Source organism: Leuciscus leuciscus, assembly GCF_965113295.1.
Source record: "Leuciscus leuciscus genome assembly, chromosome: 14".
In the NCBI taxonomy this organism is placed as follows: domain Eukaryota; kingdom Metazoa; phylum Chordata; class Actinopteri; order Cypriniformes; family Leuciscidae; genus Leuciscus; species Leuciscus leuciscus.
In genome coordinates, this window is record NC_138738.1 from 6,570,641 (window position 1) to 6,714,819 (window position 144,179).

At 36.6% G+C, this 144,179-nt stretch overlaps 8 protein-coding genes and 1 long non-coding RNA gene across 12 annotated transcripts; 4 read left to right on the forward strand and 5 right to left on the reverse strand.

Annotated features, from left to right (window-relative positions):
* The first annotated feature begins 1,872 nt into the window (after positions 1 to 1,872).
* On the forward strand, positions 1,873 to 22,519 carry ngfb (nerve growth factor b (beta polypeptide)). The gene is made up of 3 exons (XM_082189654.1): positions 1,873 to 2,071; positions 19,462 to 19,574; positions 21,489 to 22,519. The coding sequence occupies exons 2-3, from the start codon at positions 19,499 to 19,501 to the stop codon at positions 22,097 to 22,099; spliced, it is 687 nt and encodes a 228-aa protein (XP_082045780.1). The 5' UTR covers positions 1,873 to 2,071; positions 19,462 to 19,498; the 3' UTR covers positions 22,100 to 22,519.
* A 4,226-nt stretch (positions 22,520 to 26,745) lies between these two features.
* LOC309513703 lies at positions 26,746 to 28,497 on the reverse strand. The gene is made up of 2 exons (XR_014211520.1): positions 27,899 to 28,497; positions 26,746 to 27,130 (listed from the first exon to the last, which is right to left on the reverse strand). It is a non-coding gene; the product is annotated as an uncharacterized lncRNA (long non-coding RNA).
* Positions 28,498 to 29,397: 900 nt separating this feature from the next.
* On the forward strand, positions 29,398 to 48,664 carry tspan2a (tetraspanin 2a). The gene is made up of 8 exons (XM_082137097.1): positions 29,398 to 29,637; positions 37,120 to 37,222; positions 42,258 to 42,355; positions 43,952 to 44,026; positions 44,121 to 44,204; positions 44,284 to 44,349; positions 46,908 to 46,991; positions 47,211 to 48,664. Exons 1-8 carry the CDS (start codon positions 29,569 to 29,571, stop codon positions 47,274 to 47,276), a joined length of 645 nt encoding a protein of 214 aa, XP_081993223.1. The 5' UTR covers positions 29,398 to 29,568; the 3' UTR covers positions 47,277 to 48,664.
* Positions 48,665 to 48,666: 2 nt separating this feature from the next.
* slc25a55a (solute carrier family 25 member 55a) lies at positions 48,667 to 57,355 on the reverse strand. Of its 2 annotated transcripts, none has more exons than XM_082137095.1 (10): positions 57,230 to 57,355; positions 55,877 to 55,991; positions 55,353 to 55,478; positions 54,877 to 54,932; positions 52,649 to 52,739; positions 52,427 to 52,545; positions 50,373 to 50,565; positions 50,117 to 50,271; positions 49,948 to 50,023; positions 48,667 to 49,831 (listed from the first exon to the last, which is right to left on the reverse strand). In XM_082137095.1, the coding sequence occupies exons 2-10, from the start codon at positions 55,891 to 55,893 to the stop codon at positions 49,672 to 49,674; spliced, it is 993 nt and encodes a 330-aa protein (XP_081993221.1). In that variant the 5' UTR covers positions 55,894 to 55,991; positions 57,230 to 57,355; the 3' UTR covers positions 48,667 to 49,671. The 2 variants fall into 2 exon arrangements, with proteins under 2 accessions (XP_081993221.1, XP_081993222.1); XM_082137096.1 differs by lacking the exon at positions 57,230 to 57,355 and adding an exon at positions 56,086 to 57,202.
* A 2,298-nt stretch (positions 57,356 to 59,653) lies between these two features.
* On the reverse strand, positions 59,654 to 63,086 carry tshba (thyroid stimulating hormone subunit beta a). Its single transcript, XM_082136631.1, has 2 exons — positions 62,906 to 63,086; positions 59,654 to 60,667 (listed from the first exon to the last, which is right to left on the reverse strand). Exons 1-2 carry the CDS (start codon positions 63,062 to 63,064, stop codon positions 60,377 to 60,379), a joined length of 450 nt encoding a protein of 149 aa, XP_081992757.1. The 5' UTR covers positions 63,065 to 63,086; the 3' UTR covers positions 59,654 to 60,376.
* Positions 63,087 to 67,201: 4,115 nt separating this feature from the next.
* Positions 67,202 to 78,375, forward strand: slc5a8l (solute carrier family 5 member 8, like). Its single transcript, XM_082189621.1, has 15 exons — positions 67,202 to 67,924; positions 68,519 to 68,584; positions 68,797 to 68,848; positions 72,823 to 72,890; positions 73,275 to 73,429; positions 73,652 to 73,792; positions 73,898 to 74,027; positions 74,101 to 74,189; positions 75,196 to 75,308; positions 75,413 to 75,480; positions 75,613 to 75,699; positions 76,486 to 76,676; positions 77,289 to 77,398; positions 77,490 to 77,578; positions 78,005 to 78,375. Exons 1-15 carry the CDS (start codon positions 67,571 to 67,573, stop codon positions 78,122 to 78,124), a joined length of 1,833 nt encoding a protein of 610 aa, XP_082045747.1. The 5' UTR covers positions 67,202 to 67,570; the 3' UTR covers positions 78,125 to 78,375.
* Positions 78,376 to 78,642: 267 nt separating this feature from the next.
* On the forward strand, positions 78,643 to 81,202 carry LOC309513683 (uncharacterized protein). 2 transcript variants are annotated; one of them, XM_082189646.1, is made up of 4 exons: positions 78,643 to 78,780; positions 79,451 to 79,973; positions 80,064 to 80,228; positions 80,504 to 81,202. In XM_082189646.1, exons 2-4 carry the CDS (start codon positions 79,472 to 79,474, stop codon positions 80,743 to 80,745), a joined length of 909 nt encoding a protein of 302 aa, XP_082045772.1. In that variant the 5' UTR covers positions 78,643 to 78,780; positions 79,451 to 79,471; the 3' UTR covers positions 80,746 to 81,202. The 2 variants fall into 2 exon arrangements, with proteins under 2 accessions (XP_082045772.1, XP_082045773.1); XM_082189647.1 differs by having other exon boundaries at positions 80,067 to 80,228.
* Positions 80,810 to 89,448, reverse strand: sycp1 (synaptonemal complex protein 1). The gene is made up of 30 exons (XM_082189665.1): positions 89,322 to 89,448; positions 89,082 to 89,154; positions 88,900 to 88,943; positions 88,574 to 88,738; positions 88,413 to 88,480; positions 88,248 to 88,321; positions 88,080 to 88,138; positions 87,893 to 87,959; positions 87,693 to 87,766; positions 87,468 to 87,576; positions 87,294 to 87,388; positions 86,972 to 87,156; positions 86,286 to 86,353; positions 86,134 to 86,195; positions 85,933 to 86,049; positions 85,729 to 85,833; positions 85,481 to 85,584; positions 85,019 to 85,136; positions 84,866 to 84,936; positions 84,690 to 84,771; positions 84,535 to 84,597; positions 84,002 to 84,118; positions 83,772 to 83,882; positions 82,653 to 82,745; positions 82,291 to 82,416; positions 82,080 to 82,208; positions 81,926 to 81,997; positions 81,719 to 81,826; positions 81,477 to 81,560; positions 80,810 to 81,385 (listed from the first exon to the last, which is right to left on the reverse strand). Exons 1-30 carry the CDS (start codon positions 89,445 to 89,447, stop codon positions 81,245 to 81,247), a joined length of 2,910 nt encoding a protein of 969 aa, XP_082045791.1. The 5' UTR covers position 89,448; the 3' UTR covers positions 80,810 to 81,244.
* A 957-nt stretch (positions 89,449 to 90,405) lies between these two features.
* slc16a1a (solute carrier family 16 member 1a) lies at positions 90,406 to 103,393 on the reverse strand. 2 transcript variants are annotated; one of them, XM_082189634.1, is made up of 5 exons: positions 103,163 to 103,393; positions 98,199 to 98,447; positions 93,159 to 93,302; positions 91,915 to 92,709; positions 90,406 to 91,218 (listed from the first exon to the last, which is right to left on the reverse strand). In XM_082189634.1, the coding sequence occupies exons 2-5, from the start codon at positions 98,413 to 98,415 to the stop codon at positions 90,989 to 90,991; spliced, it is 1,386 nt and encodes a 461-aa protein (XP_082045760.1). In that variant the 5' UTR covers positions 98,416 to 98,447; positions 103,163 to 103,393; the 3' UTR covers positions 90,406 to 90,988. The 2 variants fall into 2 exon arrangements, with proteins under 2 accessions (XP_082045760.1, XP_082045759.1); XM_082189633.1 differs by lacking the exon at positions 103,163 to 103,393 and adding an exon at positions 100,546 to 100,621.
* Positions 103,394 to 144,179: the final 40,786 nt, after the last annotated feature.

Sequence of the window (144,179 nt, forward strand, 5' to 3'; positions counted from 1 at the left end):
TGTGCAAGTACCTCTCTGAATCTGTGAATCTGTGTGTCATGTCACGCAATATACGAGTTGCATTTATACAACAGTTCTGTTTCTCTTTGTTTTATACTGCTAATAGTGATGTTCAGGTGATGTCTGCCACGCGGTCTATCTACGGCAACGGCGCTAGATTTGTGACTGATGGTGTCACGTGTGAAATTCCAGTGATTGCTGTTGTCTCTTCGTGTTGTTTTAGTCTTCAGCTTGCTATTTTAAGAGGTTAGCATATGCGCTCTGTACAATTCTCCATAAACAAACACAAATCACAGGGTTTCAACTAGTTGAGTCACATTTAACTCAACCATATGCAGACTCAAAGGTCCAGCTGGGAAAAATTAAATTTCTACGCTTCAAACAGTGAGACGGATTAAGTATAGAAGTTTTAAACCTTAGTCACTAGCTATTAGCTAATTTGGCTGCGCTGTGTGCTATGAGATTCCAATGGGGTTTTATAATGGATTTTTTTAATTGATGAGTGAAATAAGGTCTGTGGTAAACATATGTTGACAATACTTGCCAATTGTTCTACAAAATAAATTACACACACCAATATCGAAAACATGAGGGGCTGTTATGTTTATTTTAAAAAATATGTTTCTAATAAGGAACTAGATAAGAACATTTGGGGTGTGAGCTTGTGTGTACTTTATGTTGTAGAACAAAACATCAAACTATTGCCAAGTTATGTTTATCACAGACCTTATTTTACTCATACATTTAAAAAAAACCATTATAAAAACTCATAGGAAAATCTCGAGGGAACCAGCAGCGAATTAGCCAAGTCAAGTCACCTTTATTTATATAGCGATTTATACAATATCAGTTGTTTCAAATCAGCTTTACAGTGATAATAGGAAAATGATGCATTTTGTCTGTTGTTCAGCTGAAGTCAGTTCAGTGTTGATTCAGTTCGGTTGTTATTAAATTAGTTTGTTTCATATATAAAACAGCTCTGCAAAAAAATTTCTCATACAACAGCGTTAGTACAGTCAGATCAATAATATTGTTGAATATTAAGTCTCTCCAACTAAGAAAACCAGAGGCCACAGTGGCAAGAAACCCAAACTCCATCAGGTGACAGAATGGACAAAAAAAACCTTGGGAGAAACCATGATCAATCTGGGGGCCAGTTCTCCTTTGGCCAACGAACAAACGAACGAACACGAGTATCGTCTGAGTATCATCAATATGTTTATTATTGATACTTGTTTGCACCACTCTATAATGATGCATTGCTTGTCCTCTGATAAAATATTCCTTTTTGGTTGACATCACCAAGACCTCGTAATTTTATTATTATTCAATTTCTAGGATCTAATGGACACTTTTCACAATCCAATCAAATGCACATGGATAAAACCCCTCTATTTTTTTCTCTTTGAATATTGTGTTGCACTCAACATTCATATTAGGCTACTCTAAAATTAGGATCATTGCACATTTAATGGCTTTTCAAGGGCTCATTCATTAAAAAAAATTGTTTCATAACATTCAGAATTTCAATCCTTTCCTCTACTGCATGGTATATCCCATTTAGAAGACTTGTAATAGAGTTGGTTTAACTACTTTTGTTGTTCTTTTTTGTGTTGCGGTGTAAATTACCATATTTCTTATATGGAAAAGAGCAGATTTGACTTTCCACAGAACATTTCATCAGAAGACAATCATGCAAGTTTTGACCAACCTGGGTGAGTAAATAATAAGAGAATCATTTTTTTTTTGGTGAACCGTCCCTTTAAGAATTGAAAATTACTTTCTTTCCATAGTAAACTAAAAGCTGAAACCTGTCAGGTTTTAGGACCTGTGGATTCCCCTTCCACAGAGGAGGCACTAAGACAGGGGACTTCTGGCTCTAACTACCACAGCAATCAATTTCTCAACAACAGGAGCTGCTTCGGACTGGATGACAAGAGCATTCTGTTTCCCCAATTCAGGATTAAGCATTGGAGCTTTAATATTGGAATATTTAAACATAAATATATAATCAAGGCATCAACTGATTAACTTTCTGAAGCGATAGAGAGTGAAGAAGAGGAGCAGAGAGGTAGGACAGTTTGACACATGCATGCATATAATACTTTAGAAGTGAAGTTGTGTCCATAAATTGTGAAGTCTTTGTGCCCATAAAAATATCAAAACAAATATTGATTTTTAGTTTAACATTAGTCCACTTTTAAGCTTTAGACTTTTTTTTAAAGCTTTAAGATTTAGACTAAACTCTGACCTGGACTGATTAATTTAACATTCTTGTGCATAATCTTATCTTGTTTTTATCTAAACTATTCTTTTCTGTACTTTATACAGAAAAAGTCACATTTTTAAAAGCCAAAGTGTATGCATGTAATTGTATGTAGAAGAGTTTATGACAATACCTATAGGATTAGCTTAGTTCACAGTCTTCAGGGGTAACCAACAATCCCATTTGTCCTTTCTTTGGGGGGCTTAACGGGTCTCCCTCCCTTTAAACTTCAGGATCATCAGGTTACCATTGCGATACGGGCCATAGCAGCGCTTTCAGCTGCAGAACACATGCACAAAACCTCTACTCACACATGACTCATATTACCTCAGTCATACACTGGTGAGGTTGTAGCATCAGGTCAGACATACCTTCCATATTTTACATATCATTGAAGTCTGCGCAAACTGTCAGCGCTTTTTTTTTTTTATAATGATTTTTTCCTCTCTGTTGTAAGGCAGCCATCTCAGTTACCTACATCACTCATTACTGATTCATGAGAACCAGTCATTACAAGACATAATATGTGCAGTACAGTATACACATGGAAGCCATGAAAGACAACCTTTGACATCAGCATTCTTGTGTAACTTTTTGTAAGGACAGTGCAACTTATAAATCATCAAGTGTTTAATATTTCTATTTTGAAGATGTTTTTAAAGGAATGGTGTACACTAAAAATAAAGTTGCTGCCTTAAATTTGTAAGTACATTCAACATGGATGTTTAAGTCAATTCAACTTAAATTACATTAAATTGACTTTAAAAATGAGTATAATGCCGTTCTCTTGCATTACTTCAGATAATGATGTGCTCAGAAATAATGACTGCCATTGGGACAAACGCTTTTTTATACGTATTTTGAGTCTGTGCCAAGATGGGAGTATTTCAAAAACAGAGTGAAGAGTGTGTATGATCTTTAAAAATCGCAATTGACGTTTTTTTCCCTCATAAAACAATCAAATAACCCTAGGATGTAAAAAACTATCAAACCAACAGATAAGACTATCGATAAACTCAAAGTATGAGGAGATGTTCATTTCCTTCTGATAGGATACCAATGAAATACTATCAGCAGGGAAAGATTATCATCATCACACTGTAATTCATTAATGAGAACATTGGAGACAGTACACGGTATTTAAAACCAAGCCGTCAGACATGATACTATTGATAAAGCTGAGGTCGATCTTTAAAAAAATCGTTAATCCATGAAATCATCCAGCTAATACCTAAATCATAAAGGTGCTTTAAAAGAAGATTAGTTTGGACATTATTAAAAGCAGATGAGAAATCCATGAAGAGAATTCAATTGTAAAAACTGAAAATCTGTCTTTATTTATTAACCCTCACATCATTCCAAACTCTTAATAACTTTTCTATCTTCTGTGGAATGCAAAAATAACTTTGTAATGTGTTTGAAATGAATGGGAACTGAAGTACGGTGGCCGAGAGAGCTCAAATTTCTTTAAAAAAAAAATTCTTCTGTTTGCATGTGTTTTGTACAGTTGCAGCGTGTTGAGCTCTCTCGGCCACCGTACTGGAGTTTTCTTGCTTAAAGAAGGAAAAGCACCATAAAAGAATCACAAAAATTTCAGCCATTATTGACTTGAAGGATTTGAATTTTTTTTCATTCTCACTGAAAGCTATCATATGACTATCATTGCGCACAAATCATGCAGTATGGACCACTTTATGCTTAACTTTACTTAATGTAGGCTACTTAATTTTTATTTTTGGTAATTTAGGAGCTTGACAGCCCCTGTCCTCACTTTCATTAAAAATAGACAATAGAAAATAGTGCCCTGCATGGTTAAATATTCACCTTTTGTGTTCTGCATAGTTTGTTCCACAAGGTTTGCAAATGGCATTAGAGTAATTATCATTTCTGTGAAAACTATCCCTCTCTAAACTAACTTGCATTTCATGCTGTTTAACCAGATGTTTATTCGGGTCAATTGCCACATAGCAAGCCAGGTTCATGGACTCTGATGTTCTCCAGACACCTGACATACTTTTAGCTTCATACTTTGAACACAACAGGTTGTCTTCTGCCCTTTAATGAAGATCCAATTTCTTGTGCCATTTCTCTTTTAGAAAGGACAGTGTTTGGGTAGGAGAAGCTGGTCCTCTCAAAGCCAAGTGATCTGTACTATTGGCTTATATTCAAGGATTTTTAAGGCTACTAGGCCACGTACACACAAGTTTTGGGAGTGAGAATAACTGAAAAGTAAATTGTTCTGTGTGTGTACAAAATACAGGTGTTACATCTTGCATTTGAGATGGCTGAAGTAGTGATAACCATAGAAAGAGTTTGGCATCTCAAAGTTGTAAACAAGAACATGGATGTCATCTAAAATGTTTAGTGTGAGCTATTTTGAAGCAACATTAGCTGAATAACAGATACTACCGTTAAAAGAAATGAATACTTTTATTTAACGAGAAAGCGTTAAATTGATCAAAAGTGACAGCAAAGTCTTTGTCAAATAGATGATGTTCTTCTGAACTTTCTATTCATCAAAGGCCCTGTTTACACTTGGTGTTAAGATGCGTTTTGGTCGATCGGATCTCCAGTAGACGAGGGAGACACATTTCCGTTCACACCTGGTGTTTTAATCCGTCTCTTTTGTCCACTTTCAACCACTTCTGTCCTGATTTATTTAAAGGGAGGGTCTGTATTTAGTCTTCAAACCAAACTTGGGTCTTCAGGCAGCAAAGTTTAAATCCTGTCTGGCTAGCGCTTCCCGTAATTTGTACGGATTAAGTCAGTAGGCGGAGAGAGTAGAGGGTCTTCGACACATTCGACCACTTGAGCGTTTACACTACGAACGCGATCCGGTCTAATGCGTTTTCGACTACCTCTAGAAGTGGTCGAAAGTGGACAAGCTGAAACGTTTTAGACCCCATTTGCACCTGTATTTAGCGTCGTCCACTTGTGATCCGATCGACCAAAACACATCTCAATACCAGGTGCAAACAGGGCCAAAGAATCCTGAAGAAATGTATCACAGTCTCCACAAAGAAATTAAGCTGCACAACTGTTTTCAACATTGATAAGAAATGTTTCTTAAGCACCAAATTAGCATATTAGAAGGATTTCTGAAGGAACATGTGACACTGAAGACATAAAAATTCAGCTTTGCCATCACAGTAAACAGTTATATTTTAAGTTGTAATAATAGTTCACAATATTACTGTTTTTACTGTAAATCCAACCTTGGTGAGCATAAGAGACTTCTTTTAAAAATACTAAAGCTTAACGATCACAAACTTTTGAATGGTATTCTTCAATTTTTATCAAACTGGTTTTTAACATAAATTTGAATAAGCCAAGATATACATGTGATTATTTTTTCATAGCATTGCACCACAGACAAGCTGTCACAAAGATGGTGGCGTTACTTTTCACTTTTCACGTAAAATGAGTTTTTCAGTTTTGTAAATGTCCGAACTCTGAGTAGTACAGAAAGAGATTGAACACTCACAGAGGAAGACAACCGTAATTAGCTGCAGTATCTATGTGGACATTGTAAAATCAAAAGCTGCTTCCCAACTTCTGTCCGTATGCTTTGAAATGTTTATCGGGAACCGTCAGGTACTTTAAAATTGGCTGTAACCTTCAGATTTCAACATCTGCCAACACGTTCTTGCAACAGGAAAAAATTTCCATTTGGCCTGAAATTCAAGAACTGAACAAAAAGGAAAAACTTGACTTGCTGTCTTGCCATAGACCCTCACAAGACACCATTCTCTTTGGGATTTAAGTCCACCTGCCCTCTTTCCCACAAGCGTCTGGGGCTTTTCAGACGGGTTTATGGTGTCAGCCTTGAGGGGGTTATTGGTGGTGACCCTGGGGCTTCCTCCTTTGAGCCAGGGATTACCTGAAGAATAACAAGAGAAATGGGTCGAAAAATTCTGCAGCACTGTGAAAGCAAATACCCCGAGATCGAGAGGTGAAGGGGAACTGAGAGGTGATAATCAGAGCTCAGACTAAATAGAAATTAACAGCTGGATTTGCAGTCAAAATGGTTTCAAGAGGTGTTTGAAACAAGGACTGAAGGGGCACAGAAAGGGAAAAAAAACGTTGTTTACCGTATAATAAATTTCAAGCATGTGCTAAATGGGATTCATGTGTGTTCTTATGAGTTATCAGCATGGTGGAGTGGAACAGGCAAGGGTAATTTCTGTCTTTCTTCCCTTTGAAGAACAGCGACTGAGCTTTAAAGTGTCTTAACACGTGGTTTCAATTCAAAGGCACTCCAATAAATATCACTCTAAATGTATGCCGTCAGTCCCCATACAGTTCTAAATCGGGCTTTTGATGTAAACTATCCAGCATATTTACCATTTCTCTTCCAAATAGTTTCCAGAGATACAGGTGTTCGCCCGTGAAATATTCTCTGACACATCCTTTTATGCCGTGCTCTGTAAACTATTGGAACATGTCGGAGGCCTTTTCCTCAGGCCTGGATCACCGCCAGCATCGTCCGCTCTTTTCAACCTGGCTTCAGGGAGCTGTGTGTTTAAGGACTTGAACTTCTAATTCCCCTGCAGTTTAGCTTTCAAACCTGACATAACAAGCTCTTATGCAGTTGCTACAATTGGGTTGTCATGTCTTGCTCTGTGTTAATGATGTCAGTGGAATGCACCTGCAGGGAAAGAATTATATCTGAAAAATTATATCTGGAGAAGACAAACAAGTCACTCCTAGTACTGGTGGACAAATTAGTACTGAAAAAAAAAAAAATATATTTATTTTTTAAATGTTTTTTTTATTTTTTTTATGAAATTAATTATTTTATTCAGCAAAATACATTAAATTGATCATAAGTGGCAGCAAAGACTAAAATATACAGTATATATATATATAGTGCTGTCATGTTGATTAATCTCGATTAATCACATCTAACAAAAGTTTGTGTGTATATACACACACACACACATGTGTATATATATATATATATATATATATATTCATGTTTGTATTTATGTACTATATATATATACACACACACATATATTATCTATTTACAAAATGTTATGTCAGAAGCGATTAATCGCGATTAATCGATTCAGAACGATTCAGAACTATCAAATAAATGCTGTTCTTTTATACTTTCTATTCATCAGAGAATCCTAAAAGTCTATCACAGTTTCCACAAAATCCCCTTTTTCAATGTTGATAATAAGCAGCAAATCATCATATTAGAATGATTTCTGAAGGATCATGTGACACTGAAGACTGGAGTAATGATACTGAAAATTCAGCTTTGCCTCACATGAATAAATTGTTTTTAAATATATATATATTTTAAAGTAGAAAACTGTTATTTTAAACAAAAATAATTCACAATAATAATATTGTTATAATATTTCACAATATTATTGTTTTTACTCTATTTTTAATCAGATAAATGCAGCCTTGGTGAGCAGAAGAGACTTCTTTCAAAAACATTAAAACATCTTCCCAACCCCAAATTTTTTTGTATAATCTAATTAATTAAATGCTTTACAGATAAAATCTAGTTTATTTTAAACTTGATAGACACAAACCAAAATATTAAGTATGAAGTCTCATACAAACACATTACATTTTACTCTTTTTCTTTTTCTTCTTCTTCTTCTCTTCTTTTTTGTTTGTTTGTGGCTTTCACCTGCAAACAATGTAAAGCTGTCCTGAACACTGATAGCTTCACAGTATAGGGGCCAATTTTGCTTTTTATTTACAATAATATAATACTGAAATAAACTTCAGACTGCATGCAGCTCGAGTGCGTGAAATAAAGATGTCACTCAAGTTGTTAGAAGTTTTTACACTTTTGAACCCTACTCTATTGGAGTATAAACATCTTTACAGTCACAACAAGTTTATACTGTCATGCTGCCCAGCCCTCATTTCTACTTTAAGGGTCAATTTTGTGGCGTATACAGTCATTTGATCAGACTCTTCTTCGCAAGTAGCTGTTTAATGGTTGTAAATCAGTATTTTTATGTGGTTTAACGATTATCCCAGCTCTTAACAAGATAAGTATGTTGTTTATTACAGGAAGACAGTGTTCACACTCTCTTGCACAATTCTATTATAAAGTGTTTCACGTGGGTTTTCTTTTCCGTTCATATGAACAGGTCTTTCATTTCCTGCTTCAAAGGTGCTGTAAGCCATTTTCTTGGAACGCTAAGAATAAAATGGCCCTATTATCTGAGAAATCACATTGGTCTTTGTAATGAAAAAGAGTCTGTGTGCATTCTTGTGGTGCCATCGACCAATCACTGTTGGCATGACATAATTTCCTGTGCCTCCAGAGTGATTAGCCACATGGCATTCAGCCCATAAGCAAAGATGGCAGATTTTCAATCACGTACTTCCAGGGGTGCATGCTGCAGCTGAGCCATTGAGATGAATGGGATTGCTAGCAAATAGCTAGCTTTCATCCAGTTTGCTGACATGTCTGTGGACAGAGGGAACGTGGTTCAAGCAAGATGACGGAAGTTAGCAAGACAGCTGAAATCGCTTACAGCACCTTTGAAGCCCTGTTTATTTTACTTGTGGAAGAATGATCTTTTCCACTGTGACAAGGATTTATTTTCGCCATCCTAACATTGGAACAAATTTCAATATTTAGAGCGGCTGAGGACAGTTGTATACATCCACCATGAAGCACAGTGTAAATCAGAACATCTGTGGGAAATGTGATGTGAAAAAAACAACAAGAGCAGGGATTCATTTGCCATAGGACCACTAACCACGCAGCCTCAGGCTCAGGGTTTGTGGACCGCAAAGCAAAGCCAGGCTGTTTGATTGTGACAGATTCTCAACATCCTTGCCCCTTCATTTTTTTCCAAATGAGTTTTTGCTTGTGACTTGTTGATAGATGATATAATTGACTCTTTTGTCTGCGGCATAGCAGCCATTAAAACCCTTATATAGAAATGTCTAAATTTGCTCCCCTCATTTTTTCAAAGATAATAATTATAATCATTCTTTTTTTTTCTTCCTGTCTGTCCAATGTGAAGAAACTATCCTGAGCTGTGATGTGGAAGTCATGAATCTATACAAACACATATATATATATATATATATGTAATTTTTATATATTATATATATATATATATATATATATATATATATATATATATAAAATATGTAAAATATATATATAAAATAAAAATTACACTATATACTAGTAGGGGTTGAACGACTTCAGATTTTTTTTTAAAGGCTCACTGAAGTGCCTTGAAACGTGCAGCGTTATTCAATGTGTTGATGTAATTTCCACTGAAACATGAAGACAGGACCTCCCCTTTTTTTAAATAGCCAATAGCATTTCGTTTATATCACAGCTCAGAGCCGTTGAGCTCGGTAAAGCCGCAGTTTCCAACTAATCTCTAACCGTTTCTCCTCCTAATCTCCTCCATATCACTTTAAAAATATAGCATTCTGTGCAGACTTCAAATGGGTCCGATAAGTTTTGTGGTCTGCGCCGACTCACACATATGATCCGCTCTGTGCTCGTGTCTCTGGACCGGAGCAGACTATGACGGGGGTTCGCTTGACACTAACGTGAAACCAGACTTCATTCGCTCTGATGGAAAGCATATTCACACTCTCTGAATCGTTCCCTATCCCCTATATAGTGCACTTTGTGCCATTCACCATGTAGAAAATAGTAAATGTGTGAACAAGTGACCGATTTCAGCCGCAGCTTCAGCGTCGGGTGCGGGACACTTTAGATTCCAGAGGGCATTTGATTGGACAGAAAATCTGATGAGAAGCTGAATTTGCAAAGTGATGTAATCAAAATCATTGATCCATATTTGCGGGTGAGAGTGAGAGACTGTAAGTTTTGAATGCTAATATCTTCTAAATGCGAATTTTGTCAGTGTTTTGGAGAAGACTTGCTTCTAGATGACAGTAAGGCTAACATAGTTATACTAAAAACCAAAAAACTTGCTTTGATTTCATGATGACGTCATCAATGAACAAATAAGCCTGAATCTCGAGCTGAGACTCGAACGCGGGTTGCCTTGAGCACAGATATGGCATCTGACACAGTGCTGCACACAAGGCTATTGCTCCTACAGAACAGCTTATTTTTATCAGTTCTTTGTCTATATTTCACACAAATTTCTGCTTGTTCTAAATGATATACAGATACAATAGCACAGTAAAGATTACATGTATGTGAATGCATAAGTGAGAGAGAGATTGTGTGTGAATTAATTCTACCTGGCAGGGTCTCTCTATTAATAGTAAAGCTGTGGGTTTTAGTTACTAAGAATTATATACTAGAACTTTTCAGTTTCAAAATCTACTTTATGATAAATCACAGAGCAGTGTTGACAATACATTTCAGCGCTACTGAATGTTTCTGTGTGCACGATCTGCACGTGATGTGCAAGCTACTTTCAGTCTGTGTGTGTGTGTTACAATGCAGCACGCATTAGTTTAGAGCGGCGATTAACTTACGTGTACAATAAACTGTTTAAAACGTGCATTCACCCAATTTTGAGCATCTGAATGGTATAATCAAACATATCTTGTGGAGTGCTCTCGGAGTATGCATTTATTTGTCATTTTAACTGTTGGAAACAGTACGAGTGGACTTAAAATATTTCTTATCCTGTTGCGCCCTCAACTCGCGAGAATCACGACTTGCTTTACGGCACGATGTCACATACATCAACAACATATGAAGCAGCCTCCATGGAAGACACTAGCACGCATTTCAGACGTGAATCATGGCAGAGTCGACGAAGAAAGCGCGGTCGGAAGAGTCAAGGAAAAGCAAATGACGGCTCTTGTGTGAGTGGTATTTACGACAGTTACGCCACAGCGACTCTAGGGGTCACTGTTTGAGAAAAAACGGAAACTGCATAGTGTGCCTTTAAGGGTCATGCTTGGTTGAAAAAGCTCTTTATAGATTTACAATTTTTTTAAATTTACTTTATTTACTGACCCTCATGTCATTCTGTGACATTTTGTTATATTTTTTATGAGAGAGCAGTTGCTAGCACGGCAAGTTCGAACTAGACATACATTTAAGGGATATGGTACACAGTCAAACTACTTATTACACAGCATTTCGCCACATAAATAATTATGGGGATAACCTGTACCTGTTTGTATCTCATAATCCAACAGTGTACAAAACAATAGTCACAAAATGGCAGCAGCTGCGTTTGTATGAAACAAGAGAGAGCGAGTCCATGATACTGGATGGCATAATTAAATAACTACACAAAATATTGATTCGACTGAGTTTTAATATTTTATTAGCTCACCAAACGCAAAACTTTCACGAAGAAAAACCGTTCCTAGTTAGCGTATAGCGCTGCTGACTTCAGTGACCCGGATGAGCCTGCGTTATCTGCTTTGAGCGGTAGTTATCTGGGAATAACTTACCGCTGGATGGCGCGATTGACCAATCAGAATCAAGTATTCCACAGAGCCATATAATAATTGTTGTTAACCATTTCCATAGTCCAAAATGATGTGGTCTTACACAGTTTGACAGCTAAGAGATAACGCAGAGATCTTGTGTAGTTCACATGCAGTGGCTGCCGAGTTCAGTAACTTTGTCTGTTTCTATGGTATATCACTAGTGTAGCCGTAAACAAGTCCGAGGCCAAATCTCACAAATCCCCAAGACCAAAGGTATCAAGTCTGCATGCCAAAAGAGTTGCTCTTACTCTAAAGAAACATCATGCACAAGTGCAGTCTGTACTCTGTCACGGTAGATACCAAACATGGTTTAAAGCGAGTGATGAGACTGTCCAGGTGAAACCCGTGAGCTGCGGCAGTTTCTTTAAATACCTTTCGTGTCTGTGTTCTCCAGCCATAGAGTGAGCTGTTTTCGTGACTGCAAGGGTTAGAATGTCCAAGTGTTTATTTCAGGACCATTAACAATTCATTCCTAACTATTTCTGATGTCATTTCGCTCTTTTACTGGCATCCAGAGCCTTATTCAGACTTGCTTGTGAAGTCGCTCCTCACCTGCCAAAATTTTTGAAACAATGTAAATACTGTATGTCTTTTGTACTGGCAAAGGTCTTCTGTGCTGTTTTCAAAGATGAGACACTGAACTATTTGTGCTAAAGCATTCAGATTCAGAAAATGCAATCATAATGTATTAGTGCATTCATTTGAAAGTTGCTTCAGATAAAAGAATAAATATTAATGTGGAGGAATTAATGTGGCTTTAACAGACGGAAAAGCCTGGAATTTGTAATGTGTATTATACCAACAGGAACATTGTTCCCTAATAGATTATAACTTAATTAGGTCCTGTATATGTCCACACAGGCCTTGAAATAGTTGTAAAATGCGCTACTCTAAGGGAAATATTTCAGCTTATTCCTAAACCTACCAAGACCTCCTGGTTCTGGTCAAAAGATCCAGCACATCTGTTTTAGATTGAAATAGCCTGACAGAAGCGGTCAGATTTAGGTATCTTTGACTTCATGCCTGCGATTTCCCCACAGTTACTCAATACCATAATTCAGTAATTGGCGAGCTTTCACCTCCACACAGAGAAACAGAAAGGGTGTCGAAAAAATAGGACAGCTGACAGTTGGTCTAAATTGCCTGCTATTATGCTTTTTAAGACAGCTTCCGCAAAATAACGTCCAGAGGGCAAACGAGACAAAATCTCGGCCTCTGGATTCCAAGCAAGCCAGAGCTAGCCGGCAGCACGCAATCCTACTCAAGCATTTGCTTGGCCGGGAGCATCAATTCACTGCAATTATTCTTTTGATCAGCTCTTGTTTGTTTTTTTCCCTTTTCTCAATTATAGTTGTTGGTTAAGTAGCTGACTGTCAGTTTGTGCAAGCAGATTAACTAAAACAACATGATTTATAAAACTTAAGACATTTGTGAAGTATTTGAATGGATTCCCAGACCAAAGCATTTCTTATGTTGTTAGTTGTTTTCTACATGATTCCTTTTGGGGTAAATTTGTTCTATTCCATATTCTTGGTGGCTCCCTACAAACCATTTGATTAAAATATATAGAAATATATATATATATATATATATATATATATAGGCTATATATATATATATATATATATATATATATATATCATATTATGTTTTATATATATATATATATATATATATATAATCATATTATGTTATATATATATATATATATATATATCACAAGATTTTTTTTTTCTAAAAACCTAGGTATATATTTACTTCAAAAAAATCTGTTTACAATTTTATTTTTATTTTTTATTAAAGTATGACCATCATGCATCAGAATTTGTCTAATGTTAAGTATCTGATGGAGACAGACGTTTGAATACTGTGGTAGGCGAAATCCAAAACACTAAAATAATTTTGCCTTTTTTTTTTTTTAATAGTCACATTGTTCTTTATCAAATGTGACCCTGGACCACAAAACCAGTCACATGGTTTACATTGAGATTTATACATAATATGAAAGCTGAATAAATAAGCTGTATGGTTTGTATAGGATAGGACAATATTTGGCTGAGATACAACTATTTAAAAAAATCTGGAATCTGAGGGCGCCAAAAAATCGAAACATTGAGAAAATCGCCTTTAAAGTTGTCAATTTGTGTTCGTGATTGTGCTGCATTGACTCACAAAAATAAATGTTTTATGGTAGATAGTTCACAAAATATCTTCATGGAACGTGATCTTTACTTAATATCCTAATGATTTTTGGCATAAAAGAAAAATCGATTATTTTGACCCATACTATGTATTGTTGGCTATTGCCACAAATATACCCGTGCGACTTGTGACTGGTTTTGTGATCCAGGGTCACAGATGTAATCATTACTCTTACAGTCAGTGATTCCAAACACAGTCAGTGATTTTATTTTTGGCAATTTAGCCCTTTTTTAAAATACCTTCTCATGATTTTATGTATAGTGAAACGATTTTGGATAATCTTTAACTCAGAAAGTGCAAATCATTCACAGTGTTCACAGTAAAAACGATTACTATAACGATAATGTTGTTCTGTTTATTCTGCTGCTTTAAAGCAGGATGGATTCTGATTGGCTGTCAATCTTTAAAAAATCGTTCTGAAAGTGATTCCAGCGATATTGTTCCTCTCCTATGTGCCGTTAACGTTATAGTTGTGATGTGGACTCTGCTGTTCTTTTATATTTACAATGATTTTTGGAACTATTTATCATTATAGTTATTGTCCTTGGTGTGAACGGGCCTTTATACTGGCAAACTTGGCACGAATGTCTTGTTGTCTGTCCTATGTGCATGTAATTCAACATTCGAGCATAGTTTGTGTAAATACATTTAGTCTGCCTCTCTGTACTGCATTAAAAAGTCACTCAGTATTTGTTGCTTATGTGGCTTCAATGCAGAGTAAAAATCAGCAATGCAGCCATAACTCATAACTCAGCGAGGGGCCCCAGCACGGGACTGTCCCAAACGCCTGTGCTTTTATTGTTGTCCAAGTAAATGATGTAACTTCTGTTTCTCATTGAGGGAATTTGTTGAGATTGTTAAATTACACAGCTGCTGGTTCAGAGAAGTGCAGAAGAGATCTGGCTTTATGCTTGGGAGATGTGAGGTATATTTTACATTGATGTCTTCACATTTCAACACGGCTATTTCTCCGGTGGGAAAAGTCAACCTGTTTTCTATAGTCTGAAAACAAAGTTGAGTCTCAGCAGTGTTTTTGTCAAGGAAACATCAAAAGATTCTCATTACGTGACCACTGATGTGTTTGAAATGTTTACTGTTCACCCACATGTTACTTTTATACACACTGAAAACATATCTGCTATAGTTTAAGAGCCATTAATGAGTGACCAGCATTTTTATAGATGTCATTTGCTACTGAATATCTGTTCTGTGTTGTATTGAAATTGTTTATACTTTTACTGTAGGCCTATAGACATTTAGCAATTTTCTGTGGAACTGCTCTTATCTTCATTTAACCTTAACTGGGTTAAAGGGTTAAGAGTAACTGGATTAAGATGAACTGGGGATGAACAGTATGATGGCATAACAGATGAGGGACTTCAGGCCAGTGCTGTGTTCACACTATATCTTCACTCTAAGAAAAGTCAGTAACAAAAATAGGGCACACATTTTCCATATTTCTTATTCACAGGGTTTTTTTTTACCCCTATTTTGAATTACGCATTACATTGTGTTGTGTTTTGGGGTTAAAGGAAATGTCTGTAAACTTAACTGATAATGTCATGGCAGAAAATGACCTGCACTTTTTCATTTTTTCTACATTTATTTTTCTTATAGTGCTGCATTTATTGTGTTTTATGCAAACATACACTTTTAGTGTATACTGTGGTGTATTAAATGGTGTTGTTGCAAATGAACATGTCACCACAGTAACGTTATCTGGTTGGCTGACATAGATTAGGTTCTGTCTAAATGATTTGTGATAGTCTTGGAAGCATCATAGCATTGGTAGAAAGTTATAAACAAATGAGTAATGTTTTGGAATGCATGTCCTCATTTTCCAGAAAAAATGCATTTATAAATTACAGCTGTAATGGAGTTACATTACAGCCAGTGTTGCAATTTAATTTTCATTATATAATTTAAATTCCAGTGTGTGATATAAACAGATTATACTATACATTTATTTAAATTTTTAAATAGTTTGTTGTAAATAGTTTGTTATTATTCAATGAGAAATGGACATTTATTGTTTAAACTATAATGTGTGTGTGTGTGTGTGTGTGTGTGTGTGTGTGTGTGTGTGTGTGTGTGTGTGTGTGTGTGTGTGTGTGTGTGTGTGTGTGTGTGTGTGTGTGTGTGTGTGTGTGTGTGTGTGTGTGTGTGTGTGTGTGTATATATATAGATATATATAAAAAAAAATTAATAATAATAATGAATTCATTAATGATTATGCTACTGTACTGTTTTTGGATCTGTAAGGCTCACCAAGGCTGTATTTATCTAATAAAATTGAATAACAATTTTAAAATGTAATTTATTCCTGTGATGCCAAGCATCATTACTCCAGTCTTCAGTGTCACATGATCCTTCAGAAATCATTCTAATATGCTGATTTTCTGCTCAAGAAACATTTCATCAGGAATGTTGATCTCTCTTTTGATTCGTCTCTCTCAATTTTATTCTCTGAAGCTTGTAGAAACTTGACTTTTGCCATTTCTGTTCATCACTGCAAAGAGACAAAATGTACGAGTTTTAAGCGGTCCTGGGTGAGGCTCGAGCAACTGTCTGATACAATAGCCTGAACCTTACACTGTGTGCCCCACACACACACACACACATACACCCTCTGGCCACTCGCTCGGATGAGCCTGTCCACAGAGGACGAGCAGGTGCTTCATCTTGATCATGTCGGTCTACTGGGTGGCTCTTTCCAGAACACTTCATGCATTAGTGTGTGTACTTCAGGACTGTTAAACTGAATGAAATCAATGACAGATTCTTTTTGCATATACTTATCCTAAAATATAATTAGGTGGTTAACAAATGTACTCCATCCAGGAATTTCCATCATGATAAGTGTATCTGTTTCAGTGATGTCACACTTCATCATCATGGGCCTCAATGGCCAACTGGTGTCCAAAATGAATACCGAAGTCATGGCTGGATTCATACAGTGATGACCTAAATATTACACCATCACTCTGAAAACAACTAGTTTTTTTTTTGCATCTTTTGGAAAGAGGGCTTTCCCAAGATCTTTATAAAAGCACACTTCTCGTCAATGAGCAGCATGATATCATTTATGTCTGTGGCATTATGTTACTCATCATAGTTTAATACGTACAGTAGGGTTAGGGGTTTGGTCGTGTTTTTCACTTGTAAATCATACATGTGTTTATGGTTTGTGAAATGATATCTTTGTATAATTGCTAACAGCGTGTGTATGTGAAGGTACAATAGTGTCCAGATCTATATCCAGAGCTGATTATCATTCCCTCATCTGGATTCATCATCGTCTGTTGTCAATAACTTCAGCAATAAGTCTTTTACACCCTTCTCATAACAGAGCTCATCCAGCCAGCCATCTGGATGTGTGTATGAGAGTGTGTTCGTGTTCATTATGTCCTTGGTTGGTTTTATTAACAACCATAAATTTGTCAGTGAAACATTGATAAATTATGCTGGCAATGAAATACTGTACTTAAATCATTATTTTTATTGTCTGACTTTTGTGCAAGCAATAACTGCCTTTAGATAAATGTTCTTTATATCCTAACATATTTCCCCCTGCAATTATACAACTCACTGTACTAATACTGCCATACTATTTATGATTTCCTTCTGGCAGGGGATAAAACAAGTGGAAAATCTTATGGAATTGCAAAGAAGCAAGCTATATATCTAGAAACCAAAAAATAATAGTGACTAGGGCTCGGTTTGAGGAACAACACACAAAAGCCTCGCATTCACTTCCTTTTTCTTTAGAATAATTATGTAAACAACATTTTACAATTTTCTTTGTAACAAAAGCTGTAATATAATAAAATATTAGCTATTTATTAGCTATATATATGTAATGGTATATATTAAAAATGTATATGTAATGTTATATATTATAAATAAAAAAAAATTGTGATAAAATTATAAAATGACAAATATATGAAATTAATTCTAAATTAATTCTACGTTTTTAAATTGTGATATATACAGTATGTATGTTATGTAATGTGATATATTTATTTATTAATTTGTAATAACAGTCAAATTATATAAAAAAATTGTAAAAAAAATATTTTTTTTAAAAGAAGCTAGACAAATGAATACATATATATTAAACATTCATATGTAATGTTATATATTATAAAAAAAGAATTTGTGATAAAATTATAAAATGACAAATAAGTAACAATATATGAAATTAATTCTACATTTTTAAATTGTGATTATATACAGTATGTATGTTATGTAATGTGATATATTTATTAATTAATTTGTAATAACAGTCAAATTATATAAAAAAAATATTTAAAATGTTATTGTAAAAAAGAAAAAGAAAGAAAAAAAGAAGCTAGTCAAATGAAACCATAGATTCAATAAAGTATGAAAAATACCCAGATGAAAATGTTTGTCATTTGAACCTATGTTTTTCATCTGGGTATTTTTCATACTTTATTGAATATAAGTTTAATCTGTCTAGCTTCTTTTTTTTGCAGGATGGTCCGACCATGCCCGCCGTTTCACCTCCTCCTAAACCATGATGATTCTCATTTTATGTAATGTTATGTGACAGCTTCTAGTGAACCTATCTAGCACAAGTCTTCAGTGTGCACTAAAGCGGATGCTGTCTATGCATGGACTACTAGTCCACACAGCACAAAGCCATGCTTCATCCTTGAGCTCTGCCACACATGAGTGCTTAGAGAAAGCTTGCCCTCCAGCCGCTGGAATCCATAGCCCTGTGGAGGCTGGAGATAAGGCCCGTGCGTATGTGCGCTTGGGAAGGGCTCACGTTACACGCTGAAACTCATGCCACCCAGGAACTGTTACCATATGAAAGCAGACTGTTTTGAAAGGAGAGTACCGCCTGGCTCGGCTCTTTGTGTCAGCGTGATAACACCGGCTATGCCAGACGGAACGTGTTAAATTGTCTCTATCACAGCTAATGAGTTTGAGGTCAGCGGCTGAGGATTTCTTAGACAAGCCACACAGAAAGGCTGTGCGATCCAAAGCAATTTACTGGAGGTTTGTGTATGTTGTGGCAAGCGGATGGTTTGGGTGTGGGGCGTTAGTTGATGTGTGTCACATTTGGGGTTTTGGTCTGTCTTGTTTGTCTGCGCGTGTCACGCTTGAGCAGTAATTTGACAGTGATTACTACATCACTCACAGAAGATGTTTCCATTGACTGAAGCTTGGCCTATGATGTCTGAAATGTGCCTTTTCTCCCAGCATTTCACCAGTGGAAGGAATGTATTTGGACAGATGAGGTGTTTCTCCCTGTAGGAAAGAAATAAGTCATTGGAGATATCTTTAATGTGAGAAATGTTTCTGCCTGACAGCAGTGAGACGTCGCTGAGAGCAAGTTTAGATTTTTGTCTTCAGAAAAAAGGCCAAATGCGTTAAACTGGTGAATCATTTTTGTAAATCTGCTCAAATAAACCGATTCACAAGAATGAATCGGGCTTTCCAATGCTGCATGAGCATTATGTATTCAGTAAATGGTAATTATATAAAATTATAGCTTGCTATAATTTTTTTCTACCTCATTGCAGAGGAGCTGGAAGCAGAAGATGCCACGCTGGTCGATACATGTACCATGAGGAGCACAGGAGATCTACGCTAAAGACAGACAGGAGGAAACAGTTCACCTGGATACATTTCACAGGTAAACATTCTTTTTTTCAAGTACAAGATTACTTGTATAAAAAACATATAAGTCTCATATTTTCAATAAATGTCCAGAAAGCAAAAGCAATGCCATGGTAGTTTACAGAGGTTCATTCAATGCCTCATACAAACACATGTATGAGGCATTGCTTGAATATAATGTCAATTATATCTCAGCTCCCAGATTCAATGAAAAAAAAAAGTCTTTTTGGAGTAGTTTGGACATGGTAACATGGTACCATGTTTTTTGGACATGTACCATGTTAATACTAAAGTATTCTTTGAAGTATCGTGAATATTCTTTGGTTTATGTAATATTACCAACATGATATCATCAGTTCTGTCACAATATCCAGTTTAGGAGACTATAAAATATTCTTAGTTATTAAAAGGTTTATTACATTGGATAATGGATTCTTAAAACTGATTAAACTAAACCTATTTTCAGCTGCAGATGGTCTTATATATGACACCATCTCCCAGCAAACACAGAACGTTGGCACAACGTACCCAACCTTCTAACAACGTTTTATCAACATGGCCAAAAGGTTGCTATAAATATGTTGTGTGGTGAAGGTTGTTACAGCGTTGTCAAAATGTTGACATTAAACCACCGTTCAGGGCCATATTGCTTAAGGTTGTTCCAACGGTGTCTTGACAACCACTGTACAACATATGTTCGTCACTGCCCTGAAGTTGAAAATAATCCTTTTAAATTTCAACCGCCCGTTGGGCTCATTGTGTTGTCTTGTCTCGTTCTTCATCGCGCAAGGATACGTGAGTATTGCGTTTTATTTACCTCAGCTAAATAAGATACGTAATTATTCAAACAAAAGCTACAACTTCATTTTCTAATGTGACTAATGTAATTAGCCTCGCTTGCACTGTTTAGTTTTTCATTTCATTTGTCTGCTATTTAGTCTCATTCGTTTCTTTGCTCCTCTGGATTTGTGGATGTTTCCTGGACTGATTCCGTTTAACGTTACCGAACTTTATCGCCCGGCTTTCGACTACTGTCTGCTATATACAGAACCGGTTTTGTTCATTAAATGTTCTGATCTTTGCTTTTTATGTTTTATTTATTATATTATAGCCTACTTAAAAGAAACTTGTATAATAATTTATTTAGTTTTTTTTTCTTTTTTCACAAATGTATGACTTTTGGAAGTGCAATTTGATTACCATATATGCAGTTAGTTTTAATAAGTTGAATTAACGTAACCTTCTGTAATTTTTACTCTTCAAAGTGTACACTTGCAGGTGCTGATTATAATTAGGCTAATTTACTGATAGCCCCATTAAATAATAATAAGGATAAACAATATATTTAAAAAGCGACGTTGCCATAGCAGAAATGCAACGTGCCACAGACGTTGCCATAACGTAAATGTGTTTGCTGGGCTGCAGCTAAAAATCTTTTTTGAATATTTCACTGTTATTTTATTATTTAAATATATGACCATTAGTTCAATAAATATGCATTATTTTCAATATATGAATTGGCCAGTATTAAAAGTAGATAATTTTTCAGATTTAGACAGTAGGCTACACTTTGGTCTATACAGTATAAAACAAAAACAATTCCATCAACTTGAACTTTTTCACTACTTGAAAATAAGAAGTGCCTGAAAAATATGAAAGAAACAAATATTTCAGTATGTAAAATACTAGATTGGAGCTTTATTGTGAAGCTGTTTGTGGAAAAATACGGTTTAGATCTACAGATATCAGCCATCATATAGTTTATCTACCATTCTTTAGCTGCCATAATATAATTACTGGATACCTATATCAGCCAAAGCATCTATGCATCTCAATGCAGAAGAAAATCTGAAGAAATTTGGCATTATTTGTATGTATGCTACTGGTATTCTGTGTGATCAAACCTAACATGAATCTGTGCTGTACTCAGGTCACGTTGAGCCCATGCGGTGGTCCATGCTTGCCCTGCTGCTCTTGTCCTGCAGCCAGATGTTTGCCCAGCGCCCAGGTGACATCTGCTTACAACACAACCACCACGGACAAGATGTCACAGCCATCCCTGTGCCAACCGTGGATCCCAAACTCTTCAACAAGAGACGGTACCGCTCGCCCCGCGTACTTTTCAGCGAACACCCCCCCGACTCGGAGCCCACTGGGCACCGGATGAGAAGCAGGACGAAGAGGAAAGCAGGACCGCCTCAACACCGCGGCGTTTACTCTGTCTGTGAGAGCGTCAGCACATGGGAGGGGAACAAAACCAAAGCTACAGACATGTCAGGCAACGAGGTCACCGTCTTGCCTGACGTCATCATCAACAACTCCAAGAAAAAGCAGTACTTTTTTGAGACGACCTGCAGCAGCGGGCGGACCGGAGGTTCTGGGTGTTTGGGAATCGATGCGCGCCATTGGAACTCATACTGTACCAATTCACACACATTTGTACGAGCGCTGACTTCATTCAAGAACCTGGTGGCGTGGAGACTCATAAGGATCAATGTAGCTTGTGTGTGTGTGCTGAGCCGAAAGTCTTGGAGACAGTGACACACTGGCTGCTTTTGAATACACCAGCAAAAGCCTTATGATATCAAACTTGATATTCCTAATTCCTCCATGGGATGGTGGACATTTTACTTGTGCAAACCGTTAATGATAACTTGTGACATAAAATATACCATCTAAGGAGGATATTGTCAATGGAATGAGTTGGACTTCAGAGTTTGTTTTTTCAGTTCTTTTTTTATGCATTTCTGTCTTTTTAAAATAATTGTTTTCTTTTGCAGCAGTAGGCCTACCTGAACATGTACATACATTGTTGTGTGTGGTAATTGTTATTTATTAAACTGCAGCATTATTGTCAAGTTTATTGTGGGTCCTTGTGCATATTAGGACGTGGATCATTTTTTAAAGCAACATTCTGGGTTAAATTCAACTTAACATTAAAATTGTCATGATTTACTCTTACTTGAAAACTTCAGTACATTCATTGTAATTGCATTGACATTTTGTTCTGTGGAAGAAAAAAGACATACAGGTTTGGAATGACATGAGAGTGAGTAAATGATGACAGAAGTTTCATTTTTGGATGAACTTCTTGTTAACAAAAGTGAACTTATGTTTTTCCTAATACATGTTCCTTTTATTATAGATTGGTGCACATTTTTCCAAAGCGAAAAAAAAAAAATGTACTGAGTGACTTTAATTTTTGGCCCCTCCAACCACTTGTCAACATATTTTCACAAACAACTTGCCAGTCTCCAATAGTTCAAAAAGTCATGGGCCCAGTTGCAAGAAGTGTATTGTCAAGGGTTTTCTTAATTTAAGGGATTTCTTGCCACCAACAGCTGGCCTGCATTTTGTTTTTGTTGAATATCTTGACTCTAAAATTAATCACCTTATCAAATTAAAATGGTTTGGAAATGGTAAAAAAAGAAAGAAATCTGTTTCATGTTGACTTAAGCTCTTTGGAGAGCATTTGTGCTGTTGGTTACCACAGAAAATTATTTCACGTTAACAAAATGTGTCTTCTATGATACACTTAGTGAAGCCTAGTAGATAAGCATGCTTAAAGGGTGGTTGATTATGATTGCACTTTTCTAACTTTAGTTAGTGTGTAATGTTGCTGTTTGAGCATAAACAACATCTGCAAAGTTACAACGCTCAAAGTTCAAAGCAAAGGGAGATATTTGCTTTTAAAGAAATTGCTTTTTAAGGACTACAACAAACGGCTGGTAGGAACTACACAACATTCCTCCTGGGTTAGTGACATCACCAACCCTAGAATTTACATAAACCCCGCCCCCGGAACACGATTTATAGATGAAAAAGACAGAATATGCTAATCAATGACTAGGAGATAACTACACATAAGCTACATAAATTCATCAACTAACCTTTCAGAAATGTCCTGTTGCATTCTACATGTTGTCACATCTTCTTGAGTCTCTCCATCATTGTCTGACTCCGGTTTGAACATAAAAGGCTAAAAGTTTTGAAATGTCAGTGCATGTCTGTGTGAAGTAAAATGACACAAGCTGTTGAAGCTCCGCCCCCTGTGTTGGGAGCAAAATGGTGTGTTTTTGCTCACCCTCAAAAATTAACAACTTTAACATGCTGTATAAAAATATCTGTGGGGTATTTTGAGCTAAAACTTCACATACACACTCTGGGGACATCCAAGACTTATTTTACATCTTGTAAAAAGGGCATTATGCCACCCCTTTAAAGGGACAGTTCACCCAAAAAAAGGGAATTCAGTCATTATTTATTCACCCTGTTGGTGTTATAATGCCATATGACTTTTATTTTTAAGACCCCATATGACTAATGTCATATTTCCAAGTGTTCCGAGGGCATACGATAGGGTTTGGTGAAAAACACACCAACATTTAATTTATTATTTAGCGAAAATCCTGCACAATTATTTTGGTTGTATAATCATATCACTCAAACATTACATGTTTGCATGACACTGGTTTGATAGATTTGCTTATCACCCAGCAAAAAAAAAAAAAAAAGTTGAGGTTACTCTTTATTTGCTAACACTTTTTTTTTTTTTTTTTTTTTTTATATACCATATTTTACCACTTTATTACCATATTAATAACAGTAAATTATGCATAATTACATGAAATTAACCCTCAACCAAACCCTAATCCAACCATAACCCTATAGTAAGTACATGTTGTTAATTATTATTACTCAGTGCTTAAATATATAATTACACTGTAACAATGACACCTTAAAATAAAGTGTAACCCTTTATTTTAAGGTAACGTAGTTACATCAAATAAGTACTGACTGAGTAATATTAATTAACCATGTACTTACCATAGAGTTATGGTTATGGTTAGGGTTTGGTTTAGGGTAGTTACTTGTAATTATGCATAATTTACTGTTACTATAGTAAGTACTTGTAGTAACGTGTTACTACGTCACCTTAAAATTAAGTGTTACCAAAGTTAAACCTGCCTTTGGTATTTGTGCAAGAATACCAGTAATGGACATGGAAGGAAACCAGTGATAATGTTGGTGGTAGTGTATAACCAGAACTTTATCTAACTAGAAAATTTGTTCCTTAACCTCCTTAATTTACTTCATGCAAGTTACTGTAACATAAATGACCTTCATCTTTTTGCTTTTGAATGTTGGCCCACTAGACTTCAATTGTAATTGCTTTACTATAAATATTTGATATTATTTTTTGAACATTAAGGAATGTCCAGATTATTTTCTGTGGTCATCGAGCGCATGCCAAGCTGTTGACAGAGCCTAAATTGCATTTAATCTAGCATATACCTTTAAACATTTTCCAGTGTGCTTGAAGCCCAAAAAAAGCCATTGAACTTTCCATAACGACCTCAGTTTAAGCTTTCAGGGGTTGAGTTATTTTTTTTTCTGGTTTTGGTGTAAAAAAAACCCTTGTGACTCAGACATGACCTTCAACCATGTGGCAGAAAAACTAAATGGTTTGGGCAAATTTTGTCAGAAGCTTTGAGTAAGCTGGAGAGTTTGTTGAATGTGTTGGTGGGGTCGACCTCACGTCTCAACAGATGTGCTTCTTACACATGGAAACGGACCTACGCTGGAATGCATTAGATGTTATCCTTCCAGGCTTCCACATGATGCAACTAGCCTTGAGAGTGAAAATCGTTAAAAAGCAATTCTAACAACCACAAACAGGTGTGTCACTCCAATCAGACTCTGAATACATTTGTTTAGGCAGCATGAGGAAGTCTATAAAACAGATGGGCCACGGCCTGCGATACCCACCTCAGGTTTGATTGCGTAAACAGGGGGAGACCACATGTCAAAGGTCAGGTGCATGGCCAAATGATGAGGTCATGTCTGGAAGCCTGAAAGCCACAGGCTTAAGTCTGCGAGGTCAGGCGTCAAAGTTCGGGTGGAATATTCAACAGGATTGTTAGGTTTATATATCACATCTCCCACAGGCGAGTCCTTCATCAGCACGTGTTTGTGTAGCGATATAGTGCGGGTCAAAAGGGGTCGTCATTTCAAACAAAATCACGTTCACACAGTCATTTGCTCTCGTTAGGTGATGTTTCGTGGTCATCGGCTATTTCAAACAGTTCTGTGTACTCGGATGAAGAATGAGAGAGAATTTTCCTCACGCTCATGTAAATGGAACAAACATGCCTGTCTCTGATTGTTTGTAGGACAGCTCCCTATGGAGAGTCTGCTGTGACAAATCCAAGAGAAGCCCTTTTGTTTAATTCACAAAGAATATTAATGAGATTAATGAAGTGTGGATGGTACTGACACACGTGGAGATTTCAAACAAGGCTACGGCCACCCCTCAGCATGCGTATTGTCTTTAGAAAGGTTAAAGATTCCCTAATTACATGAACATAAAAGTCTTAATCGAGATATGACTGTATTATGGTAGGCTATGTAAAGTGATGCAACAGCGCTGGATGGAGCGATTCAAAAACAAACAACTGTCGCCCCCTAGTGGTTCATTCGCTCATTTACGCTTTCCAGGATGATGACTGTTTGCATTTTCCTCTGTAATATATGAGTGAGAACGAAGTTTGGTAACACTTTGTTTTACAGTATCCTTGTTACATATGTTGCATGTACTTACCATAGAAATAACAATAAATTATGCATAATTACAAGCAACTAACCCTCAACCAAATCATAATCCTACCGTAACCCTATAGTAAGTATATGTAGTTGCTTAATATTACTCAGTAGGCTACTTAAATATATAATTACACTGTAACAATGACACCTTAAAATAAAGTGTAACCCGCAGTTTATGCAGAAATTCTATTCCAGATGTTATTTCACTCAATTTTACTTTCAGTTTCCTCAATTTTACTTTCTATTGTTGTACAATACTGAACATGTTTGAACTACAGCCTACATATTTTGTCACAAGAGGGAGCACTGCTCTTACAGAACAAATTGTATCTCTGTGAAATTAATGTTAAATTAATGTAACGTTATTAATTGCTCATATACCCCATGCCATGATTTTATTGCAGCTCTATAAAGTTGTGTTTGATTCATGGGAAACCATGTTCCTGAGATAATTGAATCTTTTAAATAGCAGCATTTCCACTTTGAAATACATTTTTTTTTATTACTTTTCATATAACTTTTGTTAGGGGTTAACAGTTTAGGACCCATGGACCAGATGTTTCAAAGAAGACCCGGAGTCAGAATTATAAAAAATTGAAGAAAAGTTTTACTGAAGATAGTTTGCAGTTTCATCAGCAGAAGTCAGCTTCAAGACTCACACAGGAGTTTGTAGGCCGCCCCGCTTACAGTTACAAAGATCACAGCAGTTATACCATTTCCAAGGTCTAAGCTACGTCATTGCTTACAGGTTGAATGATTCTGATTGGCTAAGAAATTGATAAACATAGTAATTTTCCACACATATACAGATAGACAGAAGCATATCTCCATAGATTATGCCGCTGACACTCGGACCCTGATGTTAGGCACGTCGTGACCTTCCAGGTCGCAGATTTGAGTTGTTGGGTGCCAGTAGGCCTATGTCTCGAACAACAATGCCAATGGTTCCTTAACCTGTAAGCAAGAAGACTAACACACACACACACCAACACACAGCCATTTCCAAGGTTGGATTTGGCCAGGCTCTAACTATAAACAGGAGTCTCGTCTCAAAACATCAAGATAACAAGTTCTTTCTCTCAGGATAGGACACTTTAGTCTAAATGGAAAATATAGGCTTTAACTGAGAAATGGTCCCTTAAACTATAGACTTCAATGACCCCTATTTGTTTGAACGTTGAAGACAAACTCAAACACAAAACCAGTTCCTATTTAATTTCTGGAAGCCGGGATAAATAGGCAAGCACTGTTACTACATTCAAATATCAAATACTGACATTAAAAAGAATACATGAAAATAACATTTCAGTAATCACACTGTAACTTCAATAACAAAATAAAATCTCCAGAGAAGTCATTCAACTCATTTGATATTTAGAACGAAAAATATTGATTAATACCTTGATTATAATCACTCATTACATATACATTGAAGCAGCAGTGGATTCCAATCCACCCCCTTCACTTTATTAAATCATGGGTTTATAATTATCACTCATTATTATCCATAAAACCATTTGTCCTCAGACCATAACTCATGCTATATATATAACATTACCATGTCTGGTGTGGTGAGATCTGGTATTTGCCTGATTAACCCCTAGTTAGGTGGTCGTTTCCTGTCAGGTCAGGTTTACTACACTGGCTAGTTTGTTAAACCAGTTAAATCTAAGGTATGTCCCTTAACACAATATACAACAATAACAATCATTGACTCAAAAGATCTCACATGCTTACCCTCCGGTGAAAGCTTCTTGGATCTTTTTTGTCCTGGTCAGGTGAAGATATACAAATGCCTATTTTATTGCTATTGAACTTTCTTTGTACAGCTGAAGTAAGACGAAAAAAGACTTTATTTAAACAAAAGAGAAATATACTTGGTTACACAATAATCCAAAAACTTTTTTTTTTAGCAAATTATCAAAAGGTTATTATGATTCTTCAGATAATCCATTCCCAGGGCAGTCCCAGAAAAATGGATGTACAAAGAGTAACTCTAAGCAGTTCACGCAAGCAATCTGATCAAAAATAACCTGTTCTCGTCTTGAGCTTCTCAGGTTATGAATAGCAGCAGGCAAAAATAAGGATCTAGAGAGAATTCACTCCCTCTAGAGATGAACATCAAAAAATGAACACACTTGAACATTCTTTTTCTGAGGTATAGCCTACCCTAAACCACATACATTGTTCCTGTTTAGGCCACTTTGGGTTTTTCCAGAGGAACTGGGGAAAACACTAGTGACTTCCATATGCTTAGTTTGCAACATGCAATCCTGCATAGTTGCAGATAAGTCCTCATGTGTCACTCTTGTCTTTTTTATGGTGTTTCCTTCCTTATGTGTCTGTGTGTGCGTATGTCCGAGTGCACATTTACACCTACACATGTACACTTTGGAGGTACATTTAACTCCTATTAAAATATTCCACTACACTGGGTGAATTTTAAAGATATGTCTTCTTCTTCTTCTTTAAATTCACGTCCGTTTGTGTCCTAGAAGTGATATTTATTGATATTTAGCTGGCTGTATGATGAACTCAGATAATGGTCAAAGCCTAGGGTTAGCTCAAGCTTACTAATGTTTTATAAACCCAAGCTCATCATTGTTGATCTCTTCTTTGTTGGCACCACTTGTGTTTTGGCATCATTGTCTTAAAGCATTTTAAAGTTTATACCCAAACAGGGAAGGCTAAAGACCCTACAACTAAATATGAGTAAGTATATATATATATATATATATATATATAAAGCCTGATTTGTTTTACATTGCTATGTATAAATACTCAAACTCCCATGGGTTTGGATAAATATGACAGTCTCTAATGAAAATGTGAGAAAGATTATCTCAAGATTATCAGTGTGTCCCGAGTTTGACCTCAGACCAGCAGACAATGGTCGTTGAGATGACAGTGATTGTGACAGATTCATTGTGTAGTGAAACAACTCTTATGAAAGATACTCAGTAATGAATACCCTGAATGTCTGACCACATGATGAAGGCGTTGTAAATTACACCAGTTTCAAACATAATGCCTAAAGCAATTCTAAACTGACAATCATTGTTTTGTGTGTGAGTGCGTGTATGTGTGTGAGGCGTGTGTTCTATCTATCTATCTATCTATCTATCTATCTATCTATCTATCTATCTATCTATCTATCTATCTATATTCAGGAAAACGCGGGAAAGAAGGATTGCCCTCGCCCCCGTGTCCTGCTGGACCAATGGGCGGTGCTGATCCGCGCGCGCGCGCTCTCACACTGTGCACACGCGAGCAGCGCTGGTGTTGACGGTCCGCGAGTGGATTCTGCTTGAATAATATTACTGACCTAAATCTCCGAGACAGGCCTGCACATTTGCGCAAACATTTTGGTCGAAACGGCGAGCGCGCGAAACGAAACGGCTGGCAGGATGAGCAAAGTACAGGGCGGCATGAAATGTGTCAAATACCTGCTGTTCATCTTCAACTTCATATTCTGGGTAAGTGCGAACAGTGCTGATGATATCTGCGTGACGATGATGTCACACATACATGCTTTGATCTATAACGAATCGCACTGACACAAGTGTACGTGCATTTGCTGTCGCCTTGTTTTCTAGGAGTTGCTCAACATCTGTAGGATGATTTTTCTGTCTCGGCACAATTATTATAAAAAAAAATGTCGCATGATGCAGGTTTCTATGGACTCTAGCTACAACAACAGCAACACATTTAGGATGCCGATGTTTTTGTAAACTACAAACAGGTGACAGATGTCGGCTCTGTCTCAATACCTAGTGAGCCGACTATCTGGACAACACTTTTGAGCCTCATAAGCACGTGCAGACATTTTGAGCATCATTTGTGCATTAAAGTCGCCTCTGATGCTGTCTGCTAGATATACAGTAGATTTTGAAACACAGCCACAATGTGTCTATGTCTTAGAGGAAAGCCATATATTTTTATGTTTATAGTATCCATGGGCTATTTTAAGGAAGAACGGGGCAAGTTGCACACTTTTTTCTCCAGTGAATATTTTTAGCGTGGATTTGTGTCAGCATGTCTCAATGGGAACTTATTGTTTATTGACACTGATTTTAAAATAGTACCTTATTTGGAAAAGCCATTTACCACAATAAATCCGTATTTATTAATTTAATGTAATATTTATTAAATAATTAATGTAGCCTATTTATTGGCTTTTAAGTTAAATGCAAATAGTAAAACCTTCATTAGTTGACTTGACTCTTGATTGAATCATTTTTGTGGTTTTATTGTGTTTATATTTTACAAAATGATTCTAGTTTTAGGACAGTTTTAACTAGGTGTTTGAAACCAACATATACAAAACCCACACTTCTTGAGAATAGGCCAAGTCTCGGCTGTATCTATATATAACAGTTAACTAACTATGCCATACCATAGGAGAAACGGTTTCGTATTGTTTTTTTGACTCTCTATCCATCCACTTGCATTGTGGACAGTGTCTCAATGTTTTATTTGGACATTTTCTAGTACACCCCACCAGCTGAGAGTGACAAATGTTTAACAAGGCTGTCAGTTTGTTGTGACATTTTCAACAAAACTCATGTATAGCCAGATAAACAGAATTGGTCTTATTTATTTTTGGATCATTTGAGGTTGTGATGTGATTTCCTTCGGTCAAGTCTTAGAAAGTACTGTGTGGATCCATAATTGTGTTTTAAAGTGGAAAGCATATTATGTCTAAAGCTGAATGTGGGTCATTCTATAATTTAGGGTACATTTTATGTACATTAATGATGATTATATTTTTTGGTACAATTTTCTTTAGAAATATCATATTTTATCCATTAAGAGAATCTCACACAAATAGTTTGTGCACCCTGTTTTTTAGTTTGCTTGAAATTGCCTTTATGCCCGTTAAATTAGTTCTTGCTTTGTCCGTTCTTTGAAGTCAGTGGGTCTAGAGAACTACATTTATTTCTAAAATCTAAAAACCTTAGAAAATACATTGAGTTTCAATGTAATTTTCTTTCAAATGAAGTGAAAATGTTTAATTTTACTGTAAGCTAAAATTCTGTCAACTAGGCCTATATGTTACTAACTGAACCACAAAAAAAAAAAAAATGGTTTATCCAAAAACCGTATGACCAGCATCACAGCAGATATTTTGAAGACATTATGCTAAATATCCTCTTAATTTTTTATTTTATCTCCAATGATCTTTTGTCAAGGAGTATACTAATTGCCCGTCAACTATGTTGGGTACATTGTTATGGTTTACAATATTTGTTATGATTTTTAATTCAAGTAAATATTAAAATTTGAGGTTAACCTGATCTAGTAACAAAACATAACGCTTGGTTGGCCAGACAAGGTCTGCCCTTGAAATTATGAGTGAAAATGGTAACATTGTCAACTATGTTACCTGTCAAATAAGTTACCCTGTAGAGCCAACTCTTGAATGAAATAGTTGTTATGGTCCTACTGTGACTGTGTCCTCTTAGCCTGGGTTTCCCCATGCTGCCTTGAGCGCAGCGCGATTTTATTCACACTGCTAGGCAGCCTGGACACCATGGACTAGATTTTCCCCTCAAAAAGGGATCCAATCACAGAACGGGGAGGGAGCAGCAAGACGATGACGAAATGTATGCGACACACCGAAGCAGTTTGTTTATATCTATGGATCCAACATGGCATCAGACGCGAAGTTACCTTTCGATGCAGCCTTAGATAGTGTTCTAAGTAGTTTAGAACGCAGGTTTATTTCGTCTTCTTCCTCGTCGAATTTCTGCCGCTCTACATACGTCATCTGGTATAATTGAAACGATTGGCTATGAGCTACGTACAGGCGCATTTGATAGACATTCGTAGCGCCTAATAAACGGCTCTGGGCATTCGTAAACCACGCCTCAAATACGAGAAAATGAACATATGGTTCCCAGACCACGTCTCAATGAGATGTGGTCTGACGTTAGCCAGGCTAGTGTCCTCTGATGATGATAATGAATTATTTGTCATGGATTCGTTTTTAATCATAATTTAACCCTTTTTGTCTCAGAGAGTGTTGATGTGCATGAGGGAGAATCAGGATGAGGAAGGATTAAGGGATGTTTGACTTATTTTACTAAATTAACTATAATGTTTATTTGCAAGTGATAACATCAGAGATCTTCACATGCAAATGACTTGAGTGTCATTGTAATAATGTGTCCAGTCAACTATGTTTCTTGTGTCAACTATGTTACTGTCATTGACAACTATGTTTTTAAATATATGTTTTTAAATTTTAAATAACTAGAAAGCTGCTTCTGATATTCTTTCAGGGTAGAGTTTACATCTACACAGACTGGAGTTTTGCAGAACATCTCTTAAAACTATCAAAATGATCTTTAAGGAAGATTTCTGATTACAAAATATTCTTGTCCTTAGTGAACATGCTGAGAAAGAATCTTACAGAAATATCTGCAAACCATAAAATTCTTTTAAAAATTCTTTAAATAACCACTGTGCATATGGCAGAATAGACCAAAGAGATGTTGAATATTTGAGTCACTTAAAGTGTAGCACTTAATAAGTGTATGTAGCGGCATACAGTTTGCTGGTAACAGAGTTTGCAAACTTACCAGGGAAAACATCTTTTTATTTGTAATATCAAAATGGTGATATTGGCAACTAGCTGACGAGTTACACTTATAAAATATTTAAAAATAAACCAATAGTTGTTTTGTTAAGAAAGCATATTGTTTTTACACTTTTTTGCCGATGTGAGATGTACCCTAAATTATAGAATATGCATGTGACAAGTTTACTAACAGGATCGTTTTTTACCTTGATACTTGCACTTGTACGTAAGAAGCAAACAACATACATAATCCATCATAAGGGGCTTTGACATTTCTCTGTGGCTGTGCAAACTTTTTTTAAGATGCAAGCTGCACATGCTGAATGGGCAAACCTTCAAAGCTAGTTCTCAAAGATCGGGTTACTAAGGAAAGTTATTGAAAGTGTACAACCCTTTTGTGCTGCATTCAGCACCCCTTTATTCACTGGGCTGCTTTGAATTCTGAAGGGTGCATTGAGACTGAAACAACTTTCTGGATACTAATGGTGTTGTCATTTCTTCAAAGATAACGCCACATTGTTGATTACGTTTTTGTCACATGCAAAGCACAGTGCATGCACTGTATGTCCTCAGATAATAATTTTACAGCATGTTCCGTGAGGTGGCTAAGGTTAATATTTGATCATTTTATGGTCTCAGTTGCTTTTTACACTTCGTTTTATTATTCCTTTGATAAAAGTTCAATCCAGCTTAGTAAGTGTATAAATTCATCTCCGTCTAAATGAAGGATATCTTTGGTTTTCCTTGCATACTACTCCTACTTAAAGGGATAGATCACCCATAAATGAGACACACCCACGTTTTTCTGACCACATGTTATTCCGTCAATGCGATTAGTGCATTATATTCCAAGTCTTCGGAAATCAGACGATAGCTTTTGCGAGAAACAGACTGAAAGCTGTTATTGGCTCATAATCTTCACCTCCTAATTTGTGCTTATGCTCAAATAAAAAATTGTGCCTTCCATTATTGGTGCATAATGTCGCTGATATAAATGCCATTGGTTTTCATGTATCACGTGACTAGTTGTTATGCTGCAAGTTACATGGCCTCATATTAAAATCTAAAGAAAGATTATTAGTAGACAATACTTTACCAGTATTTTTATACTTTTATGGTGCTTTTTTTGGTCATTTTAGTATAAATCACCATCCTGTTTTGTTGAATGTAAAAATTAATCTCAGTCTCAAACACTCTAATTTTGTTTTTTGTGCTTAAAGGGTTAGTTCACCCAAAAATGAAAATTCTGTCAGTAATTACTCACCCTCATGTTGTTCCAACCCCGTAAGACCTTCGTTCATCTTCGGAACACAAATTAAGATATTTTTGATTAAATCTGAGAGCTGTCTCACTCCTCCATAAGCTTCTAAAGACGATATAATCTTAAGTTTATAAAGCGACGAGAATACTTTTTGTGCAAAAAACCCACAAAAATAACGACTTTATTCCACTATTAATTTCCTTCTCTCTGGGCCTCGAGTTTTTTCACGTAGGATAACTGCGCAGCGCTTCTGTGTTGTACGTCACACGCATCACCAGCGTCAGCCAATAGTGAGCCTACGTGGTGACGTGCAACACAGACGCGCTGCGCTAAAACACTACGTGAAAAAACTCGAGGGCCAGAGAGAAGGAAATGAATAGTGGAATAAAGTCGTTATTTTTGTGTTTTTTTCGCACAAAAAGTATTCTCGTCGCTTTATAAACTTAAGATTGAGCCACTGTAGTCACTTGGACTATATTAACGATGTCTTTAATGCATTTTCTGGGCCAACAAGTTATATCGTCTTTAGAAGCTTATGGAGGAGTGAGACAGCTCTCAGATTTAATCAAAAATATCTTAATTTGTGTTCCGAAGATGAACGAAGGTCTTACGGGGTTGGAACAACATGAGGGTGAGTAATTACTGACAGAATTTTCATTTTTGGGTGAACTAACCCTATAAGAAATATGATTTACATTTTCAGACGCTTTTATCCATAGCGACTTAGAAGGTTTATATTTGATCTGATCATGCATATGACCATGGTGTTGCTAGTTTTGTTATACAGGGTTGGAATTACATGGATGCAAGTAATTGATGAGAAAATGTTAATTTTCGACTAAATAAATATATACTTAAACTTATGCATAAGCCAATAGATTGTATAATTAGATCAGTGTTATATAAGTACTATTTATATACTATTGTGGCATTTATTAATATTTTGAATTGGCTTTTATTTTGAATTGTAGTTTAAGTTTTAGTAATTTTGTTATGTGCATTTGTAGTTTTTTATTTTTCTATTTAGCTTTAATTTAGTTTTATTTCAGCTTTTGTAATTTTAGAAATTAGAAATGTGGCATATATGCGATTATTTGCAGTTTTATTTGAAGAATTTTAAGGTGAGTTTTGATTTCAGCTTTATTTTAATGAAGGGTTTAAATGAAGTTCTTTTAAAGCCTCTCTTCGTTCTTTAGTCTTTGTTGCTCAAAACCACACAAATGTCATAGGAACCATTCAAAGGCCACATCACACTGTGATTTTGTCAGTGCGCTAATGGTCATTAGATTGGCTTAAATGGTTAGTGTAAGATGTAATTTAGGGCACAGTGGCTTCAGTCATTGGTTATCTGTAGAGTGGTTTCACTGCACTGGACAGCAAGGCCTTTGTCTTTGAGAGGGCAGGCAAAAAAAGAAGTGGGTCGTTGTCCTGTGCAGTTTTATGTCCTGGTGTTGCATAGGGTGGGTATGAGGGGGCAGGGGATGGCACTGGGGGATGGTGGATACCAGCAGGACAAGCCTGTCAGACTGGCACAGCCTGCCTGTTGATCATAGAGATGGGCACCAAAGTAGACAGTGGCCTTAAAAACTATTTAGATTCTCAATTTACACTTAAAAATGTAATTGCACACGGATAACATTCATGATGTCAAAATGTAGTCGCCTTTGCAATAATCACCTGTTCCACAAAGATTATACAGTCATTTCAGTGAAAGCCTGTATCTGCCACATAAGACAAAAAGTCACAAAAACTCGAAATTATGAATTTAAAAAGTCAGTTATTAGCAATCAAAATGATGAGATATAAAGGTCATAATAGGAAAATATTTTTTATCTATTAATAATTTGACTTTTAATATCAACTGAATTTTTTTCAACTGAGTTTTGTCATAATTATTATTAATATTTCACCATTTCAAAATTGCATATTGAGGCTGATTTAACTGAGCAAACATGAACTGTTGACTCACTGGAAAGGGTCAATTTCTAAAGATTTAGTGTTAGTTCTCGAGACCGGTCTTAAGACCATTTTTTGAAGGTCTTGATCTTGTCTCGGTCTCGACCGCATTTGTTCTCGGTCTCAAACTAAGAGGATTCTGGATTTTATTTCAAGACCACAACTGCGGGGATAAATATAAAAATCTGATTTATTTGTCATCATAATGGAATTGGATGCTAAACTTCCTGCATCAAATGCAATCAATAACTTATTTCTACGGTAATTAAATTTATTTTGTTACTGATGTGGCGGGTCTGAAATTATACAAGGAATTGTGTAAAAAATTTCACTAAAATGAATACAAATACCCACAAAATTCAAGATATGATTGCAGAAAAGTACTTGATATCTTGATATTTATATTATAACATATTATATAATTAAGCAATATCACGAGCAAGAGGGGTGTTTTCACAAATATGAGCACAATTGCAAAGTGATATTGATTTTATACAAATGTTCAATAAACAAAATGTCATTTTTAAAACATTAATCTCTACATTATTTATGCATTTGTAATTGTACCGATTCAGATGAACTTCTGTGCCACCTCTGCTGTGAAAAGATACATTTTGTTGTTAGTGATTTCATTTGATTAGTAACAGCTCTATATTAGTCTCTTATTATTCTAATTGTAATAGTTGATTAATAATAAGACATTTCTCAGGCAGTAAAATGATGAATTTGAGGAATGTTAGTCTGGTCTTGGTCTCGACTTGGCCTCGGTTTAGGTGGTCTTGACCACAACACTACTAAAATTTGTAAATCTAAAATGTCTAGTAAGTTTCGCTTTGACTTGATAAACTAGAAGGCAAACAAACTTTCTCTGATGACCTTACAGGTGGACAAAAGGTTGTTTTCAGTATCACAATAATACACTTTATCTTACAGAATTACAATCAATGCTCTATTTTAGTCAAGGTTATCCTTCCAGTTACGGTGATGGGAAAAATGCAAAGTATCCTGTTCTCAAAGTCAAACCCTGCATTCGTGTGTTTGTAACTAAATAGACCAGTGCAGAATTTGAAATCAAAGACATGGAGTAAGGACCAGCAAAGGTCACAGAAGTGAATTTTTTCCGCACATGTTCCTGATTTGTTTCACTCTTGCTTCCAGCTGTCGGGCTCAGTGGTGTTGGCTGTGGGATTATGGTTGAGGTTTGACCCAGACACGGCCAACCTCTTAGCCGAAAATGATGCCCCTGAACACTTCTTCATTGGTGAGTTGCAAAAAATTTTGAAGCCCACAGCAAATGTTTAGATTACAGTTTTGTAGGTTTCATAAACCTAACGAAAAATATAGTGTCATGAAAGCAGACTTGGGGGTTTTTAGGAGAGGAAACTACACTGTAAATATATGAATAGGAGAAACTGTTAAAAATGGGCCATGTGACTGAGTATAAAATGACTAACCACAGTTTCCTTTCTTTTTCTGTACCATTTAGGTGTGTGTTTATCTGAAATAGTTGATACTACAATGATAGAGCAAAATAAAGAAAAAAACATGCAAGAAAAATTATTGCACAGGAGTGTTGGCCAGTGTTAATTTAGCTTTAATTTATTTTAAATAAATTAAATATAAATTAAAATTTCTAATTTCTATTAGTAATCTAAATTTCTGTCCCTCTAAAAACTAAGAAAACAGAGAAAAAAATACTGTGTACACGAGAAAGACTGAAATAAACCTTTGCACCCTGACTTATGTTGCATTAAGCCAGCCAATCAGATTAGATCTCACAAGATTATAAAAACCTTTCTGTGCTATATAGAGATATTGTGACAGACAGTGAATAATCATTAAATGCTTCCCTTCTTGTTGTTGAACATGCTGCATATGCCATTATGCACTACATCATGGGATAAATATTATGTGTTGTAATGATAATGTGGCATTTATTATGCAGCCTTCATGTGCTAGCGGAAATTTCCTATTTCCCACTTTCCCACTTTCATGATTATTAGCTTGTTGCATTTAAGTGCTTCATTGTTGGAAAGAACAGGAATAATGGAGGACACTAGGTTTATTCTTGCCTATTTATTGGGAAAATCTGCCAAAATGAAATGTAGTGTCCCATTCATTGACAACTATATAAACAATAAACATTCACAGCGCTGTCTAGATAATCAGCTTGCTGGCGATTCTGGAATTTCGGTCAAATATTTCCGCTGTGTATACAAACATACAATACGCTTCAAATGATTATTCATATATGTAAATATGCACTACTCTAATGATAAGACAAGGTGTTGTAACTGTTGTGAAATAACTAATAAAGCGTTCCTGTCACAGCAGCAATCGTCATGTTTATAGTTTATGGCACGCTCAACTCGGGAACTCCGGTATCAAAATTATCTCTGAGATTCCCAGTGGTAAATATAACATGAGAAGGCGTTCATGTCCCATTTTTAACTAGGAAACTCATATTTACGATAAGTGTCGTGAAGGCAGCATTAATTCTACCATGGTACGTTATCTGTTTATTAATCACAAAGTACAGAAACTGTCATAAAGAAATCCATACTGTACCTCACAGTTTCATAAATAAGCACAACACCAATGCCTATTAATAAAGCACCGGGCTCCAACGGCAATTTCAAGCTGAAATTTCCCATCTGCATCATGGAGCCCTAATGGCCTCTGTAATGGCGAATCTGATATTGGTTTTAGCTGTGATGAATAAGCAGGGACACTGATGGTTCTTGCAAATAGCCAAACCTGATTTCTCATAGGGGAAGGCGTGTAACTGGTGTCGGTTAATTATAAAAACGTAATTTCCCCTTTAGCTCCGGTTTAGTCCCCAGAGCAGCCGTTTGGTGAGCTGCTGTTGGTCGGAAAGCTGGTCTCAACATATACCTCACTGGTCTTGCAGAGGAGTGGTGCAGTAATTGGTTTATTTATAATGGTTAGTGTGTTGATTGGTGTCTCTAGTTGTAGAACTGCGTTTAAGGGCATTTATTTGCACATTAATAACCCGGCTCCCTGCTGTTTTTCCACTGGTGGCTGGCAGCAATGAGACGATCTATATGGGACTGCTAACTGCTGTCCGGAGCTACATAATGGACAAACAACTACTTCGCAAGTGCTAAACACAATGATTATGAAACAAATTGCAAAACTGGGTCTTGACATCATATGCTGATACCCAGACACTGAAGCTGATCAACCAGGTTTAACCTAAGGCATAAACGTTTCAATGATGTCTCGGTGACAGAGTGATAATAAAAAAAGAAGAAGTGAGAGATGCTCTGTGGATTCATCTCTAGTACACCATAAGATAACAAGCATTTCCTGGCAATATGTTTGTGCTTGGTACAAACAGTGTCTACCCAGTAACAGAAGAATATCACTTGGCAAACAACTATGTGCTATGAAGCTAATGCAGCAGATGCAAGAGACAAAAACAGGAAGCAAGATGAAGAATTCGGCAAAAATACATAATATATTCTCTGTTTCCTAGTATATATATAACACTAGGATATTTTATTTCCGTATGAAACAAAACTCAGATATTCTATTTATTTGTTAACTCAGACTTCTTAGCTAAAGATATTTCAGATATTTGCAGTATTTACCAGATGCAAATTACACTTATTTTAGTCACAGAAGTGGTGGGAAAAAGTTTTAAAATCAATTGCATCTAAGCACATGTTTAAATAGATTTGTGATACATCAGTAAATGGATGATTGGGCTTTTTGAGCAAATTAAAATAATCATAACATTAGACTTTTTTTTTTTTTTCATATTTTCAAAGACTAGACTATTAAAAACTAAGTAAAGAGTTACTGGTGAAATGGTTTTGTAAAAATGTATTTTGTAATTTTTATTTGAATAATAATGTAAGAGAAATAAAGTCGCAATTGCGAGATATAAAGTCGCAATTCTGAGAAATAAAGTCGCAATTGCGAGATATAAAGTCGCAATTCTGAGAAATTAAGTCGCAATTGCGAGATATAAAGTCGCAATTCTGAGAAATTAAGTCGCAATTGGGAGATATAAAGTCAGAATTGCATGATATAAAGTCGCAATTGCATGTTATAAAGTCAGAATTGTGAGATATAAACTATTCTGAGGTAAAAAAGAAAATTAGAATTGGACTTTATATCTCACAATTGTGAGTTTATATCTCACAATTCAGAGAAAAGATGTCAGAATTGCGAGATATAAACTCGCAATTATGTGTTATAAAGTCAGAATTGCGTGATATAAAGTGATATAAAGAAAAAAAAGTCAGAATTCTGACTTTATAACATGCAATTGCGACTTTATTTCACGCAATTCTGACTTTATATCTCGCAATTCTGACTTTATAACACGCAATTCTGACTTTATTTCACACAATTGCGAGTTTACATCTCGCAATTCTGAGAAATAAAGTCAGAATTGCGAGATGTAAACTCGCAATTGTGAGATAAAAAGTCGCAATTATCTTTTAAAATTTTTTATTTTGTGGCGGAAACAAGCTTCCATAGTTACTATATTGTGCATATATAATTCCAGTCGACACTGACAGCATGTGATCTTTCGGTAAACACCTTTGCAGAAAACTCAAGACTTTCCATTTGCTCATCTTCTTGCTGTTGATGTTCTTGCATCATTGTTAAACAACAATTGCCCATTTTCCGGGCTCTCAAGTAATGAATTGACTGAGTCCCGGCATGTTGAAGAGAGAGCTCTCTGCCCATTTAGAGATGTTCAGTGTTTATAGTATAAGGAAAGGAGGAGGGCTGTTTATATTAAATGTCAGCTTGTTTTCCATCCATTTGGCAATTAGGAAGTCAAGAGTAGAGGAGGCTTGGTGTTTTTAGCTTGCTGAACTCACAGAGGACTCGTGTCAAATCTCCTTTGTTCTGTCCTCGGAAAACAACATTATTTTCTCCCTTGGGGATCAATTATTGTGGCTTGTGATGCTTGTCTTCCTTTAGCCTTAATAAAACCTTGGCAAAACTTCAGCTCTGTGCTGTCTGGCAAGCCTTTTGGCCTTCTTGACTCCTTCGAGGATGGAAATGTCAGTGGAATCATATCTGAAATGTAAACCTGTGTACAAGGCTATGTACAGTTGGCTTTTAATTTATAGTCTGGTGTTAAACAACAGGGATTGTAGCATATTTAGCTGCGTTTAGCTTCACCAGGCCCTCAGATTTTGCTCTAGTTGATCTTTTTCCATTAATTAGTATGGCTCTAGCTTGTCTAAAGTGGCAAGGGAAAGCAGTTGTTCGCGAGGGAGACTGTGCCATCCTAGCAACGGCGGTCTCAAGTGAGTGTGGCACAGCAGACGTGTCAGCGCCCTGCGTCTGGGGTGGCTGAATTGTTGCTATGGTGAGATAATTGGCAAGAAGAGGAGAATGACAACAAGATCATGAAGATCCCGTAATCATGAATGTCCAAAATAGATCTGAAATGTTATGTCTTTAACTACAGTTTCACATTTTCTAAAGAAAATTAGAGTGCTGTTTGCTCATGCAAAACCTGCTGTCACAATGTGCAACTGTTGTGCATTGCTAGGGTGTTTTAGGTGGTTTATCAGTTTATACTTTATATATGAAAATATGGCATAATATATTTTAATGCATGAAATATATGACCATTTTGATAGCATATATATATATATATATTTTTTTTTTTTTTTTTTGCATATATATATATATATATATATGTATGTGTGTTTGTGTGATCGAGATGACCAATGAAAATGGCTGCAGGGTAAGGTTTGCGCTTAACTGTTTTGGGAAAAATAAAACCATGCCGGTAAATACGATTAAGGCGTCAGGGCAACGGTTGAGCTTGTGGTGTCTGTATGTACTGTTCACACAAAGACTGTTTCTGTTGAGCCGGGGCCTTTGACACTGGTTGTTGGAGATACGCGAGGAAGCGCAACTCAAACTTCTCACTTCAATGCATAGACATGCAAAACACAAGAATTGTGTTTTTGTGTGGAATTGTAGTTTTCATTGAGTGGGAAATTACCTAACACATAAAGATGATTTTGATTTTGACCATCTGTCAGGAAATGCCTACAGAACCTTCATAAAATTTGAATCAGTTGCTTTCACTCTCAGTCATCTAAAAAGTACACCTGGGTCCATACATTTTCATTTATCTGCCATCTGTATTAGAGCATATGAGCACTTTTACAGTTGAAATTAATAAATGATTTTATTACCTATTCATGTTCTGCCATCATCTGGTCGTATAATGAACTGCACGCTGGGATTTTCTAGAACTAACTTTCAACATTACTCTGTTCTCCCCGCAGCGGTGTACATCTTGATCGGAGCAGGAGGTGTCATGATGTTGGTGGGGTTCTTCGGTTGCTTTGGGGCCGTGAGAGAGTCACAGTGTCTTCTGGGATCGGTGGGTAAGAACTAGAGGTCTTCTCGGGTCCTAAGATCTGTACCTGACCCGAATTGACTCGAATCACTTCTCACCCAAACCTCATGTGCATCAATTAATTTGAAAAAAAGAAAAAAAGAAAAACCTGACCCGATAAAATTAGACTTGAGACCCGAGAACTTTTTTTCAAACCCGATCCCCTGCATAGTGGTTGAGTGGGGACTTTTTCAACCGGGTATGACAGACCAAAATAAGATATAACAAATAAGAAACACCACGGCAGGTGTAGATTTAAAAATATGCCCGTCTTTCTACTTTATTTGTAGAAACGTTTACATTTTCTGTTTAGCCATGTTGCCATATAATATCTGCTTTAAATATGTCAGAAATGTGTGAAAATGTTTTCTGTGGATTTTCACAAATTGCTTTGTTTGAGGAAAAACACCAAAATATACAGTTATGGATTCATTTTTGTTCATTTGATTTAGTACTGCATATAGATGGTTTTCTGTAATTAATGTGTCTGGCAACAGTAAATCATTTTTCTTCTGGGGCGAGCGAGTCCAAGCTTTATGTTGCACCTCAAACGACATAAATTGATATGAATGTTAACATTAATCATTCCCTCGAATGCCTCGGGTGTTGCAGAACACGGTATCCAGGAGGGTTTGGTTATGTACACATATAAGCCTGGAATAAAGTAGAATCATTCGTTTTAAATAATAAAATATTGTTGAACGTTCAAAACGAATAATGAAAAGTTGGCATATTTTGAAAGAATTCGGGTATTCTCAGGTTATATCTGTAAAAGCACATATATTTAAAAGTACCCAAGACCAGAGGCTACTAATATCACACCCGACCCGTGTCCGAGGCACTTGTCAAAGTTTGGACTCGGGTTTTCAGATCATAGTGGACCTGTGAACACCTCTAGTACAAACTATGCAACAATGAATAAAGAAATGCCCTGAAACACACTGTTTCTGTATTGCTGTACTAATTACAAAAAAGTATTGCATTACTTATTACTAATTATTTTCCAAATCAAATCCCACATTGAACAATACAAGGATAAACATGAAACTGCTCTTTTAATTCTTTCAAATATATAATAATAAATTGAATAAATTGTTCTTGAATTGACCAAAGTATAAAGGAAGAAGGTTACTGGTCATTGAAAATGTACATTTTAAAATTGGACATTACATTTTGATGTTAAATCCACTATTGTTTTATATAGAATTGTTCTATTGTCTATATGATATTTAATGCAATTACATCATAAGTAACAGTAATTAAATTACAGAAAAAATTAAGAGTAATCCCTTACTTTACTTTTTCAAGGGAAAAGTAATTAAATCACAGTGTTTAATTACATAGTAATGAGTTGCAGCCAACTCTGCCTTGAGCACTTTATTTAAATTAAACATTAAATCAAAATTGACCTTTTTTACTTCCTTAATCCATGTTCCTGGTCTCATTATGCTCGACCCATGCACAGTGTTAAAATAAAACAAAATGTTTACATAATTGAAAATAATCTTCTTGATATCCTGTTATATGATCCTGTTGAATTGCAATTAGTATTGAAAAACTAAAGTGAAGTCTCTTTTGTAGTTTTTTGCTTGCCTTCTGGTGATCTTTGGGGCAGAGGTCGCTGCCGGAGTCTTTGGCTTTTTGAATAAGGAAAAGGTATTGCGTGCACCGTGTCAATCATTTTATTGAGCATAAATATGAAATGAACTGTCATGTAATAATGAGCTGATACTCGCACATGTGTTTCTAGATCATTAATGATGTACAAACCTACTATGAGTCCACTCTGGGAAATGACAACGGGACTGCTATTGCCACCATCTATCACAAAGTGGTCAGTCAAGCATTTGATTTAGTAAATTATCTGTGGCCATAGTGTTTGTGTGGATGTAATGTCTGTTCTTATTTCACAGCTGGAGTGCTGTGGGACTGAATCTTCTCGCCCTACTGATCTGTGCACTGAAGCCAGTCCTAACACGGTTAGTTAAAATGCACCGATCTTTTATTGCTTATGGGCGCTTTCACACTGGCAGTTTAGTGCGGACCGGGGCACGGTTCGCATGAAAAATCGCTAATGTGAACGCTGTCATCGGACCCGGGTGCGCACTAGAGTACCGAACCCGAGACTACCTGGAGGAGGTGGTCTGAGCTCGGTTGCTCCCGAACCGTGGCGCGGTTTGCGTTAATGTGCAAGCAACACGGACTCGGGTGCGTGCTTGTTCAGGAAGTATAGTATTCCGCGCATGCGTATCACTGTCGCATCAGTGAAAAATCTTCTGCGAGCAGCAGAAACACGGCGTCCCCTGGATATGTGCTGAATTACACCATGTAATGAACATAAACGTAGTTGTCTCTCACTATGTTGTGCATAATAGCACCAAAAAAACAGACAAATTACAGCTATGCTCAGTCGAGTTGTATTCTCCATGCGTTTTCCGTGTGCGTTTGCGATGACGTAAGATCACTGCAAACGCACCTGGGTTCGATACAACTAATTGAGTGTGAAACCAGACCAACGCTGCAGGGGGCGCCAGGAACTAGCGCACTCGGGTTCAGACCGCAGCAAACGAACCCAGTGGAAAAACGCCCTATATGTTAGAGGGCTCAATATCATTTCACCCCTGCCATTTCATCTGCTTGATTGGAATTCACTATTCAGTTCACTATTCTGAAGGAAGCTCTTGAATTAGTTAAGGAGAAACATAACTTTTTGACACACGTTTCAATGCCAGGTAATTTGAGATGATTTGCCATCCATAATTATTTCTGTATAGGCCACAAAGCTCTATTATTTTGCATTATTTTATTAAATAAAGTATATATATATATATATATATATATATATAATTAATTAATTAATTAATTAAAATAATTTGGTCAATTTCAGTGCTATGCCCGCCCACAGTTAAATTACATTGGTCCAAAACTCCACTCCACATGTTTATTAAATATCAGATGTGTTCTGATTCACTGAGAATGTGGTGTGTCTCTCTGCATTGCTTTTAACTCTTTCCCCGCCAGCATTTTCTAAAAAAGTTACCAGCCAGTAGCAGCAGCATTTTTTTTATCATATTCACAAAACTTTCATGGCCCCCAGAATATTAAGTTGTATGAATAAAAAGTCAATATATCCAAAGAAAGAACAGAGCCTCTCCTTTTAAACAACAACAACAAAAACACATTTTATTCTTGCTTTGTTCATTATTTTCAACACTTGAATGTGGGCATTTACAACAAAATGTGCGATTTGGCCTCAACATTTAATTTGGTAAAAAGGCAGTTTTGATTTATATACTGTTGAATGTTTGATTACTTTAGCTTACTTGTGCTGAGCAATCTTCTATCCATGCCTTCTAGTTATTAACAGATCTTCGCTTGTTTTGGGATCCGGTTGCTGTACTATTTCAGAAGATGTGTAACAGCGCCCCCTACCATATAACAGTGAAAACACGGATTGCCAGAAAAACGAGTCAGTGGCAGGGAGAGTGTTAATGAGGACAGACAAGCATGTCTTTAACAAATCCTGACAGTAGTTTTTTAATGCCAAAAGAGGGTTTGCGCTGGCGCAAGCTGTTAGTAAATCTGGCCCACAGGAAGGACACCTTTCATACTGGAATGATGAGCAGTTCTGACACAGACCCTTAGGTGGCAGCCATGTTGCTCTGTACGGGGTAAAGAGAGGGAGGGAGGGGCGCAGACCAGTGGAGGGAGAAGGTAAGAAGGGCTTAGAGAGAGAAATGAAGCAGACAGCGGCAAGATGTCCAATGAGTCACTTGATCCGATAAGCCCACAGGGGCACAAAGGCGCCAGTTTTTTATTTATAGCTGTCACGAAAGCACATTGATCGGCTGAGAAACATGATGTCACATTGTGCTTCAGTTGTGAAGTTCACACTGTCAGTTGATCCCAATCAGCAAAGCACATTAGAAAGAAGATACCGCAACAGCGTGTTAACAGTGTTTACAATGAATTAAGCCTATAAAAAATGACTACTATTCAGGTGCAGCTCGTGTGTGTATGTGTGTGTGTGTGTGTGTGTGTGTGTGTGTGTGTGTGTGTGTGTGAATATACACTGCCGTTCGAAAGTCTTGGGTTGGTAAGATATTATCAGGGAAGCCACTGTGACGAAACGTAATATGCAATCTTGGCATTTCCATCCCGTTTTTAATTTTTAATTTTTTAAATAAACATAAATACGGTTATGCATTACAATGATTTTTTATTTTATTTTTTACATAGTTTATGGGTTTTTATGCACAACACTAAGCTTTTTGGCAACAAAGATGTGATATAAAACTCTAATATTCAATTAACTAATTAATCAGAATAATAATTAGTTATAGATGGTGTGCACATCTCTGCTATTTTACAACAGCTTTGGTGCTCGTCCAATCAGATGTCAGAGCCAGAGCTATTAGTTTTATAAGAGCTAAATCTGTAGAAGTGAACAGATGTGTAGGCTTATATATTGTGTTAACATTAACGCACTACATCAGTTTGCCAAACTCATCTAATGTTCTTTTTAAATGCTTTCAAGGATTGCGTTAAAGCTATCGAAGACTTCTTCAATGAAAAACTCTTCATAATTGGATACGTTGGGATTGGCATTGCTGGAATAATGGTAAGAATATGAAACCAACATTCTTTTTTAAAGTTGGACATACTCATATATACAACTTTATATAAAGAGCTATCGCTTTATTTTGAGACAAAAAAAAATCAGCCAATTGAGATTTGCTTTATAAGTGTGGCTTAAGTGTTCAAATGCTTTTTGGGAACACTGTAGCCTGTATTTATTTATCATGTATAACATCTGAACATTCCCTCACTGTTTTAACAGATAATTGGCATGATCTTCAGCATGGTTCTTTGCTGCGCCATTCGAAACAGCAGAGAAGTTATTTAGGCACCTCACGGTTCCTCTCTCGCCCAGTTGGACTGTTTCAAAGCGCACCTTCTTTGACCTCATCGGACCATCACATTCAGGCTTGGGAGCAGGGTGGAGGAACTCCCATGAGGCAGTGTGGGTCTTGTGGTACTGTTTTGTGAACAGCATTTTGTCTCTGATCGTTCTTTTCTGTTCCTTGCATTGTTTGAAGATGACCTCCACTGCATGGACTGCTATTGTAACCCAATTAACCTTTACATTTATTTTGTCTTTATTTATCACTGAATCATTACAAGGGGTACATAGTGTACATCTCTCTTTTTCAAACTTACTCTCGCTTAATAGAGAGTTCTCACATCTTGAGTCCTTCTTCGGTCCAGACTTTCACAGTGAACTGACCATTTTCTTACTGATGTAAATAAGCTTTCTGATGCCTCTTATTGATCAACTTATTTTCATGTTATTTATTGTGTGACGTAGATCAGGTTTTCTGTGCTAATAGATAATGGGTCATATGTTTGTGTTTTGCTGGTTATTGTAATTTTGCCACATCATATAGACACTGAATGAAGCCAAAGAGTGGAAGAGTGTGATTAAAGACCTCTGACACAGATTGTCACACTTAAAGTCAGCATGAACTCAAAATTAAACCTGTTTTAGTAATGTTCCTGGTTCTATTGTGAAAGATTCATGAGTGCATGATATTACAAAGAAAAACAATTAGCTTCATAATTGTTCATCAAAATGTAAATTTGCTGCTATTGTCTAGGCTAATGGTTAATGTTAAGCAGTAGACAAATTCCTAATTTGGTTACTTTTTAAAAATCTTGCCAGTAGGAATTTAATGTTGATTAATAGTAATGTAATAAATATTACAGCAGTAATAGCATATGTAATATTTGTATAATTACTGCTGAGAGGAAACTCAACCTTCAGACTCCATGTTCTGCTCTTTAAACATGTTTTCATTCATTTTGACTTTTTCAAGTGTGTCACTTGTTTAAGTGGTTAATCCACATTACCTTCCTCACTCGGCTGATTTTGAATATGTAGAGTTCAAACACCAGGTTTTATGGAGATCAACAAATGTAATTTGCAATATTACTGTAAAATTGCACGAAAGCAGCCAAATCAAAAACATATCTAAATTCTTCAGCCATTGCTTCTCTGTCTTCTGTTCAAGAATATGACCCAATAGTTTAATTGATCGATGTGCCTTTACAACTGACAAAGCCCCATTATAAATGTGTTTGCAGTTCCAGTAATATGCACATTTGAGTTTGTAGTTCCTCAACTTAATTTTTTTTTTTTTTTTACTCTTTTATAGCATTGTGTTGCATGTAAATGGCTTTGAAATGAGAAAATATGGTCACTGGTCAATAAACCCTGAACAACATTAAAACAGAGCTCACAAGTATACATTTTATTTTTGCAATGTTGAATAAAACCCATTTCCATTGAACAGAAATGAATACATGTTGCACTGAAGTGTCATTGTCGGTAGATGTTAATACTGTAGTCAAAACATCATAGCACTTAAATATATAGTCTTTGTTCAAGGCTGGGTCCCTCAAACTTTGCCTTGAATGAATACGATGGACAAACTTTTGCAAACACTTGACCTGAAAATAATGACCTATGCTTTGAGATTAGAAATCTCAGGAAGCTACAGTTGTAACATGTGCTGGTCCATGTAACGGAAGTCTACAAAATTGCAAAATATTGCATAAATACGATATGCATCAAATGTTGGTCTGTTATAGGAAACCATCAAGATAATCCTGAATTTTAGACTGCACTTCACATACTTTCCCCAAATCGGTTCAAAAACCAAAAATGGTGTAAGATGGCATGAGCATCAACAGAATAAAAGCCAATGACATTCCCTAAAATGATTAACAATTTAGAGTTACAAGGTCTGAAGGCTTCAAAAGCATTAAGTAACAATTGTTTAGACACTAAAAACAGTGACAGGAACAGAAATAAATGAATTATGAGTTGGAAAAAAGACAGACACAAAGCAAGTATTAATGCAAAAAGAATTGTACAAAGTGAATAGATGGGAGGGGAAGTCAACAAAAACATTAGTGTCATTACAGCAACACCAGTCTTCCTCATTGAGGGGAAACTTTCACATATGCTTCTAGAAAATGTAAGCACATCATAAGCGCTCTCCTCCAGACATATCCTTACCAACAAGTGCAAAATGTTGGCTACAGCCCTTCAAAGAAGCCTGTAAACCATAGAGGAAGTGCGGTAAGGCTGGATAAACTCACAGTAACTTAACCAGAGTAGAAGCTGTCGTTCTCTCGACAACTTCACCATCTTGATTAATGTTTATCTTTTCTTGTAAATGTACAGTTGGTTGTGTAGCTGCCACAGTCTTGGTCGACTCAGAGGTATTTGTGTCTGTTCAGTCAGAGATTAGCTTTAGGGGGGACTGGCTCATGATAAACTCTCCCACACCGATGAAGTACATGACCTGCACGATGCCGAACAGCGGTGCGATGACTAGAGCCCTGCAACCCGCACCCTTCAGGAATGCAGACGGCCCTTCTCGCCTGAAGATCTTGCTGTGGGAACAAAGAAACCAGCAAAGGTCACACACAGTAGATGATATACTCACATTGCAGAATTACAAATCAGTTAAATTGTAACATTTAAACAAGTAATGGGACTGATGCATCACCTGAAACAGTCAATTATGCCACTGTAGGTTTCCTCATTGGCTCCTTTATTCAGAGACTGCAGCCTGGTCTTAACCACTGTTAAAAACAAAAGACAAGGTGAGCATATGCATTCCCATTTGAAGTGCACCAAAGAGATGGGGCTTAAGAGGACAAAAAAAAGAAGCTTACCATCACATGGGTTAACAGCAACAGCAGCTGTGGAGCCCGCAACACATCCAGAGATGAATGACCAATAAAATGGTGCCGCATCTTCAGAGGAGGGCTTACCCAATTTGTTCAAATTTGCAAAGAGTGGGAAGTAAATGATCGAGAAAGGTACGTCTCTAAATTGGAGAAAGAGAGAAAACAAAAAGTTGCATTTATGTTCTCATTATTGTGAATGTTTGCATTTAACAGTCAAAGTAAAGATTTTACAATGCATTACCTCAATAGAGTTGCTCCAAGGCCTTTGTAGAGCCCCTGAATGCCTTGAGTGTGCAGTAACTCTCTTGCGATCTGGGTGGCAGATATGGCCCGGTGTGAGGTGCTGGGTATCACATTGTAGGAGCGACTCAGCACCGTGTTTGTGGTGGCCAGTCTATTGGGAGGGATGATGCCTGGTTTTCTCTGCTGTGCGGCTGTAAAGACAATCAGAAAAGTTGTTCCAAGTGAGTAATAATTACAATAAGGGATAATGTTGATCATTATTGCTAAATAAACTCCGTCAGCATCAGAATAAAGTACTGCATATACTAGATTTTAGGGCTGTACAATTGATCGTAATTGATTTTCGTTTTTTAACGATTATGAAAACAAGATAATCAAAAATAAAACGATTACTGTGCCACTGCCACATTCAGTCCAGCGTACCTTCCTTTCCTTAACAGCAGTGCGCTTTCTTTCCTCCCTAAAAGCCCAAGCTTGACATCCAAATTAGCCAAATAAGTGAGTATTGTAAAATGCAGTCTACTGTTGCTAAACTGCAGGACATGTTTGATATTAAACTGTTATTAAAAGGGCATTAAGCCACAAAAGAGACTGTTCCCCAGGTGGTTTTCTGTGTGCGGAGCCGAATGCGGATCATCAAATGGGCATTTTGACAAGTCAAAATGCCTTTTTGGAGAGTATTCATGTAAACAGTGAGTTGTGTCTTAAGTAAATGTACACAGTAAAGAAAGAGAACTTGTGTGTAAAAGTAGTGATGCTCCGATTGATTGGCCGCCGATCATGATCGGCCGATATTGGCAAAAAATAGCTTGATCGGCAACCCCCAAAAGCACCGATCAAAAAAGCCGATCACGTGACGTAAATAACTCGCGCAACTTTTCCGCATGCGCGGCAACACAACAGCAGAGCAGAGCTTGCTTAACAGTGGCAAAATGAGTTCTCCTATGACGGCAATTCAATGGCAATTATAAACGAGCGCACAACTGATGCTGGCGCGCGCGGTAAATGACATTCACGAGAGGATAACAGATCTACGCGCGAGGAAACGGGAACTCGCGAGCTCATTCAAACCCTGCGCGGGCGCATGACATCTCTGCCCTCGCGCGCGCGCATGATCATTCCCCACACTCTCGCGCTTGATCTCCTCTCGCCTGCTGATTTTGCTCGCTCTAACACTTTTATTTTTGGCAGTCGAGGGGCGGGACTTACTGTTTTAATAACCTCAAATGTCATTGTCATTATTTTATTTTTTGGATCTGATGTAGTTAGTTCCTCAACTACATCCATTGTAGTCTGCCTGACCCCTCTTTGTTTTGAAAAATTATACTGTGCCTTATTTGGAAAAGGTGGCCTACAGTAGCCTTATGTTATCTTGTTTTCTAACTACAATTAAATAAATATTGGTGGTTCTTCAAGATTTTCTTGACTCTAGCATATTTCCATTCTGTGATCGGCAATCGGCAGATCATGATTTTGGTGATCGGTAATCGGCCCCAAAAATGCTGATCGGAGCATCACTATGTAAAAGTATATTGGATTCGTGCATTAGCTCTTAAAGTGACAGCAGCCTAATAAACCTGCTGCAGCCTGTCATTAAAGATAAACAACAAATGACAGGAAATTACTCACTGACCTTGACTGAATAACTTAAGTAGATTTAATAAGGATTAATCTATTTTTAATATGTACAGTATGACTAGGCAATGTTATATGAAGTGTTGTTTTACATGATTATATATATTTTTTAAATATATTATCTGAATACCACTGTTGGTACATATTCCTGAAAAACGTAACTATTTTGTTCATTCAAAATTTCGCTCTGTTGTATTTTTTTTGTGATTGCCCTTTTCTTACATTAGTTAACCTAGTATTAGTTTATGCTGAAGTATCGATAAAATTACTTATGATCAAAGTCTTATTTCACAATATTGCACACCAATAATCGTGATTTCAATATTAACCAAAATAATCATGATTATTATTTTTTGCCATAATCGAGCAGCCATACTAGATTTCACTGCTCCAATAAGCACAAAAAGGAAATCCTACCTAGTCTCCCAGCATCCTGTAGTTGAATTTTCAGCATCTCCATTGGAGTAGTGATGACAACCTGGCACATGCCAGCAGCACATCCAGCCAACATCTCTTTAACCACAGTCAGCCCTCTCCTGTAACAAACAAGGCAATGGTTATATAACAGCACAGATGTTAAATTGTAATTGTTAGGTAAAACATATTGAATAGCACCAAGTGTAGCAGTAGCAAACATACCCGTCTTTGGAGAGGTGCTGCCGGAAGAAGTCATTGGCTGCCAGTTTGATGGCCTTCTCAGGAGTGACCAGTGTAAGATTAACTGCAGCACCTAAAAGACAAACAAAAAAAGGGTTAATAAACCACACCACAACTGATCACAGATCAGCAAACACACATTCCCCACCACCATCAAACCAGAGATACATCTACAACATGACCTTATCAAGTAACATTCAAGCAGATTATAAGATAAAAATGCCACTAACAGACTAAGAATATAAGCAAAGCTTATTAGAAAACTGTGAGATGATGATGGAGGGGGATTTTACATAATGTGAACAAAATGAAAAATAAAATAAAAACAACTATATAAACAAACAGAGAGGATATTAGAAATATAGGATAGAATTTTCAATGTAGTGAGAAAAGAATGCAGGCACATTCCAGAAAGAGACTGACATTAGGGTTGTGCAGTATGACGGTATATTCAGTGCAACGGTAGAAATGTGAGATTTCGCTATGCTGTTTATGCAGCGTTAAATCTGCAAACAAACCGCTTCCAATGAAGACAGCTTTGTTGATGTGTAGTTTTGACGTGTGCTAACTATAGCATTAATAAAGTAAATCAACTGATGTGCAGTCACAGCCATTTTACAACAGCTTAAAATGTTGCAGACAATTATATTCATAATACACTGCATTGATAAATTCACACATGCATAAGTCTGGCATTAAGTTTAAATAAAGAAAATAAGATTAAGTAACATTCATTTATAACATACTCGATTTACTATATTACATAATCGTGTAATAATGCCTGTTTTCTGTAATATATAAAATGTTTTTACTTTAATTCAGGCCAAAATAATTGTGATAAATAAATTTACAGTGATGTAGGTATTTGTTCATACTGCCCAGCCCTAACTAGGACCATGTTGTTTTAAGATACAACGGTTTAAAAGAAACAGTTGTTCACATGATCAGACTGATCTTAAAAAAAAAGAAGCAGATAATGAGCATAAGTGATGATATCCAACAAAACATTCTAGATGTTAACAGAACATGGCAAGATGGGTTAGTACTGAATGAGACAAGAGCAAGGACAGTGAAGAAAAAAAGTGAAGAAGAAAAAAATCTACAAAGAAACAAGAAGCAAAAAAGTAAATATCAAAATGATTCAACAATTAACTATAAATAAAAACAACATCAAAAATATTGGTGCCTAATTGTAATAGAGCAGAGTGGGTAAGAACCATGATAAATGATTTGCCTCCAGCGTGGCTGCGCCTTATCGGCTAGCCTTCACTATGCCAGCGGGGACCCATGTCTGTAACATGAAAAACACAGATGCAAACAACAGCATTCCTCACAGAAATGGAGACCCGGCACAAAACACCGACTCCAATCTCCCCCAAACTCTACAGATAACACTCTTCAAGGAAACTTATATTGGTCAATTGCATAACTGAAGCCAAACAACCGATCTACCAATTATAATAATTACAACATGTTTGATTTGCTTAATTTAAAGTAAACCCTCTGATGCATTAAATATTAAAATCACATGTCTAAAGACTTTAAAACAGCATCTAATCATTCTCATTCTCATTTTTTTTTTTTTTTTTTTTTACAACTTTCTTGAGTTTAAAATAAAATCTGCATTTTGAAAGATTGGCCCATTTAAAATGAAAAGATTATGGTAAATATTGCAAATGTACTTGGTGCATCACCACTTTCGTGAGCTATGTTTAATACACGTGGTCATGAATATGGACAGTCATGCAGAATTATGGCTAAGGGTAAATATAAATCACCCCATTGTGGTTTGGGTGTAACATCACACCCTGAATGGTTAAAATGCCACTATAGTGGACACCATGCATCAGGGGGTTAAAAGTAAGGTATAAGTAATACTCTGGTTGGTACAATGGACGCACTATCAACCTAAAGTATAGTATTGATTTTTAATTAAACTCTTTGATTTTATTTTATTTTTAAAAACTGTTCAGACGTTGGGAAAATGCTTAAATATTGCTATAAGTGCAACCAATTACAAAAAAATTCTGAGTTTGAGTTTACTATCACCAGCCAACCAATTCTAGTTCATTATCCAAAGTCATATGGACTGGATTCCTCAAGTCTATTCAGGTGTACCCATCATGCCATTAAAAAAAACTATACTAATCTAAAAAAGGCATACTATACATTTACAGGCACTTATAAATAAATAAATGAGTGAATCTTACCTCTATACATGCCAAAGTATCCCTCAGATCGCACTGTTTTGATGAGGCAGTCAATCCTGAAAGACAAACAAGATGTTTTAACATGGACCAGTCTACTGGTTTCCACAAATTAACCTTTATTAACAACAAAAGTCATGTGCTCTCAGTTCACCATGTATGTGTTTGCATCATGCATAGGACATGGTCTGGCTTTAATCCTTATAAGGCTTTGCAGTGACCATAGCGGCCAAACCATCATGTCAGGCGGCAACTAACACCTGCCCACGCATCACATTCCACTAGGATTAGCTACCAATGCAAGGCAGCTTATCAAATCAAAGTAAGGGGTCTGACGCACAGCCATGACTCAAACAGGAGTATATTATATTATAACACCACTAAAATGGCGTTTGTGAATTGAAATGGAAAAGTACCAGAATTTTCTAAGCAAATTTAACAGAATTGAGAGGTTTAAAGAAAAAGTGGCAGGCTCTTACATGCTCTTGTAGACTTGCTGGCCTGGTCTCTGGTTCTGAAGTCTGGTCTTAACCAAATCAATGGGAAACACGCAAGTGACCCCAACAATGCCAGCAATACCACCATTAATCAGCTTGGCAGGGAGGCTAGAGGAAAAACAAACAAAAAGAGGTGAGAATGAAAGCATGCCCTTAAAATATACAACTAAAGTGCTTTACAAAATTCCAAAAAAAAAACACTTAAAAATAAGTGAATTCAAGGGGTCTTTTATCAAATTCACTTGTAAGACATTAAAAACGTTACACAGACACACATTTATATATCCTTTTGATATTAATGAACTTATCGATTAATGAATATACACACACTTTGTTTATAAAATATTTAACTAAAGGCAATTCAAAAAATTCAAGGTCGAAGGTGGTGTTTTGTCAATTCATTAACATCAAATAGACATTCAACAGAAGAAATCACCCAGAAACAACCATTTACTTTGTTAAACAAAACGTTAAAATGTATATAAATGAATAATATTCTCCTGTACCTGATCTGCTGAGACATTATGAAGTTTCAGATAAAGACTGAGAGTTTGATGAGAGCTTCTTGCAGTGATCAGTGAAGGAAGCAAGGAAGTAGCTACAGACCACGAGTGCGGAGACCTGGAAGTAAAGACACAGAGATGACTGTTAACTGACTGATATACCGTAAATAAGCCGGTCTGCACGTACTCTACAACCGGAAAAAATAACTTACACCTCACTGTCATTAAGCTCTTCCTACGCCTCTCATGACGCTCTAATCCACTGACCAAAACACTGAACGATAAAGGTCAAATGACACGGACTTCCGGCTAGTGTGTATGTGTGGGTGCGCGCGCATGTACACAAGCACGCCTGCCCTGTACGCATGTGTTCAGTTCCGTCAGGGTTTGGCTTTGCCTTTGTGTCGTGTTATTGGATCTCTACTCTGCTGGGTAGAGATATCAGTAGTCAATGGGAAATCCGACTCATTTCCGCGAATTGGTTCTTATGAACAATTTCAAAGAGCGGGCAATTCTTTTACGTCCTGACGTAATTAACGTTACGCCATTACGTTGTCCCCAACATCTCGCAGATTAAATGTTCTAAAACGTTATAATAAAGCCATCTATATACAGTTTAGTACGTTTTCATTTTTAAATAATGGAATTTGTTATTGACTCGATGAACGCTCGGACTGCTTCAGAAATCGTGAACAACTCATTCAAACTAGTTGTGTGAACTGGTTCGAAAAGAGTCGATCCAAAAGAAGGATTCAAATTCACTTCACAAGCATTTAACAAGATTACTCAAGACCTGACATGTTTCAGTGACATTCCTCTAACACACAGCTTTTGCTTCAGGCTTGCAAAGAAACGGAAGACTCTGCATGTCTTCGTTAATTTACAACACATGCAGTTCCCTATTCTTAAAATATACTTTTTTTTTTTTTTTTTTTTTTTTTTTTGCGGCTGTAGCATTTAAGATAGACAAATACAGTAATAACAAGACAATGAAGTATCTATTGCAATGCATTTTTATAAAAAGCGGAAAATTCAAAACTACGAGGCGGTTAAGGAAATTTCGAGAAAAGCGGAAATGAATGAATCTGAATGAATGAATTACCCGGTTTCAACTAACGTTAACGGTCTAAACTGCAGGTTATTTGGCAAACACACTAAAGCCGGTTTAAATAAGTCAAACACTTAAAAGAACACACCTCCACCACTGAAAATATGAGTCCAATGACTTGATAATATTACTAATAAACGTTTGGTCGGTGCATATCATTTATATCTCTACTATGTGACATTTTTACTTCTATGTTACTCTACTAGAACAGAAAGCTGGTTTAGGCTTTTTCCTAAATATACACTCACCTCTGAAATCGTTCAAAAAATGTAAATGAGTTTCGATACCAGAACCTTCCACAGCGAAGAAATTTGAATGAGTGGTTCTATGGAAAATTCCTTTCAGTTTTAAAATAGGAGGCGGGCCATTTGTGCCGGGCGTAAATGTACTTGTCCAATCAAACCAGAGAGTACTTCTATACTCTTTGATCATACCTCAATATATTTGCATACCCACATTCATTCGTCACTCAGTTCTAAGGACCTCCTCCTATGAGTCAAAGCCGAGGGGGTGCATTGGTGTCAAATTACACCAGCCATATGGAAAGCTACGGGTGTTTTAGTTCAATGACGTTTACAGAATAATAGCTGTTTGTGTTAAAAACAATATGAATAATATATATCTATCGGCAGCATGAATAAACATAAAAACATACCATAACAAATAACAAAAACATAAACAAATGGTTGTACATTTTGTTTTCCAGAGTAGCTGTGTTCTACAGTAATCACAGACACAACTTTCACAGACACGAGTAAGCTAATTTTCTTGATTGCCCTGATTAACATTAGAATGCTTGTGTAAACATTGTATAAAGGCCAATTTGCAAAAAAAAAAGCCTCTATTTTTCACATGAAACCCTGTTTTTATAAACTGTGTCATGAGGCAAAGTGTATACTTGTTTGGTCTAAGTAGCCTAACTGTGATTAAGAGATGTAGAACTACGCCACCCTCTTTCTAAAGATCATGATGAAGGCAAATACCGGGAAGTTACTAATCTAACGACACTTCTTCTCAATGAGATTAAGTGAAACTCCAGAAAGATCATGTTAATCTTTGTTTCTCTGGCTGAGGTTGAAATACAGTTATAAATTAAGCAAACAGTTGTCCGATGTGCTTAAAATAACACACAATGAACTTGCAGGTGTTATATTAAAATGACCAGGCATGCAGCTGGTGGTTGTCAGTCACAGGACCAGCTTTATTTAGTTCATTGACTCATAGCATGTGATCCACGGCTATTGATCAGGGCTGCGTTTCCCAAAAGCATTGTAAGCCTAAGTAGATCAAGAACCATTGCCAGCAATGGTCTCTACGATAAACTTGGCTCATAATACTTTTGAAAAGTCTAAGTCTAATCTTGATCTAATTTAGGTACAGAAAGCAAACGCTGTTTAATTATATTGCACGGCTGTGTTTTTCTGTCATGCTGCTCTTCTTTTTTTTTAGACTATCTTTTTCAGAAATTTTTTTTTTTTTTTTTTTTTGAGCTTCTGACTTGTTGAGACCTGAATGACATCTGAAAGTTTTTAGGTCATGATAAACATCAAAGACACGACTGGAATGTATCTTATAGACTCAGATTTGAATGCAACTCTTCTATAGTTCAGCAACAACAACTGAAATTCAGCCATTGGCTTCTCAACCTTTGGCTTATGTTTCAAGTCTAGCCAGTTTTAGCAGGAGGAATGTGGCAGAAAAAAATTCCACTGGACACTGAACACATGGGGAAGGTATTCTAGTCCCACCAACCCTGTAAAAGACTGCTGAGCAGCCAGATTCCACCAGCTTTATTGTTTGATGTATTATTATATCAGGGCATTGGATTATCACAACACAGACTCATGCGCTATTGTCAAGAAAGCATCTGCGCCATTCTAATTTGATTGGCCAGATTGTGACCAAGCCGACAGGAATCCTTGAATAATATAAAGGGGATCACAGTGGGATCACGTCTCTACATGTGAATGAACATTAAAGAGAAATTAGCAAGGGGAAATATTAAATAACAGCTGAAAGATGAGGAACAACTTCACATTATGCTATTGTGTAATCCTTACACATCAATATAACATATTTGGAAGGGAACAAAAGGACATACTGTATTTTTACTCATAATTATAGAACATGTAGTACCTTTCATTTGTTTCAAAAGAGGAGTAGGTTATGTTTGTACTGGTTGTTAGGACACTGACTGAGAGGCGGAACATGACATATTTAATTTGTTGTCCTGTTATGAACCCCAAGCATGTAACCATGGCGTCAGTCCTTGATCCACCTCTAGGCAATTCTTTCCCAACCCTCCCCTGTAGCCCTTATTTTCTGACACGTAAAAAAAGAAAGATATATTATTGCGTGACAGCCATAAAAGAAAAACATAGTAACGGCTGGTTACAAGTATCCATAAAATACAATATGGCCTATAAAGACAGAAACAAAAGGACTAGAATGAATGCAAACTTGGGTTAACCATCCTCTGAGTTCGTAATATAAATAACCCAGAGCTATTTGCCTCTCTAAATGTGCATTATCTAGCAATGATTGCTCATTTACTACACACAAACACACCGGCTACTTCTCGGACAATTAAAAGTCAATGACACTGTTTGGTGGTTCAATACAAAGCAGGTCTTTTAATGAAAAACATTTAGGCAAAACAATGTTTTACCAAGTGGCACAGTCTCAGAATCAGTATTCAAAGGGTTCTCTAAGCAAAGCAACATCGGTTCAGCCAATGGTATGCTTTTAAGGTGGGACTACAGACAGGGGGAATGTTTGGCAGTCGTTTTTGTAACTATTTTAAGAGGCAGCAGCTTTGTATGAATTTGTATTATGTGATTTGAATGGAGATGTGAGGTTTTTTTTATAGAAAAAGTAAGCATGATGGTTCACCCCTAAACCTAAGCAGATCGTAGAAAAACATACAAAAGAGATTGTAGAAATTCATATGAATTAGTCAACAATTCGCCAAAACATAAAATGGTTCAAGCTATTGTCCTTACAACCAACTGGATGAATAATTTCATAAACACCCATTGTTAAACCATATACACTAGCAATAGTGATAAAACACATTTTTATGGAAGGATTTTTCCTCTAAATTTTTTTATAGAGACACTGCCGATCAAACACTAAAGCATCATTAAAGTTTGCAGAAGGTCTATTATCCATAAAAGCATAAGTATTTGAACCCCATTAAAACCACACCTTTTTTTTAAACCACTTTTGGCCTCATTAAAGACATCAGATGCTTGATATAAAATACAGCAGTTAGGTAACTTAGTGACATAGTGGTTTACTCAGTGATTATCTAACAAACAATTTCCACCAGTCAACTGCTACAACACACACACACTTTGTTTTAATTTCAGTTTTAGTCAAGGAATTATCAAACATTACTCGTACTGTTCCCAATATGGCTGGATGTAGTTCTCCTCAGGGTCGGGGTACAGATGACGAACAGGTTTGGAGCATTTCCTCGCAGCGCTGCTGATTTTGTGGGCACATTCATCACTGTGGGTGTTACAGGTGCTGCAGTGGCAACTAAGTGCCACTGGATAGGTGAAGTGAGGATCTGCATATGAAGGACAGCCAGGCAAGATGGCCGTCCGGTACTCGACTTCCTGATAGGTGCAGCCCCTCTGAACCAGGAAACGAGGACCCACCAACTCCTTCACATTACTGTCCTATAGGACGAATGTACGTAGAGATGCATATTTAGCCAAATTGCCACTAAATCATTTCAGAAAACATTTGAGGGAAGGGATTTCCTGGAATGATGTGTGTTATCGTACTTCTGTGGCGAGGCATATTTGGAGTGTCTGCGTGAGAGCGCCCTCTGGCTTTCAGATGGAGCAGCATTTACTACTGATCACAGAGCCGTACTTCACTGACAAGCTGCGCATAACATAATCGCAGCCTTTGCCAAACCGCCTGTGGCAGAGCCCGTCTACGGAGAGCCTGCTCACTCCCTATTAAGTCCTATTGTACCGAATTTTGGTTGTAGTTCCACCAGAGTTCCACTGGGGGCGATCGCCCATGAGTGCAAAATGAATGGGAGTCAATGGGGCTAGACGGCTAAATTTGTCTCTTTCACCCGATTGCCGTTGAGAAATCTCAGATTTGATTGTAGGTTTCGCAAGTTCAACATGGGTTATAGGTCGAAAGTTGAATGAACCAGTACTTATGTCCTTTCGATTTCTTACAGGTTGAGTTGTTGTTGCCCATAACACGCTAGCATTCTGCTAATGAACGCTGATTGGTCAGTGAAGGACTGATTACGACCAGAGATACCACTTGATGGCATCGTGGCATCCGAAGCGGGACCAGAAACAAACAAAACAAAAACTCTTCTAGCACGTGTAGTTACCTGTGTCAGCTGTGTTGTCGATGCCTCGAGAGAAAAGAAAGTGCAGAGCGCGAAAGCACCAAAGTGAATGAAGGATTGCCGTAAAGCAGTATCTCTGGTCGAACGATGTGTATGACGTCATTGACACTTTAAGAGAATTTTTAAAGTAAATAAGTGACTCTAAAAAATCTAACACCCAGCAATGTGTAATTTCTTTGCATCTCCTTTCGAATACAAAATTCAAATTACTAGACAAAAAATTATATCCTGAGAAAAGTGGATTTTGATGGGTATAGCGCCATAGACCTCCATTCATTCTGCACTCGTCCTGTGAGCGCCCTCATATGGAATCAGAGTGGAACTGCAACCAGTTCAGAAGCCGGAAGTTTACTGAGAGTGAAACTTCTCGCCTTATTAGACATTCTCTGGCTGCGGTTTCATTTCGATTAATCGTGCAGCCCTACTTTTAGTGAATGATTCCTTGTTTTTCTTAGTGTAAAGAACATTTAAACCCTTTGAACATTTTAACATTTTTGGGACTAATTATGAAATCACAGCTAGAAAAAAATAAATGACCTTTTTTACGGTGCCATCATTTGACTTTGTCCTATTGGGGTAAATCATTTTGGCAAATTTTCTGAAACGTCACACACTGTCTTAAAAGTAGAGGAAAGGTCTTAGTGTTTCAAAAACTTGAAACAAATTCAGACGTAACTTCACTGCCTGGAAAATAGTGAAACCATGTCTTAGTTTTTTTTTATTAAAACATCAAACAAATCTTTAACATTGTTTCTTTCTTGGAATTCCAAACCAATTGTAGCATAAGTGAAAATCAACAAGACTCTTCGTTTTCAGTGTATGACTGGATTTTGACCTGTTTAGTCATCATTTTTGGAGCATCAATGCTTGTCAGTGTGAGGCCAATAGGCAGTGGCGTCTTCCCTGACCTGTGGTTGTAGTATGGATCACATCTTCCAAACTGGCATAGGATAATGTCCTCAAATGCCTGACTTCCACAACAATCTATTATATTCTTTATCTCTGTTATCACCCTCACTGCTTTTATCCTCCTTGACCTCCAACTTCTTCCTTTCGCCTTGTTTTCTGATGCACTGCCGTCACTATCATCAATACTTTCTGGAAAAGGTACAGTGTTTCCTCTCTTTCTTCATCCAAACAACATCAACCTAAAACACAGGCAAAAAGGCTAGCCTGCTAGTACTGAACAACAGTGCCATCTACACAGAAATTGCAGGTAATTAATGAATGAAGGTTAATTTTTGGGTGAACTAACACTTCGAAAGTTCTTCGTGGAACAATAGATGTCAAAAATGAACATTTATTTTAAAGAGATTATGATCTTATTTATTCTGTGGAACACAAAATGAAATTAAATGGAATGGAAAAATCTTGTTTGTGTTCCACAGAAGAACGAAAGTCACAGGTTTGGCATAGGTGTGAGTGACAGATTTCATCTTATCATTTGTTAAAATCAGCTTGCACACTGCAAGCTGGAGCGTCTCTCCTTGATCCAGCTCTCTACAAAACCCTCCTCACTTTCTGTCCCCACACTTACCCTGGAGAAACAGAAGCCCATGCAGATGGAGGTGTTGACAGCCACACAGTAATTACACTCCTGTCTCTCGATGTAAATGGTGTACTCAGTGGGGGCACACATAGGCGCTGATATCTTCATCAAAAGTCCCAGCATGCCAACCACATACAGAGGAGACATTATAGCTGGCAGGGTATCAGGATGTCTGTTAGTGGGATATGGAGAACTACAGTGAATATAATGAAAGGGTTACTCTAAAAATCACAAATATAGACATAGTAAACCAGGCAACATGATCTTCTTAAACTGAATTTGGCATTTATTGTGAAATGTGAGTGGTGATAGCACATGATTGCACAAGTTGCCACTGTGGCTTGTTTTTGTAGGTGGTTTCCAGGGTTTTGTTTTGCTGCCTTTAAGTGCAGCTGGGAAACTCTTATCTCGGAGTCGGGCATTAGTTATTACGAAATGTCGAAATATTTTGCGAACAATTAACCCAATTAACCACATCTGAATTCAAAATGATGAAAATTTCTATCACTTTTTTTTTTTTCATGGTATCACAACTAAATGTGATGCAAACTGAGAAAGTTGAGTGATTAACATAATTAGCTATCTTTCAAATCAATACGTTTCTTCCAACATCACAACATTGCAACTCATGTGTCATCTAGAATTTTAAGTTTTCCACCCGTAAATTTCGACTATGCTCTGTCATTCGTGGGCTCTCCACTTGAAGGGCACAGTAGGTTAACTCTAATCATTTCATGGAAGCCTATTTCAACCACATAAGAAAAAAAAAAATCATGCTTTTGTATAATTATGACATAAAAAGAAGAAATTATATTAGATGAAAAGTCAAAATTATGACATAAGTCACAATTATGGGATGAAAAGTCAAATTTTGATAAAAAAGTAGAAATTATAACAAAAAGTCATAGTTATGATATAGAAAGTCATTATTTCGACCTCTTGACTGTCAATGGCTTAGTGTGTCATAAATAATTATGACTTTTTTTATGTCATAATTTTCGACTTTTTATCTCATAATTCTGAAATAAAGTTCAATATTGACTTAGTATGTCATAACTATTACTTAGCATGTCATAATTTCGGCATAGTGTGTCATAATCATATTTAAGACTTTTTTAGTCATTTCGACTTTTCACCTCATAATTGGCAGTCGACTTTTCATCTTATAAATATTACTTAGCATGTCATAATTATGATTTAACAAAGCATTTTTTTTTTTTCACATGTGGTGGAAATAGGCTTCTATGATTTCGTAGCTCCACTGACAGAGGAAAAAACGTAAAGGGTCATTCACACAGAAAGCATTTATGCAGTAAAGATGTGAGGCGCAGCACGACTGCAGGGATGAGCCCTGATGAAAAAACACAGAGTTTGGAGAGCCGTTTTGAACTTGATCTACTCTTAACCTTAATTTGCAGGGGTTCTCAACTCTGGCACTCGTGGTCTTTCCTGAACTTTCCTGCAGAGTTTAGCTCCAACATCCAACTCACCTGCTGCCTGTAGCTTTCTAGTAAGCCTGAAGATCTTGATTAGCTTGTTTAGGTGTGTTTTGGGTTGGACTCGGAGCAATGCATGAAAGTTGACCTTGATGGCCAGAGTTGAGAACCCCTGGTCTAATGCATGTTTAGAAAAAAAGACACCATTATGGAATTCCAAAAATGCATTCCATTGCCATACTTGCCTGGAACAGCATTGTTTTGCAACGAGAAAAAATTGTCCATATGATGAAAAAGAGTCAGCCAAGAGACAGTCACTTTTTGGTGTTTATAACTCAATATATATAACTAAAAAATACATACAGAATCTCATTGCTATCTTTTCATGTGTCTTTCCTACTTTTTGGCTGCCAAACAGCAGTGTTATAGTAAATCAAAAGGACCACTTACCTGGAGGATGTGGTTAAACCTGCTTGTGTTGAAACTAAGGCTGCTGCTCTTATACAGACACAGAACCTGATCTCTCGCTGTCTCTTTCATCTCCATCATCAGCTACTGTGCAGCATGCATAAAAATGACTCTTTTCTAATCAAATCACTTACATGCTGTATGGTCACTATTAAGGGCCTACTAAATATTCACACTGCATCTCAATACCCCTAAATCTCTGTTACGTTTAAATATCAATTTACTGTAAGTCTCAGATGTTTCTTCTAAAATTACTTGCAAAATAAACATAAAAAATTATAATAATCCCAAAATAATTAAAAGCAAGCGAAAAAACAAAACAAATACATAAATAGACACAAAGGGCCCTATTTTAACGATCTGAAACCCAAGTATCAAGCGCGAAACACAAGTAACTTTGTGGGTGGATCTCGGGCGACACAAATCTAAAATGGGTTGGTCTGAAGTAGGTTCATTACTCATAGGTGTGGTTTGGGCGTAACATGAAATAAACCAATCATAGCGTCATCTCACATTCCCTTTAAGAGCAGGCGCGCTTGTTCCATGGCGGATTGCTATTATAACGGCGGATTTGCCAGGCGCGCGCCAGGAGCGTTTCACAGCTGAGGAGACCAACGTTCTCGTCAGGGCCGTAAAAGACAGAAAAGTGACATTGTATGGGGATGGGAGAAACCCACCCAAATAAGCTTCGGTTAAACAGGCGTATAATAATTTGGGTAAATGTGTAAGCTAGATTTATGCCTATTTTTTCACATCTTCATCGACACAACAATGATTTCCCTCATGTGGAATATTTTTCCTTGTTATTATGTATGGTTTGCAAAAATGGCAACTGCTGCGTCTGTGTGTAGATGAGAGAAGCAAAGTGTATGTGCGTTGTGCACACACTACATTATTGCCAAGCATGTGCCCTTAAAATAGCATCTGAACGCGCCTCTGAAAACGCGGAATTGTTTTCTGGAACTGCAAAATAGCACCAGGGAACGTTTGCGCCGGGAACACGCCTCCTCTTTGCGCTTAACCGCCCCCGGGAGCGCGAGTTCATTCCCTAATTTACCGACGTGCATCTGTGGAGGGAAAAGTCCGCTGTGCGTCCGGTGCAAAATAGGAATGATACATCCGTCGGTGTACAAAGTCAATTGCGCTGGGTGCAAGATAAGGCCCATTAAGTATTTTTTTTTTTTTTTTCTTAAAATAAATTTTGGTCTTGGAAGCTATTTTAAGCTATTACTTAATATTAAAATCTCTGACCTTTGTTTGCAACTACAAAAGCAGGAGAAGCAGGAGACGTCACTTAACTGAGAATCAACATCTTTCGCAGTATAGGAGAAACAATTTAGATACTAGGGAGATATCATTGGGGATTTTCCTTTCCTACACAGTAGCTTTCTGGGTCTGATCCAGTATCAATGTTGCCAATGTATGATATATAGCTTCTTTGGCTTAAACGCATACCCTATAAATGGTCACTTTTCCACGATAATTACATGATTCATTTAAAAAAAATTTGGTGTTCCTAAGATACTCAGTGTTGAAATATATCCTATGTGGGTTATGTACACAAATCAAGCTGTATTATAATAAAACATGGCAACAAATGGGCTTCATTAAGTCATCTCGCTTGGCAGATCATAACACACCTGATCTTTAATAAAGATACACACTGTCAAGTTCAGTCAATTTACCAAGCTCTCATTGTATAAATCTTGCAGGCCTTATCTTGTGTTCACAATATTGAAAATGGAAAAGTAAATGCATGCACAGTTAGTGCGCAGTTCCTTCCACCTGAGTGACGCGTATCTTCAGCACTCAAATAGGAGAAAGAATGCCATTAAAAATTGTTTTGCAGCTTGGAGAACCTATAACAGCATCACAACATCAAGATGTTTTGACAGTGTCACAGATTAACTTCCTCAACCGTCACAGCACCATTACTTATGTTGTTTTACTGGTGTGAATTGTAAGGTTCACGTTCACAGTACACCTGTGCAATTGAATGTCTATCTGAGATTTTACAGCTCTTTTGCTTGCTCATATCAACCAAGAACCCTGGTTTCATATGTGGTTAATAATTGCTTCATCTTATCGCGTGTATTGTTTCTGTCAAGCTGTAGCTGATTGGAAAGCTGCTCACGGTTTCTGATTTACCCGAAACCGTCGATAGATAATGATTCAACACGACCTACAGGAAACTTTTTAAGCTAAAAACAAAAGTCTTATTTCAAGTAAACCTCAAAAAAGTACCAGGAACTGAGGAGTTTGACATGACCTGCTATGGGATCACAATGAAGTGGTAGGTTAGTCATATTCTGGAAGTCCTCTGATTTTGTTAAAAATGATCTTAAAAGAGCCAAGTTCTTTTTTTGGTTTACCTTGTTACCTTATCACCTACAAGTTGACTGACTAAGCGAGGTTTTAGTCAGCACAAGGCATCCTCCTGAATTCATTTTAATTTGACTAAACGGTTTCTGCAAGATTAGGGATAAAAAAAAACATTCACTTCCTTTTACAATGTAACTTGATATATCTTCTGGCCTTGAGGGATCATTAACCCAAGTTTTTTTGTTGCTGGTCCAAGATTGCAGAAGACTTGAATTCTTATCAGTCATTGGCACTGACTGGAGCTACTTGGTTTCGTCCTCCTTTTGGCAAAAGCTTCGGAAGGAATTTCCAGCAGGACATCACTTCTGACCGGCGTGACACCGGGTATATAACTTTTTAGGGTCTCTCAAAGAGCACTTTCCAAATCATGCCGGGCACTGGAGGTCCAGTTGCGACGTTCTCAGTTTGGGACTATGTGGTGTTCGCCGGCTTGGTCCTTTTTGCTGCGGGCATCGGCTTGTTCCAAGCCATCCGTGGACGCAAGGAGACCAGCAGTGAAGAGTTTCTACTGGGTGGCCGTCAGATGACCGCAGTGCCTGTGGCTTTGTCCCTAACGGCTAGTTTCATGTCAGGGATCACTGTTATTGGCACTCCTGCAGAGGCGTACTTGTACGGCACACCGTTCTGGCAATTTGTCTTCTCTTATGCCATCATGTCCATCATCAGCGCTGAACTCTTCGTGCCTCTGTTTTACCGCCTGGGCATCACCAGCACATACGAGGTAAGAGGGCGACACTGGGCACAAGGGGTTTGCATGAGGACAGAGAACACAGACAGACTGGAAACACCCTCATTTGTGCCTGTGTTTGATAAAGAATCAATAGATGGAAATGCAATGAGGACGAGAGAGAGAGAGAGGATTAAAAGGAAAAAGGCAATGTCAGGATAGATTATTGACAAACTGGATTTGACTACTTCATAGTCAGAAGTGCTTTATTGTATAATCCAAAGTGCAGAAGCTGGTCACTGTCTATATGAAAAAGACTAATTAAAATGAAACAAAAAAGTAAAATATATCAAAATTAAAATGAAAAAATGATATATTTAGTATTAGAATATATTCATTGAGTGTATTTCGAAAACAGCAAAACTAAAAGGGTTCGGGTGATGTGACTTGTCGCCGAAAAGTTACAGTATCAGCACACGAATCTTTAAAACGATTAACCTTTAAAACAACAATGATGTTAATCTGAGAAAAACAGTATGTAATAGTTCATCGTACAATCTGACTTTTGTGTAATGATGTAAATGATATGATGTAAATTTGTTGTTTCGTTTGCTAATAATTAATTGAATTGGTCACTTGTTTTTGCAGTACTTGGAAATGCGTTTCAACAAGCTCATCCGTATGATTGGAACCAGCATGTATATTGCTCAAACCGTAAGTTGGATTTTAGCTTCTTGCATGACTTTATACCTAACCAAACATGCATCTGACGGGTGATTGTGTCATCGTGAATCACTTTGGAAAAACAATGTCTGTTGTGTATATGCATTTTCCACATCATAGAGTCATAAATGTTGAATATATTAATGAATTTTAGGCAAAACAGATTTGTTCAATCATCTAATGGCTGGTGTTATCTCTCATAGGCTTTATACACAGGCATGGTTATCTATGCCCCTGCACTTGCACTTAATCAGAGTAAGTAAAGAACTATCTTTCATTTATTAATGTCAAAATCCATTTAACAAAGCCTGCTAGAAGAAATAGTAATGCCTCCCCATGACTTAACACATGTATATTAAACCAGACAATGCTTGCACGGAAATGCATAAGGGTGATTCTTCAAATATAGAAACTTTTCTGTCACCTACTGTAGGATACTTTTAGGGAAAGAAAATTACAAAAATTGTTATTTAGCTTTTATGTACAATTTAAAAAATAATAATAATTTTTTTTCCTCAATACAGCAATACATTACCAACTATCATTCATTGATGAAATAGTTTAAAGACATTTTGAGCAATCAAAAGTGCCGCTAATTGATAAAACAGCCATAGGCCCTGTTTACACTTAGAATTAAGATGTGTTTTGGTCGATTGGATCTCAGACACATTCCCATTTACACCTGATGTTTAAATCTGTCTCTTTTGTCCACTTTCAACCACTTCTGTCCTGATTTCTTCAAATGGAGGGTCTATGGGCGGGTACATTTATGGTTTTTTTCATATTTTTCGATCTAAAGGACAAAATAAGCTCATACTATTTACCCAAGTTTGGTTTGAAGACGAAAAAAACAAAAAAACAAGAACAATGTTCTCTCACCATTCCTGATTTCTAACACACACTCGCAGTGTTCGGCTGGTGTTGTGGCTATCAGAGCAAGAACTAAAACTGCTGCTCTCAGTGTTTTTCAGTCACACAATTTACATTCATAAGTAAATCGTGTGAGCTTATATCATCCATTTGATCAAAAGCTCTGAAAAAAAGACCATGCATTTACCCGCCCATAGACCCTCCACTTGAAGAAATCAGGACAGAAGTGGTTGAAAGTGGACAAAAGAGACGGATTTAAACACCAGGTGTGAACGGGAATGTGTCTCCCTCGTCTACTGGAGATCCGATCGACCAAAACGCATCTTAATACCAGGTGTAAACAGGGCCTATGAAAGCAATCTGGTCGAATGTGTTTTCGACTACTGGAAGTGGTCGAAAGTGGACAAGCTCGTTCTTCTGTTGGGACAGTTTTGCATATGTTTTGGGAATGTGCGAAAGTGAACACGTTATGGACTCGTGTGTGACATTATGGGTAAAATAGTCTGGACTACCATAGTTCCAGATCCTTGTTTATGTTTGTTAAATGATGACACCATTTAGAATTTTAAAGGAACATAGGAGAATGCTATTTTGTGGCTTTACAGCAGCGAAAAAAAACAATTCTAGAATATTGGTTTAATTCAGAGATAAATTTACTGAAACACTGGTTGTTGAATGTGCAATCAATGGCTAATTTAGAATCAGAGCCGATCCTGACCTCCCTGGGGCCCTAAGCAAAATTCTGTTTAGGGGCCCTCATACCTGACCCGTGAGCCATGAACTATTTGCCATTGCCACACAGTCACACCTGACACCCCCGTGTTCCCACTACAATCCCTCCTTTAACTAGTTCTAGTGAAAATGTAATTCCTGATATCAGAAGACATTGTTACTAGTAAAAAGTTCATTCTTAATATCAAGAATTCCCATTTTAAATAGTACAAATTGAATTATTGATATCAAAAATGCATATCCTGTGAATGAATAAAAGCTAAAATGGCGCCATAGCATGTCACTGTGTTTTTAAATGATAAAAGTCATTCTTGATACTCTTGATTCTTGATGGTTATTATTTACTGAGGGATGTGCATCCATATTGACCAGAATCTCCAGCCAATCAACATTTTAAATTCAATGGAGCCTATCAATAGTCAATGTCAATACATTGCTTTCCATAATGCATTAGTGCAGAGTTGTAACTAGACCTTGACTTAGCAACTAGATAATTATCGTCTTGTTTTAAAACTATAATGAGGAGTGCCATCACGCCCATATTGTACTGGTCCCAACTCACAACAGATGTTTCTGCTGGAAAGTGCGCGTTTCATTTCATGCACGTGCATATTATCGCATGTTAACGCTCGACGCGGTTATCTTTTCCGAGCTGCAGTTTATAAACAAACACCGTTGTCCTTTGTCGTTTATTAAACATAATAAATCAACTCACATCAACTTAAAGTCCCTGTAAAGGCAATTCTACAAAAAAATTCTAAACACATTATAAGTGCTAGAAATGTATTGCTAAAACATATTACAAAGACTGGGAACTGTGAAGTACTAAATTGTGGAGTTAGACCGTTAAACAGTTTTTCACCATTGCTGTGAGCCGGATTTTTTTGTGCGGGGCTAAAACGGGGGATTGATGACGCACTGCGACCCCCTGAGCTTGATTGGGCCGCTACTTGATGAGGCACGGAGTCACTAAGCCTATCGCCGCTCAATCGCGAGTTACTATAGACAGCCTACAGTTTGCTAGCTACTATGCCCACGGCTCTGGCTATGCCTTCGTCATGTAAATGCGTATTTCCTGGATGCAATCACTTAGAAAATAGATCGGTGTCCTTATTTAAATTTCCGAAAAATGATCATATCAAGAAGAGGTGGATTAATCTTGTGAAGAGCTAACGTTACCTTGATGGAGAGCTGATGATCACCACCACACCCACCTCTGTAGAGATAAGGATAGTTTACTTTCGTCGGAGACAACTGGAATTCACTGATAATCCGCTGTTACTGGTGAATGGGGCCGAACCGACTATCTCCCGCTGTCCGCCTCGGCCTTCATCCTCCCGTGGCGCCGACATGCACCGACATGAGTCATATTTCCCGCGAGTGGGCGTGGTTTCAGCGCAGCCAGCAGACACACCCAGCGTTTGAGAGCTGAGAGACTACTGCTAATTTTTTCGAGATTTTGATAGCTTATTTTATTTACTTGGCGGCTTTTTTAATCATTCAAATTGGGCTGGGTGGCTAATAACACATTTTTCGGTGGTATGACAAACTCAGAACACATACTTAATTTTGACTTTACAGGGACTTTAACTTTAGCCTACTGTTCTTTGCTGACATCAAACTTTGAGAGGAGAGCACACAAGTCTACCTGATAACTGTTGCCGCAATTAACTCTCATGGTGTTTTTTTCTCTCCCTTTTCGTGACCAGAAAGACAGTTCCGCTTCATTTTCTCATCGATATTGTAAACATTGATTGACGCGCTTTGACACGAGGGGAGGCGGGGCCTTGAGTAATTTGCGGGGCCCTACGCACCTTGCGTAGTGTGCGTATAGGGTAGAATACTCAACAGCCAGATTTAACCGGGCAAAGCCCCAAACTGTGTCGGACTGGGGATATTTGGTTGTTGAACTGAATATGCTCCTTAGAGGACTATAACGTGTTTATTTGTTTTCTTTTTTAATTTTATGGGCCCATCTTCTCTTTTGTCTTTTATGTTACTGGTATTAAGTGTGTACAAATGTTTCCCTTGGTTTTGACTTTTTAAAAAAAAAAATTTTTATTGTGGTGACAGTCAGTGTTTGAGTGCTGTTTTGTCTATGTTTATGTTTGTTAACTTTCAATAAAAAGTTAATCACAAAAAAAAAAGAAAGAAAAAAAAGAAAGTGGACAAGCTCGAAACGTTTTAGACCCTGTTTACACCTGTATTTAAACGCATCTTCCCATACACAAAATAAATATATTTGAAATATATTTTCAGTATATATTTTGGAATATATGCAAATATTTGAAATTGGCCCAATAAATATATTTCACACTTAACATCATATATTTTTGTTATATTTCAGAATATATTTCAATGTATTTGGAATATATGCCACATATATTTTGACACTTTTGGGGACCCATACAGAAAAAAATACATTGAAATATATTCTGAACTATAACAACAATATATGATGTTAAGTGTGAAATATATTTATTGGGCCAATTTCAAATATTTGCATATATTCCAAAATATATACTGAAAATATATTTCAAATATATTTCTTTTGTGTATGGGTTAATACCAAGTGTAAACAGGGCCACAAACACATTAATGTCTATAAATAAGCTCTTGTGTTGCAGTCACAGGTCTGGATCTGTGGGGAGTGCTAGTGGCGACAGGGGCTGTCTGCATCATCTACTGCACCCTGGTCAGTAACATCATTCAGTTTAATCACAATTTTACTGTTTGCGATTGCAGAAAAGGACAAGAGCAGATAATGCCCCACTCACCCCTGGCTCATTTACTAGTTTTGCATTAACTTCCAATCGATACACTGGTATGTATCGATGGTTCCATGAAGAAAAGCTTCTTTATAGTGAAGCAATGCTCTTTAGATTATTACATGTTCTTTGCAGTAAGAAAAATTGTTCACTGGAATTGTTCATTGCTATGAAAACCACCTCTTTTTTTAAAGAGTGTAACTCGAAATCACCAACATTACTGATTTTTACATGTTGTTCTTGGTCTTCAGGTGCTCATCTAAACTATGGTGCCATTTGTGCATTTTACACGGATCTGCTTTTGTTAACAGGGAGGGCTGAAGGCAGTGATATGGACAGATGTGTTCCAGATGATCATCATGTTGGGTGGGTTTGTGGCGGTCATCGCTCGGGGGGCTGTGCTGCAGGGGGGACTCGGGAAGATCTGGAATGACAGCTACTATGGAGGACGTTTGGAAACATTCAGGTAAAGATATCTGGACTAGAAAACTAGATCACAAACATACACTACTGATAAAAAATTATAATATATATATACTTTTATTCTGGTTTAAGAATGCATTAAATTGGTCAAAAGTCAAGTCACCTTTACTTATATAGCGCTTTATAACCCCAAACTTTTGAATGGTGGTGTATAGTTAGAAGGTAGGTGTAAAGAAAGAGACTTACCTCTCAAATGTTTCTCCAGTTTTGATCCTGATCCTTTGAGGCGTCATAGTTTTTGGACAATCGTTGTTGGCGGCAGTCTGATGTGGGCGTCCATGTACTCAATCAACCAATCACAGGTGCAGCGCTACATTTCCTGTCGGACAGTAACTCATGCCAAGCTGTAAGTATTCACTCAAGACATGATATTATTACACTTTACTCCTACAGCTAATACTGCATATGTTCAATGCAAACACTGGTGTCCTGTCAATATTTGCCCACATAGATCTCTGTATGTGAATATGGTTGGTTTATGGGTCACAGTGAGTTTGGCCATGCTCTCTGGTCTCACCATGTACTCCATATATAAAGACTGTGATCCTTTCACCAATAAAGATGTAGGAGCTTCAGACCAGGTAATACAAGTGACCTCTTAATTTTTTACTCACAATGCTTACAATTAATCTGACCGAATAAAATGTTTTCCAGCTCCTTCCTTATCTGGTGATGGACATACTAGCTGATTTCCCAGGACTGCCGGGCTTGTTTGTGGCTGCAGCTTACAGTGGAACATTAAGGTGAACAACCAATACATATCTGTCAGATAAGTCCATCCTGATCATTTTGGGAAAGTTTTCTAACCTGAAACAAGGTCAGTGTTACGGGGAACAACCTAAAACCAAAACCAAAACAAACAAAAAAGTGAACTAGCCTATATATTTAATATTACTAGAATAATTAGAAAAAATAAATAAAATAAAAATAAATAAATACATAAATAAATATACTATAAATGTTCATACTATATTGTATTCTATTTAAAAATATGCTAAATGTTAATGTGCTATATATATATATATATATATATATATATACACACACACTGTATACACAAATATATACATGAATTATTATTTAGTATTTAGATTTGTTTAATACATTTTTACATTAACATTTATATATATTGTTACAAATGTTCTAGTGATTATACATTTTTAATTATTGACAGTTTTTTTCAATTAGTTTTATCTATAATACTATACTAAACATATCATATTAATAAAAAAGTGAACTAGCCTATATATTTAATATTACTAGAATAATAAAAAAATAATAAAGTGTATATATATATATATATATACACTATAAATGTTCATACTATAATTTTCAATTATTGACAGTTTTTTTAAATTATAGTTTTATCTATAATACAATACTAAACATATCATATTAATAAAAAAGTGAACTAGCCTATATATTTAATATTACTAGAATAATTAGAAAATAATAAAGTGTATATATATATATATATATACACTATAAATGTTCATACTATAATTTTTAATTATTGACAGTTTTTTTCAATTATAGTTTTATCTATAATACTATACTGAACATATCATATTAATATTTCAATATTTTTAATTATATTTATTTAAAGTTTAAAAGATAACTTGAAATATCAGGGTGTACTTAAAATAAAAAATAAGGTCATTAGGATTTAGCTGAGAAAAAGCGTGGGATCGGAACGATCAGGTCACACATCAGACACCGTTAGTTAGCTTTTGTGTTGTGTTTCAACAGTACGGTGTCATCGAGTATCAACGCTCTGGTGGCCGTCACAGTGGCGGACTTTTTGAAACCAGCAATGCCCTGGCTGACAGAGAGACAGCAGTCCTGGATCAACATGGGCATGAGTGAGTTTCAGTGACTGCTGTATACACTGACAACTGCATGCTTCACGTCAGAGTGAAGCAGGGGATGATGGATTGATGTGTAACGGTGTACTGTTCATCACTAGGTGTATTCTATGGAGGTGTATGCATTGGAATGGCTGGTATCGCATCTTTGATGGGGAATATACTGCAGGTAAATCTATTCTGTAAACGAAGCAAATTTTTATGTAATACTCCAATAATGTCCCTGCATCGACTTTTTCACTGTCTCACCCTCTGCTGATAACAGACTGTAATGACATGCTGTGAATCCCTTCCTCCACAGGCAGCTCTGTCCATATTTGGCATGATCAGTGGACCTCTCTTGGGCCTTTTTTTGCTTGGCATGTTCTTCCGCTGTGCGAACTCCACTGTAAGAACTTAAATATTTCAGGTGTCACTTTTTTAAAACAAATAACCAAAATGACTTAAATGTGCTAATGTCCTAAATGTGAGTATTTTTTTTCCACAGCAAGTGGGTATTTCTATAGACCTTATGCGCCAGAGAAATGAGGGCGCCGCCATCTTTAGAATATTGTCTTTGAACTTCCGTTTTTGCAGTCGCTCTGTATATTTCTATGGCATTGCTGTCCAGGAGTAATTCGCTTTTGAAGTGGATTTACTTAATGTAAAGTGAACGAAAGTTATCATGAGGATTGTAATGTTTAAAGCAGATGTCTTAACAAATGTCAGTAGACCGGGGGAGATTTTAAAACGAGCCGTTCATTCATAAATACGCAAGATCGCTGTGAAAATACAGACCGGAAGTTAAAAGACAACGAGCACAGCGCTGAAAAGGGGCGGGGCTACATAAGGTCTATAGCAGGGGTGTCCAAACTCAGTCCTGGAGGGCCACTGTCCTGCAGAGTTTAGCTCTAGCCTGCCTCAACACACCTACCTGGAAGTTTCTAGAATGCCTAGTAAGACCTTGATTATCTGGTTCAGGTGTGTTTAATTGGGGTTGGAGCTAAATTCTGCCGGACAGTGGCCCTCCAGGAGCAGGATTGGACATCCCTGGTCTATAGCATCAATAACTACATCCACACCAATAGCTCTAGGTATAAATTTCAAGACCACTGTCATATAAACAAAAAGTACTTTTTGCACTTTTAACACTAAACAAAATTCATACAAATTAATGATGTACTGTTTCCAACAGGGAGGTTTAGTTGGTTTGATTTCCGGCCTGGTTATAACGTTATGGGTGGGAATTGGAGCTCAGTTTTATCCTCCTTTACCTGAGAAGATCCTCCGCCTTCCTTTGAGTGTGGAAGGATGCATTGCACAGGACGTGAATGAAACCACCACTATGATACCATTCAGCACAGTCCTACAAACCACAACTCAACAGTTAGTAGTATATACACACACACGCACAACTAATAAAAAGTTTAGAGTTAGTAAGATTTTTTAATGTTGCTGAAAGTCTCTTATGCTCACCAAGGCTGCATTAATTTGATCAAAAATACAGTAAAACCGTAATACTGTCAAATTTTATATCAATATAAACGAAATTTTCTTAATATGTTTTAGAATGTAATTTTTTCCTGTGATCAAAGCTGAATTTTCAGCATCATTACTCCAGTCTTCAGTGTCACATGATCCTTCATAAATTATCCTAATATGCTAATTTGATGCTCAAAAAAACATTATTATCATTATTACCAATATTGAAACCAGTTGTGCTGCCTAATGTTTTTGTGGAAACCATTTTTTTCAGATTCTTTGATGAATAAAAAAAAAAAAGCCCCAGTATTTATTTGAAATAGATATATTTTGTAACATTATAAACATCTTTACTATCACTAATTTGCACTAACATTTAATGCATTATTGCTACATAAAAGTATTAATTTCTTCAAATAAAAATATTTATTTATTTCTGCTGTTGTTTTGATGAAATCTATACCGCTCACATTTCAAAAACTAACAAATACACAAATGTCTCATGCTTTTCTTAAGGCCAAGACCAGCTTTGGCAGACAACTGGTATTCTCTGTCCTACTTGTACTTCTGCCCTGTGGGCATACTGGTGACCATGATCACAGGACTAATCGTTAGTGCAATCTCAGGTAAGATGACACTTTCTCATATGCCTGTTGGTGAGGCAAACACTCAAAGATTGAACCTAAACTGATTTTTATTAAAATGTTTTTACTTCAGGTGGTTGTAAGCAGAAGAAAGCTCGACCTGAGCTCTTTGTCAGAAAGTCAGATCTCATTTGCTTTAGCTGTAGAAACTCAGACTCAGAGGTAAGACCTTTTATTACCAGTGTGACAAACACGGTCCAAAAATATTGAGCAGGATTAAAGATCATAATTTAGGGTCCGTTTGCACAACACAGTTTTCAACTAAAAACTTTTTATGAGTTTTGGTGTTCATTTACACAACAACATTTACTGGCCTGGCAGCATAATAAAGTGTTTTTAGTTGTTTTCACGGATCCGTGTGAACCAAGATCATTTTGACAACGTTGTCGTCTGTACGCAAAATATTTACAATTGTTAAAATATTGTAGCAATGCAAACATATATATTTATATGAAAAGTTTTAGAAATGTCTGCAGTAAATATACATCTTTCTAGATGCTTAGCTGTTCAGTTCTGATTGTTTCATTGCTGAAGTTTTAGTAAAGCTGCATTTATTAAATGCACTGCATATTTTTTCTTTCTTTCTAGGTGTCAGACTTAATTGAGAAAGATCCAAACCACATCCAGGGTCTGGACAGTCCAGTTTTCTATGACAATGAAATTGCACTGAAAGAGAAAGACTACAAGGAGAAGATCACAAAGTTTTAGATGTGAGATATAGATACATTGTAAATAGTAAATTATGACTGTGTTTTTGTCTGTTGAAATTGCTAAGTGATGATGGATGATGATGATAAATTCAGTTATTTTAAACTTTCCCGTAAGAGAAGGAAGAAATTAATAGCAAGACCTACATTCTGCAGTTTTCATGATCATGTTTTGAATCATTTACACAGCTGTATTTAGTAAAAGGTTTTGTATTAAATCTGAATGGTTTTTAAATAAAATTTCACAAATGATTACATGTCAAACTCACTGAATATCTCACACACACACACACACACACACACACACACACACACACACACACACACACACACACACACACACACACACACACACACACACACACACACACACACACACACACAAAGGAAAAGGGGGAAAAACACTAAAATCAAACATGTACTTCAGAGTGAAGTACACACACGGGTTAAAAATGGCTGAGCACTTGCCTCCTTGATGCTGGATAAGGAAGTCAGTCATTCAAGGCCGGCCCACTCTACCTGTTTGTTTGACGTGGAGCCGAGCCATTTTCTTTAGGGAGTGGAAAAAGCATTGAGCCTTCAGCAGGTGGGGGGAGTGTAATAACTGCAGCGAAACACTTCCTGCTTTCACTAACCGGGTTCGTTTCAGCTTACAAGGTAAGTTCTGCTCTTGTTGTCATATATTAATACTGTTTATATATATATATATATATATATATATATATCAACTACTAACAATTACGCAAACAAGAGTGTGTATGAGAACGAAAGTGAGATGAGAGAAAGAGATAAGTAAAATTAGTTTCTTAAGATTCACAACATACAGTTGTTCTCAAAATAATTTACATGATGTAAATTCTACAAAATTGCGAGAATGTTAAATTATGTGAGGAAAGTCTGTGATGGATGGCATTAATAAAACCGGTTGCTCGTGATTGTTTGTTTAACAATTCATGTGGCTCTTTGTTGTCTTAAGTTTCATGTTCCATTTTAGATAAACAGCAATTTAGAAGAAGATAAATCATCATTATGTGTTCTGAACATACAGTATGCATTTTATTTTTTAATCCAGGACAATAAAATAAAAATGTATTGTTTGAATCAAGTGACTATAATCGACTGAATATAGTTGTAAAATACTAAGGAAGTCATGATGACTTTTTTTTTTTTTACCAGAAATAACGCCTAGCAGGAAACCACATGTCAACACCACACACATACAGATAAAACACACTGAACTAGGTCATGCGCTGTATGAAAGTGTATGCCTTTATTTTTTGACCTAGATTGACTTATGCTCTGTGTATGTTTTTTTTTTTTTTTCAAGGAGAAAGCAGTTGCAACAGTTATGGGTGTGTTAACTCTTCAGCTTTTGGTATGTGGCCAACTAATATTGTTTTCATTGGTTGTGAATAATATAACCGATGCACAGACGATCGGTGTGTCACCATCAAGAGCTCCACCTCTGAATGCAACAAGAAACCACACAGAGAACAATGCTTCAAATTCATCCAGCAATTCAGCGTACAATGATAGTAGTACAACTCAAAACACCTCGACAACCCAGACGACCCCTACTGGCTTCAATAGTACTTTGGGACCCATCAAAAGCAATGCAACAGTCACAGGATCAGCAGTGCAGCCAAACTCAACAGAAAATGCTCAGACAACCCAATCAGTCACATTCACAACAATCAACATCAATTCAACAGCTGGCACTTCTACAGACAACAGCACTCATAGCAACAATGAAACTGCTACATCAAGCACTGCACCAGTGACCAAACCAACAGCGATTACTTCTCCCACTGTAACTCAAAATGGCACAACTTCTTTCAATGAATCTCAAGGTAGGTTTGAACATATCCTATCATTAATAATGTAAGCCAAATAATGAAATATGTGTATCCTGCTTAACTATTCCTACCTCTATTTTAAAGCAGGTGGTGGCCTGAATCATTCAGAGAAATCTCTGACTATTTTATTCAGCATTCTGCTTGGTGTGATAGTTCTGGTAATTCTGATGAACTTTGTGTATAAGTACGGCAGAAGCAAAGAGAGAAGTATCCAATATACTCATCGCCGTCTCCAGAATGAAGATACAGGTTAGGAGAATCTGTTTATGATCTTATTAGTGGTGTTTACCAAGTCTTAATTTTTTTCATAAAAAAACACAAAAAAACCCACCTTACTCACAGCTGATGACACCATAGAAATGGGTTATAGTCTGGGAAAGTTGTCAGGCAAAGTCCAACACCATGCCATCAATTTGTGCATGGGCAAGCCCATTTAATCTAGTTTATAGTAATCACAAAGAATATATACTCACAATAAAAATTATGAATAATATTACTGTATTGTCTGTAAATTGCTTTCACAGGTGAGCCATTTGCAACGCCAGATGACACGCTGGTCATTTCAGGAGGACTCTATGATGGCCCTCAGATTTACAACCCCACCATGACGGTGCAGAACGAGGAAGAATTCCAGACAGGCATACCTGGATTTGCTTCCAGACCTACTCAGTTCCGCTTGGAGTTTCTGAGAGAGGATCAAGACAGAGCATTTGACAACGAGACCTCCACCTTTCAGACATTTCATGCACATGACCAAGAGCCTTAAGATCTCAGCAACAAACCTCTTTTTATTCAAAAAACAAAAACAAAAAAAGGTTTTTCAGTTCACATTTTGAGATGAAAATGTTGCTTTTACTTAAAGCTTCAATGAAAAAGGCTGGTAAAAAATGCTATTTCTAAACTGCAACTTTTTTTTCTTTTTTTTTTTCTTTGAACTAATGAAATTGGTGAACATAAAAAAAAAAAACACAAATATAAATGTAAATACCGTACACACATATAAATGTAAATACAAAGATTTGTAACTGCAACCAACAACTGTACCAGGAACATCTTTTGATAAATATTGTAAGGTACTGTATATTAAATGAACATACTATGACGTGAAATTGTTTCGAGAGCTTAGAATAAATAATATAAATATTTCTGCTAATTCAAACACAAGTAGAAATTAAAAACAATCAAAAGCTATTGTCTAAGGAGTGTCATGTGCACTATGTAATTTTTTTTTAAAAAGGATAATCAAATTTTTTATGCATACAGTTTCAAGCAAAGATTTTGTCTGTAACTTTTTTCTTCTTCTTATCTGAACTGCTAACGGTGGTCCATCCAGCATCTCGCATTCTCTTCATTGCAGCCAGTTTCAGCGCTGTTCCTGGAGACTTACACATGAAAGAGCTCTGCACCTGCACATCATTTGCACATGAAGACAGTCAAAATAAGAACATAAAGAAGACAAATTTTGAAAAAACTGGTCTAATGTGATTTTTTTTTTACCTTCTTGACCATGTCCAAACTCTCAGTGTTTGGGTCTTTTGGCTGCATAGGCTTCTTTGATTTAACAGGTCTTGGAGAGAAACTCTGCACACCAGATTAAGAAAGAATTAAGAAAGAGTAAAAAACCACAAGCCTAAGGATTTACTAGAGTTGACCACAAATAAATAAGCAGAGCACTGAAGAGTCTGTTTATAGCACAATACTAATGGTATGCGAATAGAGTGACAGTAGATACAATTTACCAGTATGTCATTGCTCTCGGAGTTGTCTGACTTTGGGTCCAGCTTCAGAATGTTTTTCTTCCAAGACCCCTTAATCTCTGGTGAGGGTGGTGTGCGGATTCTGAATGACTGAAGCAAAATGAATGAATAAATAAATAAACTGTCTGGCTGGTATAAACGCTTAAGATGAATAATAACTAGTGCAAACAATTTAGGTTGCACCCATACCTTTATTTGAGGTGTTCGAGTTTTTTTGCTCAGGCTCCATAATGGGGTATGAAGGACTTCGTTCACTTCTCCCTTGCACCAATAATAATAAAAAAAGATTGTTAGATGTGAAGAATATGTACAAAATGCACAAAGATTATGGAAAAAAACCTACAGCAGGAGAGTAAGATGCATTTCTTGATGGAGTTTCATTTTCTTCCTCATACAGTCTCTTCTTAGTGTTGCCAGCTTTTTGAGTTTTAGAGATCTTGTTTCCTCCCTTCTTTGGTTTGATTTCAGTTATCTAAAACAAGATTTACATGTTGTACTGTTCAAGTTAAATTCCCATGTATACCTATGGTATCTCAAATGACAAGGTACAATACCTGGTAAAGTGTGTCTTTTTGAAGAGATGAAACTGGTGTCCTCAAGGCCATCTTTTCTCTTTTGAGCTTTTCAAGTTGTTGTCTCAACTCATCATTTTCCACTTGCAAGTGGGATAGCTCCAGGTCCTAAATTTATTGGTTATTTGGTTTTTAGAGATTTTACATATTATACCTACTAAAGGTACAAAGTCTCGCTTCAGCAACCTTTGGTTAAATGTCTCAGACACAATGATAACTCTACAATAAATGTAATTATTAATCTTTTGGACCTAGGACTTTTGGATTTGCATCTCAGGCATTTAATGATAACTCAGTTATGCTGAGTATGATATTCAGTGCAAACAACAGAATTCAATATTTACCAGTGATGCTTTGCTTGCGTTGACTTCAGCTTCTTTCATCCGTTTTTCACTCAGCTCTGCATCTTTTTCTTCAACCATTTTGTCATACTCATGCTGCAAAAAGAAAAAGAAAGAAAATACATTAAAATGAAAGAAAAGTGGCTAAAAACTGGGGCTGCCCCCTAATAGTTGACTAACCGTTAGTCAACTAGAAGAAGCTTGGTCTAACAAAATTGTATTAGTCGGTTAATCGCAGAAAGAAAAAGAAAACAACTCCAAAGGAAGTGGAAAAATCACGCAGACTGTGAAGGACAGATCGGTAACGGCAACTTTACAAGTCCGCTTGCACTAACATTAACCTAGAGAAATTTGCACTATTACTAGGCGCATATCCAAGTTTTTGTGTGAAGAGCGAGCTTACTGCATGACATACAGGTGCCTGTGCGATCACTTGTATTTAATTTAAAATACTCCGTCATTTTTTGTCATACAGATATTAAGTAATGCAAACTGTAAAGGGTCTACTTTTATTTCTGTAAACTCACAATAACAACAAAACATTGTGCTTTTGTAAAATAATGAAAACAATCAGGATGCGCGTCACAAATAAACCGAAACTCAGAGTCAGTGTATACTTGCCTCACAGACATGAGAAATGATCTATAGAAATCTTAAAATGTCTACTTTTGAATGAACAAATTCAAATGGAAAATAAATATTCTCAGATTATGCAATCCGTATGAAACGTGCATATACGCGCGTCCACTACTGTGGAGATTACGAGTCAGCATCGTTGACTAAATCTCTGCAGCCAAAAACACAGAAAACATTACCAATAAATTATTACAATGTTTAAACAGTGTCCTTCTGTTTTTACACGACACTCATAATCATTACTTTTGCCGGTGCGCTGTGGCAAGCTTTATGAGTGCGCTTGAGTGCTGATTAGGCTATGTATTTTATATAGAAGGCTCGTTATTTTGATTTATGGCTTATTAATATAAACGTGTGATTAGTCGACTGATCACTTAAATGAACGACTACTAGTCGACTAGAAAAATCTTAAGTCTAGGGCAGCCTTCCTAAAAACAATTGAAAATATTTTAGAGACCACTTGAAAATATTAAGAATGATAATGACCTTGTGCCTCTCCATCAAAGCAACCATGTCTGATATCTTCTGCTGGCATTGAATTTCTGTGTCATCTTTACTCTTCAGTGCCTCCATGGCTGTTTGCTTCAGTTTTTGCATCTAAAAAAATAAAAAAAAATACAAAACAACAATAAAACATAACTATTATTTGCATCATGTCTTGTTATTGTTTTTTCCAGTTACTGCATTTAATGAAAAAAAAAAAAAAAAAAAATCACCTCAAGGTTGAGTTGGGCCTCTGCTGTTGATTTGTCTTCAAAGTCAGAGCGTATTTTCTGAAGCTCCTCTTCCTGACGTTTCTTTAAATTATCCGAATCTTCCTTAAGTTTACTCAGCTAAGAGAAATATGTAAAATACTGTAACATGACTACTGTTTTACTTCATAATTCAAATGTATGAAAAAGCAGTGTATGCAATCTAAATCCTCTAAAGAAAACTTGTCACGAATGAAATTAATTTCACCAGGGTCTTTTATTTTTCACACCCTCCCTTCTAAAGACCTGCTGAAATAAAATGAATAAAATCCTGAATACCCTTTAAGCAAAATGGGTTGCAAATGCCGTTTCATGTATTTCATGTTTATGTACTTCATGTTGAATTCAACAAGCTTCTTATAACATTATCATTTTATAAAATAATAGTGAAACCTCTCAAGCTTTTGTTTTGGTTTTAAGACAATTTTCAGTTTAAAAACATGTGTTTGAGTACAGTGCACAATACTGTACAAGTACAACACAATCTGATCTTTTACCTTTGACTCTAATGCTTTGATTTTTTTTTCTTTTATGAGAAGTTCTCTCTTTGCACCTTTGCCCTGTTGGGGTGATTAAACATGAATTATTGTTAAACACATGAGATTACACACGTCAACAAACTAAATAAAATAGTACAATAATAAGAACGCACACTCTCTCTCAACTGCTCCTGAGCATTCTTTCTCTCTTCATCCTGACCAGCAATTTTTGCAGATAAAATATCCACCTGTTCCCTGGAATATGAAATTGTACATGCAAGACAAAATAAAATTATAAATGAAACCAAATTTGCAATGTTGCAAGACAAAAAGTCTCCTCCAGTCTTACTGAAGCTGTTGCTTCTCTCTCTCAAGTCTATCTTTTTCTGTCTTTTCCCGTTTGGCATTTAAATTGCTTTCCTGTAAAAAATAAACAAACATGCAGCATTTGAGGTCATTCTGTAAATTTGCAACATTTAGAGACTTGATTTAATTTACAAACCATTAGATGAGACTGAAGGACTTTCTCCTCTAAAGCAACACTATCAATCTGTTGTTGAATGATGTCTTTCTGCATCTGCAGGTCATTAAACTTCAACATCAGCTCCTTGTGATAATCCCTTCAAGCAAAAAACAACTTCAATAAGTTCAGTAAAATACTGAACAGATCTCAATTATACAATAGAAAATGGCCAACATGCTTAATTTAATGAGATTTAAATTAACATTACATTTTTAACTCATTTTCTCATAAGAAATTTAGCCTACATCCCATTAATTACACATATCCATTTGAAAAACATTTTGATGCTAAAATAATTCAAAGATAGATTACCTCCCTTACATTACTACCCATATCAAGATTAACTGTATAGTATGTGAAACAGTATGCAATACATTAGAGGTTTAGTTTGAGATTTAAAGATTAATGGTGTAAAACCCGACAGGTTGTGGTTGCTCTTACTTCTGTTCCTTTAAGTCCCTCTCCAATCTTTCTACCTCTTTAGATGATTTACAACAGCTCTCCAAAGCTCCTGACAATTGTTCCTCCATCTCTTTCAATTTAGCCTGGATGAAAGATGTACACATTCAATTTGAGTATCCAAAGTATTTGTCATATTACTTAACTCAAATAAATATACATGATGTGTAATATAGTGAAAAACTGAAACACTATGCCACAAATGCACAAAAACTGAAGAATGTCTTGACCTCTTTTAAAACAACAGCTTCTTGCAGCTCTTCATTATCATGTCTAGCTTTTGTCAGGGCCTCAATCATGTTTTTATTTTCTGTGGTGACACTCTCCACTGCATCCTGAGAGGGGTGAATGTTAGATACGAAGCATATGTAGCATTGAAATTATGGAGGATGCATTTTACTATGCCGATGAATGCTTAATGACCTTCTACTCACCTTCAAATGATTTGCCTCACTTTGTTTCTCTTCAAGTGAAGCAATAACCTGGAGCATCTGAACCTCACTAGTTTTTAATTCCTCCTTTATAGAGCAGAGTGAGTTTGACTTCTCATTCTGTTAAAGAAATACTGTGAGCTTAGTTTCATAAATGCATAAATCATAGAATATAAATGCTTAAACAGAGGGGGAAACACATACCAGCTCATCTCGGAGTATCTGTATTTGCTTGCTATGGTCCTCTTTCTGCCCCTTGATAACTTCTACATGAAAATAATGGAACCAATGATCTTAGAATGGTACAAAGCATGCAACTGTGCCATTATTTATTAACATTTACAAACTTAACACACCCAATTCTGCACTTTTGACACTGAGTTTATTCCCCACTGAGGTTATCTTTGTCTCAAGGTCTTGTACCCTGTGAAAACAAAGGAATCATTTCAATATGGATTCAAATTAATTATTAAAGTTCTTGGTTTAATATTGTACTTCATTTCCACCTGTGCTATAAGCTTGAAATGTCTACTTTTAAATGAACCAATTCGAATCGAAAACAAATACTCTCTGATTATTCAATCCAAATGAAAGGTGCATTTCTCTCTATAGGTTCACGTGTTCACTATACTGCGGAGATGACGAGTCAGCAACGTCAACTTCATCTTTGCAGTCAACACTGTCTCAGAAAACACTAGTTTATTAATAAACAATTAAAATGGCTCTTGCTATTTTTTCCCTGACACATTCATAATCATCAGGCTACTTTTGCCAGTGCTTTAAGGAAAGCTTGAGCGCGAGGCATATATTCGGCCCCCCAGTGGCCTATTTGAGTATGTAAAAAAAAAAAAAAGTTAACAAACCAAAGTTTTTTTTAGGTAATCTGTAAAGTAATCTTGTTAAACCAGATTTCATAAAATTGGTATGGAAGAAAAGTATCGTTCAGGAACTGGTATTGAAGTCAAGGTATCGGTATCGAAAATCTTTGAACGATATCCATCCCTAATTATGCTAGATCTTTAACTGATATACTATGAAGTACCTCTGTATCTCAGATGTTAGTGAGGACTGCAAAGAATTCACTGTCAGCTGCATCTCTGCAAGTTGGTTTGACTGTTGCTCTTTGATGTTATTTAGTTCCTCTAGTTCAGTGTCTTTCTTTTGAAGAACTTTCTCATGGTTTTCCTTGCTTTGCTCCAGTTTGTCAGTTAAGGCTCTCTGGTTTTCCTTGGGAAAGTGATACAATACAATATAAAACACTGCAAAACAACAACATGAACTCTTTTAACCTTTATGTACTACCTACCTTTACAAGTAAGTCCAAAACAATTGTATTAAGAGTAAGACTTTGTTTAAGGACAAACCTCAATCTCCCATTTGAGTTGCTCCGTCACCCTGAGTTTTTCCTCAAGCACCTCCCGATCCTGTGTAACATTCTGAAGCAATTTCTGATGTTCCCCTAAAAGTAACATGAGTGAACACACATGACTTGTGGAAAAATTAAGGAAAGACTTATGCAATGTGTCCTGCATTCTTACTTGCAGACTCCTCTAGCAGACTGCAGCTTTGCTTTGCCTCTTGGAGTTTTACTGAAAAATCTTTGAGATTGTTTTCTTTTTCTTGGAGTTTTTCATGAAGCATGGCAACCTCAACAAGTCAAAGCAAGGAACACAAAATAGATATGCGTTTTAGTCACAACATGAACACAAAGACAGGTGAGTGTTACAGTATGCATTAAAATATCACTCAAAATAAAGACTAACCTCCTTCTCCTTCACATGGCATTCACTCTGGAACTTCACTTTAAGATCCTCAAACTGTGCAAGGCATTCTCTTACTGTAGGATGGGTTAACAAAACAATGTTTAAATATTTCATTTTGCTGTGTCAAATACAGCACATGCTTAAAATGAATTTACGTAGAGTTTTAAAATAATTAGACAAAAGGATTTAAAAATGAGCACATGTCAACATTTCCTGCTGATCAGCCTCTGCCTGCTTTCGAAGACTTTCAAATGCTGCCACCATCCTCTGCAAATGAACAAATTACAGTGTCATGAAAAGGATTGTCCCAATCTAGGGTTGGACATATTCCCCACGCTTCACCAGCACTAGATAAATAAGTAAATAATACACTCATTATATAGTTACCTGAATATTCTCACTGTTCTGTATAAACAGATCGTGAGTTTCTTCCTGTTCAGCCTCAACTATTTCAGGCAAAATGAAAGACACATTATTGTTCTCTAATAATTGGCAATGAATATTAATACATTATGTTATGCTATATGACATCTTTTAACATGCTCTCACACTTACACATATTCATTTTCTCAGCAGATCTCTCAAATGTGTCCTTTAGTATGTTACACAAATTTCTGGTAGCATTACTTCTGCATGATAAAAATATAATATAATATAATATAATATAATATAATATAGTACTGTATGTGCTTATTTAAATGTTACCCATGATGTACATACTTATTTCTAAGGTCTTCATTCTCATTGAGTTGATCCTCTAATTTCATGCTCAGAGTTTCATTTGCAAACTGCAACAGACATAATTTATAATTCTGTCTTTAGTAAAGCAGACAAAAAATAAAAATGAAGTAAAACAAATGTACTACCCAAAAATTATTTACCTGAAGCTCTTGAATGGCTTTGCGCTGCGTGTCAATGGTTTTCCTGTTCTCCTGAAGCTTCCTGTCTTTTTGTGAAATCTCAGAATCTACTCTGAACTTCCACATTTTAATTTTCTCAGCTTCATCCAGCAATCTGGAGTACAGCTGGCTGGATCTTAATGATGTCTATAATGCAAAAGCACCATAGTAATTAAACTGCTTAGATTTATTTTCATTATGCATTTTACGGAATTCATAACATGGACTTCATTATATACAAATATATGAATGATTAATCTTTTAAGCAATAAACTAAAATACAAAATGAAATGAGCATTCGATCTGACCTCCTCCTTTTCCATTGGCATGACTGCAACCTTCTTCATACCCTCTTTAATCACAAAGTATTAGGTTTAATGAACATATTGCTTTTAAGACTGGAATTGACACTACATAAAAACCTCTACAGTTTATTCATAAATATTAACGTAACGTTACATCTCTACATTTTAGACTTTATAAATGTTACCTGGTCTGGATGCCTTCGTAGGAAGCACCATTTTGGATGGAAGGATGGTCTCCATTTCTGAACATTTGTAACTCTACAAACAAAATACATGTAACTTAGCCTATCATTCTGATTCATTCAAAGTTCATTCAAAGTCTGCTAAATGACTAAATGTAAATGTTCACACAGCAGTTTTAGCAGCCAGCCACAGGTCAAATAGCAACACTGTAGCACAAACAGAGAATTTACAAGTTTGCCAACCTGATCCGAAGGAGAAAAAACACAGTTTTCTTCAAACAAGCCTGTTTCCTGAGGCTTCACTGCATACACTTGATTCAAATGAGCTCTTGGGGGCACCAACAGTTTGAAGTTGAATGGTTTTTGCATTCTGTGGAGTCAAATGAAATAGCACTTAAAAAATCCTCAGGACTGTAACGTTATACCGAATAGTTTTATTGTTCAGGGCTTTTCCCTTTTGAGATAACATGAACTGTTAACGATAACGTAAGTTACTTGCTAGCAGAGAAAGTCGAAAATGTTAAGACAGTTAACGTAACGTTAAACGGTAGGCTGTAAGTTCTTCCTTACAAATTATTCACATTTTCGTTACTCTTCCACTATAATAAACTATGTTTACGTAATTAAACGTAATTTTAAAACATTTTTACCTTCAAACAATTCACACGAGCTCCTTCTGAACTGTTTTTGTGATTGATACGACTCCGTTAACCAACGTTTTTCCCTGACGTCAGTTGTTTGACTCGCGTGAAGCCGATTTTGAAATGGTTTGCGCGCCGCGGTTCCAGCCCATAGTTCCAGCCACGCGCTGAGATTCACTTTAGTTTAAGGAACAGCAGTAGCAACTGAAATGAACACGGTTGCCCCATATTAGTCATAACTTCCAAAATATGACTAATTATTACAAAACCTTTTTAACAGTTTTAACCTTGATGGCATGCTTCAATGGTATTTCTGAAGCTTGCAAATACTTAAAACATTTCGGCGCCTCAGAGACCCAAGGTAACATAAAACAAACGCATTGCATTCTCTCACATGCTGACGTTTTCTGATTGGTATAGAGATAAACTTCTGCCAGTTGTTTATTTCTTATTTTATTGTATTTTATTTATTTATTATTATTTCCCAGAGCATAACTGAACATTTTATTTTGGATATTTCCTGTCACATTTATAAAAAGGTGATTCCAACAAAGGGTAGCATTAAATGGGCTTTGACTTAAGGTCAGATAAACATTTAGCAAAATAAGTCAACGAGAAAAATAAGATTTGCATCATTGTAAATCTCAACAGAACACAGGAGTTAACACCCAGCACTTGAAAGGTGATATGAAACAATAAAAAATTTATTTAAATGAAAATCTTTTTTATTGTAACAGTTTTTCAACATAAATTATATACATTGTCTCTGATAGTAAATTATTTACATTTCAAGAACAATTTTACATTTTAGGCTATACACAGATGGTGGTTGGACTTACATAGTTTTAAACAAGTAAACAATCTTTCATCACATTGCTAGGCTATGCACATACACATAAGATTACACAACATAACAGACATTGGCAAGTGTGCATGGACACTGACAAAAATGAAAATATTTACCAAGTTATGTTTCATTTGTGCATATATTTAAAAGCATACACTATTTGTATATCTACTGCTGTTTTATTACTCCAGTGTCTTTTTTGTTAGAAGGCAACGTTTTTAAACTCAAGTTAAATTCTAAAAATAAAATTAAAAATATAATTTGCATTACTGTGCAGTGTGCACTCATGCAAGGCACTGAAATGTTTGCATCACTGTCTCAGTCGCCTGAATAGGCCAAGGATGGATATCTGTAACTAAATCTTCAATGTGGAGAGTATATAAATGTAAGGATCACCCAAAATAACACCAATCAGCAAAGTGTCACACACCATCCTCTGCAGTATTCTTATTGGGTACTTTCAGTGCATCTTTAACTTCTTTGCCAGGTTCCTCCTGCAGTTTGGCTCTTTTGGATTCCTCTTTTGCCTCTCTATGCAGCAGCCTGTAGTTGATGCCCATTCCGATGAACAGAAACAAACTGCCAACCACCAGGATAAATCCACAGGCCATGTAAGTATACTTGTAGTCATGGTAGATGTCGTTGAACTTCCCTGTGAGTGTAGACATAAAAAAATAAGTGATAAAAGCGATTCAAATTTAGGTAATACTTCTTTTTAAAAAAAATAAACACCAGGATTTCAGGTTAATATTAACCTGAATGTATTAGGGACAATTCATTTCTTAGGTCATTTGACTGTTAATTTCTTAGTAAAAAACAAAACAAAAACATTTTAACTACCCTTTGCCTTCACTGATTCATTTTAAAGTGTACCTATGCAATTTTAAAGGTTCCTAATTTTGATTTGTTTAAGGTTGTACATGCATTCACGGTAAAAAAAAAAAAGCACTTTAGTTTTCTCATACATTGCAATGTCTGAAATGGTTCGATCAAGGATTCGGTCTCTATAAACAACCCAAACATGGAGGCTAGAATTACTGAAGATTCGTTTCAGAATCGGATTCAGTTCAGAATCGGTTCTTTCTTGTGGGAGACAATAACTCCATTTGTCATTCACTTCGATGTTTTAAAACTTGGCAGACCTTTTACATTCACAAACAGCTATATTACACACTACATGAAAGGTATAATCCGAAAAAAGCATAAAAGGGGCACTTTAAATGCTTCTGCTGTGTGACATTAATTTGTATAAGTACAAATACAATATGAGGTCATAAAACATGCATGTATGATAAAGTAAACCATTTGATTTGCCTGAGTATGAGACGTAAACACACTCCATACTCACCTAGTAAAGGAGGCCCCAGTAACACTGGCCCACATTCCACAATCGTCACCAGTCCTACAGCACTGGAGAAACGTTGAGCCCCTACGAGATCCATGAGAGTCTCAAACAGCACTGAGCTCAGCCAGCCGTAGGCAAACCCAAAGAAGATAGCGTAAATCACAAACCCTAAGTAGTCTGTGGACAGAGGGGCAAGCAGGTGGCACACACCATTAAGGAAAATAGCTGCGGCGAAGTAGTACTGCACCCTTGGTCTCACCCATTTCATGTTGGCGACCATTCCCATTGAAGGCCGTGCAACCATATCTACAAAGGCCAGGACAGAGAGCAGAAAAGCTGCCTTCTCCTTGGGAATTTCTTTACTCTTGGCGTAATTACTGAGGTACACAAGAGGAGTGAAGAGGCCGAAGAACATGACCACATTACCCAATAGGTAAAGCAAGAAGCCACGATGCTTGAAGAGTGTCAGATCGATAAAGCCATTGATGATCTCTATCATGGTCTTTTGCTCTCTAGCTCTGTTGTTATTGTTAGCAGCCTTAACAGCAGGTTGGGGTTTTGGCCCAATGGGCCTCATCAGTGATCCAGCTACACAACAATTGAGCAAAAGTCCACCCAGAATCAAGAAACTCCCTCTCCAGCCGAAATGTTCAAAGAACCAAGTGTTTAAAGGAGCCAGAGTACACAAGAAAACTGGGCTACCAGCCATAGCGATACCATTAGCTATCGGGCGTCTTATGTAGAAATATTTTCCGATCATTGTGAGAGCTGGGTTGAGATTGAATGCCAGTCCCATACCTGGAAAACATCATAACAAACAGTTAAAAAAGGTCCCCAGGGTGATATTAAAATGTGTCACAAGAGTGTAGCATCAACAGGAGTGTTATTACTACAAATTGCATGGGATAAGTGCAACAATTTATGTCTAAAAGATCCCACTTTATATTAGGTGTCTTTAACTAATATGTCAGTCCTACATTTAAACTAATAATTTGATACAATACACTTATTGTGTACATACATGTTTTTACATTGTACTTATATATAATTACAGCTGCCTAACCACACCACCAAACCTGTCCCTAACCTTTGCCATATCCTACCTCAATATAGCAGCAAAAGTGTATTGCGATACAATATGAATACAATACGTACATTTTACTTATTTTTTTTTATGTAACTATAGTAGTTAAGGACACCTAATATAATGTTTGACCATTTAAAAAATGTTTTTTATTTATTTATACCTCCTAAAACACCGACACAGAAGTACAAGCCCTCAATAGTATTGCAGAAAGAGGCAGCGATGAGCCCTGCTCCCGAGAGACAGCCTCCTAAAATCATAACGATCCGACTTCCATACTTATTGACCAGGATACTGCTGACAGGACCTGGGAAAAAACACAAAAACAAAAACATTATTGCATATATACATTTTATTTTACACATAACGTGTGTGTGTATATATATATATATATATATTTTTTTTTTTTTTTCTTCTATTTTATGACAATTTTAAATGTTATTTCTGAAAATGATCTTCAAAGTCAGTAAGACTATACTTTAAATATAATCTTTAAATATATACAAGACAGTATAACATTTTAAAAATACAATGAACTAAACAATGAATAATATAATACGCCACTGCAATATTTGTGTGAATTGTTTTGTTTTTTGGGGAATAACATTTTGATTAAATGATGACTGTTTTGAAGTAAAGCTTTATCAAAAGTTAGTGTACTTGGTTACCAAGAAGATAACAGGGCTGTTGAAAATAAGTATAAGATATGTGGTAAAGAAAAATCAAGCTACAAACTAAAAAAGAACAATGGTTCAAGAAACAGCCAATTCCAAGTTATCAGGAAACTCAACAAGAGAGAGAGAAAATGTAACCCAGGATTTGATTTTATCCATTGGGATTTGATGGGATTGAAAAAAAAAAAGATGGCTTGGCCTATCAAAGGAATGATGTTTTAGAATATAGGAGCAAGTTATTACATTATGATGAAAGATTACAAAGATGTACATCTATTTTCTTTTATGCACAGAGTAACTGTTCACAATAACGTCAGCAATGTATACTCAAAATTTAAAAGTATAAATAAATATTTATTTAGATTTCATGGTTAAAGTTGATAGTCTCTGTTCAGACCACTAGAGGGCATTGCAGCTCTGTGGGGAAGAACAATAGAATTTGACATTGCATATTACTGCAGTAATCATCAAACTGCAGATTTTGCCGTTTCTCACCATCATCCAGCTAACTGAGGAAAAGATGTTACCTGTGAAATGCAGTGGCTGGAAGACATGCTCTACTAAATCATAATTCAGATATGTTTTACTCCAGTGGCAAACTTTAGCCCTAACAAACCAAACTAAAGTGTTCTGATATACTCCCCTGCAGTAGCAAACACAGTGATTACAAAAATATTAGCGGTTACGTGAGTGTTTTAAGCACTTCATGTACAGAGTCCAAATCCTATCATGAATGTAGGAAGGAAGCCTGTTAATCATGTAAAAACCGGGGAGCGATGGCGAGCGCCTGCACGTCTTCAGCCTCCCAGTACAATAGACTGCCTTGTTTGCCTCTCTAATCCACCTCATACAGTGGAGGAGCGAGTCACTGTGTGCGAACATGTACGAAAGAAAACATTTACACATTTATAAATGCAGAAATTCATTAGTGCCAGGTTACATCCCTGGTTTAACCCCACAACAACTAGTCATACCAGTACTTTAACCAGATTTGAACAGTCCTGCTCTATAAGAAATATGAGAGAAGTAGGCTATATACATGTAGGGCTGCACGATTTGGGGGGAAAATGTAACTGCGATCTTCTGATAAAAATTGCAATTGCAATTTGAATAAAAAAGGCAATGTTTGCTGTGCTTGTTCGTAGGGCTGTATAATTTGGCCAAAATGTGAAAACCAGGGAGTGATGGCAAGCGCTAATCCAAATGTGTTGTGATACTCCCCTGCAGTAGCAAACACAGTGATCCCAAAGGTATTAGTAGCTACGTGCGTGTTTTAAGTCTTCCATGTACAGAAGCCAAATCCTATCATGAATGTAGGAAGGAAGACTCCTAACCATGTGAAAACTGGGGAGTGATTGTTAAAGCCTGCACGTCTTCAGCCTTCCAGTACAATAGACTGACTTGCTTTTTCTGATAAAATTGCGATTGCAATTTAAATAAAAAAATTCTGTTTGCTGTGCATGTTTGTAGGGCTGTATAATTTGGCCAAAAAGTTGTGATTATATATCATATGGTTATAATAATAATAATAATTTTTTAAACGTTATACCATCAAACCTGTATTTTGACAGGGAACTCCAGGGAGCCCTTAAAGCTTCTCTTTAGTTGATAAGCGCTTCTGATCACAAGTATGGAAAGATGGCTGGCACATATTGCTTCCAAAAGGCACGTTATAAGCAACCCAAACTCACAGCAGATGCAGAGATCGAGTTTGTGTGGAACAGCATTTACTGCAAACCTAGCAACTCTGAAATGCAGCAAGCACTGGCAGACAATGAGCTGCTCGTGTGTAAAAGAACACAGTGCTACGCTTCATTCTGAAACACGCATCGCATATATTTGTTTCCAAATTGCAGCCTTTTGAGATTTGATAATAATTGCACTAAGCCATACCATGATAATCATTAATTGTGCAGTCCTAGATAAATGTGAATGAACACTCCTCACAAATGAGCTTTAATACTTGCAAAAGACCAGCACAATACAGCAACATTGTTTCAAGCAAAGCAATGGTGTGAGTCTAGGGCAGGGCTATCTATTTGACCAACCAATGGCAGACAAGTGGAGTCTTCAGGAAACCTGTATGAAAACAGTCATTATTTTGTGAAACGTCACAGTTTAGCATTAACTATTTGAGGGTAATTTGTAGCATTACTACATTCTGTGCACTTTCTTTTGTGCAGATTTGGCATTAAAACCGCAGTACATCAAATTAATTTATATTAACATGACTTTAAATGTGGTACAGATAGAGTGATTTTAAATTAGAATATAAGCCCTTGGGTGACATTAAATGAAAACCCACTCCTGACATATCAGATCAGTCTGCATTCATGTAAATATCCTCATATCTGGACCTCTCTATCGCTCCAGGCGAACTACCTCTGGGCTGCCTGGGTCATGACAACAAGCTTAAATGCACTAGAGGTCTATGTAGGAAGATGTCTTGGCCTAGAATGCCAAAACAACATCCTTGGAAAAGAAACAAACACCTTCTGACAGTATTTAGCTTAGAGGGCATTCAGACTTCTTTGCAAACGGTGGGTGAGACAGTGGATGAATTCATAAAGAGGCAGAGGGGGCATCAGAAAACAGATAGAAAGGGTAATGACAGCAAAAAGGGGACCACAACACATGTCAGTCATGGACAACATAAAACTAGATGCTAAAACAATGCCATTCTGATTTATTTGCGAGCATGTGAACTATTAGGAATATGGACTATTGCTACACAGACTTCTGATGTGCATAACTCAGCATAAAATATTCACACAGTTATGTCTTGCCTGCAAATATGTTAGTACAAACCATAGCACTACATGCAGCGATTCTGTACATCATTGTGTTCAGAACAAAACGCTTGGATTTTTTCACGAGTGCTTGTTCTTTGATCATCTGGGTCATGTGCTCTGTATTGCCCCCAGTTGGGAATTAGCTCACTTGGGCCAGAAGGGGCAGCGTAGGAGTATGAGGTCAAATGTAAAGTCATGTGCTTCCACATGCCATGAGTTCTCATGGCCATAATGTCAACCCCACTGACATAAACTGAAAGGTCTGTGTTCGACCACCTTATTCTTTGTCAAGACAAATGTGAGGGCAAAAACTCAAGTTTGACGGAAGTTTGACAATGACATATACAGATTGAGTGTCCAAAAAAAAAAAAAAAAAGGAAAAATCTTTTCAAAGAAAGGAAAATCCAATTGTACAATCAGAACTAACAATAATAATAAAAAAAAATTATGATGATCTCAAGCCCCGCCTGCGATGATCTGAATTATTATCATTATTATTATTAGTCTACTTTTATTATTAAATTAATATTACAATTTATTTGCCCCGCATTAATTTCATAGTGCATCACCGCATAACTGATGCTCTGCGATGATAAGATGCTAGATTAGCTTACTCCTAATCAAAAACAACTTTTAGGTTTGAGACTTCTTCATCAGCATAACTATAGCGCAAAGTTTGCATATTGCTTGTGTGATATTCACTGGTTCGCCTTCGTTATTTAAAACGGAAATATTTCCAATATTGTGGCGTGACATTTTTCTTTATCAACAACTGCTCGCAAAATGATGCTTCACATTACTTCACTGTATGCTTGCACTGAATGGAAAAGAAGAGTATTAACATTCTTCAAAACATCTTGACATCTTGTTTGTGTTCCACAGAGAACAGAGAGTTGCACAGGTTTGGAACGACAAGGATAAGGGAAAAAAATGAAAAATAGTATTTATTTTTGCCTCTTTTAAAGGATGTGTGAATGCATGCACGCAAGCAAGCCATACTGATAGTATAATTGGCTTTTGCAATAAAACTTTTACTTATAACTGAAAAGTAGCACCATACTGTCAGAAACATTCAAACCTTTTTTTTCATATTATCTGTAATGGTTGATATTTTTTAAACTCATTTTTGATCTGCTCAGTAGCGTGAGAAGGAGAAGGTGCAATTTAGTCTGCCTATGTGAGTGTGCTGACATCATTTGGTGGTGCTCCACTTCCTGAGACAAGTTTGCTATTGACGCTAGTCATCACAAGTCTGTGTGACTCCTGAGTTAGGCGTCTCATCTCCTCATCTCTCTCCAAGGAAAACATCTGACACTTGCAGAATAAAGAGCTGACTGAGAAGAAAGACTCCAGAGGGAGATAGAGTTGCCCATTCAGAGCTCAATCTCTCAGCAAAGAAGCCAGTGGCTGATGTCTAAGCCTTGTCTAGCATGCCTCTCGTTTCTACATTCAAATGAATAAGGCTCTTTCACTCACACAATATCCATTGATAAACTGTGCCTTCATTACCTGTGCCATGATCTCACCACTGGCTTGAATGGACAACAAAACAGCATTATTTAAAAGTGACTCATGGACAGAATTACTGCATTAAGCAACTCGGATTTAAATCAGTGCAAACGTCTAGTACGAAATTAAACCATTATGAATTCACAAAAAACTTTTTTATGATATATAGAGTGTTTGAGAGTTTTGAGTGGAAGACAAAAGGATAAAGAGCAGGAAGACACCGCTTACCTCCTCCATACATGACAGCAAGCATGATGGAAGAGATCCAGGACACTTGACTGCTATTGACATCAAAGATCACTTCAATTTCCTTGAAGAACACAGTGATGGACTTTGGGAAGGCGTAGGAGAAACCAATAGAAATGAAGGCGCCAACCACGACGGCCCAACCCCAGCCCCCCTCAGGAGGGGTGTAGCCCACAGGACCTCCAACAGCAGGTGCCATAGTTCCAGGTGTTTACAAAGCTCTCTCTCTCTCTAAAGAAATAAAGAAAATGGTCAGTGAAAAAGAGTTCAAGGTCAAACAATTAGGTCATTAAAACAAATGTTTTCATAATGAGCCTTACAAACATGGATTTTGACTGCATATTTGAATTGCATTTTAAATTATAAAAAAAAAAACTAAGTTTTTTTTTGTATTTTTGAAAGAAGTGTCTTATGCTCATTAAGGCAGCATTTATTTGATCAAAAATACAGTAAAAACAGTAATATTGAGAATTTTTTTCTTTTTCTAAAATAACTATTGTTTTCTATTTGAATATGCTTTCAAATGCAATATATTCCTGTGATGGCAAAGCTGAATGTTCTGCATCATTACTCCAGTCTTCAGTGTCACATGATCCTTCAAATATCATTCTAATATGCTGATTTGAGGCTCAAGAAACATTTCTTATTACTATCAATGCTGAAAACAGTTGCGCTGCTTAATATTTTTGTGGAAACAAGATACATTTGCTTACATATGTTGAATACAAATGCTAAAAAAAAAATTTAAAAAATACTGACTCCAAACTTTTGAACAATATACATTCAACTGCATACATAAAAAATCCTATAATTAAAATATTTATAGTGTTTTTAGTGTATTGCTATGGGTTTTCTGGTCTCGATATGGCTCAGATCGCTCATTCAATGTAATTCTATAGGATTTTCTCGTCCATTTATCTAGAAGGCGAGAAACTTGAGTCTTAAGTCAGAAAAGCTCCTCAACCGCATCATTATGACCGCCGCTAGCGAAAGCGGTCATATAGGGATTGTCAACGTTTTTTTTTTCGTTTTTTTTTCGTCATCTACTGAATTTTTCGTCAACGATACCAGGGACACCGAAACACCGGGGAACATGAAATTTGGTGGGCATGTAGCCCCACTAGACTTTTACGTAAAAATTTCGTTTGGTCCCCGGGGGCCACTCCCCCCCCCGCGCTGGGCCCCCTCAAACCCAAAAAATGCAGTTTTTCCTAAATAACTACCTGAACCGTGGCACAGAGGATGAAGAAATTTTTATGGTATGTTGGTCTTAAGGGCCCACATCAACCTAGCCCATAATCACTCATTTGTGATTTGCGCCCCTCCCATAAAAAATGAAAATGCAATATTATTCTGCTTTAATCGCCCCTATCTACAGTTGAGATGTTCAGAACTGCACCATATTTCATGTGTATGATTAACTTGACATCCTCTGGGGGTATGCTAAGTTTCGTAGAATTTCATCCATGGGGGGGTATAAAATAAATTCATTTATGTGCACATTTAGTGACTGTACACTCATCGGCCTGTAGATGGTGGTGTTGAGCGAAGGGTTGCTGGTTTAGGATGATACTGTCACACACACACATGCAGGAATACAAACAAACGCAAGCATGCACACACACTGACATCCACACGCACAGACACACACCCATACACACACATACAAATCCACATGCACAGACACACACACACAAACACACACGCGCACACACATGTACGCTCGCATACATACACGCACAGACACACACACGCACAGACACACACACACACAGACACAGACACACACACACACACACACACACACATACACACACACACAGACAGACATGCACATACTACTACTTTTTTTAGGTATATACATAAACACGCAATACAGCCAAATTGCTCCACGTCATTTATTTTTGTGGAAAGCCAGTGCAGGCCTGAGCAGCGGTCATATTTTGTACCGCCATGCGGTACATCTAGTTATATTCCTTATTCACCATTTATATTTTGTCATTTCAAACATCAACACAAATCTGGCTGATTATAAACTTCCTTCTGAATAGATTTTTTTTTTGGTTGAAATAAATGTAATTGCAATTAAACCCTTCGAATGAGGGTTCATCAAATCCTCATTGATTCATTGAATTAAAAACCTCAATAGACTTAGTAGATTTTAGAAATGTAAAATTTTTAAATAATGCTGACTCACTACCATTTGTTATTTGACTTTGTAATTTTTGTTGGTTTGCAAGTTACATTTTGTTGCTACACAGAAAAAAACTTATTGCACATAGGAACCGAATACACAAACTGAGTGTGGGCTATTTAAATAAAGACTTACATATTAAATTCTTTCTGCAAAGTGCCATGCCGATAATGCAGCCGTGAATGACAGACTCTTCCTGCTTGCTCTTCCTGCTTTACTCTTCTTATATAATTTGTGGTTGTCAATAACCTTTGTTACATTACTGACACCGTCTTGACTGGAGTGTGAAGCACTGAAAGGATCAGGAAATAGGTGGAAAAAAAGAAGAAGAAAAAAACTGCCAATAATATTACTTGTAATGTCCCCATGCATACATAAAGCACTTCAACTTGTCTATCTAAACTTATTTCTTTGAAATGTCTTAATACTAATCTATAATTTTGCCTGTCCAGATTCTCCAGAATCAGTTTTTTGGTAAACTAAAGGTAGGCTATTGTTACAGCTCTTCAGTTTTGTTCTAATTCATTTTTTATATTATGTTTTATAGTGTAAAAGACCTTCTCAGCACAATCAAAATATATACATCTTCCTGTTGCAGAGTTTCCTATTGTCAATAAAGTATCATTTAAGCCACAATATCTTACATGATGACAATAATAAAAGTGTTTTCATTCACATTTTTTAACAGCTTTCAATACTGTTTTTGCATCAAGCAAATGTAATTTGTCTAGTTTGAGGTATCATTCACATTTGAGGCACAAGCGCTGTGGTATGAGTTACGTGCTGAAGTTAAACACCTTAGGTTGGGTGTTCAAATCCCTAACACTGAGTATGAGTAATAGTAATAGTGATGCTATAGCACCTCTAATACTTCGATTCATGGGCAGGAAATACAACATTTTCTGCACAACTAGTCCTCTAAAGGTAAACCTAAAACTTCAAAGCATCACACATCAATAAACATGAATCACACCTAAAAGCTTCAAGAAATCATTGTGCATACATGTGGCAGAAAACCGTTCAAAGGAAGCGTAGATGGTACATAAAGACTCGTGGTGACTTTACATATTAAAGCCTCACAGCCGACCTGAGTGCAACCAGTATTTGTAAAGCCACAGCAGGAGGCTTTTAAAGTGAACATTCCCTCCAAAATGAAAATGTGACTTACATTATTTAAGGAGGATCAGAGGTTTATGTCAGAGAGAGGCATCGTATACCAATATCAGGTTGTTTGCCCCATTGGAATTTAAGCCTCTACATGTGCTCTTGGATTTGTTTTGCTAGTCCAGACAACATGATCTTGAGACATCAGGGCACCCTGCCATTAGCTGCTACTAGATAGTTTTTTTAATAACGACTTTCTCATTAAAACAACAATGTGCAGTCATTATCACAAAACAAATCCAGACAAGACAATTGGGACCACAATGCAAAGTGGGTCTTGCATCACCCTGAAGAGGTTTATTTTGTGATAATGACTGGCTGGCAGTACGTTCTCCTCCATATTACATGGCTACTTACCAAACAAATGAACATGAAATTATACTTCCTTTCAAGTATGGGATTGGTAAGATTTTTGTAATGTTTTTGAAAGTTTCCTAGGCCCTGTTTGCACCTGGTATTAAGATGCGTTTTGGTCAATCTGTCACTTCTGTCCTCTTTTCCACCAATTCTGTCCTGATTCCTTTGAGGGGAGGGTCTATGGATGGATAAATGTATGTTTTTTTTCCCTCCAGATCTTTTGATCTAATGGACAAAATAAAGTCGTACAATTTACATATGAACGCACACGGAGAGGACAACTGAAAAACACAGAGAGCAGCAACTTTTGTTTGTGCTCTGACAAGCGCAAGACCACGCCGAATGTTGTGAGTGCGTTAGATACCAGGAATGGTGAGAGGGCATTGCTTGGTACGTTTTTAATCTTCAAACCAAACTTGAGTCAACAGCCGACAAAGTTTAAATCCTGTCTGGCTAGCGTGCTTCCCATTAGGTTTACACATTAGGTCAGTAGGCGGAGAGTAGGCGTCTTTTGTGGCTGTTCAAACGCATTTGACCACATGAGCATTTACACTAAGAAAGCAATCCGATCAAATGCGTTTTGGACTTCCTCAAAACGTTTCAGACCCCGTTTACACCTGTATTTAGCGTCGTCCACTTGTGATCAGATCGACCAAAATGCATCTTAGTACCAGGTGTAAACATGTTTTATTTGACAAAAAAATGCAGTAAAAACAGTAATATTGTGAAATATTGTAACGAATTAAACAGTTTTGTATTGTGATATATTTAAAAATATAGTTTATTACATATACAAAAATATTTACCTGCAGAATGACTACGCCACTCAGGAATACTAGATTCTGATTGGTCATAGTAATTTTTGAGTAATAGTAAATAAAAGGTGTGTCAAACAGTATCAAATGTGGCAGAATTGACAAATCTGAATTCATACAAGCACTCTTAACATCTCGTCATTTATACAATTTTGTATTAAATTCTTACAAGATGTTTTTGGATTTAGCCATTATTACATCACTGGGCTGTTCACTTTGAATTTGGACCATCTGACAGTTTGATCATGTTGGCAGAGCATATCGCTCCTTTCAGCTGAAGTGCTGTATGGTTTAAAAAGAAGTGAGAATGAAATGAATCACTTTACAGGTAAAACGGGTCCTTGACACACCGTCAGGCTAGACATTTTAGCGCATTCAAGCTTAGAATCACACATTCCACACAAAAGTGCTCCTACCTTTCTGGCACAGTCTATAAATTCTCTGCATAAAATAGTCCAAAGTACTCTTCTATTCCACTGTGACGGCAAGCAGCATTTTAAGGGACCACACTGGGTCAAGGCAAGTCTCTAGTTGTGAATAATCCAGAGGAAAAACACAGTGGTTGAAAATGAACTGCTGAAAGTTCTATAGGCCTATGACACGGTCAGCCTTGTGAAACTGTGTCTAACTGAGTTCAAACCAGCTCTTATTGGCCCCCAATGTCTACAGAAAACTCCAAATAGATTTCTATTGGCTCCTTGATGTCTGCCACCATGCCCACTTGTGTCCCTGCTCTCCTCCTCCTTGTTCTTTGTTTAGAGCCATTTAGGACTCTGTTGAGGTCTCCTTTGGAGGATACAGGTTTCAATATGGAGTCACTGAGATAGCATGTTGTTTGATGATCGGGTCAGTGTACCCACTGTCAATAAACACCCATAATAGGCCACGCTATTATACTTCCTATATGTATAATTAGGTCTGATTCATGTTTCTTATTGTCAGTCATTGTGTTTTGTTCCATGACCCGATTGAAGGATAAGGATGAGCATTTGTAGCTGCGCATGAGACGTGACACGCACAAAAACCATCACACACTCACACAGTTTCCTTTGAACACAACAATTGTTTACATTGTTAATCACTTGACATCTGTGAGAAAGATTGCATAAAATGCTAAGGCATGTTGTCATGTGGTTCAAGGTAGTGAAATTCTTCTAATCATTTGCAATACTATAAGCTACATGAGATGAAAAACGGTATAGCAAATAGCTATCTATCTCTAAATCTATGTCTATACTCATATATGCGTGTGTCTATTGATCTAGAATAACTTATTCTCTGATATGTCACTAAATATTTCTCTAAACGAAGTTTAATACTGTCAATGATCAAAAAGTTAATTAAATTATTCAACACACTGTTTTCAGATACAATTTGATAATACTGTAATTCATATTAAAAATACAAGTTTATATGATAATAATATTTAAAAATTGATCTTACAGCAGTCACGATTTCTTTGTAATTCTACTTCCTTAAATTCAAATTACATTTCTACACCCAATTCAAATGTTTAAATCAAGAACTAATTGGAATTTTAAGGGAATTCTAAATACATTTTAGAATGTTGTACAACCCTAAAACCCATTGTGTAGTCATACTTAGCATCTCAGAGAGAAGCATCTCAATTGTACCCAATATTCTACAGAATTAATAAATTGAAGTTGAAGTTGAAGAGCCTTCATTGTCTCTCATTCTAAACAAGACCAGGGAGGGACCGAAGAGCAAAGGTGAGCCATATTTTCCAAATGAGGCAATCATTTCACTACAGTTTTTTCCTCATAAAACTAGAAAATGTTCCGCTCCACGTATTAGCAGACTCAAACTGTAAAACAAACCATTCTCCCCAATTCCTGTCTGTGACTTTCAAAGGCGTAGTTACTCTTTCATTTCAGAGTGTCCTGGACGTGACACCAAGCCAAAATATTGTATTTACTTTCTCTGCTTTGTGTAGTAAAATCTCCATAAAAGTGTTATCTCAGGAAGCTTTGTGCTCAGCCCAGGCACGGGAGGAACAGTTTGTGATGTGTGCTCCTACGTCCAAACGACAAGATCTGATGGTCACACATTCATGGTGAAAAATGCACGTGTGTAAACAGCTGTGATAATAAACATGTCACGAAAAAGGCAGGAAATAATAGACGAGACTGTGCTCTCCCGTCGAGGTCTCTATTGTTCAACACATCATGGTTTAATGTGACAGGAAGTGCTGTGTGACACTCCTAATGGGGTCATATATGGAGTTTAAAGAAAAGAGGAGGTTCAAAAGACCGACCAGTCTAGTTGTCTCTTTCAATCTATTTTTTTTTTACGTCACAGATTTCTGCTGCTGTGATGTGTCACTTCATAGCTAAAGGCTAAGATGAAGTAGGGGAGACTTTGACCTTCACAAATTCTAATTAGCTTTGGTGAGCACTGAGGTTAATTGTCATCACTCTTGTGAAACATGTTAGACAAAAGTAGTGACAATTTGTTAAGAAGCAGTAAGGATTTAACACTAGTCACCTGGATCAGAACCATCTCAGAGTTGGTGTCTTGATCTTGTGGTCTTGGCATCTTGATCTAAGTCTTGGCTTATAGTTCTCCGTCTACTACATCTCCACAACTTCTGATATCTTTCACTTCATTTACACCTGGACACCTGCTGTAACATCTAGAGAAATTAAATTAAAAGTTGTGAGAGACAGATTAGCTTTTACACCTGGGGCCAGATTCCATCATAAATGACGGAAATTTCCATCAATGGCAGGGAAAGTGTTAATAAATGAATGTCATTGCATTTCGATAAAGTACAAAAAGGGGACGGCATCCATTTATACTGTACCTACATATTGCAATTTCATCACAAACATGACAATTCAAGCAGAAAGCTTAGTGTTATTTAACTTGACCAGTATTAAACTAAATGCACGTCACTCCATCATGTTGATATCATATTTAAAGGCGTAACTGGCAAACAGATTACTGATTTGATCATGTTTTTCAGCGTGCAATATGAAACTGTTAGAAATGAAGGATACAATAATTTTCTTTATATACTGTAGTTCATAAATCATCAAGTCTCGGATGTGAAGTCTGGTATTGATTTGTTTCAGTCAAAAGCACAACAAACAAGCATGAATCAGTAATTGCCGGCAATAAAATGTATTTTCTACAACCTCTAAAGAAAAGAGGAAAATAAAAATCACAGATATAAGGCCATGATTAGGACAAAACAGGGATGAATTTCATATTTTCTTCATGCATATCATGTAAAATGAATTAGAGACAGTCATGTTAAAACACATACAGTCACTTATTTTTCAACATTGACGCTCACACTCATGAGAGAGTTTGAAAGTGCGTGTATATGCGAGCTTCACTGATTATAGTAAGCTCTCTGATTTGTCCAGCAGAAGAGGGCGGTTGACCTTGAAAGCAATGGAGAGAATTGACAGGAGGGAACACTGTTAACAAGGGCTGGCCATATATCAAACAGCCAATTTGGATCTCTTAATCCACTGTGGGTCAATTCTGGCCAGGTGGACATAGATCACAGTGGTTCAGGACATATGTTACACAGCTAATGTTTGTCTGTTCAAGTCTCCATCCAGCCAAGCATTGTATTTACACAGAATGAGAAATAAGAAGCAAATGAGCCACACAGCACACTGAACCATGCACATCAATGCTTGATTAGGGAGTCAACATTGCTTATTGTACAACTGAATGCAATGCATTGGGATAATTGCAAATACATCCACAAACAGATTGCATACATGCTGATCCAATCTGTATTTCCACACATGAGCTACAAATGCAATAATTAAACACCAATGAGCTGAGGAAATAGATGTTACTTTAGCAGATTCTGATGTATGAAGTCTTATTTGTATTTCAGATCACACTTTATTATTTGGAGTAGGGCAGTTACATTAATGGCCGGACAGATCTCTCTGAAATTTATTTTTGCAATTCTCTTAAATTGCACCAGTGCTCTAGCAGGCAGTAATGTCATTGCTAATGGCTCTCACAGAGGAGCTGTGGCATTAGCTCTGTTTACTCATTGCACATTTCATCTTATGCCTTAGAAAGTCACTTGTGCTTTCTCGGAAATGTCCAGCTACAATCTGGTAAGATCATGTAAAACCTTAGTTTAACCAAGAAGAAAGTATTATTGATTTTTTTTTATAGCTGAAGAAGAGAGATTTTTAAATTGTCTGCTTTGTTTTTTTTTTCTTGTCAATCATTTGTCATATTTGTCAACATCTTAGATATTTTCCCTAAAATTCCTTAGGAAAAATAGACGCACATATAGGATTATAGAGGCAGGATTACAGACAGTAGGATTATAGATCTGTAAAGTGTAGATCGTACAGTCCAGATTATTTTGGTTCAGAAGAATTTGTTTGAGTGCATATTGAGATTTCTAACTTTTGATCGCAGACTTTGGCAGTTCTGAAACTCTAGAGACATGTGAAACCTGAGAAGCCAACAAGAATATGAGAAGCCAAAACAAATTACATTTTTGACAGTAATTTGCTCCTGTTAAGAACTTTAAAGGACAAGTTCGGTATTTTACACTTAAAGCCCTGTTTTCAGATCGTTTCTGATGAAATACAATGGTTAAGATTGAAATTTGGACAAATGCTGCTGTCCCGAGAATTTTAGGTTTTTGTGGTAGCACCCCCCACCTATACAACGGTTGCATAGGTGCACTGGAAAAATTGTTCGTTTACAAAGACGTGAAACTCACCGAGTGGTCAGGGGTGTTCACTGATATGCTCACACAAAAATCGCTGCAAAAGATGCTTTCAAACAGGTGTTTTACCATTCGTTGTAAAACTGTGGACCTATTTTTCCAAACGCCTCACACCAGTACATTCTTCCGTTGAGAGCTTGAATAATAGACTCTCCAGCCCAGTTGGTGGTGATAATGCACCTTTGCCAATTGCAAGCAAACCACTGGCATTTCATTGAATACACAGAAGAAGCAGAAGAAGAAGCGGCGGAGTAATACCGTAAAGGTGCTGCGGTCTCACAGCACGTCCTATACAAGTCAATGGAGCTGGACAAAAACTACGATAAAACCTGTTGGAAAGCATCTTTTACAGAGATTTTTGTGTGAGCATATCAGTGAACACCCCCTGACCACTCTGTGAGTTTCACGTCTTTGTAAACGAAAGTTTAATGCGTTTTAGGAAGGATTATTCCAGTGCACCTATGCAGCCATTGTTAAGGTGGGGGGGTGCTAACACAAAAACCTAAAATTCTCGGGACAGCAGCATTTGTCCAAAGTTCAATCTTAACCATTGTATTTCATCAGAAACGATCTGAAAACAGGGCTTTAAGTGTAAAATACCAAACTTGTCCTTTAACGGTAACATTTAATTTTATAGTGTCCTTGTTACGTGTTGCATGTAGTTACTATAGCAACAACTATAAATTATTTATAATTACTGTACATGCAACTAACCCTAAACCAAACCTAATCCTAACCCTATAGTAAGTACATGTAGTTAATTACTATTACTCAGAACTTAATGTATAATTACACTGCAACACGGACAAATTAAAATGAAGTGTAACCAAAAAATCTCTTTATTATAATTCATCAAAATAACTATGCCTCTGGAACAACTTTCCTTTTTGGCTGTCATGACCTAGGTCATACAGGCTATCAGAAAATGTTAACCAATAGCCAAACAGCAATTGAGGCATTTAAGTAGTGCAGCCTTTCTAAAATATTGCCAATAGTTAAAGCAGCAATTTCATGGCAGTTGACTTTAATAACAAAATTGGATGGCAAAAACAGTCAGCATTGATATGCATCAAGATTCACTCAAAGGTGAACTTTAACTCCACACACAGGTTAAAATCCTCTTTAAAGTCCTCCACAATCCACTCCAAACTCAACTTTGTAACACATTTGCATAATGCAAGTTCCCAACCTCAAATACTGGAAGAGTTTTGTTTGTGTTGTCGACACGTCGATAATATGCGGTTTCTGCGATGTGAAAGCAAATCCACTTTGCATTAACTTCCAAAGGATCAGGACTCACGCTCGAATTGATCCGATAAAACCGCACAATTGCTACTGTTGGAATCACTGTGTATCCACTGAGGAAGATCCGGAGCTGAAATTCAGATATGGTAATGGACGTTTATTCAATCACAACAGACTGGGCCATATGACCATTCAGAGTAGAGTAGACTCTCAGAAAGGCAGGGTTTAGAGAGACCGAATCCTTGATCGAACCGCTTCAGATACTGTGAGAAAAGAGGTGATGCTGCAATTAGGGGTAGTTATTTTTGCTTTATAAAGGATATGATATGATATATTATATTTTTGATACCATTGAAATTTCATAATTATTGTCCCCATTTTCAATTTCACCAAAAACTAATACTAGCTAAAAAAAAATAGACCTACCTGAAAAACTTAAAGCACTACAAATAAGAAATATACAACATAAATTGTATAAAGTAATAAAATGCTAACACTGCATAGTCTTCACTTTGTAAATTAAATATATATTTAATCTTATTAAAGTTGCAAAATTTATTCAGAATTAACTCTTCGTTGTTGTTTGATTAACATTAATAACGACAGCAGGTAAATTAGGCTGCTGTCACTTTAAGACCGACTGCACAGATCCAATATACTTGTGCGTTTTCTTTCTCAACAGTTTACGTTCACTTAAAGGGATACTTTACCGTTTTTTCATATTAAACTATGTTATTCCCTTAACTAAGACGAGTTGATACATACCTCTCTCGTCTCAGTGCGTGCACTAAATCCCTCTGTCTTGCGGCGAAACTTTGTTAGCCCAGTTCATTTAATATGGGCCAAGCAGAGAAGCTACCAAACACCTCCACGTTTTCCCTATTTAAATACAGTTACTCGCGAAGTGTAACTCGACCTAGAACGGTGACACAAAACAAAACGTTGCGCTTTTCTAAGCGTGTAAAATGGATAACTATTTTGTATGGCGGAATACCATAGCAAGTGCTTGTAAGCACTTCGACTTGGCGCAGTAATATCTTCACTCGTGGAAAAATCCTCTCACCGGCCCCCGCTCCCTCTAGTGAAGATATTACTGCGCCAAGTCGAAGTGCTTACAAGCACTTGCTATGGTATTCCGCCATACAAAATAGTTATCCATTTTACACGCTTAGAAAAGCGCAACGTTTTGTTTTGTGTCACCGTTCTAGGTCGAGTTACACTTCGCGAGTAACTGTATTTAAATAGGGAAAACGTGGAGGTGTTTGGTAGCTTCTCTGCTTGGCCCATATTAAATGAACTGGGCTAACAAAGTTTCGCCGCAAGACAGAGGGATTTAGTGCACGCACTGAGACGAGAGAGGTATGTATCAACTCGTCTTAGTTAAGGGAATAACATAGTTTAATATGAAAAAACGGTAAAGTATCCCTTTAAGTTCAATTAAATTACGGTGTTTACTTGCAAAGTATGTATGAATTTAACCGCTCAAGCCCAATTAGTCAGCAAAAAGCACTCAGTTCAGTTCTCACACACTTTATGAGCAGCGGCTTCATGTGCGCGCGTCTCTCAGACAGCGCTGAGAAACAGCAAAATAAGTTGTCTTTCGATGCTTCAACTTTTTAAAATCACTTGTTTTTAAATCGCAATACTTAAAAACGCATTAATTAATACTGCGGTTTATTTAGCTCCGCACATTTGCGTGAATCCACGCGTGACAACACTTATAACTCATATTGATGAAACACAGTCACTGACAGAAGCATCGTCTGATGTTAAATATTCTTTGACACACAAAAGGCCCATGGCCCCTTGAACAGACACTGAAATTGATGCTCTTAAACTTCTATATAGTGCCCTCATTGTGTCAACACAGCAGCGAGTACATTCCCCTGCGTTATGCTGGATGAGGCTTGTCTCTGTGTAGTTCTAAAACCTGCGCTCAGCAGATAGTCTAAACAATTCTAGGATCCATTTAAGTCCCCATATGGCTGGGAGCTGCAGCACTCCAGTGAGTTTACGTCAGAGCCCTTCTTTTTGGTAATGTGTAACCTCTGCAATATCTGTGGCTAGGTATGATTTGTATTTCTGCCCTTGTTGTAAAGACAAGCCAGATGGCCAGCCTGCTGAGTGGGTACAATCTGTGAGACAAATGATGCGTCACCACAGTGAGGCCTCCGGTGGTGGTCCTGTAGACAAACTTTGAATTTTTATAAACCAGCTTTGTCAATATACGTAAATTTTTTCTGATATATATCTAGAATAGAGATTCTGCTCAACTGGTCTTGCTTTAGATTTTACATTGGGCTTCAAGTAGTCTCAGCCTCAGACATCACGCCCATGAACCGCTGGCTGAACGTCTGATGCGTATGGCACACTTAACTGGAAACACTTCAGGTTTTTCGAAGTATATCTGATTGGTTGAATTCTACAGGATGTCCGGGAGACGTGTGTATCGTGTTCTTAAACTGTCCGTCTGGAAACAAAGATGCCGTGACGGCAAACCCCCTCATGGAAGAAGAACGCAGTCGTGTTTACAACTGTGACAGTGAGCGCTCATCAGGATCAACTACATGCTGGATTTTCAAAAGTATGTGATGTAAAGTTCACTCTTTATAATAAATCCAAGAGTTTTACACACTGGGACATCGACGTTACATTTTCACGCCCTTAATCATGACGCGGAACAAAATGAACTGTAATTGGTTGCTTTACATGTCAGTCAGATGGCCTTTTGGGCGGTCCTTGGCCAATGAAAGCTGCTATGGACTCCAGACCTTCTGTCATCAGTCTGAAGGTCTGGCTACGTGACACTAGGCTTCAAGTGGCAATCCAAAACGGTTCCAAAATTAAACAAAAGAGTGCTTCAAATCGAACACTGAAAAATGTTAATATTATCACAGATGCACAATGATATGAAAAATTATTCATATGCATTACTATTCAAAAGTTTGAGGTTGTAAGATTTTTAATGTGTTTAAGTCTTATGCTCACCAAGGCTGCATTTATTTGATAAAAATACAGTAAAATAAGTAGTATTGCTTATTTTTGTCTTTTGTAACATTATTAATGTCTTTAATGCCACTTTTGATCAATGAGCAACTGTGCTGAAAAAAATATATAATTTTTTTTCAAAAAACATTTTGAACGATAGTGTATATTCCATCCAAATATACCAGAATGGTGACTGGGATTTTTCTAAGTTGGATGTGTTCCTAGATCCACACTCTTATTATCCAATTCGTTTGTAAGGTTAGGTTTACTGTTGATTAAGGGTTACATCTGAAGTCAGAACCTGAACAACATTTTATCAGCCTATCATTTCTATCTTATGTTATTTTGACAAGAATGCTGTTCTAAGACCAACAAAACATGTTGATCAAAGAACACATCCTACATGGCACCATCACAATCCCTTGTTGTTTGTTGTTCTAAACTATTTAGAATGACATTAGAGCGCCACCTCGTGGAAATGGCTGTACTGGTTCCATAATTTGATATAGATGACTGCTATTGATTTAATCAAATATCATTTCAATTAACCTAATATAGAGTAATCAAATCCTTACCCCAAACATAGGGAGATGACAATAGATTTCACAGTTTGTACTCAATAAAATATGCCTTGGAGAGACTATGGATTAAAACCCACTCTAGCACCGTGTTTGTCTATTAAACCACATGAAACTGTATCACACCCTGTGGGTCTGCTTGAAAGAGCAGGACTGCATTACAAACCTTGCAGGTCATTTAAAGATTAATGCTGAATGCCACAATTTAACTGATGTTGGCTTTCCATGTAGACATCAAAACTGGTGTAAACAAGCAGACATTAATTTTTAACAAAGCCAGCGAGAAACGAGTGACGAGAAAACTGTTTAACCATAAAACATCCTAAACAATGGCCAGCTGAATGGATGCACTGCCATGGAAGGAAGCACCCTGGAGTTTTCTTGAATTTAAAACTAAATAAAATAAAATGAAACATCAAATTCAGACCACTTAAATAATAATTATTACTTTTGTTAGCATATCAGATTTTAGGATCTTAAATTTGATCTGAATTCTTGACCTGCAGAGACCCTGCATAAGTAAAGCCGCGGTCACACTAGACTTTGAGCATTTTAAATCTCTTCAGACACTGCAACGTTCGTGGTATGACGTCACGCTCTTCAGCGTCTTTTGTTTTTTAATAAATACGAATTCAACATAGAACTAATTAGCCTAGAAATCTAGCGGCAGCAAAATGTATTTTTCAGCCAGGGCAGTCTAGCAACTCTCCATTGACTTTCCAGCAGCAAAAACCTATATTGGGTCAGGCCAATCACGTCGTGTATAGAGTAGGCGGGGCGGGCTTAACATAATGACGACAGAGTTGCGACGGTTACCTGCCACCTGAAAACAAAGAATGACGGCTGCTGCTGGCGAACATCTTTCGAATCGGCTTTGTCCGCGACTCTGGAGGACTTTTCTTTGAGAAAAGAGCATAGAACAGCACTTTAGTCATTCTTAAAAAAAAGGAAGATGTGTTCGTAGTTTTGCCGGCCAGATATGGCAAAAGTTGAATCTATCAACTAGCTCCGCTGTTGGGAAAACGCTCTGGTTGGTTGAAGCGCTGTCCTATTGCGTGCAGAGGGAATTTGAAAGACAGCCGTTTATCCCGCCCCTCGGATTGAGCCGTGTCTATGGTGAGTTGCCAGACCCAACATCTTGATGTAGGTCTGGCTTGCCAGGCTAAGAACTAATAGTAATAAACTTAAAATGTAAAAAATATACAATCTACTCGACTTTACTGCAAAAATATATATAGTTCTTTTAATTCAGCCAAGAGGTCACGGCATGACGTATCGATCTTCTATTCGTGATGCGAATTCGCAGCTCAGAGTTCACCAAACTTAACTTTGGAACACGGCGAAATGCGAAACCTTCCGCATGAGCTTGCGTTTCCGGTCTGACGCATTCGCATGCGTTTGAATGGAAGTCAATGAAACGAAAAGTGCAGTGTGACCGCCATTTGAGTCTAAGAAAAAAACTCAGACATGCATGATACCAATTGTCCAGCTAATTAAGAAGTGTGCAACAATATTACAATTATTACCTGGTAGAAAATAAAACAAGTGAAAAATCCCATAGAAAGACTGACATTGCAACCATATTAAAAGCACCTCAAAACGCATTAGAAACCACTTAGCAATACCCTGGCAACCTTCCACAACACTCTATTGTAGCATTACATTTTGCATTTTGCATACATTTGCATTTTTCTTAAAAAATGAAAAAATATAGTTAATAGATGCTGCAGTTGAGGAAAGATGCTATTCAGGCTGCATCTGCCCCCCTCCCCAAACTTGATTCCTAACCTCAAGTTTCCTCGGCATCTGCAACATACTTATTCATGTATTCAGGCATTCTAATATACCCCTGCCTTGGCATGGCAATTACCAGTCCATCTTTTCCACACCGCTCTCCACTGCCAGCCTCAAATCGTCCCTCAGTTAGGGGATAAGTATTCACCCCAGGGTCTGGGCATTTAAAAATACTCCGGAGAACTCATTTAACCACTGTACTGCTCCTTTCTATTGGGACCGATTCTGTACCGTGGCCACAAACCCTGACTAATTCCTAAATATTGGAAATTTGTAATTCCTGAATGAATTTCTTCATGACCGGCATATAAGTTTAGGCCAATGTCTAAAGGATCAGGTTTAAATAGGGTGACGCACACAGTTTTGACATGATTCTGAGCTACTGTGACCCAAGACAAGCATGTATTGAGAACTCTATTAGGTGGTATTTAGCGGCGTATTGATGTTAATCACAAGGAAAGAGCTTTTTTAATGCACTCTCATTAAGCAACATCTCTCGAGCAGCTTTTAAACAAAACATCACATTGTAAAAAATGGTTTCGTAGAATTGAAAACAATTAAGTCGATAATATGCATGGCTTTTATGAGCTGAATTAATGAAAGTAAATGTATTGAGTGATTTTAACATGTCAGAATGCCATGACTTACAATCTGCCATCATTGTAACAATTATCCAATTAGATTACATAACTCAAGTTGTTCTCTTAATTTACACGGTTTACAATTATTCAAAATGTTCTTCATATCTTATTGTATGATGTACACATCGTGGGCATGTCTATTTCTATGTAATTTATTTCTATGATTGCAAAGCTGAATTTTCAGCATCATTACTCACATGATCCTTCAGAAATCTTTGTAAAATGCAGATTTTGTGCTCAATTATTAATAATGATTCTTATTTTTAGCAATGTTGAAAACCATTTTTGCGGCTTGATATTTTGTGGAGACCGTGATACATTTTCAAAAGAATAGCATTTATTTGAAACCAACCATTTTGTAACATTATAAATGTCTTTACTGTCACTTTTGATCAATTTAATGCATGCTTGCTGAATAAAAGTATATATATATATATATATATATATATATATATATATATATATATAAAAAGATTAAGCCAGGATTAGACCTTAGTTCAATTTGAATATTTAAGTAGCCTTTATAAACGTGCCCTAGAAAAAAACATACTGGTGTGCATCTTAAGACAAAACAATGGCACTGAGATATTTTAAGATATGTCAGTACAAGTTACTTTCAGTTAAAGATTCAGCTCAAACATGCATTTTAGTCTGGGACTAGGCTTAAGCCTTGTCTGTGAAACCGGGATTAGTGTATCATTGAACACTAAATCAGCATATTAGAATAATTTCTAAAAGATAATGTGACATTGAAGACTGGAGTAATGATGCTGAAAATTCAGCTTTGCCATTACAGGAATAACTTACATTTTAAATTATATTAAAACAGAAAACAGTTACCGGTACTGTATACAAAGTTAGTTGAGGCTTTGACAGAATATTCAGAAGATAAGAGAATGTCCCAAAAATGGCGTTTAGATGGTGCAGTACTGTATAAAAGTTTCTACAGCAACGTGTCCCTTATGAGACTGCCCTGGCATTTGAGTCGTGTGACTTTTAAGGTGTGCAAATGTTCTGTAGGTTTCAGAGAGAAAAGAAATGGATGCATCTGTGGATTTTCATTAAGTACCACACAAGTGCAGGTTTTTGCAGGTACTCAAATCAAACGCCTCCCATATGATTACTGATTGATTGCCATGTCTATCTCAAGGGTCCCTACTGAAGCTTTTAACATTAGGAGTCTCATTTCTGTTCATCTGAATCCCAAAAAGGCAGTGTTTTGCATTTTTAAAGACTGGTGAAAAAAAAAAATCTTTCCCTATAGGGAATGATTATATTCTTGTTTTAAAGAAAAAAAAAGAAAGAAAAAAAGTTACATGTTTTTTCCCTTTCGTAATTTAATAATTCATGCATCAGAGGGTTAAATTAATGGAATCCATCCATTTAGACCTGATATATATGACTAATAAGGAGGCAAATGCTATATGATTTGATTTACAGCTAAAACCCTTAAATCACATCCTGCACACATTATCTCAGAATATGTGCACCAAGCAATATCCGAGGCTCACGTGTCTCATATTTTGTATTCCTTCTATTTTCCGCATGATGAGGCCTGGAAAATTGACTCAGCGATGTTTCCATGCAAAGTGGGTTTACTTTTACATTAACATAAATAGGAATGTCTCGGGTCATCAAAGCGGGACGCAGGTGTAGCCTCATTGTTAACATTGCAGCGATTGTCAACCCTCAGCAAAGACACAGAAGCATCTCAGATGCAAATGAACGGCACGCTGCCATTCACCTCACCGCTTGCTTCCCTCTGTCACACGCATGCAAACACACCGTGTGATTTGCGACGACGTTTATGCTAATATGAGCTTATTGTGCAGCAGACAGTCGGCCTGCGTTTGTTGAGCATGTGATGTATCATGGTGTCAAAACTGTTGGGAACCACTGTCAAAACATGTAACGTGACCCAGAGGCACTCAAAATGAACACAGAAGCAAGAGTTTCCACGAACATACAGTAGTTAGTAAAGTAAGTTATAATATATACCTGGAAATAGATGACAAGCCTTGAGTTGAACGATTGGAAAAGTTAATAAGTTATTGTGTCACACCAGTCTCATGACGTTGTTGCAGTAGCCTATTCGTCTTGTTGCTTATTTTGCGATTATCCTTGGAGTAAAATAACATATAGTCAGTTGATCATTATTGCAAAATCACTTACATAACAGTAGTGGCAGTAAATTTAGTAACTATAGTATTTTGGTGGAAATAACGTGCACTTGCATAATACAATAAGTAATTAATGCATCATAAATTAATCTAATCCATTTATTTAGACCTGAACCTGATGCATATTTTTTAATATGTGCAACTTTCGGGTTCCGGAAATAAAAACTCCATTCAGTTTCTCCATCGGGAAATTGATTTTTAACGATAATTTATAAACAGCCTTACTGTGAGCTATGAGGTTGTTAATCGACAGTATTTGTGTCCATTGAAGCCGGTAGCCTGCATAGTTTCAACTAAGATTTAAAACATCGGACAAGTTTTAAAACATGCTCAACATCAGAAATCATGGTTAAATAAGTACATTACCCATTATGCTGTACAGAAAATTCCATCAATCAGAGCATAAAAATAAGCAAAACACACCAAAAGATCTCTTTAGCTCCGCCCACTACCATGAAGCACCGCAAATTATGTAATCGAGTCTCCTTTCGCTCTCAACATACTTAAATATTTGAATATATATGCATCTTTTGCAATAAACTTAAAAAATATTGTTTTTATATATAATCAACACTAAAGCCGTTAAATACACAGTCTTGAACCTTTGTAAGTTTGTAATGTTATGATTTACTTCATAGTTGGATGGCTTGGTTCATGGCTTATAACGCTTTAACAAAGACTTTTTGGAAATCCCTATGGAAAAAAAAAATACTTCCAGGACCAACACAGCTGAAAAGTGGACGGGCACTGTTGCACTCAATATACTTTCTCATAAATTTACTATCAACATTTCTAAGTGCAGATATTTTGCATTTGCTTGTTTCAAAACCACAGATGATTTATTTGTGTCTGGTATCTTATGACAGTATACCATATAATAAATCAGAAGTCTAGATATTATTTGAACAGATAACGCCTAAAGAAATGAATTAATCTTCTCAAGACTCCTAATCTCCACCATTCCCAATTTACCTGCATCTCTTTTCACCTTCTCATAAAAGAATATAAAGCAGTTCACCCTGGGGACAAAGGGCTACACTCGCAACCAAACAAAATGAAGAGCGCAGAGCAATAATCATTTGCATTTCCAACATCTGCTTTCTTGACTGAGACCAATAATTTGTTATTTTGCTGCCTGGAGCACTGTCTTCATATTCAGGTCCCCTATCGAGGTGTTTTGTCACAAGAGTGCATTTTTATGACACCGGAAAAACTCCTGTTGGGTGATTTATTTAATCTACTTTTTATTTTTTACATTTATTTTTTTATTTTATTAGTGGTTAGGGGCTGGCTGGGTAATTTACCCTACACATTTCAGATTACATTAGACACTGCTCTAGCTGGCCGGTCAAACTGAAAGCCATGTAAAATTCAATGTGCATGATACATGGGGCGATTTTCTAGCCTCAGGATTAGTAAAAAAAAAAAAAAAGCTCTAGCTACAGCAACAACAACAACAGAAGATCCTTCCTAGTTGTAAAGAGCCATCAGGACTAAGTCCCTGGGGCGGATTTGTGACAGGGTTTTTTTCCAGGAATGCCCCAAGAGCTCTAATAGCAATGCCACTTTGAGTGGGGTCGCAGGGGCACAAGTCTAAACTGCAGGTTGGGAAGAGTGAACAAGTTCTCACTTTCAGGCTCTTTCACTTTCACTTCATTTTCCATTTTACTAATGCTGCCATATATCTCCCCGTAGGGAGGGAGGTGGTTTAAACCCCTGGGAAGAAAGCAATGATCTAATATACTGTGCCTTTTTTTTGAAAGACAAGATGTTATGTTAGAGAAGTGGTTCTCAACTGCTGGGTTACGAGGTCTGATCTGATCTGATTGCAGCAGCAAAAAACAATACTAATTACAAAAGAAAAATATTTATATAATAAATACAATAAGCAAAATGGGCTAATTATTTTTATTTTATTTTTTGAGAGAGAAGAAAACAATTTAGTTTGTTCAGCATCAATGGCAGAACATTAAGTCAAACTCTAGCAATAATTCAGCAAATAATTCAAAACACTTCTGTTTAGCTATGCATTTACTGAATGAGCACTGTGCCGCTGTTCGTCCGACTGTTTTTACTGTACTGTATTTTATTCTATTTTTCTAAACTGTTTTAATTATTCTTATTTCTTTTAATTATTTTAATTTCTCCTATGTCAGCAGGGCATTTAGCCCGTAACTGTAAATGCCCACTCAGAAGGTGATAATGTGAAAGTGACGTGTATTAATGTGGGTCTGAAAGTAGAACAGTATTTAAATGTCGATATTAAAGTTTTCGTCTGAGAAAGAATGTGAACGCAGTGCTAAAGAAAGTAAAAAGAACGTGTGAGTAAATGAGGGAGAAAAGAAAGTTAAAGGAAAGTTGATAGATGGAAGTCGTAAGAAGATTGAAGGTTAAAAGAAAGTTGAAAGATTTAAGTCTTAAGGGAATCCTTTGAAGGAAAGATTTATAATAATATTCTTTTTTTTTAAGTACTGTATTTTATTTTATTTTTCTAAACTGTTTTAATTATTCTTATTTCTTTTCATTATTTTAATTTCTTCTATGTAAAGCACTTTGAATTGCCATTGTGTATGAAATGTGCTATATAAATAAACTTGCCTTGCCTTGCCTTGCCTTGCCTAGCATATTTTGGTGTAAAAAATATAACTAAATGAACCACAAGAAATACAGGAACAGCAAGAATAAACATGGTTTGTGATCAAAATGAAAGAGAAATTTAAAGGGGACCTATTATGCCCCGTTTTACAAGATGTAATATAAGTCTCAGGTGTCCCCAGAATGTGTCTGTGAAGTTTCAGCTTAAAATCCCCCACAGACAATTGATTATACCACGTTGTAAATGCCCATTTTTAGTGGAAGGAAAAAATGCTGTTTTTGTGCATGTATCTTTAAATGCAAATGAGCTGCTGCTGCCCATCCTGCTTTCCAGAAGAGGGCGGAACCTTTACAGCTCGTGCCTCCGACACTCTGCCAAAAACTAAAACATCTGTTTGGTTTTAATTATCATCTCTATCGTGGTCACGCTCCCTTTAAAGCCATATCAGTCTAAACTTCTTATATATGCTTTTCTGAGCGTCAGACGGCACGTCCTGTGAGTATTAAACTAAGATCTCTTTTACTCTTATTGCGCTTAAGCTGTCAAATAAACACAAGGTTATGTCAAAAACACTCAAAAGTTCTCATTAACAGTCGGTTATGTCTGTGAACCTAAACAGCAAGTAAAGAAATCGCATGTGTATATTAGATCTGTGTATTAAAGTGAAAGCTGTGTAATATACAGTACCTACTGCTATATATGCTGTTAATATGAATCAAACAACAATAGAAAAACAGAAAATCACTCACTGCTCTTGATTGAATAACTTTAGTAGCTTTAATAAGAATACATTTCTTAGTTGAATGCTGCTGTTAAATGCTCTGGCGAGGAGATAAACATAGCGGACTGTGTACAGATCACTCAAGGTGATGATACACAGGGCAACTTTTTGAGCAATGTTGCTAGGCAATCTTGCCGAGCGATTGTTGCTTGGGCACTTTCCCATTGAAAATGGGCAATAAATTTCTATCTGGATAATTTAGATCGGTCGTGGGCCCTGTGTCTCATCTGGTTGCCCGTTGACAGCAACATTGCCCAGCAACATTGCTCAAAAAGTTGCCCAGTGTCATCACCTTCAGGGCGGGTCTATGCTAATATGACAGAGTCTATCAGCTGTTGTGGGCGGGGCCTGTGCAATGTGACATCATATTGTATAGAAACTGCAAACGGCTTAATCTGAGGCACTACAAGGAGTGCGTAGATTTTTACCATTATAAGGTGGATGTACGCACACTGTCGACAAACTTTTATGTTCAAACACCATTTAAAAAATGAATTTTGCACAATAGGTCCCCTTTAAAAACTAAAATTGTTGATTTTTTTATTCCGTCTATGCCATGTAAATAATTTTGCATATTGTTTGCCTCATGCAGTTCACAGTAATATAAATATTTGTATATAAATTAATATTATATTAGATTCCTATATGTGTTTACTTTTGTACAATAAACAATTCAGGTGTATTGGGTCACCTCTTGATGCCCAATGTAAAATCTGGATCCTGAAGCAAAACATTCTGAGCAACAGTCTTTGTTAAACACGCAAATGTCATGGATGAATAAAAAGATAGGCTAATACTGCCCAAATCACAAAACACCTATTTTGTTGAACTGTACATTGCAACTGTCTTCCATATCTTCTCTTCTCCCATTCTTCCAGGACTGTATGACCAGCCACTTCATAATATAGACACATGGTATAGTGCATTATGGACATAATGGAAGTGTGCACCATTCAGTCAAGGGAAATGGTTTTTCCTAGAGTCTTCACTTTGATTATTTTTGACTTGGCCTGTATCAGATATAAGGAGGCAGGTGTTGAATGGTAAGCAGAGGCTTTACTTACGCCAGGGCATGTTGATCGTAAAGCTCTGAACAGTCTGATCTATGACCAAGATTTTGATGCATCAACAGCAGATCATCTGTTCTTTTTCCTCAGAGTCATCTGCACCGCAAACAAATCATATTCTTAATTAATATTTTGCCTTGTTTTTTAGTAAAAATTACCAAACATTCTTTAACCATCAATATTTCAAATATGTCAATATCATTTACCTTCATGTTGTTCCAAACTTGTATGGTTTTCTTTCTTCTGTAGACAACAAAAGGAGATGTTAACAACATTAGCACCATACAAGTCCATTCAACTATATTCAAAGTCTTCTGAATATATACAAATTTGGAGCCATCAATCAGTTATGAGACACAAAAACAATGACATTTAGCATTATTGATGTCAAACCTAGCATGGCATATCTTGAAGCGCCACGTTTGAATAAAAGTGTACGTGAAGGAGATTTTTAGACTTGCAGCAGAGAAGATTTGCTTTAAATAATGACTTAAAGTATTTTCCTTACACAAAGTTATTGTATGACTTCAGAAGACCTGGAATATAACACACAATAGCTCCAAATGAGTTGGTAAGAAAAAACCCCCAAAAAACAAAAAAAACAAACATAATAAATGTAGTTCATTATGGTGCTTTTTATCATTTTTGGAGCTATTGTTAGATTATTTCTCTTGTTGTGAGCATATTCCTCATTACATTTTCTCATTAAGTTTCTAACAGCTGTTTTTTGCAGTGTGAAGTTGATATGGCAAAACTCTCCGTTTAAAAGTTATAAAAAATGATCATTGATGGATTTAGCACATTTCCATTATAAATTAGAATAGTTTGTCATTTTTCTTCACTGTCACTGTAATGTGACAATATATCCAAAAATATACATTTAGCAAATCTTCAGGTCCCCTTACTAAAACAAAGTTTAAGAGTGTTAAACAAAAAATAAGAAAGTATACTCTCAGTCTTATAACTGACAGAAAAGTCTAAGTATATTTGGCCTATACTTGTACTCAATCTTTTGATCGAGATACTTAAAAGTGTGATTAAGTATTCTATTATATACTGTAAGTATACTTGGATTGTATTTGTGTTTACTCTTTTGATTGAGTAGCCTATTAAAACACTTTTTTCGCATACTGTCTTTTAAACTAACATTGTTTGAAAATATTGGTTTATAAAGAAAACAGATAAGTTCATATTTATGTGGTATGTGGATTTTTGTATAGTTCACTGGTAGTGTACAGGTAGGTATTTACTACAAATCTACTTTACTCTTTCCCTGCCATTGACGGAATTTTCCGGCAATCCATGTTATAAGGTAGGGGGCGCTATTACACATCTTCTGAAATAGCACAGAATCTCCTGATCAAAACACAGGCGAAGAAGCAGCAGAAACAAGCAATAGAAGCATTGCTTTTATGCACATGTAAAATAACGCAATCATCAAACATGAAACTGCCTAATGTTACCGAATGAAATGTGGACCCAGGAAGAGATGCAGAATTGTGAAGATTTAACTGTGCTGATGGACTAGTTCTACTCTATCTACTGTATGTTTTGATCATCGTTCTGAATCCAACTCGGTCGTATTCTTTGACAAAATGTGATTTTCTCAACCTTTTGTTCAAAACTTACCCATATTTAAGTGTTAATAAAAAAGCATGCATATTCAGATATTCATACAACAAAATATTCTGGGGGCCATGAAAGTTTTCTGAAAAAATAAAATAAAAATGCTGTCGCTGGATGAGAACTTAAACACAGTTAAAAAAAGAGTTAAAGTACAGGTAAAGATATATTTAAAAAAAAAAAATACCAAAATAGGAACATTGTAGTATACTTGTGAAAAAAAATAAAAATAAATAGTAAACTGTAAGTATGATGTTAAGTTCACTTGAAGAAAACCACTAAAATAGTAGTTTACTCAGAGAATACTTCAAATTGTACTTTCATAAACTAAAAAAAAGTGCTACAAGTATTTAACTAGAAAACTATCAGTATACATGTTCACTTGTAGTACAGTTGCAGTACAAATAAAAAACGTAGTTGTAAATGTTGCATTTATACTTAAAAGTATACTTTTATACATTAAAAAGTGGGCCAATTTAAACCCAAGTAGTATACTAGTACATTAATATTAGTATACTTACTACTTAAAGTATACTTAAAAATATACTCAAACTTAAGTATACTTTATAAAATGAACTTTAATTATACTTAGTTTTTGTAAGGGTTGGCAAAGCACATGGATGGCAATACCAGTACCACTACAGAAAAGTATTCCAGTAGCTCTACTTAACCAACCAATCCGTTCACCTACAAAATAATCAGTATGCAGGCAGAATACTGGTGAAATTGGCAAAGAAGCAAAATATATATGATATTTATGAAACAATCCATTTCTAACAATGACCTGACATGAGAATTTTCTCAATTTCGAACTGGGCTAAGGTGCTCCGAGCCAAGAGAGACCTGGCATTACCTGACATAATTTCTGCTTATTCTGTTCAACACATTTATGCCATGGCAACATAATCTTTCAAAACAGGTCTTAACAATTAAAAAGGGAGCCAGCGCTGATGGGCCCGCTGTGAATGAATGCATTCAGAGGACTAGAAAGGAAAGCTTACCTGGTGGCAAACTACATGTAAATTGCAGGGTACGGCAACGCGTCCATCTTTGATTAGTGCAGTGCATACTTGCAGCCTGAACAGGAAGAGAGAGGTTAGTCTTTAAGTAAAGCCACCTTCTTTTCTTCATTCTGCTTTAAAAGCTATTCCATGTTATCAGATTTTGGGCACCCATGTAAGGCACGACATTTCTCCCAGATTACAGCATCTTTTATTTAAATGTCAGGGTCCTCTGAGGCTCTCTGGTGGTGTACGGTCTACCACAGATGTTCAAAGCTGTTCTGAGGTCAGTAGTGGATGTGCGGGGAGACAAGGGACTGAGACTCAATCTGTACCTGCAGCTTGAAAGGTCACGGGGGGAAACTCATTCGAAAACCACAGTATTTAATATATCCACAAGAGACTAACAAAAAGTACTGTGCAGGTACAATGTACTTTGATTTAAACCATGGTACAGAATTATTCAAGTCAACTACTGGATTTAACAAAGTTTACCAGGTTGACCACCGTTCAAAAATGTATAATTAATACTCTTTTTGAGCAAGTATGCATTAAATGGATCAAAAGTGACAGTGGAGGCATTACTAATATTACAAAAGATTTCTATTTGAAACTAATACCGTTCATTTGAACTTTCTATGCATCAAAGAATTCTGAAAAGCAAATGAGCAATGATTTCTGAAGGATCATGTGACACTGAAGACTGGAGTAATGACTCCAAAAACAAGAATTCAGGAATTTTGTTTGTGAGAGATAGTTGCAAGTAAACAAGATGTTTCCCAAACTATCACTTCTTATGCGCAATCTATTTCCTGCCCCTTTAAGTCACTTAATTCAAATGAAATCGTACATTCCCATTTTAAGCACTGTTTCCAAGCTCCAGTAAGATTCATTGATTAATGATATACACTCAGCATTAGATTCATCCACTGAGAACACTGATTTACTCCTTGGAGTCAACAATGAGCCACAAGACACCTGAGTCACTATGGTTATCACCATCATTGCTGTAATCCCTTCCTGTGATTTCAGCGTAACTCAAATAAAGGTGGAATAAAGGCTTGCACTTGCCTTTGGGTGAAGGGTGTCCAGAAACTTTGTCACATTAATTGATGGCTTCATTAGATCGCAATCAGAGCACTTCAGTTTGCCTTCAGGGCCCGGCTAACCCATTCCTATGCATTTGAGAATAAAGCTGGGAAAATAGGGTTTTACTGCAGTGGATATTGCGCCTGTCACACCGGGAGAACCAAGAGAAAGCCTCTGTCTGCTACGAGCATAATGTAGATAAAGTAGAAGCAAGGTCGAGTTACATGGAGACTGATTGTGGTGCGATAGGATTGCGGCGAAAAAATTCAATGACAAAGTTGTTTAGTCAGATATGGACTTTTTAGACATGGCAAGACAATTTGGGAGGAATACATTTCTATCTGGAGATCATATTGTTTTGTGACTACAAGGCCTGCAATCATTATTTTAAGTCCGATTTTTCTTGGAAAAACCTAAGGATTTGCTGAAGGAAAAAATAAATAATCTGGTAAGACATCAATTGCACAGCTTGTCTTTTGATAGAATAATTACAGACAATAGCAGTGTGTGTAAAAGCAACAAGAGATAACAGTCAAACTGCAGCAAAGTAACAACAATAACTGCAGACCTATTACTGAATTACAGCCACAGTCAGTGGTTTGGAAAGAGGACTATTTCATCTAATGTAGGAGAGCCGAAAGACATTTTTCGAAAACAATGATAGCTTCAACTATAGGCATTGCTGCAATTATGTAATCTTTTCAGTAATAGTGAACACCGGTTTTTGTGGTGGTAGCTTAGTGGTTGTCTAGAAATTCCTGGTCAAGAATATGAGTCAAATCATAACAAGCAAGTGCTCGGTATTAGATTCTGGTGTGTTCAACTAAATGCTGAACTGGCAAAACCAATAATATCTTAAGATCTTAACATAACCATTATGACAAGACTGTGTAACTAGTCTGGCCAACTCATTTAGATCACTAACTTGTAATACTAGTTTGTACAACAGAGGCGAAATACTCATGACCTAATGCGTCGATTCATTCGTAATATTAAATAATAGGCTACATGACTTCAACAACTCCAATTTAGATGTTACCATATGAAGCACAATTTTATATTATATGCCAGTTTTACAGCATACATATTTATGTATTTCCAAGAAAAAGATGCATTCTTCCACGATTCACGAGTATCACAAGACTGCTGGTCTGAGTGCGGCCGAGTGATGATGATCACAGCATGGTTGAGTGACATTAGCAGATATCGCTTTTTATATAACAGTTCAACTAACAAAAATAATATTAAATCAGAAACTTACATCTTAGACACAATTGGCCAGTTGCTATTTTTACTCCTTCAAACGAAAAAGCGCCCCAGACGAAGTCAAAGAAGGAGGAACAAATGTTGACTGTCTCCGATCAGTAGGCTACTGGTGTTTGGTTCCTGAATGAATCATAACTTGATCGAATCAGTTGAATGCAGGCGCGGAGTTTGCGGGGGGGCAGGGGGAGCATTGCCCCCCCTGGTGAAACGGGTAATTGCATTTAAAAAAAAAAAAATTGCATTTAAAAAAAAAAAGAGATATTATAAATATTTTAAATAACACAAAACAACTAAATGGTGGTAGGTAATCTGATTTCATATAGGCCTACTGCTTTAGTAAAAAAATAAAAAATAAAAAATTCGGGGCTCTGGGTCATGTGACTTCACATCGAAAGCGACATTACGGCTCACCCCTATGCTCTCACCTGAGACCATTATCGACGCATATGCAGGACGCAAAAAACGAAAATTACTGTTGCACTAGTCTGGACAATGTCTAGGTCTGTAAGTTTTATTTCTCTGCCAAATAACTGCTTAAGCTGGAGAAACTCAACACACTGCTTTCAATATGCTGTTCAATATGTTTCAAAAGTGGAGAGTATTGTGTTCATTTTTCCCTCTCAAAATGTTTTAAATGTTTCATGAAGTACAACAAAATGCGAAATATAACTTGTTTTTTAATCACTCTCATTGCCACAATGTGTTTTGAAAAAAGGAAAGAAAAACCTTAAAAATCTTTTCGTTTTGGTTGAAGATAATATTTTAACAGTGCAAAAGTGGTCCACATTTCATTGATCCTAATTGTGTCCGAACGAAGATGCGATGCGAAGTCCAGTAGTGACGTTCTACCTGTTTACAAATATGATTGTATTGTTGGACTGTTTTTTCTTGGGTTAAAAATAAATGTGTTTATTTAGCATGTTTGTTTTGTCCATACAGTATGTGCGAGTTCCCCAATTGATAGGCCATGCAGGACCCTATGGAAGCTTGTTTCCGCCACAAAATAAAACATTTTAAAAGATAATTGCTACTTTTTATCTCAAAATTGCGACATCTCGCAATTCTGACTTTATTTCTCAGAGATATAAAGTCAGAATTGCGTGAAATAAAGTCGCAATTGCGTGTTATAAAGTCAGAATTCTGACTTTTTTTTCTCGCAATTGCGACTATCACGCAATTCTGACTTTATAACACGCAATTCTGACTTTATAACACGCAATTGCGACTTTATATCACGCAATTCTGACTTTATATCTCCCAATTGCGACTTTATAGGGGTCGGAATTATTATTATTTATTTATTATTCAGTGGCGGAAACAAGCTTCTATAGGTCCCAGCTGCTACAATGATCTTTTTTTTTTTTTTTTTTTTTTTGCCCCCCCTGGCTCGAATGTCAAACTCCGCCTATGGTTGAATGAATAAAGAAAGGCATCGTTCCTGAGTTTCAAATGAATCAGTGCTTTAATTCAATACCTCGATCGCATGTTTGTTCCTGAATCGGAATGAACCAACAATTTCGGTTCACTTATAATCACAGTCCCTTGTCGCCATCTACTGGTGTCTGTAAAAGGGTCGCTAAAAACTCCCCACCATAGACCTACCAAATATAGCCTACTTTGTATGAAAAAATGTAATAAAATTGTAGTAAAATTCTTTCTCAGCAAATAGGTGATTTTACCATTTCTGTACATTTCACTTACAATGGCAGGAGAAATGCAGGTATAGTATTACTGGTAGTTTTATCTAGTGCCACTGGGTTATAAATTACTATTTGACAGATATTGAAGTTGTCAGTTATTCTCTATCCAGTGTCTATATGAACAGGGAAATATTTAATCCTGTGCGATCTTTGACAGGATTTGCCTCTAAAGGCATCTTATAAGTCAAGGATTTGTAGTAAGTTTGATCCTTATCACTGAGATCTGTGACAGATCTTCAATCCTTAGAATGAGAGGTCAGTAACACCTGGATGCAGGTTTTTTTTTTAATAACAACTTTTGAGCTTCTCTGAGTGTCTGCACAGAACTGTGGGTAAACACAGCATGCGGCTGATTGCTGAGTGTGTGGTTACTAATCTGCAGATGTGATGTGCTACGAGGGATAATTAGGGGCTGGTTGTTACTTTGTTGGGGCTTTAAGAAGGAAAGGAAACACTCAAGCTGAGATGATCGCACAGGGAGCCAGGGAGAGGACAACAACAGATGGATTATACCTTGTGATTGTTATAGAAACAGCCCAAGTATTTTTGCATATGAGATAGAAAGGTTGCAAGGGTTATTTGAGAGAGTTTTATCTTCTCTCTAAATCCGTTTTTAAAAACTTCCAAGAATATTAACAGTCTTTTTCAAAGTTATTATTTGACTTCTGTGCAAAATCTGTGTGCTTTGGTTTAGCAATATACAAAAAGGCTTTTAAAAAAGAAAAAGAAAGAAAGGGATGGGGGACGGGGTTTAAGATTTCTGCAAGCAAAAGGGGATTAAGGCTGATTCGATGCCAAACAGTTCTTGGCAGATGGGTTCTGGTTCTTTTAGGATGCCAAAAAGAGTCAATAAGTCATCAGTGCATTCAATCCTGGAGATAATACATTTAGGAGAGGGGATTAACGGACACAATAAAAACAGGCCTTTTCATCCTCTTTGCACGATGAGGACATATTCAAGGAGATATTTGTTCCTCGTCACTCTGACGCAATTCCCTACTGTCTTTCAGTGCAATTTGACTGTTCCAGCTCCAGTCCTTTTACACTGAACAGGTTCCAGTCGTATATTGTGCCAAGGGCAAATGAGCAATGGACTGAGAAGCATGCTGGAGACCAGAGGTGCGCATAATGCTGAGAGGTGCACAGTCTCATTTATAATCGCCTCCATTGAAGTCTTTGACAGTCAGAGTGTATGAAAGCATCCCTTGAGTGTTTTTGCTGTTGTATCTAATGCCATTGCAATTTATTCTTCACAATCAGATTTTACAGCCTTGTTTCGACCGAATGCTGCAAAGCCATTGATCAATAATATATCACTGTTATTCCATTATTAGGTCAGGGGCATGTCTGAGTCATATTTCATTCCAAAATCAAATGAAATAAAAATTATGTTTTATTATATAGCCTACCAGTATCAATTTAGTTATTTCGATTCAAATATAAACTCACAGACGACTTTATTAGGTACACCTGTTCGACTGCTCGTTAATGCAAATATCTAATCAGCCAATCACATGGCAGCAACTCAATGCATTTAAGGCATAGACCAACCCTACTTTTGCGTCATCGAAGGGTAACGCCCCTTTTTGGGGGGAAGACAAACGGATTCCCCTGAGAACAGAACTCGCTCTAGATCTGCAAAGTTTCTTGATAGCAAAAATGGCCCAAACATACACACTCTCTTTGCCGGCCGAGGACCGTGAGCGGTATTTAAAGAAGCTACTGGATACGGGGTTACAGAGCTGTCCCTTTGAAATGGTCGAAAACTGGATTAATGACACTCAGTGGCCAAATATGGACTATTCAGACATCTACCACTATCTCGTGAGTCGTGGAATCACCAAGTAAGTAGCCTATTTTTTTGTCATTAACACACTCACAGTATGACAAACTAGACGATGAGGCCATGTCAAGAGGAGTCGGTGGTTTACTTGGATCATATTTCACTTGATTTAAGCTATTGACATAGTTTTGTTGTCGACTAGCTATACTAGTTAGAAACCCTCAAACGCTGTAATCAGAACAATCATGACAGAAGCTAAAAACATAAATAGTCCTTACCTTAAAGCTATGGTCTACGATTTCAAAGATTGTTCATTATTAATAACCTCGTTTAGATGCTGGTTATGGTTCTACAGTAAAATCCTAACAATATGAAGAGAAAAAAGAATGAAAAAAATCCATTCACTCTATTGGGTGTACAGCTGCAGAGAAGTTGACCAATGTAAGCTGTCCGGCCGGACAGCTTACATTGGTCAACTGCTCTCATCCAATCCCCCGCTCCACTTGAAACTCCACCTGGCGCTCGCGTCTCCGCCCCCCTCCTGCGACATGAAATTCCGCGGGCAAGCAGCTGACAGTCTATGGTAGCTAGAAAAGTAGCATCAGCTCAGCAATGGAGAAAAAACAAACCGACAGCAGCAAGCGGCCCCCTGCTTGTCCCTACAGTCAAGGTTGGAAGAAAGAGAAAGTCTGTAGAGGAAAGAGCAGAGATAAAAAAAAAAAAATTGTGAAGAACGCCGGACTCAAAGTAGAATCAATAGGTCCACCATTGACCGTTGGAGGAAGCTTCAGGGAGATTTGGGACTGAAAACCGACGCTGACACGGCTGACTTTTTGTTGAGCAGGTAAGCATTTATTTATACTTTTATGTTGCTTTACCTGCGAATCCGACATTGCACATGGTAAATCTCTGTTCCGATGTTTACTACCGGTGATCACAGCTTGACTGAGTGACGTTGTTCAGGTCGTTTCCCGGTGGGAGGGATCAGGTAGCACAGAGGGGAGGGGTGTGTGTGTGGAGGGGCGGGATGAGTTTTTTAAAACTTCCCAACCGTCTCAGGCTTTCTCGACCGATTTTCAACATCGTAGACTACAGCTTTAAGTGGGGAAGAGACAATGAAAAACATGCCCCATACATACATACATTGGTCCCATACATATTTTGCCGTACACTGTAGCTGCTAAACCTTTTTACAACTTTCAAAGTCCTAGCACTTTCTAGACACAAGCTGAAACCAGCCAAGTCCACTTTAGTCCTAGCCTGCCACTATTTCAACAGTAAAATCAGTTAACAGCCAAGTTGAGAGGTAACGTTAAAGGTGGGGTATGTGATTTGCAAAACGGCCAGCAGATTTTGAAAATACACAACTCAAATGGTCCTACCTTCTTTCCTTTGACTCCACCCATTCAAAGAACATGAGGGGGATGGGGGGAGGGGGGTATGGTACGACCGTTTGATTGACGCACTTACTGTCCAATGATTCTAGGTGGTCTTGGAAATGATTGGCTGGAGTTTTTCGAGTCCTGCCCGTTCCACAGATGATTAAATTGCTTAATTTTCATTTCAGTGCTTCTAACTCAGTGGCTGTAAGTGGGTTAGGAATAGGATTTCAAGTGATTTTGAAAAAATGGCCAAAAAAGAGAATTACATACCTCACCTTTAATCACGTAGCTGCTAGCAGCTTCGTCTTTCTAACTATAGCTAGTCCCAGAGCCATAGTCCCAGTAGCAGTTTTAACATTAAGTGACATGGCATCCTTAAATCAAGTGAAATATGATCAAAGTAAACCACCGACTCCTCTTGACATGGCCTCATCGTCTAGTTTGTCATACTGTGAGTGTGTTAATGACAAAAAAAATAGGCTACTTACTTGGTGATTACACAAGATAGTGGTAGATGTCTGAATAGTCCATATTTGGCCACTGCGTGTCATTAATCCAGTTTTCGACCATTTCAAAGGGACAGCTCTGTAACCCCGTATCCAGTAGCTTCTTTAAATACTGCTCACGGTCCTCGGCCGGCAAAGAGTATGTTTGTGCCATTTTTACTATCAAGAAACTTTGCAGATCTAGAGCGAGTTCTGTTCTCAGGGGAATCCATTTGTTTTCCCCCAAAAAGGGGCGTTACCCTTCGATGACGCAAAAGTAGCGTTGGTCTATGTAGACATGGTCAAGACGATCTGCTGAAGTTCAAACTGATCATCAGAATGGGGCAGAAAGGAAATTTAAGTGAGTTTGAAAGTGGCGTGGTTGTTGGTGCCAGACAGGCTGGTCTTCAGAAACTGCTGATCTACTGGAACAGCAGTTTCTGCACAACCATCTCTAGGGTTTACAGAAAATGGTCCGAAAAGAGAAAATATAAAGTAAGTGGCAGATCTGTGGGTGAAAAGGCCTGGTTGATGCCAGAGGTCATGAGAATGGCCAGACTGTTTTGTGCAGATATAAAGGCAACAGTAACTCAAAAATCCACTCATTACAACCGAGCTCTGCAGAAGAGCATCTCTGAGAGTATTACTACAGCAGCAGAAGACACACCGGTGCCACTCCTGTCAGCTATCCTGTCTGTTATCAACGCTTCAGGCTGGTGGTGTACAGTAATGGTGAGAAGGATATTTTCTTGGCACACTTTGAGCCACTCAGTACTAGAGCATAATTTAAACGCCACAGCCTACCTGAGTATTGTTGCTGAACATGATCACCCCTTTATGAAAACAGTGTCCCCATCTTCTGATGGCTACTTCCAGCAGGATAACAATGTCACAAAGCTCAAATAATCTCAAATTGGTTTCTTGAACACAACAATCAGTTCACTATAGCCTACTCAAATGGCCTCCACAGTCACCAGATCTCTATCCTATAGCGCACCTTTGAGATGTGGTGGAATGGGAGATTCACATCATGGATGCGATCATGTCAATTTGGACCAAAATCAAACGTTGACAAAATCAACAGCACCTTGTTGAATCTATGCCTATATATATATATATATATATATATATATATATATATATATATATATATATATATAAATATATAAATATATAAATGTGTGGCTGTGCTGGCTTTAATTTTTTTATTTTAAAATAAGGATATCTAATAATCTAATAAGGATCATGAAGAATGATTAGAAAAAAAAAGAAAAAAAAGTGGACGCATTGCGATAATGTTTGCGGGGGAATATGTGCTTGATTATCATGAAAATCTTAAAGATCATGACATGTTTTCCTGATATTTTCCCCAATAGATCCTTAAAACATACATGTGTCAGTGATGTTTGATCCATGAACACCAGACCTGGCCGCCACGCTATAATCATCACAGGTCTAAATGGCATGTGAAATTGCCTCTTACCTTCTCTTTTACTAATGACCAGGGTGTTAGAGCTCAAACCCAAGAAGCCATGTGAGTGTTAGGTTATCTACATCTTCTCTAAAGGGCAATTTGTCTGAGTAATTGCACTAGCAAAAATCTATCACTGTCACACTCCCTTGGCCAATTAACACTTGGGGAAGAAAGGAGAACGAGAAGGAAGTGGCCAAGGAAGAAAAGGTGCAAAACAACTTTAAGTGCACAATTTTAGATATTGGTCAAAAGAATTGAAAAAGCAGTATGGGATGTGAATTGTCATAAGTTTGAAATGCGTACATCTTTGACAGGCAGACGATTTGGCATTCAATTATACTGATCTTTAAATGGCATTAACAGCTCAGAGCCTATAATAAGTGTGTCGATGTGAACAAGGGTGCTATTTTACATATTGAGTAATATCATCTTGCTGTGTTTGGATGTAAATTGGATAATAAGTAATGTAATATGAAGTGTGTTTAATTGAGCATGTCTTAATAACGTAAGGCCTGCATGTTTTGATATATTATTTAATTGTAAAGTATTTATACATCAAGGCATTTGTTGTAATGCCTTTAATAATTTTACAAATCCTTTTTTACTGAAATATAGTTAAAGATACTATATAATAGTAACGAGAATTTAATTAGAATCACAACTGAGAAAAATATGAAACTAAAAACAATTAAAGTAAAATGTCCAGATGGGAATATTGGGGGGAAAGGTACTTGATAATTTTAAAGAAAATGTCAAAATTCAAACAATCTTAATGGTCAAAAAATGAGCCTATACTTGACCGGGAAATGTTTTCAAGCGATTCACCAAACAACCATGCACCATTCACTTCATTCAAGTAAAGGGATTTTGTCTTTAATGTCTCAGTGACATTAAAATGCTTTACGTGATTCATGTTTACATATTTAAACGCTACCCATTAATTATTTATAGATAGAGAACATGTTTTTCCAACTTATTAACAGAGCTTGTGATTTGCCACACTGGAAGGGGTTTATAATTCTTTGCCGCCAATTAAAAAGATGAAAAGACAAACACCGTCCTCAGATATAATATCATGCCTGGCTTTCCTTCAATGAATTACAATGCGATCCATGACTCAATTCACACGATCACTTTACACGAGTTTCATTAACTATCAATTAGCAGGTGTCTGCCAAGCGGTAGGTTTTAACCACAGAGGAGAGCATCACGGGAGTGGACTTCAGAATGAGAAGAGGCGAAGCATGACGGAATTTTCCTACAGGACGATCGAGCTGCACCAACATTTCCTCCCAGTATTAATGAAAAGAGCTGACCTCTCACCCTCAATGGTTTTACATTACCAGAGAGGGAGAGAGACGTATTATTACTTGCACCAGTTCCCCTTAGAGATGGACCGTGAGACCAAAAGATAAACCGAGAGAAAACTGTAGAAAGGCTATCTCTCTCCAGACAGTTCTACTTCTGCCAGCGTGATCCTTAATTATACTGCAGGTACAAAGCAGTAGATATCTGATTTCCCCTCCTCTCTCCCACAGATTTTCCTAATTAGATAGTAACAGAAGGAAGTGTGACCAGCCTCTTTCTGTATTTAAATCAGAACATGAGCAGTGGATTCTGAAACCAGTCAATCAAAACCAGAGACCCGTCATTCAAATCAAGACTTTATTAACTTGTTCTAAATCCTGTCAATCAAAAACCTGTCAAAAAAAAAAAATAATCCAACATATTTCAGAGCTGTGGCCAAACATGTGACATATTGAGCCATGAATGGTGCTAAATGGTATATATTATATTATATTATAATATATTATATTATATTATATTATATTATATTATATTATATTATATTATATTATATTATATTATATTATATTATTATAATGTGGCAATCAGTGCTCAAAGTGAGCACGTCTATATTTTTTTCTGTAGTGTACCCTCACTTTTTCTTGCGTACCGGCACTTCTAACCGTCCTGTCCAGGGAACGCAATTTTCATATGAGGTGAACCAAATATCATCCATTTTAAAGTAAGCATGAAACGGAAGTTCAGATAGTCTTTTTTTTTTTTTTTTTTGCCTGATCTATAACTGAGTGAAACGGCTTCTCGAACAAGAAAGAAAATAGGACAGAGTTGATTTTGTCCGTCATGATTTGATTAGACGGTTGTGGTTTGCTATTGGTCGATCTCATGTGAGTGACAGGTTGTCCCGCTCTCATGCCAGTAAACACGTCATAAGGGAAAGGTAAGTTATTTTGATAAAAGATTTTAAGGGTACATGATTTAAAGAAAAAAAAATATGATGTGCATGGATAAATCCTTTATAATAAATACTGCAATATTCCATTAGAAAACAAGAATTGTCTTTATTATTTTTATTAGCTATGATTATCTAGATTTTATTAGCTGTTTCCATCCACCTATTTTTATGCACATTTTGGGATATTGCATCAAAAACTGCAGGATGGAAACGCTAAGATCCGCATAAATTCTAAAAATGCACATAAAAAACGTATGGAAACACATTTACCGGATACATTTCTCGATGCGCATGAAAAAGAAATCATGTGACTTTGCACATCTGACTAACCAGCTGAACGATCTTTTTGCACAGCATTTGAAATGCACAGCTGTTTTGGTCATTCTGAAATGCCTGAGCAAAGTCTGTCATCAAAGTGGTTCGGTATAATTATCTCCCAGAACTATCTTACACAACTGCATTCCCAAACAGCAGCATCTGCCTTCAAAAGCAGGATAGCGTTTTTTGTGTTTAGTCTGCGCGCTTTAAGACATTATATATGAAAATGATTACAGTGGCTTCTCCTACTTTATTTTAGTGATATAGTGCCAGTTTATCAGGAAGTGACGATTTTGTTCTCTTCGACTGACTGGATGGAAACAGTGCTTTATTCACAAATGTTTTGTGTGATATTCCAATTTTGCGCCCAAGTTAAATTCGCAACTTTGGATGGAAACATACACTCTAAACAAAAATGGTGCTAAATAGCACAAAAAGTGGTTCATTGGCTTGTAATCATATGGGGAACCACTTTAAGTGCCATATAGCACCTACCTTTGTCAAATGGTGCTATGTAGAACCATAAGAGGTGCCATATAGCACCTTAACCACCCCAAAGAACCGCTAAAGAACCGCTGAAGAACCAAACTGGGCTTAACAGGTTCTTTAAATGGTAGTGGTGCTATATAGCACCTTAACCACCGCAAAGAACCCCTGAAGAACCGCTGAAGAACCATTTTTTTTTAGTGTGTATAGCTATTGTGACTTTATAACACAGACATTTGAAGGCAACTCTATTGCCCCCTTGAGTAATGGGATTGTTGTTCAACAGTTATTAACTGTGGCAATTGCAAATATGCATGTTTGTGGCCTAAAGGGACCCTTTTAGACTTTGAGTTGGGAATTTGGGTGTTGGGCCATTAAAAGGTATTTGTACATCAACTGCTTGGTAAGCTTCCACGAGCATGTGCCAGTCCTTTCTTATAAATTGAACAGTTACTGATGTGGTATCTTATTTTGTAGTTTAATTAAGGTTTTCATTTATGAATAATTAAATTGATTATACCCCCTACAGATCCCAGTAGCTCTGTAATTACGTGGAAGTTGTTAAGCAGGTGCTGCGATGAAAAATGTCTTGTTAAATGATGTGAGAAATGTATCGCATTCATGTCATTGACATGACACATGCATGTAACGCACCCAAATCCCATGTGTAATCCCACATGTAAAGCAGCATTAAAGTTGGTCTTGTCCTATTCAAATTAATAATGCTTTCTATAAAGAAGACATATGGTGAGGGATTCATTTTTCCTTGATCTTTTCAGAATGAAAGTCTTATGAAAACATAGTGTAACTTCCAGTTTTTAATTAAAACAACAACAACAACAACAACAACAACAAAAACCTCCAGAACATCATTTGTCTGATTTCCAGTCAACATCTACGTTTGCATTTCCTTCAGCCTGAGGCTTATTCATTTCACTATTGGTGTGAAAGGGCCTTTACATTTGCCAAAATAGAGCTTTTTTTGTTATTACAATACAAGTAAGACCAGGCCAGATGAGACAAGTAACAACACATTACTTAAAGTAACTAAGTAACGCAATTCCCCAACATTGCCATCAGTGAACTACACCAAGGTTGCATGACAACATCACCACCATAAGCTTCCGACAACTCTTTCAGTCTTTATTTAAAATCTTTTTCCCTGAAAGTTTGATATAGTGAGTAGATGAGTCTACCTGTATTACTGATACAGTTTTTTGTCGTATAGTAAAATGTGAAAAATTTAACTTGTGTTAACGACAGGCTTTATTTAAGGCAAAAAATGTACTTCTCATTTCACATGTAAAGAGGATATTTACATATAAACATTGGAACACACACATACACACACACACAAAAAAAGTCAGAAGTTTTTAGAAGTTTTAGAAAATAGTTGTACAAATTTTTATTTTCGCTTTTTTGGTGGATTTATTTATTTTTAATTAAAAGTATGAACTAACCAAAACAAATGCATTTCAGTAAATATTACAAAGCAATTGCTCTTTGAATTCCCACACTAAAAGAATCATCTTAATATGAATTTTGGCAGCACACAGCAGATCCATTAAGATACTGTAATCCCTGGGTGTCTTCCACTTGGTTTTGTTGCTGCTAAACAACCCTTTCCTTGGTGGAGTGAGCCTTTGTATCAAAATTAATTTCAGGACAATGAAGCTTTTAATGCGCTCATAACAGAAATGGTTGGATGAAGATGAATGAGTGCAGCTCAGGGAACCGCAGGTTTATCTGCTTTAGAAAGAGAGAGTGAGAGAGAGAGAAACGAGTGAAGCAGCATGCTAGCTGGTCTCTCAGGCCTTTGATTAATAGCCTTAGCTCGGCTCCGGGCCCTCCTCCCTGAGCTTGTGCAATAACTGCCTCGTGGCTGTGCTCTACTCAAGACATTTTGAGGAGAAATGGATGGCTGACTGTTCGTCTTCGAGACAAGCATCAGCCGGGGCAATTAAACAATACAAACATGCAGCTCTTCACAATTCGTTACACTGTTGGGTCTGACAGAACAAGAACTATGGGGAACAATCCGTGAGGGCGATCTCGAAGCCCAACCAGTCATGTTTTGAATTAGTGGTTAAGAGCACACGTCGATAAGAAACTGAATAATGGCATTGTCTCTCAGTGGTTTGGGATGGAGTTAACGGGCGGTTAAGTTGCAGTTTGCGGTACAAGATTGTTAGTGTCAGTAAAGGCTGAGCGCATGTTATTTTGTTGAAACAAATATGGAGTGGTATGCGACAGCATATCATAGACTTTAGTCAGGGTAGTGCCATATTACATTTTTGACAGGAACGAAAAAAAAGCTGAGGGTTAGAAGTACAATTGATTGTACTTTTGTTTAATTACATACTGATTGTTCAGCTGACAAACATCTTTCCAAAAGACTTTCAGAAGACAAAAACTCCATAAAACAATTCTGAAAGTTCTGTGTTTTGAAAATATGATCTAGGACCTTTGTCCATCTTATTCTGTAATGTGGAAAGAAGCTATTTTCTGATTCACTAGCCGCTATAGGTGAATAACTAAGAATAACAAAGTGTAGTAAATGATAAAACTATGACAGCAAAAAAATGATGGCACTAGAGCCATAAATGTATTTTCTATGCATGTTATTAACGGAAATAAAATACCAGTAATTTTTGTTAATAATTAAATTTAGCGTAAATTAATAATAAACTAATTAAATATTGCATTATTAAATACAGTGGACTGGAAATGTAGGAAGAAAAAACGATATAATACTACTAATAATAATAAATTACAAAAATTATTCAAAACGTGCATGTGGTATCTGGAGTAAACTGATCATTCATTTTAAGGACAAATTATGACGATCATTAATTTAAAAAAAATATTTACATAGTAACAGTGTAAAACATTGTGTAATTTTAACTGTAAAATACTGTAAAAATGGTACGGAAAAAACTGTTAATAGAAAGTTCAGGTAAGTTGCCGTACTATTACAGGGAAAAACTGTAAAAGATCGGACATTTCTGGACACTTCGTGTAATTTTTACAGTAATTTTTACATTTACTGTTAAATGTACAGTTTACAAATGCAATGTTTCCAAAAAAAATAAAATAATAATTTATAGTGAAAAACTGTAAACTGACATTCCCAAATTCTCTGTGTGACACTTCACATTTAAAAGTATTTAGTTTAAATAATTATGTTTCTGAATTGTTTTTTTAATCAGTTATGCACTTTTGGATTTTATGTTGCATCTTCTGTTGTTTATTGCATTATTTTAGTGTCATGTGTTACCATGATGGTGTTTTGTGTTTGCGTGAATGACTTTTTTTCCGAATTTTTTGTGCCTTCTAAAGTTTCATGAGTGAACTAGATATTAATTAAAGGAACCGTATGTAAGATTGTGGCCAAAACTGGTACTGCAATCACTTTCAAATGACTGTATAGCGGTGTAATCATCTTCTGATTGGCCATTGGCCATTGTTATGCTCGTGCACAATACAGTGAAGTATAATATTATTTCAGCATACTGTAAACATGGTAGAGACATGGTAGTTACATTACTGTAACTCAACCTTCATCTGTAAAGGTACAGTATATTCAGTCAAATAGTCAAAATCATTTACTGTATTCATTGTCAGCAAACTCTGTTCTAGCACAGAACCTCATGGCTGTGCTTCATCACAGCTTTTGATAACACACTGGATAGATACTATTACAAACATTATGAATTCAATTACATAAGTTAGGTTATTCCCGTGTATTTTCTAATGTGGCATAGCATGTATTACAGTAATTAATTCAGCAACAACTGTGATTTGAAGCATGTATCTTGCATTGTTTGCTGTTGAATGAACTGATTGTTAAAAGTACTAAATTGAAATAAGATCATACTGTTGTGTTTCTGTGATTAAACCAAATGTTCTCATTACATATTACAATAATCTTGTGTTTGAAACAATGATTATGTGGACTGAAAAGTGTATAACTGTAATGAAAGCATGAGATCAGGTTTTGAAAGAATGACAAGCTGTGTTACAAGTGTGATCAGTTTGGATTTTTGTACAAAGAGTTTTGAAAATGTACACCTTACTTGTGAAAATAGTACCAAAGCGAATAAAAAAAACTGTAACACAAACCATGTGCAAATTCATAAGTCAACACCATTGCTGAGTATTTTCTCCTTAAAACTCCAGTGAACCAAAGACAGTCTCAAAAACGCGGTTTGAAGTAGCCGGTGCTTCTTACGTCACAAACTACCTTGTACCCAATCACATCAATGTGTGGGCGAGCTTTAGCATATCATTAAAGGGATACTTCACCTCTGGAAAGATGAATGTGTGTTTAAAATGGGTCATTTATGTAGAAGAAATGTGAAATTATTTTTGAATTTGGAGCTTTCTAGACTGAGAAAAGCCAGAAAATGACGATTTTTGCGTCATCGGAGGATTTTTTCCAGACAAAAAATACATAAATCTCTCATCTCAGGGGGATATGAGGGTGGAATGCACGGTAATTCGAAAATACTACAGGATTTCTACTAATACAAAGCTTAATGCTAAATCCTGAAGTAGCCCTTTAACTATTCTCTGAAGCATGGAAGTCTCAAGAGATGCCAGCTTATCCCACAATATTTTTCTGTTGATATGAAAAATCTTGAACATTTGAGATGGCGAACGGGAACATGGTTTGTGTAACATTACATTAGCAACGCATTATTAGCAGTTTAATAATGTAGTCTTATTACTCTAAAATCGTATTACTTACCGTTATGTGTCCGACGTTGTAAAGAGCGCTACCATTGTGCAGCGTTTACTACTGTAAAGTTGACCGAGTGAATCTCTGAGCTGGTGTGTGTGAATGGTGGCGGGGCTAATTTGCATATTCATGAATCCACGTATACTAAATGAAGCAAGGGTGTGAGTCATGACATGAATTATTATTTTTCACAGATTCCTTTTTTTTTTTTTTTTTTTGGTGATTAAAGTTTTAAAATCACAAGCTTTGGATTTTTATCGTGCCAGCATTATTTTTACGATCTTTTTATGTTTTGTAGCTATATTTATTGTTTTACTTGTCGCAGACCAGAGTAATCTTTTTTTTTTTTATCAAATATTTTATTATATAGGCTACATTTTTTATTATATTTTACGTTTTGATTTTAATTGAAGTTCAAGTTTTAGCCTAATTTTGTTGTTTTTGATATTTGGATACATTTTTATTTCTTATTTCATGTTAAACTAGATAAAAAAAAATATTAATTTTGCTTTGGCAACTAACTGAAATAAAATAAGTTTAAGATAAGTTATTACATATTTAAATAATACTTTTATAAATTTGATAAACTTATATAAAAACGAACAAATTTTTATGGATTTCATTTGTCTTAGTTATCTACTATAATGTAACTATAGTCATTATACTATGTATTGTCATTATTTTGAGATTTCTCACTGTATATTCCCATATTGTTAGACAGATAAACTGAGAATATGAAAACTCTTTTACCGTTTAAACATCTACAGGGCCAAAAGCATCCAAAGTGGAACATCCATCCAGTGATAAAAATTAACTCATACACTGATCAATACATATGCCAGTCCGTGAAAATGAAAGGAACTGAAGGTAATCAAAGGTCACAACAACAAACAATCAAAACCACTGAGTCTAATAGCGGGGTATAGCAAGCTAGTAATTTGCTAGTCAGGGATCTAATTCAGTGCATTGATTTGCCACAATTGATGGCATTTCTTTGTCACCAAATACTCATACATTAATATGATTAATGTGTGATAGTTAAGAGGCACGCCTGTAATCGTCTCACTGATTAATTTCTCGTCCTTCGGTCTATTGGGATTGAGACTGGAAAAACTATTGATCACCCGCTATCATCTGCGTTTATCTTGGTTAAGACATCAATTCCTCTAACACTGATAGACTCAAATGTTCAGTCAATCAATGCCTCATGTGAAGGTTATATGGATTTTACACAGGTACACCTTTAAGACAATATGAGGAGAATTCACAAAAAATAGTATGCTACGTTTTTTTTTTTTTTTTTTTTGCACACACTAGTTGTTTTAGCACCCAGTTCACTAAAAGAATTATGTAAATCAAGTTGCAAAAATGTGCGCAGGCATCTGAATCAACTCTTTAAAATGCAGAAAGTGTGCTCGACTACAACGCTCATGACTTTTATGAATAAGGCGTAATCTATAATAAACCTTATTTGCATATAAAGGAAGCGTGGTAGAGAAATGTAAAGAATGACAATTACTTAATTTAAATATGCATTACGTAGCGCCATACCAGTCAGGCAGCACCTGATTAAAGTGAAGTGCATGTTTTAGTGAATAAAACAGGTTTTGTGCTTAAAATCATGCTCAAAACTGTTTAGTGAATCTGCTGCAGAGTGAATTTATGATGCAATCATTTAGTTGAGATAAGCTTCAAGTTTGTTCATATTTGAAAGGATTGTTGGCTGATTGCATTCGCTTCAATACCAGATTTGATATTACAAATTTCATTGTTAGTGAATATTAGAGCCCATAAATCATATCTCTGACCCAGTGGACTAGCTCACATTCATTAATAAACATGCGGATGTTTCGATTTTATCATCTAATACCCGACACACATGCTAAGGAGAGGTTATTCCTGTCTGACTTCTGATATGGATTCTTAGGAGACCAAGTGAGGTCTCACATGAAGTACAAACACAATTTCTTTCAGAAAACACAGAATGTGAGTTGTTCATGGTACTTTATTAGCATGGTAAGAGGAAAAGGCAGGATAACTAATCAACGAATCTCCTGATAGTGGATTTCATGCCAGTGATGAATTAGGTGCTGTCTGCCAGTCGTGAAATGTATTTTTAATTGCTCTTTGTAATTAAGGATTGCCAGTGGAAGACATATTACAGGTCTGGGTGTGTATTTGCTTGTGTGTGTGTGTGTGTGTGTGTGTGTGTGACCCACACTCTGCACTTCAGAGGTTTTGTTTGGTTTTAGGCAGTTAATTGTGAGATTGTGCATGTTGCGAGAGAACAATTCTCGACTGGACAACCGCTGGGAATTAGGAGCAGGAACCGCGAAGTGAGTCACACATTATAATGAGTGCCCTCACACACAAACTGAGTCTCCAAATGCAGAAAAGCACAAAATTTTGGTATCAGTGCAGAGGGATGATAGATAGATAGATAGATAGATAGATAGATAGATAGATAGATAGATAGATGGATGGATGGATGGATGGATGGATGGATGGATGGATGGATGGATGGATGGATGGATGGATGGATGGATGGATGGATGGATGGATGGATAGATAGATAGTAGATGATTGATTGATTGATTGATTGATTGATTGATTGATTGATTGATAGTAAATAAATTCATATTTAGGTAATGAACAAATACATATATTTTGCCTGGAAAGCAGCCTGAAGCCTAAATTCACGCCAGACCAACCTGTGCAGACCAGACCTGTGGATGATGAATGACATCATTAACCCGCTCAGGTCTCCGCTTGGTACAGAAAAAGCTGATGAGCCAGTGAGACACAGATGAAGGAAGCTATGAAGCACACTAGAACCTAACTGACATGCCAGCAAAGAAACACGTAACACATAAAGGTACATTAAAAAAGAGGATATTTATGGTTTGCTGTTTCGTATAACCAGGTCTTGAACTGGATTTTAAAAATGTATTAAAAAAAATTTATATTAATAATATTAATTTTAATATTAAAAAAATATTTATGAAGAGTTCAGATGCAAAAGCCTCTAAGTGCCATATGAAATGTTCTTATAGAATGATCATTTTTATCAAGCTCGTATTTTTAAATTCAGTAATTTCACTTAAATGGTAATGAAAATTACCTATTAATACCTTAAAAATATGAGCTTGATAAAAATGATCATTCTATAAGAAAATTTCATATGGCACTTAGAGGCTTTTGCATCTGAACTCTT

What these genes read in the sequence shown, in the direction of transcription:
- ngfb (XM_082189654.1), top strand. Translation starts at nt 19,499, where the DNA reads ATGTACCATGAGGAGCACAGGAGATCTACGCTAAAGACAGACAGGAGG. An exon ending in CACCTGGATACATTTCACAG is followed by an intron (nt 19,575 to 21,488) that starts GTAAACATTCTT and finishes TGCTGTACTCAG; the next exon opens with GTCACGTTGAGCCCATGCGG.
- tspan2a (XM_082137097.1), top strand. Translation starts at nt 29,569, where the DNA reads ATGAGCAAAGTACAGGGCGGCATGAAATGTGTCAAATACCTGCTGTTC. An exon ending in CCCTGAACACTTCTTCATTG is followed by an intron (nt 37,223 to 42,257) that starts GTGAGTTGCAAA and finishes TTCTCCCCGCAG; the next exon opens with CGGTGTACATCTTGATCGGA. An exon ending in GCTTTTTGAATAAGGAAAAG is followed by an intron (nt 44,027 to 44,120) that starts GTATTGCGTGCA and finishes ATGTGTTTCTAG; the next exon opens with ATCATTAATGATGTACAAAC.
- slc25a55a (XM_082137095.1), bottom strand. An exon ending in CAGCAAGTCTACAAGAGCAT is followed by an intron (nt 54,933 to 55,352) that starts GTAAGAGCCTGC and finishes TTTGTCTTTCAG; the next exon opens with GATTGACTGCCTCATCAAAA. An exon ending in ACAGGATGCTGGGAGACTAG is followed by an intron (nt 50,566 to 52,426) that starts GTAGGATTTCCT and finishes TTGTCTTTACAG; the next exon opens with CCGCACAGCAGAGAAAACCA.
- tshba (XM_082136631.1), bottom strand. Translation starts at nt 63,064, where the DNA reads ATGTCTCCTCTGTATGTGGTTGGCATGCTGGGACTTTTGATGAAGATA. An exon ending in TGGGCTTCTGTTTCTCCAGG is followed by an intron (nt 60,668 to 62,905) that starts GTAAGTGTGGGG and finishes TTCGTCCTATAG; the next exon opens with GACAGTAATGTGAAGGAGTT.
- slc5a8l (XM_082189621.1), top strand. Translation starts at nt 67,571, where the DNA reads ATGCCGGGCACTGGAGGTCCAGTTGCGACGTTCTCAGTTTGGGACTAT. An exon ending in ACAGTAACTCATGCCAAGCT is followed by an intron (nt 73,793 to 73,897) that starts GTAAGTATTCAC and finishes TTGCCCACATAG; the next exon opens with ATCTCTGTATGTGAATATGG. An exon ending in TGATGGGGAATATACTGCAG is followed by an intron (nt 75,481 to 75,612) that starts GTAAATCTATTC and finishes CTTCCTCCACAG; the next exon opens with GCAGCTCTGTCCATATTTGG.
- LOC309513683 (XM_082189646.1), top strand. Translation starts at nt 79,472, where the DNA reads ATGGGTGTGTTAACTCTTCAGCTTTTGGTATGTGGCCAACTAATATTG. An exon ending in TTCTTTCAATGAATCTCAAG is followed by an intron (nt 79,974 to 80,063) that starts GTAGGTTTGAAC and finishes TCTATTTTAAAG; the next exon opens with CAGGTGGTGGCCTGAATCAT. An exon ending in TCTCCAGAATGAAGATACAG is followed by an intron (nt 80,229 to 80,503) that starts GTTAGGAGAATC and finishes TTGCTTTCACAG; the next exon opens with GTGAGCCATTTGCAACGCCA.
- sycp1 (XM_082189665.1), bottom strand. Translation starts at nt 89,447, where the DNA reads ATGCAAAAACCATTCAACTTCAAACTGTTGGTGCCCCCAAGAGCTCAT. An exon ending in TCAAAGCATTAGAGTCAAAG is followed by an intron (nt 84,119 to 84,534) that starts GTAAAAGATCAG and finishes TATTTCTCTTAG; the next exon opens with CTGAGTAAACTTAAGGAAGA. An exon ending in CTTTGATGGAGAGGCACAAG is followed by an intron (nt 82,746 to 83,771) that starts GTCATTATCATT and finishes TTCTTTTTGCAG; the next exon opens with CATGAGTATGACAAAATGGT.
- slc16a1a (XM_082189634.1), bottom strand. Translation starts at nt 98,415, where the DNA reads ATGGCACCTGCTGTTGGAGGTCCTGTGGGCTACACCCCTCCTGAGGGG. An exon ending in TGCTGTCATGTATGGAGGAG is followed by an intron (nt 93,303 to 98,198) that starts GTAAGCGGTGTC and finishes GTTTTTTCCCAG; the next exon opens with GTCCTGTCAGCAGTATCCTG. An exon ending in CTGTGTCGGTGTTTTAGGAG is followed by an intron (nt 92,710 to 93,158) that starts GTATAAATAAAT and finishes GATGTTTTCCAG; the next exon opens with GTATGGGACTGGCATTCAAT.